A 134,565-nucleotide genomic window follows, 5' to 3' on the forward strand; every position below is an offset into this window, starting at 1 on the left:
CAGGAGTTCCTCAAAGTGTTCCTTCCAACGCCCTAACGGAGCGTCCACACAGCAGCGTGCGTTGACGCTTGGAGGTGGGCGTATCTGAAGCTTGGGGATTTTTTGCGAGCAACACGACCAACAACCAATCACATGAATCTCCCGCCCCCGACATACAAAGCAATAGCAATGTTAAACGAAGTAAACTGGATATAAAATCCCCAAACAGGCGAAAACCTACCAGTTTCACCCACTGTCTCTGCCTCCTCCCTCCATGCCTCGCTCCTCCGGTTTGTAACCCGGTAGATGAACAGAGACTGATCATACAGCACCGGGTGATTCACTACCGCTACAATGAATTTTCCCTCAATTTTTTTGAATATGAGGAAATTACCTGCGTAGTCTCTCCCAGCATACACGCGGTTTGATTGGCTAGCGATTGTACTGGCAGATTTGAATAAACGGGATTTCATTGGCTGACGCCTCCGTCGAGGCGTCAAAAGTTGAACATTGCTCAACTTTTGACACCAGCTACGCCAGCAACGCTCCACGTCGCTTCCCAAAATGCAGTTCGGCTAAAAGTGACGTCACCCCATTCAAAGTGAATGGGCAGAAGCGTTGGAAGCTTCAACGCACGCCGCTGTGTGGACGGGCCGTAACACTCCATCAGTTGAGGTCAACAACGTCTCATCCTTACTGTACACAGCTTGGATGGTTCCCTGCTTCCCCCTCCTGAGGTGTCGGACAGTTTTCCTGAACAACTTTGGTGCCGCCCGAAAGTCCTTCTCCATGTCTTCTCCGAACTTCTCCCACACCCGCTGCTTTGCCTCAGCCACGGATGAGGCTGCTGCCCTTCGGGCCTGTCGGTACCTTGCAAGTGCCTCGGGAGTCCCCCGGGATAACAAATCCCTGAAGGCCTCCTTCTTCTGTCGGACGGCTTCCCTGACCACCGGTGTCCACCAGGAGGTTCGAGGGTTACCACCCCTTGAGGCACCTAAGACCTTGAGACCACAGCTCCCCGCCGCGGCTTCGGCAATAGAGGCTTTGAACACCGACCACTCTGGTTCAATGTCCCCAACCTCCACAGGAATGCCCGAAAAGCTCCGCCGGAGGTGTGAGTTGAAGGCCTCCTAAACTTGGGCCTCCTCCAGACGTTCCCAGTTCACCCGAACTACACGTTTGGGCTTACCTGGTCTATCCAGAGGCTTCCCCCGCCACTCGACCTAACTCACCACCAGATGGTGATCAGTTGACAACTCCGCCCCTCTCTTTACCCGAGTGTCCAAAACATACGGCCTCAGGTCCGATGATACGTTAACGAAACAGATCATGGACCTTCTGCCTAGGGTGCTCTGGTACCACGTACACTTATGAGCATCCTTATGTTCGAACATGGTGTTTGTTATGGCCAATCCATGACTAGCACAGAAGTCCAGTAACAAACCACCACTCCGGTTCAGATCAGGGGGGCCGTTCCTCCCAATCATGCCCCTCCAAGTGTCTCCATGTGCGTTGAAGTCTCCCAGCAAGATTAAAGAGTCCCCTTCAGGAGCCCCATACAGGACTCTTTCCAGGGTCTCCAAGAAGGCCGTATACTCTGAACTGCTGTTGGGTGCATAAGCACACACAACAGTCAGAGCAGGCATGAAAATCACTCACCTTTCGGCGAAATTCGCCGTTTTGAATCCAAAATAGGTCGTTTGTGTGATTCATGTAGATTTGCAATACAAATATTTTTGGGGTATGGGGGGGGTCTCGGACCCGGAGTAATCTGCGGCCGCGAGCTGTTATGTGCCATCATGACACGCATGGCGTTCTTTTTTTATATATTATAATGCAGCGCGAGCTGTGTGCTCGAGTCTTCCTGCCTGTCGGCTCTGCTGCTCCGCGATGATGGTCTAGCTTCAGCAGCCACATTACCTACGGGTGCGATCGTTAATATTAACTGTGCGGTCCGGAGTCACTGTGGTACAAACTGGACCGCTGGTGAACAGCTGTTAGAACGGGCCGTTCAGGTGTTCAGAGCAGAGCTCCCTGTTGGAGCGCAGAGCGTGATGTGCACTGAAAAGTTTTTCTGTCGCAATATTATCGTTGAGCTAGCTAGCTAGCATACATTGTCACTATCTGCTAACGTAGCTTAGCCTTCGTTTTCTAATAGTTTTTTTTTTTTCATAGGCTATAAACGGAGGTGGTATAAGTATAGATCTTGTACTTGAGTAAAAGTAGAAGCACTCAGATCTTGTACTAGAGTAAAAGTAGAAGTACTCAGATCTTGTACTTGATTAAAAGCAGAAATACTCAGATCTTGTACTTGAGTAAAAGTAGAAGTACTCAGATCTTGTACTTGATTAAAAGTAGAAGTACTCAAATATTGTACTTGATTAAAAGCAGAAATACTCAGATATTGTACTTGAGTAAAAGTAGAAGTACTTAGGTCTTGTACTTGAGTAAAAGTAGAAGTACCAGAGTGTAGGAATACTAAGTTAGTAAAAGTACTGCATTCAAAATGTTCCTCAAGTAAAAGTAGAAAAGTATTCTCATCAAAATATAGTGAAAGTAGCGACAGTGAAAGTAGTCGTTGTGCAGATTGGTTCATTTCAGAATAATATATATGATATGTTTTATAAAGATTGATCATGAAAGTGTTCTCAAAGCTGGTAAAGGTGCAGCTAGTTTGAATGACTTTGTATACTGCAGGGTAGCTTGTGGATTTACTCCAGGTGGAACTAAAGTCTGATTCAACACTTGATTAGATTTCACATCATTCATCCACATCTGTAAAGTAACTAAAGGTATTAATACATGTAGTGGAATCAAAGTACACCATTTACCTCTGAACTGTAGAGGAGAAGAAGAACAAAGTAGCAAAACATTGAAATACTTAAATAAAGTACAAGTATCTCAAAATTGTACCCAAGTATAGTACTTGAGTTTATGAATTTAGTTACTTTACACTAGATGCCATAAAGATAGAAAGACTAAGCCTTGCACAGAGGCATGACAATAGATTTTCAAAATGCTCAACAGTGCTGCCAAAATTATAAACTGACTGCTACACAATTAAAATAAATGCTTTATATATTTATATTAGATGTGACTCTTTAGCGTTTCTGTTATTATTAACACTTGCTGCTTTTAGGGATGCTCCGATCAATCGTCACCGATCGATATCGGCCGATACTCACTCTCTAAACCGATCGTCGGTGCTCTCTAAACATGCCGATCGTGAGAGACCGATCGCATGACGTAAAATACATGACACTTTTCTCTGTGTGCGGCAAAACAGCTCGCCAAAAATGGCTTCACCGGTCTGGCATTATTTTAAGGTGTCCGAAAAAGACAGTAAAATAGCGGTATGCAACTTGTGTTGTGAAGCAGAAATCCTGCAGCTGCTCCGCCCGCCGGACCGGTGAGCGGAGCGAAACACACAAGAGTTAGTACCTAACACACTTAGCTATTTTATCTACCTCTGGAACAAGCTAAACTAGTTATTATAAATATATTTATTCTTCACTGTCGTGTTTTGATTGATTGATTGAAAAAGTTTATTAACTAGCTTGTATATTGGGTACAGAGGCTCAAAACATACAATTGTTAAGGGCAGGCCGGGACTGGCCATCGGGAGGACCGGGAGGTTTCCCGATGGCCTGGCCTGCTAAGTGGCCTGCTGGCCTGAGGACTTTTTTTTTTTTTATGTATGTCGTGAATGCAACGCTGCGCAAATGTGGGTCTGACTCTGCCTCACAGAGGGTGACTGGCTGTCTACATGATGTGGCCTGCCGACATGGCCACTTTCATACAGATCATACTAATGCCCGTCTCTGTGTGTCATTCAAGCTCGGGAGGGTGTGTGTTATGTGTGGCACGAGCAGTGAGATAAAGCACGCGCACCAGTTACGTGTATTGTTGTTGTTGTTAGCATCTGGTGCTAGCTAGCTGCACTAATGGATATAAGGAGCTTTTTCAACAACAAGGTGGAGGAGAGTCCTCTGCTGTCAGACTGAGAGGCTGATAACCTCAGACCCCCCTATAGGATTTGAGGTCCACCCCCACTTAACATATGTTCACATAGGTTCCTAAATAGATTTGCACATTTTTTAAAATAGTAACCCATGTTTATTTTTGGATAGTAGATTTAAACTAGTAGGCCGCAAGGTGAACCTCGAAAAGTCCTTTAGAAAAGAAATCCCGCTCCACAGAAGTGGAACTACATAATCTTTAGTTCATAAAAAGAACGAGTCATGCTTATCCACCAAAGAAAAGTTTGTCGCTAAAATTCCTGCCAATTCTTCTAGGCACGTATTATTGGCTGAACTAGTCCCTTCAAGCGTAATAATATCTTGGTCAAAAGTAGTGCCACGGTTTTGTCACGTGATCGTGCTACACACAATTGGGTAGCTGCATATTGTCAACAGAAGTGAAAGATGGCCGCCTACATGGTTACGCTAAACCAGAACCAAATGGATTCTAAACAGTGCTGTATGCTTGTTTTATGTCATGTTTTGTCATATTGTCTTAATACATCACTAAGTTCCGAGGTATTTGCGTTATATACGCGGTATTTGTGAGAGGTTTTACTATCTGGGAACATGAGTTTGACCATCGAATCAACATTGGCTAGCAGCGTTTATCAGCCAACTCCAGCTACAACAACATTCCTGGACCTACCATGTTCGCATCGCTGGTTCATTGGCTGAGCTCGTGGATTATTCCATTAGACTGAGGACTTTTTGTCTGTCTGTCCTGTTGTTATTGTTACCCTGTACACGTTAAATGCACTCTTACAATAAACATGACTTGATTTCATACATAGCTGCGTCCAAGAAGGTTAACTTGTTACGTTAAGTAATTTAGATCAATACAATGCAGTACTTATACCAATGACCATTGATTCATTTATTTACTCATTCATCATATAATAATTTGATGAATTGCATTATTATTATTATAGATTATTATTATAGATATATATAGATTATTATTATATATATATAGATTATTATTATAGATATAGATTATTATTATAGATATATATAGATTATTATTATAGATATATATATATTATTATTATAGATATATATATATATATTATATTATTATTATTATTGTAATATGATAATATTGTATTTGTAACTTCAAAATCAATGCCACCGTTGTAAGCTTGTCCTGTACGTATTCCATCTTGTATTGGTAAAATAATCAACCTTTTCGTGCTTCACAGACGTAATATGCATGTAACAATGTTTGTGTGTTGATAATTTTGACTTTTTGAGACTTTCTGGTGCGTTTCCTCTCGTCCCCGCTACTCGATGAAAACCATGGCGGTCGCCATTTTTCCAAATCTGTTTGTTGATACCGGTATAATGCAGCTACCCAATTGGTGTAGCACGATCACGTGACGGACCGTGGCACTACTTTTGACCAAGATATTATTACGCTTTGAAGGGACTAGTTCAGCCAATAATTACGTGCCTAGAAGAATTGACAGGAATTTTAGCGACGAACTTTTTTTTGGTGGATAAGCATGACTCGTTCTTTTTCATGAACTAAAGATTGTGTAGTTCCACTTCTGTGGAGCGGGATGAAACGATAACAGGGTTCACCTTATGGCCTATAGAGGGCTATCATCACTATGGGCAGCAATGCTGTAAATATTGACAAATAAATCCAGCAAAATGGCACAAAAAACTGGTAGTGGCCTGGCTGGGTGTGTAATTCCCGGCCTGACTTATTGTCCCAGTCCGGCCCTGGTTAAGGGGATGCAGACCAGAGAAAGACTTTCGTCTTGTTTACATCAGGGTCCCCATTTCCAATTCATCATGTCATTTAAGACATATAAGACATATTTGACATACAGATGGCTTATTTACAATTTACATACAGGTGGTTTTTTTTACATACAGATTGCTTGTTTACAATTTTCATTTTGGATTTCGTTCTAATACATCCTAACCGGACATTTAAGACATACCAAGGTCTACAGATATACAGTTAGTAACAGAGTCTAAAATGCGAAGTATATACATAGATGGGGGGGGGGAAGCTGTCCATTGAACGACAGGTTGAGATTTGTACCATTACCGGGGCCAGTTTTGCAATGCTCTCCCCCGAAGGTGCTCTTTAAGAGAGGTTTTGAAGGTAAGTATAGTTTTACTTTCCTTTACAGTTGTGGGAAGAGCGTTCCACCTTGATGTGTCATAATTGCGAAACGTGTATTCCCCCTTTTTTGTGCCAAATCTGGGTTTCACATGATTTGTGGAGCTCCCTCTGGTGTTATGATCATGGTATTCCTTGACCTTTGGGAAGAATTTTGACATGTACATGGGTACCATAGAGGTGTAGTGGATCTTGTAGACCAGGCCCATTGCAAGTAGCTGTACTCTGTCATCTACTCTAAGCCATCCTAGGTTGTCAAAGTGGGCAGAGGTGAGGTGGGTTCTAGATGAAAGGTCAAGCAGTAGTCTGACCAGTTTATTTTGCGATGTTTGAAGTTTTATTTTTAGCGCCTTGGAGGTGCTATGGTACCATGACGTGCAAGCATAGTCATAGTACCCTTGAATGAGTGCTCCTGCCAGAGTTTTTAGGGTGTTTTTGTTTACCAGAGAGGAGATCCGGTATAGGAATCTAGTTCTTTGATTGACTTTTTTTATTACATTGGATGCCATTTTGTCACAGGAGAGGTTTGCCTCAAGAATAGGTCTAGGTATCCTAGGTATGTAATTTCCTTCTTACTTGTGACAATAATGTCGCCCACTGCAACTGAGAAGTCGTCGGATTTGCTGAGATTATGTTTCGAACCGAAGAGAATGGACTCTGTTTTACCCAGGTGTAATGATAATTTATTATCGGCGAGCCAGGTGCAGATTCTGCCGAGCTCGGAGCTGAGGGTTTTTTCAACCTGCAACCTGTTCCTGTCAGAGACCAGCAGGGCTGAGTCGTCCGCGAACAGGAACAAGTTGCAGTCACATGCTGATGACATGTCATTTACATAAATTAGGAACAGTAACGGACCTAATATGCTTCCTTGTGGAACACCACAGCTCACTGGGAGGGGGGGGGACAGAGTACCGTTTACCTCCACCATCTGTTCTCTCCCCTCCAGGTAGGATTGCATCCAGCTCACCGATAGTTTATCAAAACCAATTGCTTTTAGCTTGTCAATCAGAATGGGGTGATTGACAGTGTCGAAAGCCTTTTGTAGGTCCAGCATCACCATGCCGCAGTACTTGCCCTCGTCCACCTCTTGTTTGATGTGGACGCTCAAATAAAGAAGGCATGTGTCAGTGGAGTGGGATGTTCTAAAGCCAGATTGAAATTCATAGATTAGTTTCTTTTCCGCGAGGTACTTTTCGACCTGTTCATATACTATTTTTTTTCATGACTTTCGAGATGGAGGTAAGTATAGAAACAGGGCGGTAGTTGCCTGGGTCCAATTTGCTGCCCTTTTGTGCAGGGGGGGTTACTCTTGCAATTTTGAAGTCTTTGGGTACTTTTCCCTGTTTTATGGAGAGGTTAATTATGTGAGCTATGACTGGTGAGATGGCGGTTGCTGTGTCTCTGAGGAATTTGGAGGGGATATTGTCGTGGCCAGTGGCCTTGTTAGGTTGGAGGGCGCTCAGTTAATGAGTACCTCTGCTGTTGTTACCCTTGCTAGACTGAAATCATCTTTGCGTACCCCTAGGTTTTGTAGTAGGTCATGATGTGATCTACTCCAAAAAGCCCTGAGTGGGAGGGTAATTTATTTACAAGAGTTGTGGCTATGTTTGTGAAACATTTTTTCAAGTACTTGGCCACATCCAGTTTGTCTGTGATGAGCCTGTTATCTGTCTTTATGTTTAAGTTAGAAAATCTCGTTTTGAGTTTTTTACTGCAGCCAAGCTGGTTATTGAGTAATTTCCAAAGTTCACGGGGTTTATTTTTGTTTTCCTCAGTTTTGACATTGATGAAATTCTTTTTGGCAGTTTTGATCATGGAGCTTACGTAATTTCTTAGTCTGTTTCTTTCAATTTTGAGTTCAGTCATGTGGGCCTGGAGTTCACTGCTCGTGCTTTTGGAAAGCATTGACTGACTTTTATGAAACTCAGAGCATTTTTTGTCTCTGGTTTTCATGGCGGTCAGTATGCCGGAGTGCATCCACGGCTCAGCGTGATTTTTTACCCTGGTTGTTCTTAGGGGGGCCAAATCATTGAGTATTGCAGAGAATTTGTTTTTGAAACCAAGCCATGTTTCTTCAACTTGTGTACCACTGAGCTCATCTGACCAGTCCAGGCTCTCCAGTTCTAGGTTAAAGGCCTCGCTAGAGTAGTTTTTGAGGTCTCTAGATATGACTGTTTTGTGACAGCCGGCCCTTTGTTTTAGCTTTTTGCGGGTACAGAATATCATATAATGATCACTTAACCTGCATGCTATAACCCCTTTACTGGAGATCCTGGACTTGTCAGAGGTCAGAATGAGATCAATGGTAGTTTGTGTTGTTTCACATACCCGGGTGGGTTGGGTGATTAGCTGGCTGAAGCCGTGCAGATCACAAATCCTACTGAAGGACTTGAAGACGGACGTGTCTTTACGTTGCATATCCGTGTTCCAGTCTCCAATAATAATTGTCTCTACATCCCCCACATCAGCCAAACACTCATCTAATGTATCATAAAAGTGACTCTGTTCCGGTGGTCTATAGATTGTCCCGACTATTACAGATTTAGCATTGTCAAAAAGAATTTCAACCCACACAGATTCAATATTTTCATGATGCAGGTCAGTACGGTTTTTGAAATTGGTGTCTTTATGTATGTACATGCAGACACCACCTCCATTCACGTTCCTGTCCCTTCTCACTACAAGATAATCTTCAATTTCAATCTCTGAATCTGTAATGGAATTGTCCAATTTGGTCTCAGAAAAGCATAATATGCTTGCCTTACCGTTCATGAATAGCTGCCTGAGTTCAGCCAGTTTGTGTCTCAGGCTGTTAGTGTTCAGATGAAAAATATGTAGTCCATTTTTGTTGCTTAAATGCACAATGTCGTCAGCTTGCAGATATTTGTTTTTGTCCGTTACAGCAACCGGCTTGTCGTGGTGGGGTGGTGGTGGTGGGGGGAGGGAGGCTCCGTTGTAGCTTTAGCCGTTGATATGCTAGCAGGGTGGCTAACAACATGGCGGATATTTGTTCCCCTCGGATCTCGGTTCTCTTCCTCTCGTCACTTGCCTCATGCGTGTCTGTCTGCCGAGGCGTCCCCGGGGGAATCTCGAAGTCTCCGTTTATTCCTTGGTCCTCCGCTGTCCCTCCACGCGTCTCTGTTGTTGTTTCAGCGGAAGAGATGCTAGTTCTGATGCTAATTGAGATGCTAGCTCCTCGAGCCTGCAGGACTGGCTTCTGTCTGCACCGGGCCCGGATTCAGATGGATGTCTCCCGCTAACAATAAGACAAGACGATCATACTTCTTCGGTCTAGTTTGCCTGACGGGGGTAAGTACTTTCGCGTCGGGTTTGCAGTTAATAATGCATGAATGCTTGCACTTCCAAAAGCGAGGTGTTTCCTTTCCCAGCCGTTGAGAAGGTAAAAGTCATTGTGGTTCATTTTATCCCGCTTTCATTACTCTCCTTCTCTAAGTGATGTTGCCTCATTGATGAGTTGAGTAGGAGTCCATAATCCATATTGTCAGGAGGATGAAATATGTAAAAAATCGTGAGGAATAACCGCCAAAGCGGGAGCTCTCGAAAATGCGACCACTCATAGTGAAACCGGATGTTGTCACTCATTACTAGATCAGTGAGCTGCATGAGATACTGACAGGCTGTCAGGAGAGAGAGAGGGGGAGGGAGAGAGGAAAAGAGAGGAAAAGAGAGCGCTTCTGCTCATTTCTCCCGTGTTATTATCCAGAGTGAATGTAAACTTGAATAATGTACATCATTTGAATGTAATAATTAAGTTGATTGTTGTTTGTGGAAGCTCCATTGAATGAGCCCCATTAACTGAGTTTAAACATCACTTTAAATGGATTAAAGTGATGTTTAAATCTTCCATTTAGGCCCCGCCCACTCGATCGGATCGGCGATCGGTATCGGCCGATACTGATTCCGGCGATCGGCCCCCGAAATTGGCGATCGGAGCATCCCTAGCTGCTTTAGTTGTTTTGACTGCTAAAATCATCTGTTATTCCTCATTTTAAAGCCGATATTCCGTGGGGTCGGGGGGCTCGGGTCCTTGTCACCTTTTCCATACCTGATGAGTTTGCATCCCTGATAATACTTAGTAAGGAGGCCATAATATTTTTGACTCATGGCTGAAGTTAAGTTTCTCCAGCTCTCCCCAGGTTGGCAAAAAAAATGCATCTAAAAATGCATCAGATTGATGCTTTAAAATATGGAATATTCAAAATGTTCTTCCGGGGGAGCATGCCCCCGGACCCCCCTAGAGGGATAATATACTTCTCACCTTTTTCACCCTTGACCCGTTTTCATGCCTGAGTCAGAGTTTTCCCCCCATAACCCGCAGGCGTAGGGAGGCCACCCTCTCGTCCACTGGGGTAAACTCCAACAACGAAGCACCCCAACCGGGGACTTGTGAGTATCCCCACACCCGCCCGGCGCCTCACACCTTGAGCAACTCCGGAGAAGAATAGAGTCCAACCCCTATCCAGAAGTAGGTTCCAGAGCCGACGCTGTGCGTAGAGGTGAGCCCAACCAGATCCAACTGGTAACCGCTTCACCTCCCGCACAAGCTCCGGCTCCTTCCCCCCAGTGAGGTGACGTTCCACGTCCCAAAGCCAGCTTCTGTCGCCCGGGTCTGGTCCGTTGAGACCCTCCGCTTTCACTGCCACCCTTCTGGCAGCGCACCCGACCCCATCGCTGTTTCCCGTAGGTGGTGGGCCCGCGGGACGGAGAAGCGGAGGTGTTGCCCACGTTGCCTTTTCGGGCTGGGCCCGGCCGGGCTCCGTGGCAAGCCCGGCCACCAGACGCTCGCCGACGCGTCCTCCTTCTGAGCCTGGCTCCAGAAGGGGACCCCGAGCTGCCTCCGGGCCGGGTATCCTCACTTCTTGTTTTTTCTTTCATGAGGTCTTTTGAACCAATCTTAGTCTGGCCCCTTGCCTGAGACCAATTTGCCATACCCGTACCCAAATCTCTAAAAACGGGTCTACAACGGAGCTGATCCAGATTTGCGTTCGATATGACGTCATATCTGAAATGTGGACCCACGGCACTAACAGAAAGTTGCTATCAGAAACAATGCCCGACTGTTTTGGATTTAATATGGTCGGTGTTCACATTAGCATCGCTAACCTGTACTGCACAAAGCATGTGTGTGAGAAAGCAGGAAATAAAAAGGAACTCACCTTGTGGTATAACCGACAAGAGCCTTGTCTGCTGGTAAAATCTCCCGCATGAGCAGGCATAAGCTCCGCCCCTCTTTTTTTCTATATTTTTTTTTTTTTAAAGCTTTATACCCAAGATCAGCACTTTTGAAACAGGAAGTGAAATAGAGGGATATGAGGCATGGCTAGAGCGGGTGATCTGCTATTGCCTAAAAATAGCATGAAAGGTAACCTTTAAGTTATTATGTCTTATATCAAGTGTGAAGATATACTCTGAATCAGAGGTGCCCAGTACGCAATGCTGGTAGATCGCGAGTCATTCATAAAAAAAAAAATCCGGCTCCGTTACAATAGACAAAACAGGTTTTGATCCCTCCTCCCTTGGCCTCCCTGCCACTTAATTCAGGAGTTTACTTGATTGACAGAAAAAGCAACCTATCGCTTTCCAGTTTGATAACCCAGAATGCAAAGCGATACAATCAGTCAAGTGCCGGGAAAACATTCACATTCAAAAGTTATTTGCCTTATTTGTAAAGCAAGCGTCGCTCTGCCAAAGAAAGGTAACGTGGAGAGGCATTATCGGAGTGTTCACAAGGCATATGACAGCGACTTCCCTCCGAGTTGCGAGTTGAGAAAGAGAAAGGTCATGTATTATTGCTACAGAAACATTATCTCGCAGTCTTAGTGTCGCCAACTCGTTTCTAACATCCAAAAAGACACAACAATTCGTCTATGGTCGGTGTATTTTCGACCTGTATCTCTCTCCCTCGTCTGTGTGCGAGGGGGCGGGGCAGTTTACACACACGCAGCTGCTACATGCAGCAACACACGGAGGAGATGGCGGAGAGAAGCGCTCCAAGGTGTGGTTAAATGTTACCCGTCTTGAGGTGGACAATGCTCGTTGCCAAGAGTGTTTAGCATGTAAGGGCGGTAAAACGAGCAATTTGTCTAAACATTTAGCAAAAGTGCACCACATTCAGACGGAGAAATGCACCGGGTTCGACTGTCTTTCTAGCAGCTCTGTAGCCCCATCCACGAGTAACGTTTCCACGTCAGGTATTGTATGCTAGCAGCAACACACGGAGTTAACTACATTATACAAACATGGGTTAATGATCAGCTGATTGATTGATTGAAAAGTTTATTAACAGCTTGTATATTGGGTACAGTACAGTACAGCTCAAAACATACAATTGTTAAGGGGATGCAGACCAGAGAAAGACTTTCGTCTTGTTTACATCAGGGTCCCCCATTTCCAATTCATCATGTCATTTAAGACATATAAGACATATTTGACATACAGATGGCTTATTTACAATTTACATACAGGTGTTTTTTTACATACAGATTGCTTGTTTACAATTTTCATTTTAGATTTCGTTCTAATACATCCTAACCGGACATTTAAGACATACCAAGTCTACAGATATACAGTTAGTAACAGAGTCTAAAATGCGAGTATATACATAGATGGGGGGGGGGGGGAAGCTGTCCATTGAACGACAGGTTGAGATTTGTACCAGCTCACCGAGGTCTACCAACCAAAAATAAAGGAGGTAACAGAGTTACTCTTTATTTTGTTAAAGTTTCAGCTATTCTGTTTACAGTTCTGTCATCAGATTATTTAATACGATTTGTTAAAACATTGTTGTTTCTTTTGATGTGAAATATTATTTATTTTATTTAAATAAAAAGCAATGTTAATTTAATAATATATGTATTTTTGAATCAAGTATTCATCTTTATTGTCGTCTTTGTTAGTTTCCACATGCCGAAAACAACCTCAAGCTAAATCTAAAAGTTGATGGCTAAATAAGAGCGTTTCAGAAATTGTGCAAGGCATACAGTAATATTCCGAATAGTCGATTAATCGTTTCATTAATCGATAGATTAATCGATTATCAAATTAGTCATTTGTTGCAGCCCTATTGTAGTTATCCCATGTATAAATAAAACGTGTTATTCAGCAACCCTTGCAATTTGGGATTTTATTTTTGGTTGGTAGACCTCGGTGAGCTGGTCATTTCAAAAGTAGCTCACCAGCCAAAAAAGTGTGGGCACCCCTGCTCTGAATAGATATTAGACAAATATAATTGGCAAGATTATAAGTTTTTGTTGTGAGAGCTTTTGAAATATTTTGCTACACAAGTTCACTTATTTTGTTTGGGTCAAGGGCTGATACATTTTGAAGAGAGAGTTTAATGAATGCTAGCTGTAGCTGTACAGCTTTATGCTGGTTCTCAAAGAGGCAGCCCACCAATTTAAAAATATGAATTTCATAACAAAGTGAAACTTCATAAAGATGTTCCTATACTTGTGAAAGTCATTCTGTTTTTCCTAGAGTTAAGGTTTAATTATTGAAAAACATACAGTGCTTCATTGTGCAATTAAAAAACGAATCACTTGAAATAATACATAAAAACCTATGCTTTAAAAACTTGTGCAAAGTGCAAATCTTCATTGATAAGAGAACACACACTATCATCTTAGCACCAACTCTGTTTAAAAGCGTCTAGATCCCCAATGTGCTTATAAAAACGATGCTCCAACCAGAGTCTGGCTCTGATGTTACACAGCCAGATCGCTTTTGCCTCTTCCCCTTTCTTATTTTCAACCCTGTTTCTCCTGCTTAAATAAATGGCCATTTTTGCTTCGCCAGAGAGGTAATTCAGGAGCTGCCACTTTTCCTTGCTCGTCTTTTTATATGGAGCCCCTATGATAAAAACACTCTCGGTAAAAGCTATACTAAAAAGACTAAAAAACCAATGTTAAAAGAGAGAAGAAACCAGTGAGTCGATCTCTTGCACTCTGTAAAAACATGGAAAACAGTCTCTCTAAAACCACAAAATGGACACTTGTTAAAAACAGCAGGATTAATAATAATGGAGATAAAAGAATTACAGGCGATGGCACCGTGTAAAATTCTCCACTCAAGGTCGGCAGTACGTTTTTTAATGGGAGGTTTGTATAAAGGCCCTGTCCTTCAGCACATTTGTGTTGGTCGTCTTTACAATGTTCATGTATAGTGTTTTCTTGTCAGCTTTGTGGATAGTCATTTGTCCTTGGATTGCGACCTTGAGCAGGGGGCCGGTCAGTTCTCCGAGCCCTGGGCTCAGGTAGATTTCCGGGAAAGGGTCTGCTGGGTCCGGCTTGGCTCTTCCCTGTCCGTAGCTCCTTAACAGTCTTTTGTCATCAGGGGAGAGGATCTGGCTCCAGAGTTGTAGGATCCTCTCGGCCACCCGGACAGAGTGCAGACCCAGCAGAGAGCCCAAGGCCCGGGCATCGCTCAGCTCCGGCCCCACTTCATCCACCAACTGCTGAAGGCACAGGGTCTTGGATCGGCACAGCGCCACTGTCAGGCCGGGCGTTTCGCTGCTGCTGATGTCCAACCTGGCTTTGTGAATCAGAGGCTCTTTCAACAACCAGTACAGAGAGTCAGTCTTTGGACACCTTTCATGGTTAAAAAGGGCCCAAGATTTAAAAACACCCTGATAAAAAGGAGGTAACCCACTTAACTTTAACAAGTTTAAATCAGTTAAAAACAGAGCAGCATCCAGCCCCAGGTTACTCACGCGTCGGAGAATGCAGCTGCTCACATCTCTCCACACCAAATCAGCCGGGCCGGTCAGATACCTCTGTAAAAACTGTATCCTAAAAGTGGCTGTTCGGCTGGCCAGGTGGATAAGGCCCTGTCCCCCCTCCTCTCTAGATAAAAACAGCACCCCCTGTGGCACCCAGTGTAGACCCTCCCAAAATAAATCTACCAATTTATTTTGTATCTGGGCTAGTAAGCCTGAGGGAGGGTCCACACAGGTAAGACGGTGCCACAGTTGGGATGCCACAAGGTTGTTTAAAACCAACACTCTACCTTTAAAAGACATCTGAGTGAGCAGCCACTTCCACTTGGACAGCTTTCCCTCTGTCTTTCCTATGACGTCCTCCCAGTTCTTCAGGACTATATTTGTGTTTCCAAAGAACACACCCAGGTACTTTAGCCCATCTTTTTTCCATGTCATGTTCTGGGGAAGAACTGGGAGACCGCCACTCCACTCACCGACAGCGAGGGCCTCACTTTTCTTCCAATTCACCCTCGCTGCCGATGCTGAACTAAACTCCCTCACGATGTTAACTAAAATGTCTGTATCTTTTTGGTCTCTAATAAAAACAATGATATCATCTGCATACGCTGATAAAACCATGCTTCCATTAAAAGCAGGTAAAAACAGCCCTTGCAGTTTGGAGCATATTTTGTTGAGGAGGGGTTCTAGGGAGAGTGCATAGAGCATGCCAGACAGAGCACAGCCCTGCCGGACCCCTCTACACACTCTATAAGGAGCACACAGCCCACCGTTGAACTTCAGCACACTCAATCTTATTGTACAACACCTTGATCTTGGCTATGAAACCAGCGCTGAACCCAAACTTCTCCATTACTTTCCAGAGGAAGCTGTGCTCAACGCCGTCGAAAGCCTTTTCCTGATCTAGAGAAATCAGACCAGTATTAATGCCCAATGAGCTGGAGACCTCCAAAACATCTCGAATTAGGTGGACATTGTCCACCATGGACCTGCCGGGCACACAGTAGGTCTGGTCCCGGTGGATGACCTGCTCCACAGCCCTCCCCAGCCTGGTGGCCAAAGCCTTGGACAGAAGTTTGTAATCCACACACAGCAGAGACACAGGGCGCCAGTTTTTGATGTCCTGCAGGTTTCCTTTTTTTGGTAGCAGCGTGATCACCGCTCTCCTGCAGGACATCGGCATCGAGCCAGAGGCCAGACTTTCATTAAAAACGTCTAAAAGGTCATGTGACAAGACGTCCCAGTAGGCTTTGTAAAACTCTACGGAGAGGCCATCGATACCAGCAGTCCGCCATCCCTGCATGCCTTGCAGGGAGGTCTGCAGCTCCTGGATCGTTAACGGCCCTTCGAGCTGTGAGTTGGTCTCCTCGGAGACCTGAGGTAGTTCATTGCAGAACCCCTCGGACAGAGTTTCCCTCTCCTCATACTCGCTTGTGTAGAGGGTGGAATAAAAGCTCACAGCTCACCTCCTGATCTGGCTTGGCTCTGAAGCTAGTGGGAGCATCCATCTCATTGGTGTTGAGAAACCTGAGTACATTTTTTTTTGTTGACTACTGCTCAAAAGACCTGGCACATCGCTGCTGTCAGACACACAATCATCCCAACTCTCATCCGCCTGTTCTTGCTCTCTCCCTTCCTTTCCCTCACTCACTACTTTACTGCTTTTTGCAACGGTTGATACATCCTTTTTATTTCTCCTGCGTTTAGTAGCAGTCTTTTTTGTTTCTATCATTTCTGCTGCCACCTCTTCTTCCTCCATCTCAGCAACCTCCATCTGCTCACCCCATGTTTTCTTCTCCTCTCCTGTTTCTTCCATATGCGTTTCACTATCCTCCTCCTGTGTTTTACTGACTTCACCTGTCTCTACATTTTCTTTTGCCAAATCACCTTGTGGTTCATTGATTATTTCAGGTTTTTTTTCACCATTTGTATTTGTACTTTTTTTCTGCCATCCCCCTTTTCTTCTGCTTCACACAAAACCACCACCTAATTTTCCTGGACATAATCACCCACACCCTGTGCAACACCACCGCACGCAAGCCCGGCGCAGCGGCGGACGGCCCCGCCGGTGGCGCGTCGGACGGCCCAGCCTGCGTGTCATCCGGACCAGGCGGAGCCGGATCCCGCGTCTCGGACAGGCATTCACGGTGTGCTCCTCCTCCCCGCAACCAAAACACTTCATAACTGATGATGTTGCAGAAATCACATAGTCATAATCATCTACTTTAACATAAAAACTGAGGTTAAGCTCCGCATTCTGATTGTTCAGTATTGTAGTGCCGAGAGATAGGGAGTCAGAGGCGGTGCAATGAAGGTGCAAAAGGGAACTTTATTTAAGAGCTGTTGTCCGGTTGAAGTCCGGGAAGAAGAGAGAGAAGCCAGGAGGGCACACAACATATATAGACAATACACAACATGTCCGTGTGGAAACAAAACCCCAACTGTAGTTCCATGTGTGTATTATGAACCAGTGTATTAATAGGTGGTCACCACACAAGCCCCCCCAGAATTCAAACATGGCAAAATAAATCCTCGCGTCCGTGGAGGAAGCACCACAGGGGCCGAGGAGGGTGGGGTCGCAGGAGAGGGTAGGGGCCCTAACGAGGGCGAGGGCACCCCCACCGGGGGCGGGCCGCAGTAGGTGTCGTGGCGAACCCAGCAGGAAAGAGCGCTGCCCGGCCGCAGGTGAAGACACAGCGGCGGCAGGGACATGAAATCTCCGGAAGGACGGAGCGGAATCCCAGGGAGGCAGGAGCGTAACCCGGCCGCAGGCAGACGCACAGCGGCAGCGGGCACGAAGTCCTCGGCAGGCGTTGAGGTATCCCCAGAAGGTAGGAGTAGCCTTCCCGGGAGGAAGGAGCGCAACCCGGCCGCAGGCAGACGCACAACGGCGGCGGGCACGAAGTCCTCGGCAGGCGTCGAGGTATCCCCGGAAGAGAGGAGCAGTCCCCCCGGGAGGAAGGAGCGCAACCCAGCCGCAGGCAGACACGCAGCGGCGGCGGGCACGAAGTCCTCGGCAGGCGTCGAGGTATCTCCGGAAGAGAGGAGCAGTCCCCCCGGGAGGAAGGAGCCGTGGACAGATGAAAGGCCAGACAGGGTCCCGGAGCGCGCCACCCATGGGCCGATGGAGCATGGGCGACGTCCGGAACTGTCAAGGCGAGAGGGGGTCCAGGAGTGCGCCACCCAGGCGCCGATGAAAACGTGAGTGGCGTCTGGATATCCCCGGAAGGCAGGAGAGGCCAGACAGGCTCCGGAGCGCGCCACCCACGGGCCAATGGCAGCATGGGCGACGTCCGAAACCGTTGAGGCGAGGTCCAGGAGTGCACCACCCAGGCGCCGATGAAAACGTGAGTGGCGTCTGGAACCGCCGTCAAGGTGGTGAAAAAGGTGAGTGTCCACACAAGGTCAACCGGCTTCGCGAACCTCCTCTCCGGCACCGGAAAAAAAATTGTTAACAGTCAGATGTTAACAGAAATATGTCGACAGCCGTTAGCCGCTAGCTGGCAGCCATGGGTAGCTGCTAGCCGTCGTTAGCCCCTCGTGGTTAGCCGCTAGTCGTCGTCAGCTAGCGCAGCCGGGACGTGCAGCCGCACACCCCGAAGAAACAAGCCCACGAGGTAGCAATCGGGTTGCTGGTCGACCCAGCAGGTCGTGCATCGTCCCCCTGTTGGATGGAAGGCTGATGCGGGAATAGCGAGCAACGTCCCCAGCTCTTCTGCGGGGCGCGCACCGAGCCTCAGTCCGCGTGCCGGTGGCAGCCACGGACGATTCCAAAACATCCCCGGCATTTCGAGAAACTTGAGTTCCTTTTGCCGTGTTCGGGTCTGTCCCGGAAACTTCTCGAGACTTGTCAGGGTCACCAGTGTAGTGCCGAGAGATAGGGAGTCAGAGGCGGTGCAATGAAGGTGCAAAAGGGAACTTTATTTAAGAGCTGTTGTTCGGTTGCAGTCCGGGAAGAAGAGAGAGAAGCCAGGAGGGCACACAACCAGTGGCGTTTCTAGGTGTACAAAACTGGGGGGGCAGAAAGAGGTCGGGGGAGGAGAGAGAGAGGGGGAGTGTCAAATTACATACTGAAGACCACAGGAGCAACACTGTGAGCGCATACATTTACGTACACAGCGTGGGAATGTCATAGTAATGCACCTTCATACATGGAGTAAAGGTCACCATCACAAAGTAATTCTTAACAATAACAACAACCGTAATGCTTTAGCATTAAAACACCATAGACTGTAAATATAAGGAAAACACAGACACTCATCATCGAGGTCACAATATCAATCGATCCAGCAGAGGCAAAACACAGAAGATCAACAAAATATATGACATAAATGAACTTACCAAAGCTGAAGGCTCACTTGAAAGAAAAGCGGCACGGCGGTCCTTCCTCTGACAGAATGTGTCTATCACTTTGGGGATGAAGTCCTGTAGTTGCTGGATCAACTGGCTTTCAATTGAAAGCATGGCCAATGCGTTAAGTCGCGGCTGTCCCATGGTGTTGCGAGTGAAAGTCTTTATCCTTTTGAGGGTGGAAAAGTTCCTCTCTGACTCGGATGTCGTCATCGGAGTTGTCACTATTATTTTGACCAAAATAACAGTCTCATCAAACGTTTCCTCCAAGTTGTTCTCGTGAATGGATTTCAACAGAGACAGGGCAGTGTTTCCAGTGTGAAGCTCACTGTGGCGGTAGAGCGTGGTCAGCTCAGACTTCAACTTCTCCTTGTTTCCCAACGCAGGCCACAGTTTCACGGCGCAGTCAAGCTCAGGTGTAGGAAATGACAGGACATGCTGTGGGAAGAATGAGCTGTCAACAAGCTTTGCAGCGATCAAATGGTCACTGTGAGAACCTCTGTTCCACCTGTGAGATGACTGTGTCACAAGCCTCCTTCATCACCGGCGCTGTGCTGCTGACTCGTCGGCCTGGCTCGTCTGTTCCATCATGAGCAGTGGCGGCCAATGCATCAGTTTTCTGCCTCATTTTCTGAACATTTTCCTTGAAACGGCAGAGCGCGCTGTTGATCCCAGGTGCATCGATGCTTCGTTTTTGCAGAGTGTTGTATAGAACATCCACTTCTGGCATAAGCAACGAAAAAAACTCCAGGAGCTGCATAAATGCTCGGTCCCGCAGTTTCTTTGACAGGCCGTATGCCTCACTTATGGTGACCGCATCCCATCCTGGTTGTGCGCGTATATGCTTCATACACTGAAGTAGTGCATCTCGGGTCTCCCAAACCGCGTTCACAGTTCTGCTTTTAAAGTTCCATCTCACAGCCGGTGGCCGTGGTATGCGTCTCTGTGTTGCCTCTGCAAGAGCTGCAACACGTTTTGGAGCACCGGAGAAAAAAGTGGAAAAAGCAGTTAGATCTGCAAAAAACACCTTCAGGATGCTCATCCTTGCTGAACACAGTTGCTGCAGGGTCAGGTTCAGTTGGTGGGCGTAGCAGTGAACAAACTGAGCGTTTGGGTACGTCTCCTTCATCACCGTCTGTACCCCGCGCACGTTACCGCTCATGACGGCCGCCCCGTCATAGGTCTGAGCGATTAGCTTTTCTTTCAGCTTCAGGGGTTCCAGAACAGCCTTGATGCTGTTAGAGAGACCTACACCAGTTTTGTCCTTTACTTCCACAAACTCCAAAAAACGCTCTGTAACTGTGAGGTCAGGCATAATGTATCGCAGCACAATCACCATTTGCGATTTACAGGAGACATCGGTTGTCTCGTCGGCCTGAACGGCAACAAATGATGTGTTGTCCACTTGCTTGGCTATTTCCTCCCTGTACACATCATACATGCAGTCCAAGAGTTCATTCTGTATGGTGCTTGATGTCCCTTTGAAAACAAGCTGAGCTTCGTAGTGCCGTTGAAGCCTGGAATCGCCCTCACACATTGTCTCGAAAATTGACCTGAATATCCCTGGATTCAGAGAGTCCGCCGACTCGTTGTGGCCCCGCAGTGCTGTCTCACATTTCCCACACAGTTTAATACAGGTGATGATCCGACCAAGCACGTACCTGTTTTCTTCCACCTTCCTATTATGAGAATCAATGCCGCGTCTGTAGGCGCTGTCAATCTGAGCTGCAACATTCACCCTTCCAAGTAATCCCAATTTTACGGCATTTTCCAAATGACTGTTGCTGCTCTCATGCTTCATTGTCCTCTCCGAAAGATGCTTTAAGTCCTTGTAACCTGTCCTCGACCAAGTACCTTGATCTTCACCAAAAGCAGGCAAGGAAAGCAAAAGAGGGAATTCTTCTGGATGCTCGCCGTTAGCCATTTCTTTTTAGCAAACCACTCAGCGTTAAACCCACGTTTAACTTTGCCCGCAGTCTGGACCATTTGGAAATCCGGTGGATGGTGGGCACCGAGGCGGCTTTACCTCCAGTTTCTCTCCGAGACTAAGTGTCTCAAATGTGTGCTCCAGTAAATGGTCAACTTCATTCATTTTCTTTCAGTTTTTTACTTCTTTTAATCACTGGTGATGTTAGCTATATGCTGCTCTCTCGTCTCCTCTTCAAACTACACGTGACGTTTCGCAGCACTGCACACGTGAGTACTTACAGCCAATCAATTCTGAATTATGTGAGATGACGTATGGTGGGGATGGGAGCACTATGCCCCTACGGTCATCATTTTTTTTGCCACACACATTAAATAGAAAAATACTCTGAGCATGCGCAGTGTAGTTTTTACAATCACCGTTCACTTAGACTGTGAGAGGGAGGGGCAGGATCGGGTTTTGTCCCACATGGCTCTAAACAGCTCAAAACGGCACTCTAGACACTAATTAGAAGAACACAGACTAAAACAGAAATGTACAGACGAATCAGATTATTAAACATGACCTTAAAATATATTTTATATGTTTTTTTATTTATTTTTTAGTATTTTTTTGTAATCATTATTTGTAATACTTTCTTCTGACACTAGGTGGGGCTGTGCCCCACCTGCCCCTAATGACCCGCCGCCACTGCACACAACATATATAGACAACACACAACATGTCCGTGTGGAAACAAAACCCCAACTGTAGTTCCATGTGTGAATTATGAACCAGTGTATTAATAGGTGGTCACCACAGTATCATATAAACTTGTGAATCGTTCTGTGTGCATTTTATGTAATATGAGACTAATCTAAGCCCATAGTTATAACGTTTTTTAAATGTGATGTGTTCTATTGATTTGGACTGATTTTTCATTCACCCTGGGGTGGTATGATCTGCATCACATATGGAAGATAATCAGATTTTCTCTAAAGCTCATTGTGTTGGCATCAACCCAAGCTGGCTGGGCAGATTGCAAACCACGCCCCGTAAAACTCCCAAAAAGTTTTGTGAACCCGCCATTTTATTTTCCTCGCATTAGCATTAGCCCAGCGCACAAACGGAGAGAGACTAACTTATGGCAACACAAAAGAAAACATGGGAGCGGTGGAGATGAGGAGGTGTCGGCGTTCTGGCGATTTACTCGGAAGGCTTCAGTAGAAGCATCTGGGAGTCCCAGCAGCTTCTACTGAAGCCAGTCCCCAACTCCGGGGACTTCCGGCCGGGACTTCGGGTGGCAGTATACGCCGTGAAGTTGTTTGCGGCCTGCCAGTAAACCCAAAGCAGAAGAAGAAGAAGTGACATCAGCGGCTTCATTTGCCTAATTCTCTCTCAGGGACTTATTCCGGTGTGAACACGATCTGCTCTTTAGTTCATCAGAACTAAAGAGTTCTGAACTAAAGAGTTCTGATGAACTAAGTACGGCAAAGTACTTGGTGTGAAAGCGCCTAATGGTTTTGCATTTGGGGTCATATTATTTGGTCATACCAAAACTGCAAAGGAAACAACTCTCAAAGCTGAGCCCTTTGAAGTTCTCCAAAAATGTATATATTTTATGTGTCTGTGACTGTTTTACTGATATGCATATGATAGGTCTTGATTCCAAGGTGAGTTTTTGTGTTGGCGGTAGTGCTGCACACATCTGTAATCTACTTAAAATAATACAAAATTAATAAGGCAGTACATTGTGCAAACAAGACACAGTAAATAAAGCTGGTTAGGGTATACTTAGGGTTAAGAGTTAGTGTTAGACAAACTCTGCACACTCTGTTTAACCTGTTTAACCCCGAGCCTGTTTTTCAGGTTTCAGGCTCGAAAATGACATTCCCAGAACAAATGACCATATCTTCTCTTCTAAAAGGGTTAAATTAATAATATTTTTTCTCAAAGTAATGATAAACCTGTGAGTTGGATGTAGAAAAGTCAGATTCAATATAGATGTTTTTTATTTTAAAGAAAATTCAGATTGAACATGGTAAAAAACTGTAAATTATAGTGTCCGTCCAAAAAATATTTTGTACTTATAGTGAAAACTAACCTTGGATGATGGGTTAGTAGACTAAAAGCTTTAGGAATCCAAAGTACAACATATAATAAGTACCCTGTATCAAGATTGATGCAAAACAAGTGATATTTGACCTTTTTAGACAGATTTAGCAAAAAAAAACTCTTCTGGGGCCATTTGGGTGGATTTTCCATATCTCTGGCCCCCCTTGCTCGATTTTGACATGTGACATTTCTTTCTGACAGTCAGAGCCAATGGAATCGAGGGGAACTCCCACATAGTCCTTATTTGGTCATGTGTATGTGTGAGACTGCTGCATCGCTGAGACCGGAAGCAGCAGCTAGCTGTGGTGGCTACCATTAGCAGCTAGCATTTACACTCCGATTTTTACATAAAAATGGAATTATGGATTATAAATTCAATCAGTTTTTTATACATGGACGTTAAGAACCTATGGATTAACAGATTCAGCCGCGTTTTTTCTCATTTTAATGCCATTGAACACGTACTTTGATCAGATTGACAGCTACTTGTGAGACGATCTCCCTAGAAGCTTCGTAAAGGTACGTGTTGTGATGACTGTATTTGCTTCCCCTGTCGTGAGTCCGGATCACTCAGTGATGATACTATATACCTACATAATCTATGGAGTCTCAGCTTTAATCAGATATATTGTATGTGCAGCTATGATAAGTAATAAGGGTACTTTTATCTTGAGTTCTGTGCCAATGTCCGTTAGCATTTTTCGCTCAGGGGTAATTTAAATGCTTCTTGTGAGACTTGTGTTTTGCTTTGGTAAACATGATTTGTATCGGCAGTTAGCTGAGATTATTTCCGTTAATCTGGTATAACACATTAATAGGTTCTTAAATATTAAGATCCCCTGAGACACAGTATCGTGCAAAAAAGACCCAGGGTCCCCGCCGGCGGGGACCTTCGGGCTTAACAGGTTAATTCATTGATTATTTTTTATAATTCAACATTATGATTAAATTAGTGCTTTCAGCTCAACTGTGTACATACAGTTTATATATAACCCTAACCCTGTTAATCTATTGTCCATTGGGATTGGCTGGAAGGACACATAATTACAGAAAACAATAAATCAATATCTTTAAATTAATGATGGTACTCCCCCAAATCCAGTCTGAATAATCCATTAATTCAATGTTCTATCAGTGTGGTTAAATCTGTAGAAAGGAGGCTAGGCATCACTGGTGTTTCCCTCCCTTCATGCCCATTATGGAAAAACCCAATATTCACAGCGGGCGGTAACCCATTGAATAATATACATATGCAAGCACATGACATACAACACATTGGACAAATAGTAAAAAAACAATATCATAACTCCGTTCACAGTGTTGATGGAACATTTTAATCTGAATAAATCCCTCTTACTCTCCTATATGCAATTACAATCAAATATTAAAAAGTTAACATCAAAAGGTATAAAGATAGGTTGTCATGAACACCTTGATATGAACCTAAAAAGACTTGCAAACAAGAAAGGAATGATTTCAGGTATATATAAACTTCTCCTCACCTCATCCGCCAATACTAATCTGCAGTCACAGAAAAGATGGGAGCAGGACTTAGGCATCACCCTTACCCCAGTTGAGTGGGACAGAATCTGGTCGAACTCAACATCAATCTCCAAGTGTGTCCGGTTTAGGGTAATACAGTTCAAAATCCTTCACAGAGCATACATCACACCCTCTAGACTCAAAAAGATGGATCAAACACTCTCGGGCCTATGCTGGCATGGTTGTGCGGAAGTGGGTACCCTTTTACAATTTCTTTGGTCCTGTCTGTCCGGCTGTACAATCTCTATGGGACGTAGTTGGAGATACTCTCGCTGAGATCCTGAACATAGAGATACTCTTAACTCCAGCTACAGTTGCAAGATAAAGTATGTGAACCCTTTGGAATTACCTGGATTTCTGCATAAGTTGGTCATAAAATGTGTTCTGATCTTCATCTAAGTCACAACAATAGACAAACACAGTCTGCTTAAACTAATACCACACAAACAATTATATGTTTTCATGTTTTTATTGAACACACCATGTAAACATTCACAGTGCAGGGTGGAAAAAGTATGTGAACCCCTAGGCCAGGGGTAGGCAAGTCAATTTGGCCGTGGGCCAACTTTTTGCTGAGCCACAAGATGGCGGGCCAGAACATAATCAAAGCCTAATTCAAGGAATTGATTTTGGTAAGATCGCACATCACCCCTGTTCCCCGGCTCTGATATTGCTGATAACCCTCCCCATCAACACTCTGATGCGCAGTCAGATCCGCTGATTGGTTCACTGATGATATAGGTGCCCAATCCAGAGCCTCTGGCTAGACCCGCCCAAAGGGAGGCTCGTCCTCTCTAGCCCCATTTCAGTCCCAAAGCCAGGGCTATTATCTGTATTTTAACAGACGTATCTTTTTAAATTGAGGTGTATTTATTGTTCTCTTCAAAGTAAATTTTTCTCTGAAATTGTAGGGAGGATGGTCCTCCCTTTCCTCAATGGACGAGCCTCCACTGAGTAAAGTTATTAACTAGGTAGCAGTGTTATTTAACATACTTTTATTCTGATAAGTATTGTCAAGTTCTCTGGGTTTTTGGCATTTATATGAGTGTTTGCCCACATTTGAGAGGCTTGAGGGGCGACAGAGGACACATGGACTACTCAAATCCTTTTTCCTTAATCTTTATTTCAACTTTTCAAGGACACATTAGGATTCTTTCAGGTTGAAAACCTTTAAAAAATACCAAAGGACAAAATAAATCAATTACAGCATGTTTTGCTTTGCAATTTAATATATTATAACCTAAATTAATCAGTAACCAAGTATTTTACTCAAACTCAATGTATTTAATAGTTAAATAAGTACTTTAATTGACCTGGTTCCCCACAACCACACATTTGCCATATGTGACCCGCTCTATCGAAATCAGTCGAAAGTCGCAACGGCTCATTTCAAAATAAACGTGGATTTGCGTAAAAAACTAGTTTTTCAGGGTTCGGGTGTTTTGTTTGATTTCAATTAAACAAAGTCTTGGCTTTCAGAATATGGAACTTTTATTTCCAAAATCACACGATAAATACATGTTTGAAGCTTGTAAAGGGAAGATGACAGCTCTCCCTAGCCACTCTGCTCTTCCACAGCGCCACTTCCCCTCCCTCCGCTGACATTATGAATGTAAGCGGTTATGTCAGGACAGAATTTATTTTACCGGACACATTTGAAACTTATCGGTCATGTTTCAATAATAATAATAATAAGAATGGTGTAGCAAAGTTTCCGTTAGCAGGTAATCACCGGACTATGACCGGATATGCTGATGTTTAAAACTCAGTTAATGGGGCTCATTTTTATATTTCTTCAGTTTATAATCGTTACAGATCGAAAAATTCAGATTCATTTTTCAATAAATGATTCCACAAACAACAAACAACATAATTATTACATTCAAACAAACTACTTTTAGTAGATGAAGTACATTATTCAAAAGTTTACATTAACTTTGGATAATAACACGGGAGAAACGGATCCTCTCTTTTCCCCTCTCCCTCCCTCTCTCTCCTGACAGCCCGTCAGTTTCTCATGCAGCGCGCTAAATAGTGGGCGGGGCTTCAGGTGATTATGCAGCAGCTGATCTGATCTCTCTCTCGGGTCCGGTTACACTTCACTGGCGTTTATGTACATATCGATCAGATCCAGCTCTCCTGATCGGCCTTTATAGAGAGCACCGATCAAACTATTAAGAGTGAATATCGGCCGATAATGACCGGCGGCTGATCGATCGGAGCATCCCTAATTATTACCAGACATTTTGACCAGCAGGTTTTGAATTTACCGGGTTTTAATGTATTTTACCAGATAAAAACCGGTGATTACCGGCTAACGGAAACCCTGATGTGCGACTCTCGGTCCTATGTTGTTAAAAAAAAGAGAACATTTTTATTTTATTTTTGATTCTCAAAATTACGGGCCAAATATTATTGCTGGCGGGCCAACAATGGCCCGCGGGCCGCCTGTTGCCGACCCATGCCCTAGGCTAAAAACTTCTTCAAGAGCTAATTGGAGTCAGGAGTCAGCCAACCTGGAGTCCAATCAATGAGACGAGATTGGAGGTGTTGGTTAAAGCTGCCCTGCCCTATAAAAAATACACACCAGTTTTGAATTTGCTATTCTTAAGAAGCATTGCCAGATGTGAACCATGTCTCGCACCAAAGAGCTCTCAGAAGACCTACGATTAAGAATTGTTGACTTGCATAAAGCTGGAAAGGGTTACAAAAGTATCTCTAAAAGCCTTGATGTTCATCAGTCCACGGTAAGACACATTGTCTATGAATGGAGAAAGTTCAGCACTGTTGCTACTCTCCCTAGGAGTGGCCGTCCTGTAAAGATGACTGCAAGAGCACAGCGCAGGATGCTCAATGAGGTGAAGAAGAATCCTAGAGTGTCAGCTAGAGACTTAAAGAAATCTCTAGCACATGCTAACATCTCTGTTGACAAATCTACGATACGTAAAACACTGAACAAGAATGGAGTTCATGGGAGGACACCACGGAGGAAGCCACTGCTGTCCAGAAAAAACATTGCTGCACGTTTGAAGTTTGCAAAAGAGCACCTGGATGTTCCACAGCACTACTGGCAACATATTCTGTGGACAGATGAAACCAAAGTTGAGTTGTTTAGAAGGAACACACAACGCTATGTGTGGAGAATCCAAAGGGTTCACATACTTTTTCTTGCAACTGTACATGCTTGCTGGGATCCCCGCTCAATGGCATAACATCAACATTTGCAAGTAAACTTATAGCCCTAGCATGCCTTTCAACTAAACGCCTCGTTCTTATGAACTGGAAAGTCAGAAAGCCCAACTGCTTCAATTTAAATAGATGGCTGGAGGACTTCCTAAACATCTTAAGTATGGAAGAAGCTGCTTTCTCCCTGTTATATTTGGTTAAGCCAGACAACAGGCTTTGGGATACGATAAGGGATTTCCTGGACCCAAACTATCTCGGCTGCCAATAATAAATATACTAATTATAATAATATTAATAAATAAAGAGAAATAAGCTATGAAGAAACGAATGGTAATAATAATGAAAGAAGTTAAATTAAATGGGAAATAGGTGAATTAATCAGAAAAGGAAGAGATGTGTATGTGTGTGTGTATGTGTATATATATATATATATATATTTATTTTACTATTTATTTATACATTTTTGTTTTTGTTTTATAATAATAATGAGGAAACTATGAAGTATATCTATATTATGAAGCAAATCATGAATAAATACAATGCCATATGCATACATAAAATGTAACTGACACTGTAATCCCCCCGGCCCCCACCCTTCATGTCCTATTTGTGATGTGTGTGAGCCACGTCCTTGTCCGTATGTTTTTGTCTTTGAAAATGTTTAATAAAATATAAATGTTAAAACAATCTATTGTCCATTGTACGCCCGAGTATTCATATAAGCCCACTCAAGTTTCTTTGGTTTTATTAAAGTTTTAAATGAGGTTGAGGCTCACAGCAGCCCTTTACATATGGCATTTACTCTGGGTTTTACTAAAAGGATCTCATTATCTCTAAAAAGCAATAATCGTTGTTGTAATGAACTAATGATAGAAAAAAACTTGAATTTCTGATGAAAACAAGATAATGATTTTCTCCCCAAGATTATAACCTTGTGATCTCAATTTCCAATACAAAGATGTGTTGGTTGGTTATGTTGAAAAGGGAAACTTATAAGCATGTGTGTGTTTCTGTGTGTGTGTTTGTAGGAACCTATGTGACCCAGGTGGCGGCCACAGATGCAGATGATCCCACGTACGGTAACAGCGCCCGCATCGTGTACAGCATCCTTCACGGCCAGCCATACTTCTCTGTGGACCCCAAGACAGGTGAGACGTTGTAGCCCTTCTACATGACATTTTCCATGACGAACCCAGAGTTAATCAAACAGATGTGGGACTTTAGTGTGAACCCACAGCTCACACTCCCTTTTGTCAACAAAGCAGACTCACCAGGTCATGATACTGAGAGGGGCTCTCAGAGTGAGTCCTGCACCGGAATTCTATAACATGTTCAGAAAGGCACGTTAATATTTTTAGTCCTTTAACAGACAACCGATCAGAAATGTTTCTGAACATGGAGTGTCATGTTGGATTTTCCATGAGGAGCAGCATGAGTCAACATCCTGCCTCCTTAAATCCAGAAAGCATCAAGGACTAAGGCATGAGACAAACTATACCTCTCTGCTCAGAGCGGTAGCATGTTGGAAGCAAGCCCCCAGGAAGTGAGCCGGCAGTTAAAGCAAATCTTTATAGTGGCCAAATGGTGGTACAACAACTTCCGTATCAGTCATTTAACGTAATTTGGCCCAATAATACTCTTTTTGGAAAAGACATGTCGGTAAATAATTGTATGAGTTTTCTTTTAGGTACATGTAGATCAACTACCATGGATCCAAACGTGTGTAGTCGTCATTTAAATCATTAGAGGCTAAAAGTTGTAAAAGTAGCTAAAAGCAGAATCCAGAGCTATTTTCCCTCTCTATTCATTTGACTGAGCCAAGACCGGCCATGATGGAGTGGATTAGAGGGCCAAATGGCCTGTATCCATCCATCCATCTATCTATATATTCCTAGTCAACCGCTTATCGGCAAAGGGGCGTGGAGTTACAGTAGCAGTTCTGGAAGGGGTTCCAAAACTTCTCTTTCTCTGGCCACGTTAACCAGCTCTGTCTTGGGAATTCCAAGGTGGTCCCAGGTCAGGGTGGGGATATAATCCCTCCAGCTGGTCCTCGTTAAGTCATTTAGTATTCAACCAAAGAGGTTGACCAAGCTTTCTTCCGCTAAACACTGAACAACTCAAACTCAGCGAGTTCCAACACTTGCGACTCTCTCAGCAGAACTGCTGGGTCCTCTGTAACAGCAGCAAGAGGAGGTTCTGATGGTCCAGGATCAGCAAATAAATGGTATAGAATAGGGGCAAGTGCCCCTATAACACTGAGCTTTGCCCATTGTGTAGAGCTTGTTATCATGTGTGATTGAGTTGGAGCAAAGACTGTGATTTAACTTGAGCGGCAGTTAACAAGAATGTGTTTTGTTTAGTGTTTAATTATATCGTAACATTTTAACCAAGTTACTTAATGTTCTTTTGTTGTACGTCATGACTTTATACTAACCTCAAGATGTTAAAATCTCTAACCTTGTATTTTTCTTATTTGTCCCGCATTGTGCCTCTCTAATTAAATAATTATCCATAGCACGGCACCCTTGATGTACCTAAATTAAAGAATGAGTTTTGTGCTAAAAAGGGTTTAAAGGATATTTCCCTTTCAAATGGATTTTCACTTGATAATATAGTTATCCTCATTTAATCAAGTTTAAAACTAGAACATGTAAAGCACCACAGGTCACCCCTCTAACAACTGAATCACAGCAGGGAATCTTTACTCCACCTTGCTTTAAATACTTTAAGGACCCTTTCAGTTCTCTGTCCTTCATCTGTATATTTAACCGCCCTTGCCCTAATCACTTCGTTCTTTTTTACTCTTCAAATGGCTTCTTCTGATGTTTTAACTCCATGCCAGTTCATTCCTGATCAAAGGCTGCCAACAGAGAGGCAGGGGGCATGTAGGCCTAATTAGAGCTTCATTAAAGTATGAAGTACCATAACATTGTGTCCTAATGAAGGTCAGAATCCACAGTATACTGTATGTCTGTCCTTCTATGGGAGGTCCATTATCATAAGGAATACCCGTTTCAAACCTCTCCTCTTCCTCCAGGAGTGATCAGGACTGCTCTGGCCAACATGGACCGGGAGATAAAAGGGGAGTATCAGGTTCTCCTCCAGGCCAAGGACATGGGAGGTCTGCTGGGGGGGCTGGCCTCCACCACCACCATCAACGTTACCCTTGGAGACGTCAACGACAACCCGCCTCGCTTCGCTAAGAGTAAGACCGTCTCCACAATGAGGCTGATGGGTGATTGTTGGATGGATGAAAGGGTCTTTGATTGTTGTGACTGATTAGATGATGCTTGATGTTCTTTCTTGAACAACCCTTAATTTATTTTTGCCCTTTTCCCCTCTCTTCTTCCATGACCTCAGGTATTTTCCACCTGCGGGTGCCAGAGTCTGCGTCCATGGGCTCGGCAGTCGGAGGGATTCGAGCCTACGACCCGGATGCTGGTGCCAATGCAGAGGTGGATTATACCATTGTTCCAGGAGAAGAGGGCAACATGTTTGACATCATCTCTAGTGGCCAAAGTCAAGAGGGAATTGTAGTCTTGAAAAAGGTACTTATGTCATCGACTGTTCATTAACTGCTTTTGAAACAAATACATTTACTTTACTAGCTTGCATGGTGATTCCCAAAACATTTCCAGATCTCCAAAAACACACTGGAGCATTTAGGTGGAATCCTTTACCAAAAATGTAGAATAACGTTTATTTCCAAATAACTAATTCCATCAGTACAACAAGAGGCACATTAGCATTTTTTAGATTAAGTAACTTTAAGAAACAGCTGTCAAATAAGGTTCCTTCCAATTGATGGTGAGGTAAGAAGAACTGAAAATGTGTAATAACCATGACAGCTTGAATACAGCTCTGTTCTAATGTGATAAAACATCTAGACATTCACCCTGGATACATGGAGAACACTCTCTTTACATCAGACAATAATGTTGCGATAATAGCAACCTGTACATCATTCAAAACACTTACAGTGAATAATTAATATGGCATACGGAAACCCAGTTAATGTCCCGCAACATAAAGTTTCATATAATGTGTAATGCATTTTTAATACAAGTATTATTACGTTTCTGGGTTCTTAATAGTGTCGTCAGACTGGCTTTGGTGGCTATGCTAACATCATCCATGTAATAACAGAGAACATTTATTTACGTCACTATGTTGCCAGAAATGTTGTGGAGATTCTCCTGCTGAACAAAACGTGATAAGTATCATAAACATGACTTGGCTAGAGAGTTTATTTTCTAAAATATGTCAGAATCCAGTGGCAAAATCCCATTGCTTTTTGTCAAGGGAGCCCTTGCGATGCTAACTCTCAGGTCGGCTTGGAAATACACAGTGGCGGCGCCAGAGTATTTTTGTTGGGTAGTTTATGGTAGGGCTAACCCATTCAGTGGTGGGGCTCGAGTCAGTATTTGTAATGTAATTACATACACGCTATATCGAACCCCTTGACAGTGAAACGCCACGCGTGAGGCTTTTATTAGCTTTTATTAGTCTCCTTTTATCAGCTAAATTACATCGAGAGCAACAGGTGTGAGTTAAACAATACAATAGCCTATTCTGTTAATTCCACGTTGTTACAACATGCTACGCAGCGGCAGAAACAAGAAAAGTTGGCATATAGAATTGACACGGAGAGGGGGAGAGAGAGAGGGAGAGAGAGAGGGATAGTGAGGGAGAGAGACACACAGACACAGGTAGTTGGTTGTTGTGGTTGGAAGCGAAAATGTCAATGACACGCTGGACATCCAGTGCCTTACTCCTCTGCTTATTGATAGCCAGCAGGCCCAGGTTGCTGTTCCGTGCATCACCACTGCTGTTTCTTAGATAATTCTTGATGCAACGGAGACAGGAGAAGCTGCGTTCGCAGCCAGCAGAGGTCACAGGCAGAGTCAGGGAAATGCATATGAGTCTGTGTAAATCCGTAAAGGCATCATTGTAGGGTCGCATTAAAGCCAGATATTCCGCTGTGTCCTTCAGTTCATGTCCCTGTTGTTTCTTTCTTTCCAGTAGGCGCTTAACCTGGTGTAGCTCTGGGGTCAGGTTCTCTTCCGTCACTCCATAGAACTTGGCCATGGGTTGCAGACATTTATTGTCTAAGAAGGATGCATGTTTGGGGCTAAGTGCCGAGACTCCGGATAGGACACCACCGGCCTCGGTTGAGAAACGTCTTCTCATTTCATCCACAAGTCTGTAATTTACTGGGTAGAAACACTCTGTCCGCAGCGCATCTAGGGATGTAACTGGTCTGCGTTCGATTTGGGCTTCCACAACAAACTCCTGTAGATGTCGAGGAGGCTGTGCCTGTCTCCTTTCGGGTGTCTCATTGTGATTTACATTGGCTTTGGTGCACAGGTCGCTTACTCTGTCCCGAATTTCCCTCCATGACTCCTCTGCACGTCTGTCTGTCAGTGTCGCTATGACCGAATCAGCCAAGTCCATTGTGGAGGACAGCTCATCAATTAGTCCACTCACCGCTCTAGCCTCCGTTTTCCTCCGCGCATTGGGCTGAGACATGATCTCTGTAAATGTTGCCTTTACTGCAGGCAGTGATTTGCGGATAGCCACCAGCGCTGTATATTGACATGACCAGCGTGTTTCCGATTCAACTGGTTGTGAAGTTGGCTCCATTTCTCTCTGTTTCTTTATGAAAATATCATGGCCAACTGAGTTGGCGAAGAAGTTGTACAGCATTTGTACAGTTTCAAAAAAGTAGGCTGCTGCTTCAACGTTGAGGACCACATCAACATATATACAAAGCATTTGGCACCTCCTTTTTAAACTTCTGCTGTACTCCGTTCTTGCATCCCGACATGACAGCAGCCCCATCGTAACACTGTCCAACACACATGTGTTGGTCGATGTTGCATTGGCTGAGCGTCTGTTTGATGGTACTGAGGAGCGAGTCGGCGTCCAGGCCCTCTTTTGGATTTTGCTTTTGGATGTCTTGATGTGTGTATTTAGCATTTTGAGGATTGTTGTTCAGTTTCATTGCTACAGTCACGTCAAATTCACCAATTAAGTGTAGCAGCTCTCGGAAGTTTCCCCTATTAACCGAGTTCTCCTCACCCTCCTGCTCCCGGTGACCTCGCTGTGCAATGCCTTGACATGCAGTATAACGTAAGGACATCACCACGGCCTTCATGTACTCACGGTTTTCTTTCACAAGTTTTAAATGACCTGCATCAATCATGTTTCCCAGTCTTGAGCCATCTTTCGTTGTCTGTTAAAATTAAGCCCATGCCTCCATGGCAAACCTGTGTGCTGCACTCCCGTTGTGTTTTTTGAAAGCTCCTGTTGCATTTTTCCAGTTTTTAAATCCATTGGTAAAGGCAGGCTCGGAATGGAATCGCTTCCCAGCACCCAAAAAATTACGACAGGCAAAGCAAAACACTGAGTCAGCTTCAACTGAATATTCGACCCAGCTGTATGTGTCAAACCAGGCCCCATTAAAAGACCGTTGCTGGCTTCCAATCTGTCTTGACGGATAATGTTTTCGAATTGGACATTTTGGTCCATCTCTGGGTCCTTGGCTAATGTCGCTAGCAGCCTCAGTTCCTTGGCTGATGTCGCTAACGTTAGCGGCTTTCTGCTCCACATTTTCCTCATCTTCGCCACCTCTGGCCTCTCCAATCCCGTCGGGTCCCCGCTGGCTAGCATCCTCTTCAGGTGGGTTGTGTGACTCTGGCACTTGTTCGACTTGTTGTACCTCAATGCGAGGATGTTTAAGAACAAATCTATCCATCCAAAATATACAATTAATCCTAGAAGTTCTGCTGTCTGTCTGCAATTTACTCGGCGCGAGTTTGGGGACTTTTCACTGTGAATGTGACATATCAGTAATGCATGATGCAGCAGACCCAACGTTTCGTTGCTCTGATTGGCTGTAGGTCTATTCAAATTTCATTCGGAGGCATTTTGATCTGACCGCGCGGCCGCGCTGATATTATAACGCGAGAGAATTTCCACACCTTTAGTGTATAAAACTCCCCCACTACTTAGACTATTCCTTACACCCCTCTAGCATAAGCCCGAATGGTCTCAACCATATTGCGTCAGTAACGTGCACTTGTTGTTACAGCAGGATCATTTTGTGTGTTGTGGACACGACCGGTAGATTTTCGCAATCCGTGTTCTCAACATGCTTACTTTAACATAATTTTTCATGGTCGGGCTAAGGTAGGGCTAAGCCATTTCTTGGTATGGCTATAGCCTACCCCAGCCATACCCTGGCGCTGCCACTGGAAATACATTATCACTCCACCACTCACCTGTTTTATTGTGATACTCACGCTGGCATTGCTGAGAAAAGCAGCTACGTAAACACTGACGTCATGACGGGGCTACTACTAGTCAGTTAAGAAAGGTTCTAAGTGGTTCCCAAAATGCTACAAAGCTAGCACCCGCACAAAACTAGAAAGCAACTAATTTCAGTGGAAAAAGGGCTAAACTGTAACCAATCTAAAAGCATAAAGCCAGCATTGTCCGATGGATGTGTTGTGACTTTTATAAATTAGTCATCAAATAGCAAACAAGAACCAAAGGCAACTTTTGCAAACACCAGCATTTGGTTATTGATTTGAGAGTCGGAGGAATTTGCTGATGTGGCTGTGATCCCATTCTTCCTCTTAACCTTCCATTTTACCAAGCTTTTAGGATAAATAACGTGTTATACATTCATGCATGCAACAAAAAACATTCCATATTTTGCAGCCATTGTATTTTAGTGCTGATTTAAGTAGGAAGAATAGGGAAGGGAAAAGAAAGAGGAGGGAGTAGAGGGCATTAGAAGGAAAACAAATAAGGGAGAGATCATTTGGATTTCTAAACTTGAACATAAGAGACTTGCCTTAGGAGGATCACGGCAGTTTAAAAACAAAATCAGATCTCAGAGCGTTCTTTCAAAGGAGTCATCTGAGGACTAAAGAAAACTTCGTAGTTAATGCTGCGTCCAGAGGGAAACCATGTCACATCAAATCAAGCGCTTTAACATAGAGAGCAGAGACTTTTATTTCAGACTGTCCTCTAAATCAGAGCTGACACCTCAGAGTCTGTCTGAGCACAATACTACCAGCTACTGTTCTTATTTTTTAGATCCATGAATCTGTAGTTCTCAGAACATTCTGTCTCTGCCCCTTGTTTGAGACAAAGAGGCATCTGTCAAGGTTAAGTTAATTAAAATGAGATGTGCTGAATAATATATGGGCTAAGCTAGCACACATTGCCTTAAAACAGTCGGTTCAACTTCACATTCAGTATCATTTCGTGTTAGCAAAGTGAGTGGGAATGTTTAAGGTCAGGCCTTTGGATGAGATAGTGTTCCTCTGAATGCATGATTACATTTCTGACAGGGTTGACTAGGGACTAAAGTTAAAGCTAAACGTAGGTGTTTAGCTCAGTTAAGCTGCCTTCATAGGATATTTAGCAGAACCTTACGCTGAGAACAGCTTGTTAAGATTTGCTATGGTCACCTCCCCTGCTAGCTTGCGCTGCCTCAGACAGCTGTTATCTGATTGGTTGAGCATGTCAATCGAGGTCAAAGATGAAGTCATTTGAGGTTTGAGTGTAGTAATTTGTGACAATTTCCATCAGTGCGCGATGTTGTCTCCTCAGAAACAAACATGCTCTGTCAGCACAGAGCAGACTGAGCGCTGGTCACATGAAGTCCGTCGGTCTCAGCAGGATTAATGACATCTTTTAGACAGATATTCATGAAACCTGATGAAAGGATTAGGGAGGACCAATTCAAATGTAAAAACCGATATGATTCGGGGGGGCTTTTTTGCGAACAGTGCAACTTTGCTGCAGTCATGTGAAGGGGTTGGGCAATATAGCCAAAATGTCCATTCCCTTAAACAAATGATTTAAAGTAGCCTAAGCCCAATTCATCACTTGAACATTTTCTACTAACTAACTAACCAACCAACTTGATCTCTTTAACATTAAGAAATAAACTATCATTCAGATGTGACTTTGTGTACAGAAACCATACATCATTAAAAAGCCAGCTTGCTTTATTTAAATGTGTAGCTGTTTGGGCTTCATGTGCATTTTATGTCAAATAGATAGCCCATTACAGGTTCTGTACTTTAACTCCTACAAATGTAATCTGATCAATTTCAAAATTGTGTCAGTACTATCTTAGACCTTGAAGATCAAAAGTTATTAAAAGCTTTGCTCTCCGTCAAACGCCCTCCCAGTCAAACAGGAAGTAGCTTTAACTCAAGCATATATTCATATATACAATATGCAAAAAATGTCTCATGAATGACAAGAGTCTAGGCCTGAAAACATCTACACGCCAATATTCACTTATCGACATATGTTACCTACTTGGAACACAAAGTGTTTTATAAATCCTTGCTAATGCTATAAAATGTAGTTTTAATGTGCTTATTGTAGATACATGTGTCCGGTACGTGTAACATCACCACATTCAACTCATTCATATTTATATATTTGCACGTTTTGTGCTCCCATATACATATTATCCGAACATTTGTGCAAGCATCGATGCAAAGGCGTAGGGTCTTCAAAATACAACACATGCTAGTTATTTCTTTACATTATCTTTTAGTAGAGGCGGTTGAAAGGGGGGTGTTTGTGGGAAACCACAATATGTGTGTTTCCCACAGGGCTGCTGGGAGTGGATGAAAGGCGGAGTCGTTTGTGTGGGCTGAAGACGTGGTGGAAATTATTTCTGTTTTTCTCTCCGGTAGTATACCTGGCAATATAATAGCCTGGTGCTTGCCTTCTAGAGAATTCCTCCACTTTAAGAAGTAAATCTAAAACATCCGTATATTTGGTAAACTGTACATCAACAGTGGAGCTCAGGGATGTGCACAGGTGTGAGCGTCATGAATCATGATACAAACTGAGTGTGATATGTGTATGAATGTCTTTGTACATTTGGCAGCTACATTTCCATATCAAATGGTCTCCTGCATGTTTCTCCTGTCCACTCACTCAGAGACGCATGAGGAAGAATGGAAATCAACGTCTCTGTGTCCAAATCAATCAGTGTCCTTGGACATCAATAACCAACACACTGCCTTTTGATGTGTCTTCTGTGAGGACTTAAAGAGCCTGTGACAGCCTCCCAACAACTGTTGTGCAATGAAATATTGGGCTACTAGTAATCTCGAAAACGTCAGCTTAAAAAAGAAGGTGCGATACCGTTCCGATAAATATCAATAATTTCGAACATCGCGGGGAAATTCCTTCGACTCATTTTGAAGTTTTGGGGGAAGCCAGAAGTGACGTCAATGCGGGAACGCTTCACTGTGCGGCGAGAGAGCCAAACACGGACAAAGTGTGTTGTCATGCGTAGAAATGGTGAATTACTGAGTTTAGGCACGTTAATAACGTTGTAATGAAGTTGACTACAGTATATTCATATTTGTCAGTGCTTTCATGTCAATTCGGCGAACATAAACATAAATGATCGTGGTGAAGATGATTAAATTAGGATTAAAAATCGGTAGTGAGAGCTGCTGAATTTCCTCCCGTCGGATGTGATATAAAAACAAATCGATTATTTTTGTAGTTGTAAACTCAAGTGGATGAAACTACATTTATTAGTGCTTTCATGTCAATTCGGCGAACATATGATACACCCGCCCCGCAGCCGAACGACTAATCCATGCCTTCATTTCCTCCCGCCTCGACTACTGCAACTCACTTCTTTACGGCATCAGCACTACATCCCTCAACAGACTCCAACGGGTTCAAAATGCAGCTGCACGTCTCCTCACGCATACCAAATCATGGCATCACATCACCCCAGTCCTCAAAGACCTCCACTGGCTTCCTGTCTCCCATGGCATCAACTACAAAATGCTGGTCCTCACCTACAAAGCCCTCCACCATCTGGCCCTCCCTTATCTCACAAACCTTCTCACTCCTTATCAACCTCCACAGTCCCTCAGATCCACCGCAGCCGGACTCCTATCCATTCCCACATCCACACTCTGCAGCTTTGGGGACAGAGCCTTCTCAGTGGCAGCTCCTAGGCTCTGGAATTCCCTACCCCAAGATCTCCGTGACTCTGAGTCCCTCACAGTCTTTCAGTCCCGCCTCAAAACACATCTTTTCAACTCTGTCTACCCATAAGCCCCCCCCCCCCCCCTCTCAATCAACTTCCTCTTGACTGCCTTTTTATTTGTTACTTACTTGTTTGCCTGTCCTTGTTTGTCTACCCTCCCTCATACTGTAAAGCGTCTTTGAGTTGTGAAAAGCGCTATATAAATAAAATGCATTATTATTATTATTAAATGATCGTGAGGATGATTGATGACGTTTGTTTGAGCCAGTCTGCATTCCCTGATGAAAAAACAAACCGATGCTTTTTGTAGTTGTACACCAACATGGATTAAACGTGTGTTTTTTTTACCACAATGTTGGGGAAATCAATGGATAAAATGCACGGATTATGATTAATATTATTATTCCCACTCCGATCGGGACACTAGGTCCACCGTTTCCCCGCAGCGAGGCTCCCCCCGTTGACAGTTTACGTGGGCTGGGCTGGGTGCAGTGGCGGACTGGCCATCGGGACGAAACCCGATGGGCCGGTACCGAAGTGGGCCGGCCGGATAAATCACTAGCACAGTGGTTCCCAAATGGTGTGCCGCGGCACACTGGTGTGCCGTGAGGCAAGTCCGGGTGTGCCGTGGGATTTTGTGACAACCATACGTTATTATTGCAATATACAACTACACACAAATAATTATTTTTTAATGTACTATATCAGTACTTTGTAGGTTTATATGTACGTAATCTGCGCGACTTGTGCGTCCACATCTCCACGTGCAGTGCTGCATAAACATGGCTGAGTCAGCGATAACTTTCGAGGGGTGGAGGTATGCCCATCACTTTGAGTCCGTCCGAAGAATAGACAGGAATGTGACGGTGAGGTGCAAACTGTGTCCAGGCCAGAAGCTGTTATCCACTGCTGGAAACACCACGTGGTCAAACCTCAACAAACACCTGCAAAGAACACATGCTAAGGTGAAGCTAACGCACACGCTATTTGTTGTTTGTTGATATCACGTAGTCTGTTCTTCTGCTCTGTTTTCCGGTTGTTGCCTGTTTGGAATGACAAATACACACTACCGCCGCTGCTGGTAAGGAAAGTTATTGCCACTCACGCATGCGCAGTTCGTACGTGCTCGGCGAGTAAAGTAACGAGTAAAGTCACGAGTTACTTTATGTAGATAGTAACGAAGTAGTGTAATATATTACTTTTTTTTAAAGTAATATATTACATTTTTTTAATAACGACCCCATCTCTGGAGTTGGCGTTCTCTACTCTGATTTACATGAAGAACAACAGGAGGTCACGGCTCTGTTGAACAGGACTTGCGAGTGGCCCTCTCCTCAGCAGTGTTGGGACTAACGCGTTACAAGTAACGCGTTACTGTAACGCCGTTATTTTTGACAGTAACTAGTACTCTAAAGCATTACTTTTTAAATTCAGTAACTCAGTTACCGTTACTACATGGTGCGTTACTCCGTTAGTTTTTTTTATATAGTCAACAGCCAGGCGAACAGAGATGAGAACTGTACTTAAGTACAGTACTTGAGTAAATGTACTTAGATACTTCCTGTGTCACATGCGGAGACGCGCTGTGGGCGTGTTTGTGTTGTTTACTAACAAGACTATCATGGCGGCGGCGGAGCTCAAGTCTAGTTTCTCCACCTGGAGATATTCTCACTATTTCACTTTTGTCGAGCACAAAGAAAAGAAAGTTTCTGTTAAATGTAAGTTGTGTCCTGGCGGGTCAAAGATCTTATCTACTGCCCAAACCAGTAATTCAAATCTCTTAAAACAAATGCAAAAACAACATGCTGGGACGATGCTAGTAGCTAAGACCACAGAGACTCAGCCGACGCCACTCCACCTCCACCTAAGCAACAGCGGCTGGATTTTAACCAAGGGACTGCTAGCCAGGGAAAAGTCGATAAAGCCATTGCACGGTATGTTGTAGAACACATGCAGGCTATTGCTACAGTGGAGTCACCCGCTTTCAGGGAGCTAGTTAGCATGATAGCATGTCCGGGCGGCACACGGCATATGGGACGGAAAACTTTTTCCAACTACCTGGAGAAAGAATATACAAAAATGGAAAGCCAGCTAATATCGATGCAATCCAGATTGCATATAATGCATGTCAAGTTGATCAACAGATTGTATTATTCTCCAATGCAATACCAGTACTGAAATGAAGGCTATAAGGGCATTAATGGGAGCCCTTTTTTCAAGTAACGAAAACGTTACTTTTCACATTAACGCATTACTTTTGGGTTTAAGTAACGAGTAAAGTAACTGAGTTACTTTTGAAATGAAGTAACTAGTTACTGGTTTTCAGTAACTAGCACAACACTGCTCCTCTGTGCCACCAAGGATTAAAAAATGATGCGCGCCCCGACAGGCACATGTATCTCACTAATTTGTAAGTCGGCAAAAATATTTACAATAGCACATGTTGCAATGCTGATTGCTGAAATGTTACATTTATAATTTGTAGTTCAGGACCATGGACAATGCAGCTTCCTTGCATTGACAGTTCTCTGTGCTGAATTTCTGCTGAATTTCCTTTGCCTCATTTTTTATGTTGTGACCTGTCTGGTTTAAATGAGTGTGTTGCTGCTTTGATGAAGTTTGATAAAGTTTCAAATTAATTTCTGAAATATTTCGTTAATAAATATTTCATGAGTAATATAGTTGTCTGTCACATTTTATTTGGCATTAGTAAATAATTATGCACATTTACAGATATTTTACATGATATGAGTGATAACACGTGTTATAAGGGCTATTTTGCACAATAGGTGTGTCTTGAGATTTTTACTTGTCCTTTGGTGTGCCTTGGGCACAAAAAGTTTGGGAACCACTGCACTAGCACATCCCCCACTCCCCCCGTTGACAATTACTAACGGTACCTAAGTGGGCCGGTCGAGAGTTCCGGGCTGATTTTTAGTCCCAGTCCACCACTGGCTACATGACCGTATTATCGCCCATATTGACGCACTTAATTCCTAAACTTCTAACAGATACAACATAAACCGATCTTTCAGCCTCATATGAGCTCTCAGACACGTTCAAAATTAAACTGTTATCGCTGTCTGAGCTTGCTGCTGTGTGCGCCATTGTGCGTTTGCATGCAGATGCTGGGATCCGGACGGTGCAGCTGGAGCTCTTGGACCGCAAATACGTCACACATCATTTGGCGGGATTTGAAGAATCCCCAAGAAGATCCAGAAAATGGTCAACATTGAAGAGGAGATTAATGGTTATCAAAGTACAAATATCCCAAATCAGTTCAGTAACGATTTCAAGGGGACAATATTTAGTAAAATTGATGGCTTTGGATGATGGGTGAAACCCGTGTCACAGACTCTTTAATATATTTATTAATATATATCCACAGCATTAAGAGCAGAACAGTCAGATTCTGTAATAGCTTTTTCCCCCATGCCATCAGACTGCTCAATATTAAGTAGACCAGTAACACAGAGATTACATTACGCTGTGTAAAGCGCACATATTTTCTATATAGTATGTCTATTTTATTTATATGTATACAGTAGTAAGTCTTTATATTTTAAACACACACTTTATCTTTAATTGTATCAGCACCACGTCACTATTATTTATTTATATGTACAATTTTAGCAAGTTTTTAATATTGTCCTGTTCCTGTAAGCCAGTACAACGACATTTCGTTTTAATAGTAGTACACTCTGTGTCTTGTTGAAATGACAATAAAGTATGTCTAAGTCTAAGTCATATTATAATGCATTAATGGTTGCTATGCAACAATAAGGCAGGATATCCTAGACTCATGCTTGAAATGCAGGAATGGAAATATGTTTATGGGATGTGGATGAGTAGTGTTCTTCGCTGGTCACTTTTTGTCAACATGCTCTTGTACTGACAGATGGTTGGATCATTGCAATATCTTTTTTATCTGGTTAGTAAAATAAATATAGGCTTCACCTTTGGGGGGGGAGGAGGTTGCTCTTTTTCAGGTTGGAGCAACAGCCCCTCAAAAGGTCATCCCTGTGGACGAATAGCGTCTTTGTCAGATCTGCTCTGTGTGTGATTTTGTGCCTCAATATTCACATGTTTTATTCAGAATTCAGGATGGCTAGCAATACTGTTATTTTGTGGAACTCTCATAAATCCTAGTACACAATGTAATGTGTAAAATTATGCCACATGTATCATATATTTTCAGAAATCTAACTTTTATTACAGATATTACTGTTAAAAGGGAGGGGTTGTCTTTTCTTTTGGCAATATAAATGTGAATTCAAATGGTTAAGACATCCACATTATACTGTATATGCAGCACATTTAGTATAAATATTTAACTGAATCAGGTTAAAGTGTTATCTTTATTAAACAGCACAAGCAGCACATCAGCACCAGCTTGCTTTAGTCCTCCATTTGTGTCACAGGATTCGTTCAGGCACAGTATTGAGTGTAGCTCAGCCACACAATAATTGTGGTTATATGCATACAGCTGAATAAAAAAAGCTTAAAAGGTAACAGAAACGGTAAAGTATGAGTAAGACAGAAGGCATTAACAGCTGCATTCTGTTTGTGTTCCTGCAGACTCTTGACTATGAAACCAAGAAGTCGTACACCTTCAAGGTGGAGGCATCCAACGCTCAGCTGGACCCCCGTTTCCTCCACCTGGGGCCCTTCAAGGACTCTGCGACAGTGAAGGTGAGCGTCCTGGACGTGGACGAGCCCCCTGTGTTCGTCCAGCCGTCCTACTCTCTGGAGGCGTACGAGGACACGCCCCCAGGGACCATCGTCGGCTCGGTGACGGCGCAGGACCTGGACGCCAGCAGCAGCGCCGTCAGGTAGAACACAAGTACACAAGAAAACATAAACATGGCTACATTAAGAGGATTTACATTCAGTATTATGAGAAGCAGGCCAATCAATTGAAAACATGTATTGATTTAATCGCAATAATAATCTATGATTGATCATGATTAATCACAAGTTTAAATATTAGTAATTACTTTATTTATTTGTAATCTTTCAAAACATAGTTACAAAGTGCTTTCACATAAAACCGAACAACAGTAACATCATAGACTGGTAAAAATACATGAAGAGCAATTGACCTCAAACTGAACTGTAGGCCTACTACAGTAAACAACAGCATCTAAACATAAAAAGTGCAACAGATAAATTATTCAACAAAAAACAATATTTCCATAATACTAAATAATATACAAATAAAATAAGACCACATAAGCAATTTTAGAAAAAAGTTAGTTTTTATTAGTAATGTCTGGTGTGCTGTTGTAAATAATCTTAAAGTAAACAAAATGTTCAACCTGATTTAAAATATTAAAATATACAACAGTGATATAATGAGTGTCTTTGTGCTATCACAATCACTTCTAAAACACACATTGAGAAGTCAAATCAGACAATAATGCGACGACACAGTCTCATCACAGGGTTTGAGAAGTCTGGAAAGTACTCACTCACAGTACTAACATTTATTAATCCTTGAGAACTTTGTCTACTGAATGCTTTTATGATCAAAGGCTCCTGAACTCTTACTAAATGACAGAGACATGTGAAAATCAATTGACTTTGTTGGGGGATCATTTAGTGGACTGTCTACAAATGTTGCAGATTTGTTCAAGGACAGTTCTTCAGTGTGGGTCACCCACGTTCAGAGACCAATACACAACCAGTGTAACCGGTCTGTAAGAGGAAAGCACACCTGGAGCCTTTAGGAATGCCTTGGTTTGCAATTATATTGTATTTCTCAGGTAAAAGTTGAAGTAAAATGTGGGTCAGTTGCGGGAGTTAGTACTGCAGATACAGGCACCAAAATGTCCACATTCATCCCTTTGGGGTCATTTATTTAAAAAAGCTCGTCAGGCACTGCATTTACAGCCTAGGAAACAGTATTTTACCACCTAATTTTAAACACTGGATCAATTTTGGTGATTTTCGTATAGAGATATATGTTTTAGACTATGGGGAAGTCAAATGTACACTTATGAAACTTCTTCAGAGCCTTTTTGTATAATTTTAAACACCAAAGGGAAAAATGAAAACTAAAACACTGGATTATTGCAAAAATATATATATTATAACGGTTTTTAAACTCCAACAGGAACTATATTCTTACCATGTTTAATAGAAACATTAGATAACATTGACACAGTATGATCCTATGTTCGCATGTATTCACTGCAGTAAAGAAACAGTAAATTGCTTAAAAGGCAAATTGAGTGCACCATCTGAGCGACATTTCTTCTAATATGTCCTGATACATTCATTTATCTGCAGCACTGAGTTGCAAACCGAAGCACAGAACAGCCTATTCGTTAATATGTTGCTTAAACTGACTGTGCCCGACTGCAGGAGTGAGAGCATTTCTCTAATGTTGGCCCGTAATTCCTCTCCTGTTTCCCTTCCATGTTTCCTCTCCCCTCTGCAGGTATTCCTTGGAGTGGCAGACAGAGTCCGACAGCTGTTTTGACATTGACACTGTTGAAGGAACCATTTCCACCAATGACTTTCTGGACAGAGAGACAGCAGATCAGCACATTATCACTGTTGTGGCAACCAAAGTCAGTAAGTATTCCACGATGCACACAACCTATATCTGACACAGGGGACAAACAGCCCGGAGCTCATCGTCCACAGAGGAAACTATGTGTTGTGTGACATCACATTGCTAACTGTTTTGCTATAGCCGCACAATGTACCCTGGACTTCTCCATATGGGCTGGATAGAGGTTCACCTCCTATATTAGAGGTTGTATTCTTTAAAAATCTGAAATACACGTAGAGTCAGGACTATTAAATTCATACTCATAGATAATAAGTTCATAGAATTGATTGTGCTTTTTGGGTTTTTCCCTCTCCTCTAGTGTGTTCTATAGGTTTGTGTGCATGTAAATGGTCTGCAAAGGCTAACATCCCTGTGTTCCCTCCAGAGGGAGTTTCTCTCAGCAGTAGAGTAATGTGGGATTTCACATGTCTGTCACTCATACTCAGACTTGTACATGAAAGGAAAGGTTTAACCCATTTGTTAAGGCTTGAACTTAAAAAGATGTGACATATTATTGCTAACCTGACCAGTGTCTTATCTGTTCTATTGTCACACAATCCAAATCAGTTCAAAACATTATTGGGAATAACAGTAGTGAGAGTCCACAACACACACATTTTTGAACTACATTTACATTGCATTACAGTGGCATTTTTTCCTTTTTAACTTTTGTGAACGTACACTATACTGTATGCTCTGTAATAGTCGTGGACAGAGCAAGATCTACAGTGTACTTTAAATATTATATTATCGGGGCATGATGGAAAACACACCTTCTGGACTGGACTAAATCATTTAGCATATTTTAGGTAGTGTATTGTTGAAATCACCCTTCGAGAAATAAATGCAGTCTAAACGAGGCTTAATACTGAGATTTAACAGTAAACCCCAACAAAATAAGTTATCTGGTTAGATGGGGCGGCTGTGGCTCAGTGGATAGAGTGCTGAACTTCGTATCAGGGGGTAGCAAGTTCGAGTCCCACTGCAGTCAGCATGTCGTTGTCCCTGGGCAAGACACTTCACCCCAAATTGCTCCTGTGGGGATTGCCCACATTATTGAGTATGTAAGTCGCTTTGGATAAAAGCGTATAACAAATGACATGTAATGTAATGTTATCTTCTGTTGTAAAACAACATTCTGACAGTAATCAAAAGGTTTTAGGTCAATTTGATGTCATAGTCTGGCTTGTTGAACTCATATTGTTACCTTGTTGCACATTGAGACTGCTGTCCTGTTCAATTAATAGGATTTTGAACACTATCGAATACAGTAGATAGTTACTGTGGTTCTTCTTGCGTGTGTATTCTTGTCTCACAGTTGCTCTGCTCATCGCTCACACACACACACACACACACACACACACACACACACACACACACACACACACACACACACACACACACACACACACACACACACACACACACACACACACACACACACACACACACACTCTGGAATAATAGCCACATGTCCCTTCATCAAACTGTGATTCTGCACTGTTAATGTCCACATGTTAAAGGGTTGTTGAGCAAGGCATTCAATGGTGATATAAATATTGTGATCTCCCCACATTACAGCCTCTCCAGCCATCATCACATTTAAAACAACATTTAAAAACTATTCTAATCAGAAACATCTGCAGATAAAGAAATGACAAGTTATTTGAAGTTTGGCATGTTAAATTGAATTGACTAGTTGAATAATGTTTTTATGTTGTTATAATAATACGTGCCCCATTAAGACTATCTTTATTATTAGTATATATGATACACTGAACTCAGCTGTCTGTACAGGGGGCTTTAATGTAGTCTGGTTAGTATCTGGCTCCATCTGGTGGCCAGAGGTTGTTCAGTAAGCTACTGCTAGAACAGATCGGTTTACAAGTAAAAAATTGAAAAAGATATAAATATGTATTACTTAAATTATGTAACATATAAAACATTTTCTACATCGTCTTATGTAAAGTGTGTTGTCAGGAAAAACTAGTGAGTGGATATTAGAAAACAAATTAAAAATATCAAAGCTGTTTCAAAATGTGGATGTCCAGAGAAACAAATCCACATGTCCATTTTCAAAAGTTAACATACTCATAATTGAGGGAGAACGTTATTTTGTTATATTATCAAATATTATAGAATATCACTCTGATCTCTGCTTACACTAATACACTTGTAAGCAGAAATGTGATGTAGCTAGTTGTGAAGCAGCAAACTTCAAGTATTTTAAGGTATTTGATGATACAATTATGCTTGATGTTTTATGGTGTCATTATATAGGAGGTTTTCAAAATATTAATTTGCAAAGGAACTTTGGCTTCAACGGTCGAATAAACGTTGAGGAGCAGAGGTAGAATGTAGACACTGCACAGTGCACCAAGAGAATTATACCTGCTAAAACAAAAACAATAATTAACACATTTATTGAAGTGAATGAAATAATAATGTGCTTTATGAGTAAGGCATTGATGTTATATGACTTCCTGTCATCATCTTCACACACACACACACACACACACACACACACACACACACACACACACACACACACACACACACACACACACACACACACACACACACACACACACACACACACACACACACACACACACACACACTTGATGTCTCATAGAGTCCTCTCTGTAGCGTTAACTTGTGAATGAATGTGTGTCACTGACTGTATGCTTCCTGCCCTCACAGGTAACCCCACGCTGTCCACTAAAGTCCCGGTGACAGTGGACGTACTGGACGTGAACGAGTTCCCCCCCGAGCTGGCCCCCCCCTCACAGACATTTGTGTGTGAAGACTCCAGAGGGGGACAGGTAAACTGCTGATAGTATGTGAAGAAAAGGAGAAACACGTGTGTTACTTAAACTATTTTGATATATGAGTTAGGTCGTGTTATCTAATATGAGTCATTCAAACTGGGTGTACATAACTGAATTCCAGAGGTGGGAAGTAGTGGAGTACAAATACTTCGTTACTGTACTTGAGTACATTTTTCTGCTATCAGTACTTTACTCCACTAATTATTTTTCTGACAACTTTTTACTTTTACTTCTTACATTTTGAACCCAAATACCTGTACTTTCTACTTCTTACATTTTGAACACAAATACCTGTACTTTCTACTTCTTACATGTTGCACCCAAATACCTGTACTTTCTACTTCTTACATGTTGAACACAAATACCTGTACTTTCTACTTCTTACATGTTGAACTCAAATACCTGTACTTTCTACTTCTTACATGTTGAACACAAATACCTATACTTTCTACTTCTTACATTTTGAACACAAATACCTGTACTTTCTACTTCTTACATGTTGAACTCAAATACCTGTACTTTCTACTTCTTACATGTTGAACTCAAATACCTGTACTTTCTACTTCTCTAATTTTCCAAACAGCTGGTTCCTTTAGTCTGAATGTGTGTTTGGTGGCGTGATCATTATTATTTAGTCATTGCGTGCCTATTGATTTGAACACGATCCGTGTATCCATCCTGGTCTTCTCTAAAGAAGAGGGACCAATGAGAACGTTGTAATGTTGCCGTTGTTCAGCATTTGATTAATATAAAGTGAGGTCAGTTACTCTTTAAAACATTTGGTAGTTATGGGTACTTTTTACTTAAGTACATTTCGAAGCCCATACTTCTTTACTTTTACTTGAGTAAAGAAGTTTAGTCAGTACTTTTGCCATCTCTGCTGAATTCTATATGAAAACTTGACACCATGCCCCTGTACACTGAGTGTGATGCAGCATGTTGTGTGTGAGCAGGTGATCCAGACGCTGAGCGCCCTGGACAGAGACCGCCCCCCCGTGGGACAGAGGTTCTTCTTCAAGGCCCCCAAAGAGCTGCGCAACAGGAACTTCACCGTGCGGGACTTTGGAAGTAAGTAAGAAGGGGATTAATGTTAAATAGTCATATATATCACTCTGTTAAGCACTTTACATTACAAGTCAGCATTCACCAGGGTTGGTAGAGTTACCTTAAAAATGTAATCCGTTACAATTACTAGTGTAGGAGCAAACACAATAGTGGTGGCTTAAAGCCCACCTCTGCTCCGCGCCGTCCTTTAGATGAGCCTGGTCAGATTGATAAAAGAGGGAGTTCAACACACCGGCATAAAAGTTATAACAATAATCTGATTTTAATGGTAAAAAACACCAATACAAGTATACAGAGTACTCCGGACTCCCAGTTCTACTGCTGTGCGATACAGGTATCGGGACCAGCCAGTCAGAAACAGGGGGCATTTTGCATGACTACACTACAGTATATATATGGATATATTTTGAGGTGGAGAGCCACTTCTTATCTTCCACCGGACCCAACTCCTTTAATTTCCCAGGGAAGGTTTCACACAAACTATTCTTTTAAAACAATCAAACATTGTACACAGATATATTGGTATTGAACATTGTACACAGATATATTGGTGCTTGGGATTATTCGCCCCAGAAAGAACCTTGGAAAAAGAACATGTGTGTGTGTTAGTGAGGGAAAGTGTATGTGTGTGTGTGTGCATGCTGATAAGCAGAGGCGTATGTGTGTGTGTTGCTGATATCTGGGTTAAGGAGTTTATGTGTGTGTGCTGCATGGAGACAGGAGGTGTATGTGTGTGTGTCAGGGTCTCTGGGTCATGGAGTGTAAGTAAGAAGGTTTAGATATATAGGATTACTTTAAACAGTCCCAAATAATACATGTTCACTTCAATATAGTTCAAGATAATACCTGTTTACTTTAATACAGTTTAGAACAATATCTGGGTGCTTTACTAGTTACTATTACAATTACTAGTATTACCGGTGACCTAATGTATGTATTACTATTTATAAGTAATGTAACCTGAATACTTAAAGTTACTTTTGGATCACCTCAGTATCAAAAATGTGTGTAAAAAAATTAGGCCTGCCGAGTAGTATGGTTTATACTTGTCGCCAATGTTACACTGAACAAAAATATAAATGCAACACTTTTGTTTTTGCTCCCATTTTTCATGAGATGAACTCAAAGATCTAAAACATTTTCTAAAAATAACCATTTCTCTCAAATATTGTTCACAAATCTGAAAAAATCTGTGATAGTGAGCACTTCTCCTTTGCCGAGATAATCCATCCCACCTCACAGGTGTGGCATATCAAGATGCTGATTAGACAGCATGATTATTGCACAGGTGTGCCTTAGGCTGGCCACAATAAAAGGCCACTCTAAAATGTTCAGTTTTATCACACAGCACAATGCCACAGATGTCGCAAGTTTTGAGGGAGTGTGCAATTGGCATGCTGACAGCAGGAATGTCCACCAGAGCTGTTGTCCGTGAATTGAATGTTCATTTCTCTACCATAAGCCGTCTCCAAAGGCGTTTCAGAGAATTTGGCAGTACATCCAACCGGCCTCACAACCGCAGACCACGTGTAACCACACCAGCCCAGGACCTCCACATCCAGCATGTTCACCTCCAAGATCGTCTGAGACCAGCCACACGGACAGCTGCTGCAACAATCGGTTTGCATAACCAAAGAATTTCTGCACAAACTGTCAGAAACCGTCTCAGGGAAGCTCATCTGCATGCTCGTCGTCCTCATCGGGGTCTCGACCTGACTCCTGTTCGTGGTCGTAACCGACTTGAGTGGGCAAATGCTCACATTCGATGGCGTCTGGCACGTTGGAGAGGTGTTCTCTTCACGGATGAATCCCGGTTTTCACTGTTCAGGGCAGATGGCAGACAGCGTGTGTGGCGTTGTGTGGGTGAGCGGTTTTCTGATGTCAATGTTGTGAATCGAGTGGCCCATGGTGGTGGTGGGGTTATGGTATGGGCAGGCGTATGTTATGGACGACGAACACAGGTGCATTTTATTGATGGCATTGTGAATGCACAGAGATACCGTGACGAGATCCTGAGGCCCATTGTTGTGCCATTCATCCACGACCATCACCTCATGTTGCAGCATGATAATGCACGGCCCCATGTTGCAAAGATCTGTACACAATTCCTGGAGGCTGAAAACATCCCAGTTCTTGCATGGCCAGCATACTCACCGGACATGTCACCCATTGAGCATGTTTGGGATGCTCTGGATCGGTGTATACGACAACGTGTTCCAGTTCCTGCCAATATCCAGCAACTTCGCACAGCCATTGAAGAGGAGTGGACCAACATTCCACAGGCCACAATCAACAACCTGATAAACTCTATGCGAAGGAGATGTGTTGCACTGCGTGAGGCAAATGGTGGTCACACCAGATACTGACTGGTTTTCAGACCCCCCCAATAAAGCAAAACTGCACGTTTCAGAGTGGCCTTTTATTGTGGCCAGCCTAAGGCACACCTGTGCAATAATCATGCTGTCTAATCAGCATTTTGATAGGCCACACCTGTGAGGTGGGATGGATTATCTCGGCAAAGGAGAAGTGCTCACTATCACAGATTTTTTCAGATTTGTGAACAATATTTGAGAGAAATGGTTATTTTGTGTATATAGAAAATGTTTTAGATCTTTGAGTTCATCTCACGTGTTGCATTTATATTTTTGTTCAGTGTAATTATAGATTTATATTATATTTGAAAACATTTAGATCACTCCAAATTGTTCTCAAATCTCAATCTCTACATGTATGGCAGCCATTCCATTCCAGTGTCTGTTGAATTCCAGCACAGAGAAATCACTAGTTTATAGAACAGAATTAAATTAAAATGAATTTTACTGAAACACATACCTATAAATAGAACAACCAGAGAAACTGATAATGCTGCAGTGGTCTCTTAAGTTTCACCTATAATAGATCGATATTTTTAAAATAATGTATTGTAACAATGCAATCTCGTTAGTAATCCCTTTTTTTTTTTTTTTAAGTTACCAGTAATGTGATAACGTCTTTTTTTTATGTAACTGTATCCTTTTTTTTGTATCCTGATAACGTAATCCAGTTACAAGTAATCCATTACTCTCTGACCCTGTGCATTCAATAAATGAGATTTCCAGTTTCAAGGCGGTCCTGGGGCCTCATTTATAAAAGGGATATATGCTCAAAAAATGGCGTACGCCAGTTTCTACGCAATGTTTGCGATTTTATAAAAAACAAACTTGACGGGAAAATGTGCGGTCCTCCATGCAAACTCTGACCCATGCGTACGCACTAAGCACAAAAACGGGAGAGACGAGAAACTGCGACACCGTTGGCAGAAGGAAGAATGGAGAGAAATATGTGGAAATAATACCATAAATAGAATGTTACCTCATTTATCATATAAGAAGAATTCATTTTCAAACATTGATTAAAGTCAATCTTAAAATGATTTAACAAACGCCTGTTTGAGACATAACTTGGAGAAATAAATAAATACGGACATTTTATTTAAAACCACCTCGAATATGTTGTGTTAATGTTATGAAATGTTTTCTCATAAATGATGCGGTAAGCAGGAGGACAGAATTACGTCTAAACTGACGCCGTTTTGCATTTCTATAGGTTGTATACGATACGAGCATGCAGGGCCGCCCCTGGCTAACTTGGGGCCCCAAGCGACATTGTGAGATGAGAAAAGTAATAGCCATCGATTCCCGACCGAGCTGAACGTTTTGATGTTTGAACGGAGTTTCTGCGATGTTCAATGCGGGAGGAGAAGCGCGGCAAAATACTAAATAATAATAAACTTTTCGTGCGTAGAATAACAGATAGTTGGAATGCTGTTAACAGCATTCCCACTAAATGAATGGTAAATAAAGAATGCTGGAAATAACTGCATCTCCATTAGCCTATACCAGGGGTCGGCAACAGGCGGACCGCGGTCCGGATCCGGACGCCGACCTATACGGACCCGGACCTATAATCAATACATTAATAGGGGATTTCAATGTTGACGGGGTGATTCTATTTTAAACGCCGCCGACAGGGGGCGAAAGAGACGAGTGAGCGATACAGGGAGAGAAACACAGAAGAAGAGACGAGTGAGCGATACAGGGAGAGAAACACAGAAGAAGAGATGAAAGCGCGGCAGAGAGAAGCGGTGAGGAAAGTGAGTGAAGAGAATAATTAGCGATACAGGGAGAGACAAATGTTAGCGTGTTAGCGGCAGACAGGGAGAGACAAATAATTACACATGGCGCTCTCCAAGAAGAGGAAAGTGGACAGTGAGAACAGAGCTTTTAACCCTGAGTGGACTCATTCATGTTCATCCTGCCCACTGGGAGCACAGAACCAGTGTGTCTCATTTGTTCAGAGACCGTGGCGCTCATTAAAAGCGCCAAAACGCTACTATGAGACAAAACACAAAGTGTTTGACCAAACATTCCCTCTCAAGTCAGAACTGAGGTCACAAAAAATAATCAGTCTCAGAGCCCAATATGATCAGACAGTCGACCAGGATCAAAATGAAAACTAAATATGGTTCCAGCGCAGGCTAACCGAGGCTAACCAATGAGCACCTGCATGTGTGTATGAGAATGGCCCTGACACCATTTCAGCTCAGATCTAAACTCCTGGCAGGACAAGATGGAGCTCAATTCTCGTACTGAATTAAAAAAAAGCGAGTGATGGACTGCAATATAAGAGGGAAAGAAAGAGAAACTTTAAAACTGTTCAATTGTTATGATGTGTAAAGACTGATATTGTTCTATAATCGTCTGAAACTGTTATGATGTGAAACGGTTAACAAAGAAAAAGGGAAACTCAAGCTGCTGCTACACTTTATTTTATTTATCTAAAATTAAGCACTTTTAAGATGCACACATTTTCAAAAGCTATTTTATTTATTTTCTCTATTTTATTTATTAAATGCAGCCCGAGAGGAACATTACACATATCCACAGTATTTACTGTATATCTGTATAGTTCAATGTTAATTGACAATAAATAGTTGTTTATGAATTGTACTTTCTTTATTTGATTGGCAGTCAGTTGTTGATTACATGCAGACGTTGATAAAGCTACAGGCTAATTCAATATCACACTAATTCATAAAGCAAGTTAGACATTTTGATGTTCCGGACCTTTGCATGGGGAGATTTTCTCTAATTGGACCTCGTTGAATTTTTGTTGAATACCCCTGGCCTATACTATGCAGAGACTGCCTTCTTCATGTCGTGAATTGCAGCTGATGTTTTAATATGGCAATTGGCAATTTGACTTATACAACATTCGCAAGTTGTACATTTGACTCATACAATAACCCACCTTCGAGTGATGCTCTAGTTTCTTCATGTTTTTTTTTTTTCCCCTCTTGCTTGCGCGGGACTGAAACTGTCTTTTCACCGACATCTCTTCACCTGCACTAGTGGCCGTATCAAGGCCGTGATTGGTCAGATGTCGATTCATTGCAACAGTGTCGGGTTACAGACGCCCCCCTTGTCACCTCTCACGCTCACTCTCGCAGGGGGTGCACGGAGAACTGAGCAGAGGCACAGCAGCTGAGGCCCTCTGGGCGGGGCCCCCTGCGCAAGGCGGGGCCCCATGCAGCCTGCGTGATTGGCCTGTAGGGAGGTGCGGCCTTGCGAGCATGGTTTTATATACTATCACGTTTAATCGTGTTTTATGCCGTTTGCCAAGACTTGATAAGTCGCTCGTAAAACACAGGAGGTATGGAAACTAAGAACACCATATGTGGTCAATTGTACAGCTAATATAACACAACACATTAGTTGTATTTCCTTTAACTGGTGGATTGTGGATATATAGTTGCTGATCGACAGCTGGAACACAAACCACCAAATACAAGCAAATCATTCAGATCCATGACTCCACTCCGGAGGGATTCCCCGATCCTTTCTTACAGTTTCTCATCATGGGGGTGTCCCCGGTACAAACACACTGCCTGAGGAAGCTTAGGCTATGTGTTTTTTTTTTGTCATGAACCTTTTTCGAACCACTTATTTATTTATTTTGGTGACGATCCGACCTCCATGCTGCTACTCTGGTTCAAACTGCATCCACCAAACAATATGATTTATCTCGACCTCCCCAAAATAACCAAAATCTTGCACGGTGTGAGATGTCTTTTTTAGCTGTTCTCAGAGATGTTCACAAGTCTTTTTTTTGCAAGTCCAAGTCAAGTCTCAAGTCTTTGGTCACGAGTCCAAGTCAAGTCTCAAGTCTCTAAAAAATAAAAGTCTCATGTCTCTTCTGGTTGTAATAAGCCTTCTATTGTCTGCTGCTATCCAGTCTGTTAAGAATACTACACAGCTATATCTAAGAAATTCAAAGCATTTACTGTATCTGAAATATACTGAACTGGTGATATTAAAACATGACCTGTTCCAAAAGAGATATCTACCATTAACACCATTTACCAGCCAAATGCTGGTAAATCATGCAAGTGGCTGGTACTGTATGTTGCACGCACCAGCCAAAAATAACAATGGCAATCTATTGAGTGGCTGGTAACATTTCAACATTCACTAGGCTAGCCATTTGGCCAGTGGACAAAAATGTTCAAATTTGATCTCTGCAACCGTATTTTTAATTACACTGGGTCTCTAATTACATCTTTTAAGTCTACTATAAATAAACATATTCCTATATCCTCTCACTCAAACCCAGTGTAATGGTAACCTGATAAACCTGTAACATTAACGTTACGTGGTCAACAATAAACCTTTAACCTGCCTATAAACCGACAGATGTATTTATGTATGTAACTATGTATTTTTCTACGTTTAACGTTAGCCAGTAGATGGTGGCAGCGGAACGTAATGATTAACGTTACCGACCTTTTTTATGTCATGTCAAGAGTTGGATGTCAACGCCACTCAACGCAAACAAGTGTGACAAGCAAACATTCACTCATCTTTTCAAATATTCAGTTACAAAGCTAGTAGCAAGCTAAGTTAACATTACATAGCTGATGCTGAGCTAAACATGTTTGCTAACCGTCCATATGCGTTAATGTGACTGACCTCTCCGGGTGAGTTTTCAATTGCCTGATGAAATTTGACGTTGTTGCACCAGCATCCTTGATTTTAATATTGCAGACTTTGCAGTGTGCGCTCCTTTTGTTGGTGCCGCCGGCGTTTTGTTCGAAGTTTTTATAGTTGAACCTAATTACAAGCGGTACAGCTGCAGGTGTGCCGCCGGTCGCCATGGTGTTACCATGATGTTAATGTTAATGTTAAAGGTGGGGTAGGTAAGTTTGAGAAACCGGCTCGAGATACACTTTTTGTTATATTCCATGGAATGCTCTTAACATCCCGATAGCCGGCCCGGCTAAAATAACTGGATGGCCTACCTGCCTGTCAGCCTTCCATCTGGGCACAAACTTATCTCGTGCCCTCATTGGTCATGTGCGCGTTCGTGTGTGTTGGAGGAGGGGCTCTGTGAGGAAGTGGCAGATTTTCTCCGGTTGTGTATTTTCAAATTCTAGCGATCTCGAGCCGGTTTCTCAAACTTACCTACCCACCTTTAATACGCCAAAAATAGAAAACACAATGATTGTTCACGAGTCCCAAAACACGAGTCCAAGTCGAGTCCGAAGTCTTTTGAGCAGGAGTCCAAGTCAAGTCTGAAGTCTCTGTGTGTGCGACTTAAGTGCGACTCGAGTCCGAGTCACAAACTCGAGTCCCCATCTCTGGCTGTTCTGTCGTCATTTCCTGCGATCTTCTTCATGCAGTCAGTCAAAATGAATGAATGGGCGTTTCTTTTACTATTTATAGGCAAATATGGGCGTTACGTGAAGCCCGCAAAAGGTGCGCCGCATTTCGAGTCGATTGTGATTTATAAAAGGGAAACAGGCGTAGGAAGTACCGTACACACTTCTCTCGCCGGTACGCAATGTTTTGTGAATCGGAAAATGTCTGTACCTATTTTTTTGCTTTGTACTACGTAAGCAACCTTCCCACATGAATCCTACGCAAGGCGTTATAAATGAGGCCCCTGGGCCTTGTTCATTTTGTAGTGTATAATTCCCCAGTATAGTTTATTTAATGGAATTCATTTTGTTCAATGTTATCTTTCTGTGAAATGGCAGCTCATATCCTCCGTGTGCTGCTTTTTCAATGTCATGGTACCAGAGATGTTATTGCAGAAACAAAATGAAAACACTTGGTGATCTTTAACGTTTCCCCCATGCCCACTGAATGTGTTTATGTTGCTTTGGCGCTGACATTTCCTGATGCCCTTCAACACCTCACCAACAGGCACTGCTATATTTCTGGTGTTTTTGTGTGTTTGTACTTATACAGTCAGCATCACATCTGATAGAGTGAGACACACCAGCCTGCAGCCACCATGGTAACTGGAGCGTGTGTGTGTACGTGTTTGTGTGTGTGACAGGAACAAGGTGCCTTAATGGTCTCTACCTTGTCAGGCTGCATCTCCGTCCAGCGGGGTGCAGCATGTATCTTTTCTGACACACACACACACACACACACACACACACACACACACACACACACACACACACACACACACACACACACACACACACACACACACACACACACACACACACACACACACACACACACACACACACACACACACACACACACACACACACACACACACACACACACACACACACACACAAGGGGTAGCAAGTAAGAAGTAAGAAACAGAGGTGGAGCAACCCTGTCTCCTAAAAATTACGTTCCCACAGAACTAAACTGCATTCTCAATTACGTTTAGCTAGAAACGTATTTTATCCCACGTTACATTTGTTATCAATGTATCTCAAATACGTTTATTTTCTACATATCTTCTAGAAACATATTTTCTCCCACGTTACGTTCGTTATGAACGTATCTTAAATACGTTTATTTTCTACATATCTGCCATTTATTGTCTTGCTTATAATAATGATAATAGTCATTTATAAATATCATTTTAGAGCACACATTTCAAATCGAGAATCGGGCTCGATATATGGTTAAATTCAAATCAGTAGGCGAGGCTGTAATTTCGCCAGCTGTTACTCTCATGAGCGAGGCAGAAAATAATAGTTTTAACATGCCAAAAAGCTGCTGTGTCGTTTATTGCACCTCGAACATTAAAACAAATCCAGAGTTACGTATTTCTGTATTTCCTCTAAGAAGAAAGGACAGTAACAGAAGATCTCTGTGGCTTCAGGCTTGATCGCCGTTCAAATGACAGCGTTGGTTTCCCCAAAAGTGGACGGGGCTGTAAAGTGATGTAATAATAATAATAATAATAGCTTCGATTTCTATAGCGCCTTTCAGGGGACCCAAGGTCGCTTCACAAGTAATAGTGCAAAGACAAACATAACAAAACAAAAGACAGACAAACAGAACAACAGATCGATTTATGTAGATTTCACTCTCATCTATTATTCAAAACCATTCTATTTACTGTAACGTAAATTACATGCCAGTGTTTTATCTTTTTATTTATTTGTTTTTATTTTAAATCGTATAATGTCGGACTTTTTTGCCGTCTGTGAGGAAAAGAAATGGGGCTCAGAGCCTCAAAATACTGAAATCTGTATTTTTTTAAATCTTTTTTTCCTTCTAATTTGTTATTCTTTTCTAAATAACACACTTTTATTTACTCAACAATAACACACAATTATCCATGTTTTTATTTATTCGTTTATTTCTATAATCATGGGCTTTTTAACCGTATATAAAGTCACCGGAAACAGACGGGACATTTCGAGCGATACACACCACAAACCCACTGAACTGATTACCCATGATCCTCAGCTTGGAGCTCGTTGATTGGATGTTTTAGCCGCAATGCACGCTGGGATATGGTGTTAATAAGATATGATATCCGAAAACATTTTTTTTTAAAAATACTTTATTCCGAGTGTTCTTGCTTTTTTCTTTAGAAGTCATCAGATAACTGTCAGGGTGCGTGGAAAAGGTAGGGCCCAAATGCAGTAATAACAAAAAGCAAGCTTTTACAAATTTAGATTTACAAAAAAAGCCGATGACAAAAGAAAACAAGAGACAAACTTAGCATTACCAAAACAGGGGAGCACGAGTAAATAATCCAGGACCAAAACTTCAAGGACAAACATGGAGCGTGACATGAAGGGAAAGACAAACAATGAACCGACACCGAACACAATAAGAGACGAGACTAAATACAGGGAGGGGTAATCACGAGACGAGAAACAGCTGGGCAGGGAAGGAGAAACACAAGGGCAACAGGTGAACACAATCAGACACACCAGGGAAACTAACGACAGGGACGAAAACACAGGGCGAAAAGAACAGCAAAACAAAACCCATTACCAGACACACAAAACTAAAACCGTGACATGACATAAGAATCGTGACAGAACCCCCCCTCAAGGGACGGATCCCAGACGTCCATAACACACTAACAAAGTCCAAACTTCAAATAGGGTGGGTGGAGGGCGGACGGCCCGGGGGCAAGGCAGAGTTCATAAAGGGGCGAAGGTCACAGCGGGCGAACTCAGGGGGCCGGACCCGAGGGTGAGGGCCGCGGCCGGGAAAGTCAGGGGGCCGGGCTCGAGCGTGAAGACCGCGGCACTCAGGGGGCCGGGCTCGAGGGCGAAGACCGCGGCTGGGGTACTCAGGGAGCTGGGCACAAGGGCAGGAGCTGGTGGAACCCCTGGCGGGTCAGGCGTAGACGGGACCCTGGACGGAACATGGGCTGGAGTCAGTGGGACCCCAACCAGGACAGGACATAGGGTTGGCAGGACCCCCGGCAGAAGAGTCGTCGGCGGGACCCCCAACGGAACAGGACATAGGGTTGGCAGGACCCCCGGCAGAAGAGTAGTCGGCGGGACCTCCAATGGCACAGGACATAGGGTTGGCAGGACCCCCGGCAGAAGAGTAGTCGGCGGGACCCCCAACGGGACAAGACATTGAGTAGGGACTAGAGAAGGGACTGGAGAGGGGACTGGAGAGGGGACTGGAGATGGAACTCGAGAAGGAACTCGAGAGGGGACTCGAGAGGTGACTCGAGAGGAGTATCGAGAGGGGACTCGAGAGGGAACTCGAGAGGTGACTTGAGAGGGGAATTGAGTCGGTCGGTACGCCGACAGGACACGGGGAGCTGGCGTCGGCCGGAGAGCCAACAGGAGACGAGGTGCTGGAGTCGGCCGGTACGCCGACAGGACACGGGGAGCTGGCGTCGGCCGGAGAGCCAACAGGTGACAAGGAGCTGGAGTCGGGACCATGGCTGCTGGGCCCGGTACTTGAGCCGGAACCATGGCTGGAACTGGAGTCGGAACCATGGCTGTTGTTATGCTGTGTTCGTTATTCTCGCGTCCAGGAGAGAAGCTTTAAAAGGAGACTAAATGGAGTCTCTGAGAAGGTTCAAATGGTTACTTTAATTAAAAATATGGCGCGGTAATGTTACAAACAGGATATTGTTCAGTCAGGAGAGAAAGGCTGCAGCTTCCTCTCCCTGTGGTGGCCGTGCAGAAGAGCTCACAAGCATTCGTCCTTCCCGCTTGCTGGCTGTTTGCTCCTCCTCTCTAGGGGCTGTGGTGACATAGGAGACTTCCCCCTCGTTCTTCTGTGTCCGATATTGCGTTAAACTGAGGATTTCGACATTTGACATTCATTGTATAACTAGACACGCCTCTTCTCCTCCTAATCTCTTTAATGACTTTTCATCTAAATACATTTCAAACGCTAAAATCAACACTCTAAAAAATACAGGAAATACTTCACAGCATTTTGGTTTCCGGTAGTTCCGGATGTTGTCACATGCTACCCACGTCTGTAAACAATAACGTATTCAAATAAACTGTACCTTCATTTAATATTCAGCAATAATAATCTCTTGGTTCAATTAGTTGTAGTGTTAAATCAGTAGGTTTCGGTGTGCATCACTCCATGTAATTTCGCTGCTAAATTCACATCTATAGGAAATGATATATTAGCCACATGCTAAATGCTAACCGGAGATGAAGGATTTTCAGAATAAAAGCTTGGTATTGAGAACTTCCGTTTTTTTCCAGAATAAAATAGCATTTAAAGTGACGGTATGTTTAAGCTACTTTATGCTATCAAACATTGATTTTAATTTCTAACACTGTATGGGCTGGTCCTGGAGCAGGGACCATGGCAGCTGGGCACGGAACAGAAGTACGAGCTGGCTTCCTGACCTTGCGTTTTTTAGAGGTCCTTTGGAGGCTCCGTGGACCTCCAAACGCCAGGCCAGACCCCAAGAAAGGGTCAGAGGCTCGAGACACGCTGTCAGGGCTGCTTGTAAAAGTGTTAAGCCACTCAGGCAACAAGCTCCTGAGCCAGGGCTTGCGAGCAACCTCCTGGCGTGCCTCCTTCAAAGCAGCCTCTTTAGCCCATCTGGATGAGGCTGCCAATCAAGTATAAAAAATGTACTCTAGGGCGTACTTGAGGTGATCCGCCTGTTGAGCCAACGAAAAATAAACTGCTGAGTCCAGAGGCGCGGGAAGGTATTTTGAGTGGGGGTGCTGAGGTGCTGGACTCCAATGAACACTATTACGGGCACTATAGAGCACGCACAAAAGCACTCCCCACACACAAACACACAGTACACCCGCGACTGTTACAATGAAGGCTCGATAATCAGCTCACGGCATATAGGCAGGGGTAAAGTGCTATTTTTTACGAGTGGGGGTCCGGGGGGATGCTCCCCCGGACCCCAATATTGAAGTTAAAAGCATCAATCTGGTGCACTTTGAGAGCAACATTAAGAGATCTATGGATACATCTCTCAACACCCAGATGAAACACAACTGTAAGCAGATGTTCTTTTTCTTTATGGATATTTTACAAATCACTCCCCTTTCAAACTGTATTCTTGTTTTACTGCCATATAGTATTTCATAACTGTTTTTCCTTTATTCTCTTATTTTTTTTATAACAATAATGATCATATGAAGGTGTGCCGCGGAAATAATCTTTTGAATAATTTGTGACCAAACCGTTGAGACCCACTGAGATAACTTAGACTAAAGTTAACTATCTAAACACTCAGAGAGTCCTTTAGCTCACCTGAGTCTCTCAGTCTGAGAGGAGAGTCCTCCTCCAGCTTGTTGTGGAACAAACAGCTCCGTATGTCCGTTAGTGCAGCTAGCTAATCAGATGCTAACAACACGGTCCCTGCTGCTGGCACCGGTCCCTCTCTCTCTCTCCCTCTCTCACACACACTAAATGCGCTATTTCCGCCCACACACACACACAGAACCGAGCTTGAATGACACAAGCACACTTTTATTTCCATGCAACTCTCCGATTGGTCTGGTGTTTTGCCTCTGTTGCATTCACTGAACACGGGAAATTACAGTCCTGTCGTCCTCTCTAGTGTCTTGATGAGGTTCACGTAAAGCACGGTTAATGTATTATATTATGGAGGTAGAATTGTCCGGGGCTACAGAAAAAACATTCGGGGCTGGCCAAAATATTATTTTACCAACAATGTGGAATTTATTGGCTACATATTACACAGATTATGCACAGCGGGAGCAGCAATAACCATCAAATAATAATTCAGACAGGGGAGCTCCGCACCCCCTGCCTGCCACTAGGGGGTGCTGCAGCGCCCTCAGCACCCCCCTTCCCGCACCCTGTTGGAGCAATGAGTGGTCTGAAACCCACCTCGGCTCCGCGTGTCCTTTGATGAGCTAGTACAATTATAAAAGAAGGAATTCAAAGCACCAGGATAAAGGTTAAACAATAATCTGCTTTAATGGTAAACAACAACAATACACTTTAAAGGGGCACCCCTGCTCTGTTCCCAGTGCTGGGAGATCTTACTATCTTGGCGGCAGGAGGAAAAGAGACCGGACAAAGCACACAACAGGATACATGTAAGAACAACGGGGAGGGGTTGTGTAGGATGCTCCTCCCATAGGGCCCATCTATTGGGTGAAACAAAAACGATAGAACAATAAACAAATTGTGAACAAAACTAACATTGCTTTTTATTTAAATTAAATACATAATATTTCACATCAAAAGAAACAACAACGTTTTAACAAATCGTATTAAATAATGTGATGACAGAATTGTTAACAGAATAGCTGAAACTTTAACTAAATAAATAACTTAGAGTTACCTCTAATCATTAACCCATGTTTGTATAATGTGATTAACTCGGTGTGTTGCTGCTAGCATACATAACATACCTGACGTGGAAACGTTACTCGTGGATGGGGCTACAGAGCTACTAGAAAGACAGTCGAACCCGGTGCATTTCTCCGTCTGGATGTGGAGCACTTTTGCTAAATGTTTAGACAAATTGCTCGTGTTACCGCCCTTACATACTAAACGCTTATTCCACTTTTGGTAACGAGTATTGTCCACATCGACACGGCTATAGTTTAACCACACCTCGGAGCGCGTTCTCTCTGCCATCTCCTCCGTGTGTGTGTGTTGCTGCATGTAGCAGCTGCGTGTGTGTAAACTGCCCCGCCCCCTCGCACACAGACGGGAGAGAGATCTCTTAAACGGAGTTGGCGACACTTAAACTGCAATGTAATGTTTGTGTAGCAATAATACATACAACATATATCGGGGGCACAGGTTGTTTATCCTTGACAGTCGCACGGTGGGCACACACTGAGTGTTTTCATATTCAGCAAATGTGTACACGCTAAACTGCAGACCTCAAGAAGAAATAATACTTTCATTCACTCACTGCAAAAGTTACTTTACTTACTATAAAAACTCACGGTAAAAAAATGCACTCCCTATTCCATTGTCATGAAGGTGGAATCTAACTATATCCAGAATAAGTTTTATTGGATCCAGGCTAGAAACATGTTTATTTCTGCTGTAAAGTTGGGCATTTTAACATGGGGGTCTATGGGAATTGCTCCTTTTTGCATCCATCCCCTGTCGACCACTAGATGAACTGCAGTTTGTGGCACTTCCTTCTGGGCTTCCCGGCTCTGCGCTATGAAGCGCTGATTGGCTGTGGGTGGGCCAGACGTGCATGTGGGTGGGCCCAGGCCCACCCGGGCCCACCCACAGCTATGCTGCTGGACTGTAGTCCCAAACGATAGCTGGGGATTATGGGTAGTGTAGTGTCTTCGGCCATCCTAAACTCTGAATTTTTTTTCGGATATCATATCGCATTAACTCCACATCCCAGTGTGCATTGCGGCTAAAACATCCAATCAACGAGCTTCAAGCTGAGGATCTTGGGTAATCAGTTCAGTGGGTTTGTGGTGTGTATCGCTCGAAATGTCCCGTCTGTTTCCGGTGCTAAAACATGGATAATTGTGTGTTATTGTTGAGTAAATAAAAGTGTGTTATTTAGAAAAGAATAACAAATTAGAAGGAAAAAAAGATTTAAAAAAATACAGATTTCAGTATTTTGAGGCTCTAAGCCCCATTTATTTTCCTCACAGACGGCAAAAAAAGTCCGACATTATATGATTTAAAATAAAAACAAATAAATAAAAAGATAAAACACTGGCATGTAATTTACGTTACAATAAATAGAATGGTTTTGAATAATAGATGAGAGTAAAATCTACGTCACTTTACAGCCCCGCCCACTTTTGGGGAAACGCTGTCATTTGAACGGCGATCAAGCCTGAAGGCACAGAGATCTTCTGTTACTGTCCTTTGTTCTTAGAGGAAGAACAGAAACACGTAACTCTGGATTTGTTTTAATGTTTGAGGTGCTATAAACGACACAGCAGCTTTTTCGCATGTTAAAACTATTATTTTCTGCCTCGCTCATGAGAGTAACAACTGGCGAAATTACAGCCTCGCCTACTGATTTTAATTTAACCATATATCGAGCCCGATTGTCGATTTCAAATGTGTGCTCTAAAATGATATTTATAAATGACTATTATCATTATTATAAGCAAGACAATAAATGGCAAAGATATGTAGAAAATAAACGTATTTAAGATACGTTCATAACTAACGTAACGTGGGAGAAAATAAGTTTCTAGCTAAACGTAATTGAGAATGCAGTTTAGTTCTGTGGGAACGTGATTTTTAGGAGACAGGGTTGGGTGGAGAGGCACAACGTGTCTACGTACATGCACTCCCTTAGGATAGGGTGAGGGAAAAGAGTAGGAACTAAGATGTATGCGCCACATCTATACCATGAGCGCATTGCTCCTAAAAAGTGTTGCTGGCACTGACACCTGTCGGCAGGGATCAAGGCACGTATATGCCTCTCCCTGCTTCCACCGTCTACACACACAACCAAATTACATCTATACCATGAGCGCATTGCTCCAAAAAAGTGTTTCTAGCACTGACACAAATTAACAGTTGTGACTCGACTCGGCAGGGATCAAGGCACGTGTATGCCTCTCCCTGCTTCCACCCATTAAGCATCTCCTGGTGTTCTCTTCCAGAGTTCGTCAGATCTGGTGTGACAGTAAAACTAAATGTATATTCCCGTCTGTTGGTTTCCAGACAACACGGCTGGCATCGTGACTCGACGCTCGGGCTTCCAGCGGCGGCTGCAGGAGGTTTATGTTCTTCCTGTGGTGGTGGAGGACAGCGGGTACCCTGCCCAGAGCAGCACCTCCACCCTCACCATCAGAGTGTGTTCCTGCGGGGCGGGGGGCTCGCTGCTCGCCTGCTCCGCCGAGGCCGTCTTCCTGCCTGCGGGTCTCAGCACCGGAGCTCTGATGGCCGTTCTGCTGTGTGTGGCTCTGCTGATCGGTAGGCCGAATTTATTCATTTACATCATCGAAATGTAACACTGTCCATGTTGCTTAAACCACATTTGACCATTTATCGCCAGCCCAGGTTCAGTCTCTGATTATGATGAGATCTATAATCAGGGCCGGCCCTAGACTTTTGGGGGCCCTAAGCGAGCTTTGGCTTGGGGGGCCCCCCTTACTCTAGCGCATTCTCACTACACACAACACGGAACCAACTTTTGTCTTATGATGTTAGCATGAGCACACATATTGTATAAATAAGCATGTAAACACCGTGGACCTAACATCCTCTAGGGGGGGTCCTCATCTCCGCTAGGGGGGTCCGGGGGCATGCTCCCCCAGGAAGATTTTTTTTTAAAATATTGAAGTCAAAAGCATTAATCTGGTGCACTTTGAAAGCAAAATTAAGAGATCTATGGATACATCTCTCAACATCCATATGAAACAGAACTGTAAACAGATTTTATTTTCCTTATATTTTACAAATCACTCCCCTTTTAAACTGTATTCTTGTTTTGTCATATAGTTTCACAACTGTTTTTCATTTATTCTCTCTGGCTGTCCATCTCATAATGTTCACACAGAAACTAGCTGTCAATAGGAATATCATTCAGAAGAATTATAATTTCATGTAAAAATCTGTCACAAAAAGAGGCTGCACATTTAAATTCAGGTGTTGTTATGGCAACGTCAGTGGCCAAACAGCCACATTTACTGCTGCAAATACGTTCAAACATGCTGTCGACACGTAAAACAGTGGCATGCCACCATTTCAGCTGACCTTTTCTCAGAAATACTGTCAAATAACATCCATATATTTCATTGCTAGGTTGATGCTTAGCTAAGTATGAAACACTTTAACTGACAGGACTCAGTATCAACTGTGTACTGTAAGGTAGCTTCTAGCTTCATGTCGAACAGTAAGTCAACATTTTCCAGGGAGCTTTCTTTGAAATCACCAGGTAACGCTTAAAAACATTACATTTAGATTGTATGACAAAGTGTTATTTAATATATCTGGCTAGCTATAGCTACTTGCTAACGGTTTAGCTTACCCCCGCGATTCAAAGTAACGTCAACGTAGCTGTAATTTATGCTTTGCTTACATGTTCGCATAACTTGGAAGTTTACTGACATTTACATACCTTGTTTACCTGGCTCAAGTGGTGGCTCTGGGGTTGTTGTGTGAGTCACCACTTGAGAATTGTCGTCTTTTTTAAGAAAATATGTTCTTATGTCCATCTTCAAAAACTCTGAGTCCGACTGACAGTTTATTTTAAACATTGTCACAGCTCACAGGATAGGTACCTGTCAGCCAATAAGACAGATGTTTATTTCCATTCAACTCTCTGGTTGGTCTGGTGCCTTGCCTCTGTTGCATTCACTGAACACGGGAAATTATAATTCTGCCGTCCTCTCTAGTGTCATGATGAGGTTCAGGTAAAGCACGGTGAATGTATTATATGATTGACTCAATAATATAATACATGACTTTGAGAGTAGGCAATCTAGGCATATTAACAAAATTAATTAAACATACTTATCACGGCGACGGTGTACTGAGATTATTATCATTTTTTTCATTTTTTTTGCTAGGGGGCCCCTAGTGGCTGCGGGGCCCTAAGCGGCCGCTTATGTCGCTTAATGGGTCGGGCCGGCTCTGTATATAATGTATTTATTTTAGGTCACTCATATTTTGGTTGTTGTTGCTGACTGCTATGCTCATTAATCTAAGTGTTGTGTGTGCATAATACCTATATTTACAGAAGCATTACTGTATAATCTACTATCAAAATGTATTCTCTGGTACATTGTTTATGTGGATGTTTCACATGAAGATACTTATTTCAGTCATATTCAGGGTGCAGGGCTTTTTTCTTATGTCTCTGTTTCGCAACAACAAGTTCAAAGTTAAAGCACTCCAGAGGAAGTTGCATGGTTTTCAAGCCAATCACTTGTATTCTGTTTGTACTAAGAGTATTGTATTATTTTTAGGGCTGTCAGTCGATTAAATTATTTAATCACGATTAATGATAATTGTCCATAGTTAATCGCAAATTAATCGCACATTTTTTATCTGTTCTAAATGTACCTTAGAGGGATATGTTTCAAGTTTTTAATACTCTTATCAACATATGAGTAGATAAATATGCTTTATGCAAATATTTGTTTATTATCATTTCAACAATGACAAATACTCTCATGAATATTAAACACAACAACCTCTGAACATTACAAATATTTGCCTCAATTCAACCTGGAACCTCTCTCATACAATACAATAATACAATACAAAGTGTGTGTGTGTGTGTGTGTGTGTGTGTGTGTGTGTGTGTGTGTGTGTGTGTGTGTGTGTGTGTGTGTGTGTGTGTGTGTGTGTGTGTGTGTGTGTGTGTGTGTGTGTGTGTGTGTGTGTGTGTGTGTGTGTGTGTGTGTGTGTGTGTGTGTGTGTGTGTGTGTGTGTGTGTGTGTGTGTGTGTGTGTGTGTGTGTGTGAAATGCAGTTGTCGGCGAAATGCCGCTCCTCTGTTTTCATAACTGCCAAAGCATGAGACTGAAGTTCCCACTGTGGGTCAAAATAATGCGCTGTGACCCCGAGGTAACTGTCATTACTGAGTGAAGTCCAATAGTCTCCGGTGAGCGCAACTGTGGAAGTCTTTCTTAAATCCTCCTCTACTTTCACTTTTTGGACTTCATACAAGTTGCGTATTCTCGACACAGTGGTGGCTCTGGAAGGCAATTCATAAGTGCAGTCGTTGGATGCGACCCGAATTATATCACACAGCCCCTCGTCCTCCACAGTGTTAATTGGCCTGCAAGCTGCAGCCACCCATTTAGCGAGCTTTGTTGAAAGTTTGCTGCTCGTAGACGTGTCCAGGCGTCTCCCCCGCACACTTTCAAGTGTGGTCTGCCGCAAGCGGGCGTTAAAATAATTTTGCGTTAACGCGTTAACTTGACAGCCCTCATTATTTTGCCTTTGTACTTTGTTTCTTATATTTAGTTGTTTTTGTATTTATGTTTCGAGTTCATTTGAGTCCGAGTAATGTGTCACGATCCTGAACGATTGAAATTGTCATGTCACGGATTTAGGCCCATATTGGAGGTTGTCGTTTCTTCTGCATTATGAGCGGCCCTCAACTTGGTCTTTCTGCAGACCCGCACTCCTATATTCAGGTTGTCAGCTACTTTTTCCCTAGAGCAACTGCAGTTGTCCTCTTTTCTTTCAACCAACAATTTTCTGAGACAGTTCAGGAGAATCCTCTTTCTCCTGTTCTTGCTGTGGTTTTCTACACTTGTCAGGCTGCATCATTTCTGAATTAACCTGACTTTGAATCATATTCTATTGTCCACTTTGCCTTTTTTTAGCTCCAGACTTCTTGATTTGCCTGATTTAAAAGCCTGTCCCATGTGATGAGTTTCTCCAAGCCGCCCAGCATCAGAGTTAAAATGGCCTATGAAGGCCCATGTTGGTGATTGTCGTTCCTTCTGCATTATGATCTGTCTTCAACTTGGTCTTTCTGCAGAATTGAACAGAAGAGCAATGGCTACAATGAGCAGGGCACTAATATTGTTCACCCGTTGATAAACCACAACTCTAGTAGTTCTACTCTCTAACCCTAACCATCTGTTGAGTTATCCCCGACAGTGAACCTAATTTGGATATTTTCAAAGGAGCCCTGCAAGGTTTGTCCAATTTCCTCTGGCAGGTAGTATCTCCACTTTGATGTGGTGATATAGGTGGGATAGAAACATTTACATTTGTGATGACCCTGCCTGTGTCTTTCTAGTGAAGTCTTCTGATCAGGTTCTGACGAGTTAAACTCAGCCTCTGGTGCCAAAGAGTTCTTCTCTTGCAATGATTTGGCATTTACTCGGTTGTTGTATACTTCCCTATAGAGCAACTGCAGTTGACCACTTTTATTTTCCTCCAACAGCTTCTAAAGGCACTTCAGGGGCCCCCTCTTTCTCCTGGTCCTGCTCCTCTACACTTCTTAGGCTGCATAACTTTTGTCGTGATGTTCCGCGCATCTCTGTTCCTTCCTGCTTCTTTTACATTTTGGGGTTTACTGCTGCCATCACTTTCTCCTGTCAACGTGAGCACTTCAGAATATAGTTCATATGTATTAGAAGTTTCATGTTCTTTATATGGGCCTCAAATCTTTACAGCCCTAAGGTGTGAGCTTCTTTTCCATAGACCCAGCTTGAGTTGTTCACAGTACCATATCCAGGTCATTGTCCTACTGCGTCCAGCTGTTTTTGTCCTCACTTTCATTTCCCCTCTAGCCACCTATTGTAGCCTTTCATGTTCCCCTTTTGTGCTGTTGGACACTTCTAAAACTTTGGTTTGATTTCTGGTTTTTCTTCCCTCTCAACCAGGGTTTGCCATGTGCGTGTTGCCTGTATCTGTGGGAAAAGTTATTTTGATCTTAATGTACATTTCTAAAATTCCCTAAAAGATTCACATCTTTAAATTAAATCAGCCACTCAACACATATTGTATGCAGTGTGTTGTGACTGTATGTTATTGTAACTTAGTGTTATAGGGTTAGGGTCTAAACATTTCTTTATGAGGGCACAATTAATATTCTTTAATCCAGATCATACTTTTTAACGTGATAAAATACAACATTAAGGTGGCTTGCAGCTGATAATGAGGAGGCAATTTTAGTGAATACATGCACATGATGTAACACTAGAGGGGGCCAACAACCAATCACAAGCCTCCAATTATCACAGCGAGGTGTGGAATTACACTCAATTACTTGATTCTCGCCCCTACTATTACTGTTTCATTTTCCATTTCCGCCATTGTTATGGAAAATTGTAGTTACATAACAACCTGCTCAACCACAGTGAAAACACACAGAGCCACGTGTGCACATCACTCATTGTGTGTGTCTGAATGTGTGTGTGCATTTATAGCACACTTTGTGTGTGTGTTACAGTTATTTATTCTGCTCGCACAACTGATTCACTACAGGATGAAAGATGTGTGTGTGTGTGTGTGTGTGTGTGTGTGTGGTGTGTGTGTGTGTGTGTGTGTGTGGTGTGTGTGTGTGTGTGTGTGTGGTGTGTGTGTGTGTGTGTGTGTGTGTGTGTGTGGTGTGTGTGTGTGGTGTGTGTGTGTGTTGTGTGTGTGTGTGTGTGTGTGTGTGTGGTGTGTGTGTGTGGTGTGTGTGTGTGTGTGTTGTGTGTGGTTGTGTGTGTGTGTGTGTGGTGTGTGTGTGTTGTGTGTGTGTGTGTTGTGGTGTGTGTGTTGTGTGTGTGTGTGTGTGTGTGTGTGTGTACTGACTGATAGCATGTCAGTAAAGAATCATACCCCCTCCCTTCGAGGACATCCTGCTTTCTTTATTGGTGTCCATTGTATTCAGGCAGGAAGGCTGAAAGGGGGCAAGGAGGATGGGCTAATAGCTGCTAACACATAACATCCACCTTTCTCTCCTGCCTGACAGAGAGACATTTCCTCATATTAATCAGGATGGCAATAGAGTGGTGTAGTAATGAGTCCTAAAACCCGGAACTGATTTAGCATTTTTTCACTTATGATTTGTGGTTAGAAGCCAGAAATGAAGTCTTTGGTTAACACAAGCTGAAGAGATTTTCAAGTTTACGAAATATTAAACATCAGTAAATGCTTCACTCATGATATCTGAAGCTTCTATGTGTCATAAAAACAGCCTTTACTAACAAGTGACTAAATAAACTACTAAATGTCATCACACTGACACAAGTCCACCTTTAGCTTAGTGGTGGTGCAACCTTGATTTAGTTGGTTTATAGCATTATGCTTTTAATTTATGCAGAATGAGTTAACGCTTCAAGAAAGTGCTGTTGATATGTGGAGATTATCCTGCTAAACAAAAGCTTATTTTCTGCAATATACCTAGCCCTTGTGATACTACCCTCCAGGTCTTCCTTCAAAATACATTATCACTGCACCACTCTATAAAGCAGCATGTATAATTACCCTAATGTGTGCCTTAAATGAGTATTGTCAAAGCAGGTTCCATGGAAAAGGTCCAAAGGAACACTGAAAATAAAATACAAATGTATTTTATAAAGCTTTATGTCTGCCTGGGGAAAGGCATCTCCTGTTGTTTTATTAACCTCATGTTCGCTTTCGTTACCTTCAGGACAGAAAACCTAAGAGCAGGCTGAGGAGAATGTGTGGGAGAGAAACTCCCTCTGGAGGGAACACAGTAGGCTCATCTCAATTGAATATTTTACCTCCTCCTTTCCCTCACTCGCGTCCCTTCCTTGCATTTTAGCTCCGCCTCCGCAAGATGCGAGCGAGAGACTCGAGGACAGAGGAGTCCTCAGGTATTAATTGGGATGTCCTCGTTCACTCAAACGTCACTGTTAAACGACGTCTGTTAATGATGACATGTGCACAGCTGTATCCCCTCTCATCGGGCTTAACTGAATAACCCTTTAGAACCGGCCCATTTGTTGTTAAATATTTATTTAAATGAATGAATCTTTCTTCTGTATAAGTCAAGGAATTCAATGTATGATGGTTGGTCCTGCTTTTGTGTTCCGTTTGTGTAAAATGTACATTTCAATACAAATATAATTATATGCAGTGGTGACTGGTCATTAGGGGCACTAGCCCCACCTAGTGTCAGCAGAAAGTATTACACATAATGATTACAACAAAATGCAAAAATAAAATAAAAAAATATATAAAATATATTTTAAGATCATGTTTAATCATCTGATTCCTCTGTACATTGCTGTTTTAGTCTGTGCTCTTCTAATTAGTGTCTACAGTGTGTGCCTATTGAGCTGTTTAGAGCCATGTGGGACAAAACCCGATCCTGCCCCTCCCTCTCACTGTCTAAGTGAACGGTGACTGTAAAAACGACACTGCGCATGCTCAGAGTATTGTCCTATTTAATGTGTGTGGCAAAAAAATAATGACCATAGGGGCACTGAGCTGCCATCCCCACTATACGTCATCTCACATGATTCAGAGCTGATTGGCTGTATGTACTGTACGTGTGCCGCGAAAAGTGTGGTGTGTGAAGAGGAGACGAGAGAGCTGCAGTGACTCATCCTAAAACACGGAAGTAAGCTGCGCATGGGTTCCCTCCACAAAAAAGCAATGAGATTTCTCCATAGGATTTTAGAAAATAGCTCAAAATAAGATCTGTGGGAAACGTACCTGTTAGATAAATGCACGTTTTGTTCAGCCGGATAATATCCACATGTCTACCCTACTTTTATAATGTTCTAATCATAAATCTATCGATTAGATTTATGATAGACTTTTGAAACTACAAGAAGATAAGGAGGACTTTTACAAAAAAGTAAGAGATTTTTATCCAGAAGGATAACATGGACTTCATCTTCAAGTCAAGGTAAGACCGCAATTTGATTGAAAATGGGACCTTACTAAGAGAGAACAATTCAATATTTAAATGTTAAATTAAATTTTTTGGGTATCCTTTTGTTGAACTGTCTGTTTAAAATTAATCGAAGCATCAGACTAAAAAAGCTTTTGAAAATAATATTATATTTTGATTTAGGTCAAAATATAATATTTGTAAACCTGAAGAGTCAGTGCCTCACCAGCCGTGAATCTCACTGCAGAAGCTTATATATATAGACATCTATGTTGTTTGTGCCCCACCACTTTTGTACATATAAAACGCCACTGATTATATGTGAAAGCCTTTACTCTGAAAATGCTGTCGATCCCCACATTCACCTCACCACAAACCCACATTCAGGACTGTGAATTTTAAATAATTTAACTACTGAATATTTTAACACAACTATAAAATAATTGTTATTTATGAAATAGTTTTCTTAATAGCTATTTTTTAGCAGTGGCGAACCTTCAGGGCCTTCAAGGTAGAGAATACCCTGGAACACACAAAAAATCGATTTAATTATATAAATAAAATGTATATAAAATGAATAAATGAGAATCGTATCTGTGTTGTTGATCTGTAATATTACAGTGTTACGTTGATTTGTTTGTCCTTCTCGGACCATGCACTACGCATTTCAGTGGTTTTGTGTTAAAAAAGAAAGCAACCAATCAGATCTGGTTCTGGGTCTCTGGGTAGAATATCCTTCAACCAAGCAGTGGCGTTTTCTCCCGGAGGCCAAGGGAAGCCAGGCTTCCCCTGTTTTTTAGGATTGTAGTTATAACTTAAATAAATAAATAAAAACACTTTGTTTTGTTTCTGTAATTCTACTTTCCTGTGTGTTCCTGCCGGACCGTCTCTCCGTCTCTCCCCCATTCTCATTGAGTATTTTACAAAGAGTGAAACAGCGCCCCTCTAGATGTCATGGTGAAACAGTAGATTGCATTCACTGTTGCGAGAGGAGGCCAGCAGAATCTAGCTTCCCTTGGTGAAAAAAAATTGAGGGATTAACCAATCAGATGAGGCCCACGTGATGCCCCTGCCAACCTGTGATTGGTCAGGGCCATGCCAGGGGAAGCCAGCCGCCTCTAGCTTCCCTTCAGGGGCGGCTGGCGGCTGGCGGCTGGCGATTTGATTGGACACTGCCATCCAATCAAATCAACATCAATTTTAATACTGTAACTGTCATCACCGCCGTTAGAAATTATCAAGCAAATGAAGCATTATGGAGGGAGGAGATTTGGCGTACTTAATTAAGCATAACTTCACTAAACTTCCGCTACAGCAGCAACTAAAAATTAAAGCAGATGGCAGGACAACGCCCACACTCGAGCTGTGTACACAGAGGAATAAGGGATCTAATCGGACGTTCAATGAGGACAATTATGTCCGCACGGAGTGGCTAACTGGAAGCGCTAAACTTCAGCGTCTATTTTGCTGGCCATGTCTTCTTTTTGACAAGGGTTCGTGCTCCCTGAACAATCCTTGGGCAACTTCAGGATTCATCGACCTTGCCAACCTGTCACGGGCAATTGAGAGTCACGGTAAATCTAAAAATCATATAGATTGTGCTGTGAAATTAAAGCTTTTTGGACGCGTCAGGATTGACGAGGCTCTGGATGTAGCAAGAACCATTAGCACAAAGAAGCACAACGAACAAGTAAAAAAGAACCGGGATATTCTGAGGAAACTCATCATTGCTGCCCTGTACCTTGCACGTCAAGAGCAAGCATTCAGGGGACACAATGAGGCCGCTGGCAGCTCTAACAGGGGCAATTTTGTAGAGCTGGTACGTGCATTTGCAGAGTTTGACACTGCACTCGCGGAGCACTTGGGATCGTCAACAGTCTTCAGTGGTATGTCAAACACCATACAAAATGACATAATTGAGAGCATAGCTCGTTGTATCCAGGATGAGACTGATAAAGAAATACACATTTCTCCTTTCATTGCTGTACAAGTGGATGACACATCAGACATCTCCAATAAGTGCCAACTCACTATCATAATCAGATATGTGAATGAAAAAGGCAGTGTGTGTGAACGTTTCCTCGGCTTTTTTGATGTCAGCTTAGAAAGAGATGCAAAAGCTGTAACATCAGTTGTCATGAGAGCCATCGGGAACTACAGCCCAACAAACAAACTGATTTGTCAGACTTATGACGGAGCAAGCTGCATGAGTGGACAGCACGGTGGCGTTCAGGCTTTAGTGAAAGCACACTGCCCCAATGCGCTATTCATCCACTGCTATGCTCACAAATTAAATTTGGTTTTAGCACAAGGCACAAACAACATCCAAGCAGCCAAACTGTTTTTTGCCAATCTCGATGCCTTCCACAATTTTTTCTCACGTTCATGTAAGAGATCAGCACTACTGTCTGAAGTTGATCGAGCTGTGCGTGTACCAGGGGGTTCTGCTGTGAGGTGGAATTTTAAAAGCCGCGCAGTACACGCCATCCATGAAGGACGCGGGTCGCTCTGTATCGCTTTTGACAGGATAATGACAGAGCCGGGATGGGACAAAGAGACCATTGCACAGAGTGCTTCCTTGAAGCAAAAACTTGAGGATTTTGACTTCACCTTCCTGCTCGGGGTCTTTCAGTCCATTTTCGGCCTCACAGAACCACTCTTCCAGGTTCTGCAAAGCAAGACGGCGGACATCAAAAAATGCCAGGATCGGATCATGAGCACTCTCAGCGCTCTCAAAGCCACAAGAACAGATGAGACATTCAGTCGCATTTACGATGACACGGTCAAAGCAGTCGGCGATCCTGTGCCCCGACGTAAACGACGTCGCCGCGGCTGGGACGACCTGGAGCAAGGGTTTAACCAGCACCAAGAAGGAGACGAGGAAACGGTTGTGTCTTTCCGGCGTCTTTACTTCCAGATTGTTGATGGCATAGTGTTGCACATGACCCAAAGATTTGCAGATATGGAGCACCTGCACTTTTTTCGGATACTGGAACACACATCATTCATATCGTTCTGCAACCCTGATGCATTTCCCAGCAGTGAGCTGGCTCAGCTGATCAACACGTATCCATTCTTTGATGAGCAGAAGTTAAGGAATGAGCTGCACACGCTGTACAACAACAGGTTGTTTCACAAGCCACCAGGAGAGCTGATACAGCTTCTTATTGAGGATGACCTACAGGGCACACTCTCCGAGGTCTACAAGCTGCTCCAGCTCATGCTCACGATACCAGCCACCAGCACATCAGCAGAGCGCTCCTTTTCCTGTCTAAAAAGGATCAAAACGTATCTGAGGAACACGTGTGGACAGGACAGACTTGTCAACCTAGCCACAATATCCATTGACTCTGTTGTTGTGGAGGACCTAAAGGCCGCTGGGAAGTTCTATGACATTGTTATTGACCACTTCGCTACCATGAAAGACAGGAGAATGGCCTTCCTCTTCAAATAGGGTGAGTGAAATGCACACCCCTTTCTCTCTGTGCATACCTGTTGCCTGAACTGCCCGTGTAGCTATGTGTGCAATTTCTGATGTGGTTCTGTTGGTTATTGTGCATTGCTTGCCTGGATTTAGCTGCAGGTGTTCAGTCTGAAGTAGTTGTTTTATTGCAGTTGTTTAATTAGCACAGGGTGCTGCTATCCGAAAATCAGCATAGCATGCCATATAGGGCCCGATCACCTGAATAGATGAGATTGTTTATATTTTTGTGTTACTTTTGGACTACGGACTGAACTAATTACAGAGACGAGGACTGTTGCTGCACTTGCCGTGTGTGTTAGTGTAACAGATGTAAATATGCAGTGGGGTTTATTTAATTTAATTTTGTATAATCACACACATTCTGTGTTTTATATTATTGTATTCTGTGTTCTTCATTTTATTGAATGTTAAATACCTGGCAAGGTCGGAGAGCTGTGCTCAGGAGTTTATTGTTGTGAGGACTTTCATTTCCTTTCTTTGTGATTTTACTTTTTGTATATATTGTGTCCCTCACGTTTCCTCTTCCCTTTTTGTAAACGTTCCAAGCAATGAGAGGAGTCACTGAGGGAAATGTATTTAAAACTGATCATTTTATCTGTTATCAGATTCAGACATTAAACAGAGATCGTCTCAACTTTACGCTGACTCGGCGGGTCTCGTCCATTATCAACACAACGCATACTGATACTTTTGATGTGAACGTAAAACTTTAAAGGTCTCCTGATTTAGTTTGTGAATGAATGCTTCTTATTTATTAATTACCGAATCTGCACTGCGCATTGAGCGGCTGGTATTGCATTGGTGGGGGGAAGTTGGCATAAATTAATAAGAAAATGCTTAAATTAATAAGACGAGAGAGTTTCAGCTGGAGAGTGCGTGCGGACCTGTCACTTAGATAACAGGCGTGTACAAGTCCTGCATCTGTATGATACAAATGTGTGTAAAATGTTACCGGGCGCTGTAATCACTCATCTGGTTACGTTATTGACCACCCCCCCCCCCCCCCCCCCCCGACCCAAAAACATTGGCTTCCCCTACATTTTTCCCCACCCCACGCTACTGCAACCAAGGTATTCTACATCCTTGATCGAATGCCCTGGCCGTTGCACTGAATGAGAGCGTACGTTTGGACTGACAGTTTGATCAACCAATCATATTGATTTATAGCCAATGGGCGTATTCTTTCAGAGTTCCCCTCGGTTCCAGGGTATTCTAGAAGGCCCGCTTGTTAACTGGCTCGAGACAGAGGATCTAAATGAATGCGATGAAGCAATTAATGCCGTTTTATTGTTTTTAACGTTGAAATGACAAGTGCAACAGGTGAAGATGAAGTTGTTGCGGAATCGTTGTGAGTACCCTTTTCAAGACGACAATTCAGTGAAAAGACGGACATTATAATGCCGCGGAGGGGGGGTGTGTGTGTCTACAGAAGGTCGTGAGAGACTCGGTTCGCCACAGTTTTTTATTGACCTTCAAGATAATTAAACATGACTTAAATTGTTAGTATAACCTTAAGAAATGAATTGCACATAATAATTCCCTCCGTTTTCCTGTGTTGAAATCGACCAGCTGTGAATGTGGGGGCGGGGCTTTTATACGCGAGTAGTGAAAACACTTCCGCGTAGTCTGCTCTTGTGTATCCTCCCTTTCGTATGATGCTGCAGCGTCGGAGACTGCAGTTTCAGGACCGCACTCCTGGGACCGCACTCCTGAGACCCTAGTTGTTTTGCAACATCGCCACCTAGCGAATTGGATGCCCGCAAAAGTACAACCAGCAAGTATAGCCGCTTTCACACCAAGTACTTTGCCGTACTTAGTGCCCAGCACTTAGTGCCAGCACCCCCATGGAGCTAAGTACACACCGGAATAAGTTCCCTGAGGGAAGATTAAGCAAATGAAGCCGCTGACGTCACTTCTTCTTCTTCTGCTTTAGGTTTACTGGCAGGCCGCAAACCACTTCACGGCGTATACTGCCACCCGAAGTCCCTGGCCGGAAGTTAACAGGCTAACAGATGACTCAATACACCAGAATTAACTTTAAACAAACAACACGATTCACATTACTCACACTATTACTGTAATTAGTGATTAAATCAACAATTAATGTAGGACACCTAGTTGGGCTTGCCAAAATCACGCTACAGTGTCATTAAACAAATAATCAAATATGCTAACAGTTTATTTTGCCGAAAGCTATAGCTAACGAATAATTGCTTTTAGTGCCTTTAATAAATAATAATAATAATACATTAATTTTATATAGCGCTTTTCTGGACCCAAAGACGCTTTACATTTGGGAGGGGGGGGTATACAAACAAAACAAAAAAAACAAAAAAAAAACAAAACAAAACAAAAAAACACAACAGAAAAGCAGTCAGGAGGAAGTTGATTAAGAGGGGGGGGGGGCTTTATAGATAAAGAGTTGAAAAGGTGGGTTTTGAGGCGGGACTGGAACACTGTTAGAAGCTATCAGATGATTGTTTGTATTGCCTTAAGACTATCATAGTTAACGTTAGCTAATCACACTTAATTTCAAGACACCGGAATTGTTATTAATGTTAAACAAATACAACTTTAAAAGCACTTCACATTACTCACACTCTGTGCGTTGTCGTTCATATTCATGTCTCCTACTCGCTAGGTGGCAGTGTCACGAAAAACTAGGGTCCTAGGAGTGCGGTCTCAGGAGTGCGGTCTCAGGAGTGCGGTCCCAGAACTGCGGTCCCAGGACTGCGGTCCTGAAACTGCAGTCTCCGATGCTGCAGCTTCATGCTACTCCTTTCGTTTCCTCTGGAAGCCTCCTCCCTCACCTCTCCTCGACTCCTCCGTGTGCATTTAAGCGATTGGGACGTCCTTCAACATGGCGTGTCTTGATCGATTTCCGGGTCAAGTCCCGGAGGAGGGGGAGAGAGGAGTCGAGGAGGGATATTGAGATGAACCTAGTGGCTGCTTCTCAAAGTCGAGGACGCTTCCTTGGTAGGACATGTCCTTCAGAGTCAGCTTCTTCAGAGGCTGGGCAAGAATCCTTCCTAGCATTCGGAGAACGAATAATGGAACAGGCTATATGAGAGGCCCCGCCTTATTGAGCGCGATTTAATTGAAGACTCATAACTGATTTGCGAAGATCGAAGATGTAGCCTACTTGAGTAACTGTATTTTTTCAAATGATCATCTCTCCAGGACAGAACCACTAAACTAACATAAAACGTTCTCCTTCTGTTTGCAGCCTTGAAAAAGTCCTGGAGGATAAGCAGCCATAAGAAAATCATAAAATCACCATCACCAATCAATAATAAAATGTGTATTCATATATCATACTTAATGTCTGCAAACCTTTTTTACACATATTGGTGCACATTGTAGCATTAACCACAAATATCAACAAAAGAGGCAAAGTCAAAACAAGGGTCATTTTAATTATTTATTTAGGTGCAAAACGCTCTAAGATGTCATTCAAACCTAATAGTCCGCTTCTCTGGTGCGCACCAGACGACAGTTTGTTACATTGTTTCATTTTTCAGAAGGTTCGGATTGCGTTCACACGGGCAAAGCTCAAACGGACTATAAACTTTAAACACAAGTCATGTGCACATTTACTACGCCACTGAACATACTTACATTTAAATGTGTACTGCTTGGATTCAGCCATTTTCCGCCAAAGATTTTGGAAATTGGTCTGTGCGCAAAGAATTGTGGGTAATTTAAGACCGCCGAGGATACACATGAGCGGCCTCGAAATTTCCTGCAACGAAGGATTCAGTCCTCGGTAGAATTCCAAGGATCCTGTAATCCTTAAATGTGTCATTTTCCGTAACCAACATTAAAAAAAACAACCCTATTCAGTACAAAGTGATATACAACAGAGAAAAAAGCAGCAACTCCCCACATTGGGGAGTCTGAGATCAGTAAATGTTTGCCATTTGCGCTTAATAAGTGACCTAAAAAGATTCATCAATAAGCAAAGTTGTTGTAAATGTACAGCCCATTCAAGTAACTTCAAGCATGAAATATAGACTAAAAAAGGGGGCTACAGTATAAAATCCCCGACAGTTAAAATATTGGATATATTAAAAACTTGAACAGAAATGAAAGAAAATCATTTAAAAGAATGTTTATAGCAGGGATTTAAAAAGATGACTGGATGAATGTGGCCCGGCAGCTGATTAATTAATCTTTTGTTGTCTTTCAGGATTTTGACAAAGCTAGAAAGATCTTCTCTATGACTATAGAGAGGCTACTTTAAGGCTTATAAAGGCTCAAAGGGTTGAAGCCGGACTTTGCTGACCCTAAAAGACTTGTAGCATGGCCATTATTGTAAAAGCAATCCTCGAGATAACAGGAGGCCATTGAAGGTAACCCAGTTTCTGGCCCCAGTCTTAGTTAGAGGCACTGCAGCTGTTTCGGCGACAGAGTTACATTAATCCAAGCGTAAAGAACTGAGCCAAACATGAACTTTTCCAGAACAACAGAGGAGAGGCAAAGTTGATTTTGAGGTCTTTATGAGCTAAAGGAAACATGACTAAAAAACCCTCTTGACTGAAATGTAAAGCTAGAATAGAATCGAATAGTACTTCAAAGATTTAACAGATCTTATTCACCTTTTTCACCTACCAGGGCCCTTCCACATTGGTGTATTATCAATCAATCAATCAATGTTTATTTATATAGCCCAATATCACAAATGTTACATTTGTCTCAGTGGACTTCACAGTTTGTACAGAATATCAGTATGACAATACGACACCCTCTGTCCTTAGACCCTCACATCGTACAAGGAAAAACTTCCGAAGAAAACCCACAGTTTTAAAGGGAAAAATGGGAGAAACCTCAGGGAGAGCAACAGAGGAGGGATCCCTCTCCCAGGACGGACAGACGTGCAATAGATGCCGTGTGTAAATTGAAAAGATAATACATTTGCAACATAGGTAGTCCAAATGTTTGGAAATGCATGTGTGTATAATAGGAAGATGAATCCACGAGGATATCCATCCAGGACCTATGATCCAGGACCACAGCCACGATTCAAGATCCAGGGCTCGCGATGCAGGACACAGGACCGCAGGATCATCCATGACTCCGGATCCCAGCGTATATAGACACCAAAAAGAAAGAAATTTGGGGAAGCTGGGTTAATCGGAACATGAGAGTACACAGGTATAGACAGAGAGAAGGAAGAAGTAAGATGTCCCCCGACAAACTAAGCCTATATCAGCAAAACTAGGGGCTGAATCTAATCAGCCCTAACTATAAGCTTTATCAAAAAGGAAGGTCTTAAGCACACTCTTAAAAACGGATAGGGTGTCTGCCGCCCGAACACAAACTGGAAGCTGATTCCACAAATGTGGAGCTTGATAAGAAAAGGCTCTGGCTCCCATTGTACTTTTAGAGACTCTATGAACAACCAACAACCCTGCATTCTTGGAACGCAATGCCCTAGTAGGACAGTAGGGTATAATGAGTTCTTTAAGGTAAGATGGCGCCTGCCCATTAAGGGCTTTGTAGGCGAGAAGAAGAATTTTAAATTATATCCTGTGTTCTATAGGGAGCCAGTGTAAGGCAGCCAGAACAGGAGTAATGTGGTCCCTTTTCCTAACTCTGGTTAGTACACGAGCTGCAGCCTTTTGAATCAGGCTGAAGCGACTTGACTGACTTCTTGGTACACCCTGATAATAAAGAGTTACAATAATCCAGCCTTGAAGTAACAAATGCATGGACTAGTTTCTCTGCATCGTTTTGAGGCAAGATATGCCTGATTTTTGCAATGTTACGTAGATGGAAGTAGGCGGTCCTTGAAATTGATTTTATGTGGGCGTTAAAGGATAAATCCTGATCAAATATAACACCAAGATTCCTTACAGTCTCACTGGAGGCCAAATTAATGCCATCCATAGTTAGTATATCCTTAGATAATTTGTTTCGTAGATTCTTCGGGCCAAGTAAAATAACTTCAGTTTTGGTCGTGTTTAACATCAAAAAGTTTAAGGTCATCCACGTTTTTAAGTCCTTGAGGCAGTCTTGAATTTTATTTAGATGATTAATTTCATCAGGCCTGATTGATAAATATAGTTGAGTATTATCCGCATAACAATGAAAGTTTACAGAATGATTCCTTATAATATTGCCTAACGGAAGCATATATAATGTGAACAAAATAGGTCCGAGCACTGAGCCCTGTGGCACTCCATGGCTAACTTTGGTTTGCGTGGAAGATTCATCATTGACACGTACAAACTGAGAGCGTTCAGATAGATAGGACCTAAACCAGCCTAAAGCAGTTCCCTGTATGCCAACTAAGTGCTCTAGTCTTTGCAATAAGATATCATGATCGAAAGTATCAAATGCAGCACTGAGATCGAGCAAAACAAGAATAGAGACACGTCCCTTGTCAGAGGCTATTAGAATGTCATTTGTGACTTTAACCAGAGCTGTCTCTGTGCTATGATGTATTCTAAAGCCAGACTGAAAATCTTCAAATAAATCATTGTTTTTTAAGTAATCACACAGCTGTTTTGCGACCGCTTTCTCAAGAATTTTTGAGAGGAACGGAAGATTAGAAATAGGTCTATAATTGGCTAAAACCTCTGGATCGAGGTTGTGCTTTTTAAGAAGCGGTTTTATCACTGCTACTTTGAATGATTGTGAAACATAGCCTGATAATAAAGACATATTCATAATATTTAATAAAGAAGTGCTAATTAATGGAAAAACTTCCTTCAACAGCTTAGTTGGAATTGGGTCTAACATACACGTTGATGGTTTAGAAGAGAGAATCATTGAATTTAATTGTTCAAGGTTTATGGCTGAAAAGCATTCTAGTTTACTATCTAGTGTAATATTAGAACTTACGTTTCCGGGAGCTGTTGATAACACTATACTGGTCAAAGGCAAGAGGTCATTAATTTTGTTTCTAAGAGTAACAATTTTATCGTTAAAAAAGCACATAAAATCATTACTACTGAGTGCTATGGGAATAGAAGGCTCAATCGAGCTATGGCTCTCTGTCAGCCTGGCTACAGTGCTGAAAAGAAATCTTGCATTATTCTTATTCTCATCTATTAATGAAGAGTAGTAGGCTGCTCTCGCTTTACGCAGTGCTTTCTTATATTCATTGAGAGTAATATGCCAAATTAAACGAGATTCTTCAAGTTTAGTGGAACGCCATATCCTTTCAAGTTGTCTCGACTTTTGCTTTATTTTGCGGGTTTCGGCATTATGCCATGGAGCTAATCTATGTTGTTTTATTTTCTTCTTTTTCAAAGGAGCAACAGAGTCTAATTTTATTCGCAGCGCATCTGTAGCACTATCAACAACATGATCAATTTGGGGTGGTGTACATTTTGTATAAGTTTCCTCCCTTACATGCAGACATGCTATCGAGTTAAGTATTGGTGGAATCTCTTCCTTAAATGTGGCTATAGCACTAACAGATAGGTTTCTGCTGCAGGAGCTTTTGACTAATGCTTTGTAGTCTAGTAACAGTACTTCAAAAGTTACTAAGAAATGGTCGGATAAAGCAGGATTATGCGGTTCGACTAATAGTTGCTCAATTTCAATACCATAAGTCAGAACAAGGTCGAGAGTGTGATTATAGCAGTGGGTTGGTTTATTTACACTCTGACAAAAACCAACAGAATCTAATATAGAGTTAAATGCAACAGTAAGGCTATTTTTATCATCGTCAACATGAATATTAAAGTCACCTACGATAATTACTTTATCTGTTTTAAGTACCAAAGTTGATAAAAACTCAGAGAATTCTGATAAGAATTCTGAATAAGGACCTGGTGCACGGTCCACTGTAACAAATAAGATTGGCTGCAAAGTTTTCCAGGTCGGATGCGTAAGACTAAAAACAAGACTTTCAAAGGAGGTATAATTTAATTTTGGTTTAGTATGGATAAGTAAACTTGAGTCAAAGATTGCTGCAACTCCACCTCCTCGGCCCGTGCCTCGGGCAATATGAGTATTGATATGGCTGGGTGGAGTGGCCTCATTTATGCTGACATATTCTTCATGTCTCAACCAAGTTTCAGTGAGACAGCATATATCAATATTATAATCTGATATTAAATCATTTACCAATATTGCTTTAGATGCTAGAGATCTTATGTTTAAGAGACCACATTTAATATTCCTGTTTTGTTGCACTGTAGTAGTTGTTACATTTACTTTTATTAGGTTATTATGTATGACACCTCTATTAGGTTTTACCTTAAATTGTCCTTGGGCAGACACACACACCGCTTTTATTGGGTTCGGGATTCCTATGGATGACTGCCTAGGAGAGAGCGCAGAGAAGCGTGTAAGACTGCGACTCCGCCTCCTGGTCTCAACTCCAGTTTGTCATGGATTAAGTCCACAAAGCCCTGAAATGTTTGCCAAAATGAGATTTGCACCTTCCAAAGTAGGATGAATGCCATCTCTCTTAATCAGACCAGGTTTTCCCCAGAAGGCTGTCCAATTATTTACGAAGCCCACATTGTTTGCTGGGCACCACCAAGACAACCAGCGCTGAAATGATGACATGCGGCTATACATGTCATCATTGATCAGATTGGGGAGGGGACCAGAGAAGATTACGGTGTCCGACATTGTTTTAGCATAACTACACACCGACTCCACATTAAGTTTGGTGCATTCTGATTGGTGTAAACGAACATCATTACCACCGACGTGAATAACAATCCTACTGTATTTACGTTTATTTTTAGCCAGCAGTTTAAGATGCGCCTCAACGTCGCCCGCTCTGGCCCCCGGAATGCATGTGACTGTGGAGGCTTCGGTCTCTAAATTCACGTGTCTCATAATAGAGCTACCAATAACCAGAGTTGGCTTCTCAGCGGGTGTCTCGCTGAGTGGGGAATATCTGTTAGATACGTGAACGGGTTGGTGGGGACCTGCGGGTTTCGCGTTATGCCCCTTCTGAACAGTCACCCAGTTCGAGAGTTGCCGGGGGACGGCTAATAGGAGCTACCTTTTGCCGGTCCGCACCGGCTAACATGGGCTTTACTGTAGCTGAGTTACTTTCTAAGATGCGGAGCCGGGCTTCTATGGCTATGATTCCCGCCTCCAACCTAACAACTATACTACATTTAACACATGTATCGGTACCAGTAAAGGAGGTAGTGAAGTAACCAAACATGAGACAGGAAGAGCAGGAAATAACACCCGAGGGTGGGGAAAGAGCCATGGCTAGCTATCAAGCTAAAGTATCTACCGTTAGCAAACCCGAAAAGAGTGTAGGCAACTGTGGAGTTACAGTCGCTAAGAGAAGGAGAGTTGTGAGTGCTTAAGCTGTAGTAACGTGTGATTACAACGTCAGGCAGTTGCCTTGATCAAGAGTTTTAAAACGATCGATTAAGTTAAGATAATAAGCTATCCGCAACAGAACAGGCACACAGGATACCCGGAGATGACAATGACAACAACAACCGGAAGTTACAACATGCTTACCGCAATAGTGGTCCGTGTAGAAACAAAGCTGGATACGGCTCTCTGCCTCATCCTTCAATATATTTGAAATAAACACCATGACTTAACATAAGAATTTCTCTATTCAGATATTGATTTTGTAATCAAACCCTTTTAAATAACTTCCCTGGCAAAGCATCAGAATCTATCTAATCTGTGCTAGCATTAGTATCCAGATAATACAAAACACACACACAAAATACTTACCGGAAAATATGTAAATACAAAATGTACAGGAGCTGTAAACAATTACATGTACTTGCATTCACTTTGATCAGGGAGCTCAGTTATGCTACATTAAAATAGCGACCGCCATTACACACACACACACACACACACACACACACACACACACACACACACACACACACACACACACACACACACACACACACACACACACACACACCACACACACACACACACACACACACACACACACACACACACACACACACACACACACACAGCAACCACGAGGCAGTCTCCTACGCGGCATTGAAGACAATAAACAACGTCCAAACACCACTTCAAACCCTAGGACAGTGGTTTTCAAACTGTGGGGCGCGACCCCTAATGGGTCGCGGAGGTAAAGCAGGGGGGTCGTGGGAAGATTTTTTTATTTTATTATTTTCTCCTTTTAGCTTTGTGAAGCACCTTGAGATGACGTTGTTTTTAAACTGCAGCTATATAAATCAAATGTATTATTATTAATATTATACAATTGTAAACAAACACTGCTCGAAAATATCTCATTGGTCAGAGAGCTGTGGGCATAATGCTGCCTTTTGCAACATTACTTGTGTGAGATAGGCTTTTTCTGCTGTTGCTGCCATCAAAACGAAATACAGATCAAAGCTGAACATTGAGAATGAACTGAGTGGCAGTCTCAAAACAACAGCCCCGCTTTGAGAAGATCTGCGAGGGAAAGCAAGCACACACAAGTAATTGATAAGCTAGTGTGGAATAGGAATGGTAAAGTGATGTGATCGTTTGCAACCTGCAGTAGAAATAGTAGTTAATTAATATATTTTCCTTAAAGAAATTTGAATTTAAAAATCTACTACTCAGGGAAGAAGGCCAACCAGTTTTAATTAGGCCAAATTAATTCACAGTATCTATTACAAGTGTGTAATCCATAATAAAATATAAAATTATAGTTGGATCTTTGTATCTTCTTATTATTAGCAGAGAAAATTTAATGTTTTTACAACAATATACAATTAATCCTACCAATATAGATGGGAACCGGGTTGGGCGGTCCCGAAAATATTTCCAATACCCAAGGGGGTCCCGACTCTTTTCAGCCACAGACGCGCCTCTTTATGTGCGTCGCTAAGTTCCTCGTACTACTTGTGTACTTTAAAGCGGCACGGCATCGTTTACAATTTGCGAGCGATTTTTCAAGTTGACCGTGACAAGTGTTGCCAAACGTTTGATTTGTAGATATTTTTTCGGTGCACTGTGTTTCTCTTTCTCCTCGACTTCCATGTGTGTTGATAACTCCGTAGTGCGAAGCAAAGATCGTCTCTGCTGAGTGCTGACAGGATGAGAGGATATTATATGAATTAATCGTTTCAATCGCACTCTTTCAACCGGTGCACTCGCATCTTGAACGTTTATGGCGGTGCACCGATGTGAATCGGTGAATCTTAATATCCCTACTGTACACATGAGCTGTACACATGCTGCGTCTTTTGCGTAGCTATGTCTTTAGTTGTAAGCCCACTGGCGATCTGTTCTGGGTCTTTGTGTGTCATAGCTTGGCTGTGTGTGTGGCACACTGAGTGTTTAGATCAGGGGTATTCAACTAAAATTCAACAAGGTCCAGTTAGAGAAAATCTCCCCATGCAAAGGTCCGGAACTTCAAAATGTCTAACTTGCTTTATGAATTAGTGTGATATATATTGAAGTAGCCTGTAGCTTTATCAACGTCTGCATGTCATCAACAACTGACTGCCAATCAAATAAAGAAAGTACAATTCATAAACAACAATATTTATTGTCAACTATACAGATATACAGTAAAATACTGTGGATATGTGTAATGTTCCTCTCTGGCTGCATTTAAAAATAAAATAGAGAAAATAAATAAAATAGCTTTTGAAAATGTGTGCATCTTAAAAGTGCTTAATTTTAGATAAATAAAGTGTAGCAGCAGCTTGAGTTTCTCTTTTTCTTTGTTAACCGTTTCACATCCCGATTTAACAGTTTCAGACGATAATAGAACAATATCAGTCATTACACATCATAACAATTGAACAGTTTTAAAGTTTCTCTTTCTTTCCCTCTTATATTGCAGTCCCTCACTCACTTTGTTCTGTTCAGTGCGAGAATTGAGCTCGAGCTTGTCCTGCCAGGAGTTTAGATCTGGACTGAAATGGTGTCGGGGCCATTCTCATACTCACATCAGGTGCTCATTGGTTAGCCTCGGTTAGCCTGCGCTGGAACGATATTTATTTGTTGTGACCTCAGTTCTGACTTGAGAGGGAATGTTTGGTCAAACACTTTGTGTTTTGTCTCATAGTGGCGTTTTACATTACATTACATTGCATTTAGCTGACGCTTTTATCCAAAGTGACTTACAATAAGTGCGTTCGACCAACAAAATACAAACTTGAAGAAAACAGAATCATATAAGTACATCAGGTTTCATAGAGAAAAAACATTTCAAGTGCTACTCAACTGGCTTTAGATAAGCCAGTCCTTTATTAGTATATAAGTGCTTTGTTAATACAGTAGTTCTATTGCTCGATGTGGAGTCGAAAGAGATGAGTTTTCATTCTGCGCCGGAAGGTGTGCAAGCTATCTGCTGTCCTGATGTCAATGGGGAGCTCATTCCACCATTTTGGAGCCAGGATAGCAAACCCACGTGTTTTTGCTGATGGGAACTTGGGTCCCCCTCGCAGTGAGGGTGCAGCGAGCTGTTTGGTTGATGCAGAGCGGAGTGCACATGCTGGGGTGTATGGTTTAACCATGTCCTGGATGTAGGAAGGGCCAGATCCATTCGCAGCATGGTACGCAAGTACCATTGTCTTGAAGTGGATTCTAGCAGTTACCGGAAGCCAGTGAAGGGAGCGGAGGAGCGGCGTGGTGTGGGAGAATTTAGGAAGGTTGAAGACCAGACGAGCCGCTGCATTCTGGATGAGCTGCAGAGGTCAGATGGCACATGCAGGTAGACCAGCCAGGAGGGAGTTGCAGTAGTCTAGGTGTGAGATGACGAGAGTCTGGACCAGAACCTGCGTCGCTTTCTGGGTCAGCTGGGGACGTATCCTCCTGATGTTGTAAAGCGTGTATCTGCAGCAGCGGGTTGTAGCAGCTATGTTTGCAGTGAAGGACAGGTTGTTATCTAGGATCCTTCCACCAACACACTTACCTCCTTTTCCCCTCTCTCTCCAAGTGAGGTTCTTACCCTCATTACCTCTGCCCGCCCTACCACCTGTCCTCTGGACCCTATCCCTTCAAACCTCCTTCAGACTATCGCTCCTGATATTCTACCGTTTCTCACCCATTTCATCAACACTTCTCTAACTTCTGGTCACTTTCCAAACAGTCTCAAGGAGGCAAGAGTAAACCCTCTCCTAAAGAAACCCACTCTCAACCCGTCTGATGTTATAAACTACAGGCCTGTCTCTCTCTTCCCGTTCCTGTCTAAATCACTTGAACGCGCTGTCTTTAAACAACTCTCCTGTTATCTCAATCAGAACAACCTTCTGGATCCGCACCAGTCTGGTTTCAAGGCAGGTCACTCCACAGAAACTGCTCTCATTGCTGTCACGGAGGAACTGCACACTGCCAAAACTGCATCCCTCTCCTCTGTCATCATCCTTTTGGACCTGTCTGCTGCATTCGACACGGTGAATCATCAGATCCTCCTTCGCACTCTCCAAAAACTTGGAGTTTCAGGCTCTGCACTTTCCCTCCTCACCTCATACCTGAAAGACCGTACCTACAGGGTGACTTGGAGAGGGTCTGAGTCCGACCCTTGTCAATTAACTACGGGGGTCCCTCAGGGCTCTGTTCTTGGTCCCCTCCTCTTCTCCCTGTACACAAACTCGCTCGGACCAGTCATTAGCCCGCATGGTTTTTCTTACCACTGCTACGCTGACGACACCCAATTAATTCTGTCCTTTCCCCCGCTCAGAGACCCAGGTCGTTGCACGCATCTCTGCTTGTCTAGCTGACATCTCTCAGTGGATGTCTGCTCACCACCTCAAGCTCAACCTTGACAAGACTGAGCTGCTCTTCCTCCCGGGAAAAGATTGTCCCACTCTTGACCTAACAATCAACATCGGCACCTCAGTTGTTTCCCCGACTCAGACTGCAAGGAATCTGGGTGTAACCCTAGATAACAACCTGTCCTTCACTGCAAACATCGCTGCTACAACCCGTTGCTGCAGATACACGCTTTACAACATCAGGAAGATACGTCCCCAGCTGACTCAGAAAGCGACTCAGGTTCTGGTCCAGGCTCTCGTCATCTCACGCCTAGACTACTGCAACTCCCTCCTGGCTGGTCTACCTGCATGTGCCATCCGACCTCTGCAGCTCATCCAGAATGCAGCGGCTCGTCTGGTCTTCAACCTTCCTAAATTCTCCCACACCACTCCGCTCCTCCGCTCCCTTCACTGGCTTCCGGTAACTGCTAGAATCCACTTCAAGACACTGGTACTTGCTTACCATGCTGCGAATGGATCTGGCCCTTCCTACATCCAGGACATGGTTAAACCGTACACCCCAGCGCGTGCACTACGCTCTGCATCAGCCAAACGACTCGTTGCGCCGTTGTCCCCGATGGGACCCAAGTTCCCATCGGCGAAAACACGTGGGTTTGCTGTCCTGGCTCCAAGATGGTGGAATGAGCTCCCCATTGACATCAGGACGGCAGATAGCTTGCACATCTTCCGGCGCAAACTGAAAACTCATCTCTTTCGACTCCACTTCGAGCGTTAGAACTATTAACGAAGCACTTTTATACTAATAAAGGACTGGCTTACCTAAAGCCAGTTGAGTAGCACTTGAAATGTTTGGCTCTATGAAACCTGATGTACTTATATGATTCTGTTTTCTTCAAGGTTGTGTCTTCCTGGTCGAATGTACTTATTGTAAGTCGCTTTGGATAAAAGCGTCAGCTAAATGCAATGTAATGTAATGTAATGTAATCACACCCAGATTCCTTGCAGTCTGAGTCGGGGAAACAACAGAGGTGCCGATGTTGATTGTCAGGTCAAGAGTGGGACAATCTTTTCCCGGAAGGAAAAGCAGTTCAGTCTTGTCAAGGTTGAGCTTGAGGTGATGAGCAGACATCCACTGAGAGATGTCAGCTAGACAAGTAGAGATGCGTGTGACGACCTGGGTCTCTGAGCGGGGAAAGGACAGAATTAATTGGGTGTCGTCAGCGTAGCAGTGGTATGAAAAACCATGCGGGCTAATGACAGATCCGAGCGAGTTTGTGTACAAGGAGAAGAGGAGGGGACCAAGAACAGAGCCATGAGGGACCCCTGTAGTTAATTGACAAGGGTCGGACTCCGACCCTCTCCAAGTAACCCTGTAGGTGTGGTCTTTGAGGTATGAGGTGAGGAGGGAAAGTACAGAGCCTGAAACTCCAAGTTCTTGGAGAGTGCGAAGGAGGATCTGATGATTCACCGTGTAAATCACTTTTAATGAGCGCCACAGTCTCTGAACAAATGAGACACACTGGTTCTGTGCTCCCAGTGGGCAGGATGAACATGAATGAGTCCACTCAGGGTTAAAAGCTCTGTTCTCACTGTCCACTTTCCTCTTCTTGGAGAGCGCCATGTGTAATTATTTGTCTCTCTGTCTGCCTCTAACACGCCTGTTCACTCTCCTCTCCACTTCTCTCCCTGTATCGCTAATTATTCTCTTCACTCACTTTCCTCACTGTTTCTTTCTACCGCGCTCTCATCTCTTCTTCTGTGTTTCTCTCCCTGTATCGCTCACTTGTCTCTTTTGCCCCCTGTAGGCAGCGGTTAAAATAGAATCGCCCTGTCAAAATTGAAATCCCCTATTAATGTATTGATTATAGGTCGGCGTCCGGATCCGGACCGCGGTCCGCCTGTTGCCGACCCCTGGTTTAGATAGTTAACTTTAGTCTAAGTTATCTCATGTAAACAAGTATTTCCAAGGCACAGCTTTGATATGATCATTATACAAAATAAGAGAATAACAGGTATGAAATAATTCCAACTCATATAGGACAGTTAAACAAAAATACAGTTTAAAAGGGGAGTGATTTGTAAAATATGCATAAAGAAAGAGTACGTTTGTTTACAGTTCTGTTTCACATGGGTGTTTTTGAGAGATGTTTCTATAGATTTAGTCCCTAACTTTGCTCGGAAAGTGCACCAGATAGATGCATTTAACTTCCCGGGAGAGCATGCCCCCGGACACCCCTAGAGGATGTTAGGTCCACCACCTGCCCACACCCCCCGTCAAATTGTTCCACCCACATTGAGGATGCTTCCTACGCCCATGATATGTAAATACAACTGACCTGCAAAACAGGAGAAATTATGAACAACCAAAGTATTTGCTGCTCATTTGGCGGATCTTGCCAGAATGGCAAGCCAACGGCAGCTCCGTCACCACATCAGTCCGTTTACGGCAGGCGGCAATCATAACAAACCCCTTTAAGGCAGTGTTACCCTGCCATCTACTGCCCGCTGCTGTCCATAGTTAAATAGGTTATTAAAATTATATTAAATACAAACATAAAATTTGTGTGGGTCACATTGGCTGAATGAAAGTGCCCGGTCTGCTAAAAAAAAACATTCAACTATGTTTTTATAATGGCTCTCACTGCCGGAAGAGTAGACACAGGTTTGCACTGCAAGTATAACCATAGGGTGTGAAATAATAATTTTAATTTAAATTACGAGAGCCACCAATTTGGCAGTTGCTAGTGAGTTAGCTAACTTTTGCTACTTTGCTTGTTGGATAGGTAGCTAATGTAAGATAGCCAACTAGGTAGATTGATAGCGAACGTTAGATAGTTAGATAGCTAACGTTCGCTAATCAGCCAATGTTCGCTAGCTAAATAGCTCCCGTTCGCTAGCTACATAGCACACTGACAGGTTTTTTATTCTATGTCACTACTGTATTAACCTTCTGGCAGTGAGAGTTATTATGAACTGTCCACATGAGCAGTAGTATGCAATCTGATCAGCTTATATGTTTTGGTACTTCTCCTCAGAAGGGGACATCCACACCACAATACATTACAGAGTTATTCATATAATGTCCTCGTAAAAGGTTTTGGGCCATTGTCATATGTGTCATCATGCCTGCTGTCACCAGGGGGAGCTGAAGCACCCCTCAGGATTGCCAAAGCACCCCCTAAGCGCCCCCAATAAATATGTGTTTTTTTTATTATTATTTTTATTAAATTAGAAAAATTATTGATTACATCAATGCAAATGTGAAACACATACATTTTTGACCAAAAACATAAAGCCAACACAGGTGATATGATTAGGCCAATGGCCAGCACTAGTGCTGCGTACCGGTACGCCGAACCGGTTCTGGACTTGTAAAAAGTTTAGGTTCAAGTCCGGTTAAAACCGGAACGCCGGGAACCGGTACTTGGACTCGCAAAAAAACTAGCACTTACGTATATTCTCCTTTTTGTTATAAACCATCTAAAACCTCCCTGAAGGCAGGAGAGACTGAAAGAGTCAAGGGAAGCTTATACAAGTGTGGTATCTTACCTTGTGTTATTATTACATGTTATTGCATTTGTCCAGCAGGGGGCAAACTCACTCTTAGTATTAAAAGAGCCTGTTGTACATGTTCCCACGAGGAAGTCCCGGAAGCATGTTACCAAAGTAAACCAGTTAAATCTACTCTTACGTTGTGGACATACAATTATTGATCACAAGATACAACATATTATTGGCGACGAGGATTAAGAAGAGGATTAAGACAAGGATCAAGACGGGATCAAAGAGGACATGCCGAACGGACTGGTTAGCACCTTACATGCAGGTTTGGGTCGTTAGCGGCAGCTAGCTCAAATTATTAGCAACGTCTGCGGGTGGAGGAGAGGATTCATTGACACACAATGGCAATGATTGGCACGCTGGCACCTTTTGATGCAAAACATCAGAAGTGGGAAGAATACTGTGAGGTATTGGAACAGTTTTTTGAGGCTAATGAAATTGATAATGGAGACAGACAAAGAGCCATATTAATAAGTGTTGTGGGATCATCAACATACAGCCTTATGAAAAACCTCCTCAGTCCGGATAAGCCCAAGGATAAGACTTACACACAACTTGTGGAGCTGCTAAAAAATCACTTTGACCCAAAGCCTAGTGAAATTGTGCAAAGGTACAAGTTTGACTCCCGCAACCGTGAGCCCAATGAGTCAGTAATGGAATACGTGGCTGAGCTGCGTCGGTTAGCGCAGGATTGCAACTATGGTAACACTTTGCAGCAGAGGTTGAGAGACAGGATCGTCTGTGGAATAAATGAAGATCGGATTCAGAGACGACTCTTATCAGAAGCGGATTTAATATTTGAAAAAGCATTGTCAATTGCTGTGGCGTCAGAGACTGCAAATAAAAATGCACAGGCAATACAAAACCAAGGGGCCACAGCTAAATGCTTCAAAATGGATAAAAAGCCACAGGAGGCTTATGCACACAGAGAACCTACCAAAGTGTGTTACAGATGCAAGGGAACCAAGCATGAAGCAGCAGACTGTAAGTTTAAACAAGAGAAATGTCATGCATGTGGTAAAATAGGACACATTGCCAGAGCTTGTCGTAGTAGATCTACACAGAATGGAAACAGCAACAAAAATGCAGACCCAAAGAGAGAAAGGAGGCAAACCACATATCACCGTTCTCATAAAGTACAAGAGCAACAGAGCGAAAGTGATAACTCAGAAGAAGATACATTCTTTCTGAATAAGATGAGGTTCAGATTGGGACGCATGAGTGAAGTGCACCTGAGACGAGTAGACCCATACATGGTTGAAGTGAAGCTGGATAGTAAGTTTGTTAACTTTGAGATAGACACTGGCTGTAGTCTCACAATAATGAATGAACAGACATTCCAAAGACTATGGAAAGACACAAAAAGTCCATGTTTGAGACCAACCAAAATCCACATCGAGTCTTATACAGGTGACCCTGTTAATGTGGTCGGAGCTGCCATTGTTAGAGTGAAATACAAACATCAAAGGCGGTACCTGCCCCTCATTGTGATTAAAGGGGACGGCCCCAGCCTGCTGGGAAGAGGCTGGCTGGAGGAAATACATCTGAGTTGGAAAGAAATCAAGCTCAGACACAAATCCTGAGTCCTGAAACACCTGAAGACAGAGGACAAATCGCTGCAGCAAGTACTGAGCAAACATGAAAATGTCTTCAAAGAGGAGCTTGGCACACTGAAAGGTATGAAAGCTACCATCCATGTAAAGGCTGATTCAGTCCCTCGTTTCTTCCGTCCAAGGTCTGTCCTGTATGCCATGCGCACCAAAGTAAATGAAGAAATAGACAGATTGTTGAAAGAAGGAGTAATCTCACCTGTTAAACATGCAGAATGGGCAGCACCAGTGGTTCCAATACTGAAGCCTGTAAGGCTATGTGGAGACTAGGGATGCCAGCGATTATTCGATTAATCGTTACAGTCTCCATAATCGAATATTATTTTTAAAAATCGATTTTATTTATATATTTTTTTATTATTATTTATGTTTTTTTTTTTTTTTTCTGGCTTAGTTTCAACCAAAATATAGACTAATGCTAATAATAGTAATAGTATTAACAATTGTAAATGGCCATTGGTCACACCACCAGTTTGTTTTACTGTAAACTTGGAGGAAGCCTACGTGCAGAGCAGACTGCTGCTGCAGCACGCTACACACCGCCCCCACCCCCACCCTCCCTCACACGTGCGACTAAAGATGAACAAAGCGGCAGGTAAAAAGAGTTCCTCCTCGTGGAACAATAGGCTAATTATTGAATGTATTTCAATGCTGCTATTATTAATACAGGCTACATGATGGTGGACGGTCAATTAATCGATTATTATTCGCCAGGGCTGCCGAATAATCGATTTTGATCATGGTCAGTTTCTGGCAACCCTAGTGGAGACTACAAGCTCACTGTATATACAGTTTCCTCACTTGAACAATACCCCATACCCCGAATGGAAGATCTGTTTGCAGCACTGACAGGAGGAAAACAGTTCACAAAGTTGGACATGAGTCATGCATACCAGCAAATACTCATGGATGATGAATCAAATAAATACTTAACAGTGAATACGCACAGAGGCTTATTCACATACAACAGACTGCCTTTTGGAGTAGCATCAGCCCCAGCTATATTTCAGAGGACAATGGAAGGTCTCCTGCGAGGCATTCCTTTCGTGGCAGTGTACAGTATTTAGATGACATCCTGGTGAGCGGTGTGGATGAGGAAGACCATCTGCAGAACCTCGAGACAGTGTTGGCAAAGCTGGAGGAGGCAGGATTGTGCACTTTCCTGGAAGAGGAAGTTGAGTATCTTGGACATGGAGTGGATGCACAGGGACTTCACCCTGTGGAAAAGAAAGTCAAAGCCATCATGGAGGCTCCCAACCCCACAAATGTTACTGAACTCAAGTCGTACTTAGGTTTGCTAAATTACTATAACAAATTTCTGCCAAACTTAGCTATACTATTGGCACCACTGCATGAGCTCCTGCGACAAGATGTGCGATGGACATGGCAAAAGAAACAGGAAGAGGCTTTTAAAAAATCAAAGGCCCTGTTAAACTCAGCAGAAGTGTTGGTGCATTACTCTGCTGACCGAGAGTTAATTATGTCATGTGATGCGTCACCTTACGGGGTGGGCGTTGTTTTATCACACGTAATGGACGATGGAACTGAACGTCCTTTGGGGTTCATGTCGCGTACCCTAGCGCCTACTGAAAATAATTACTCACAGCTAGACAAAGAAGGCTTAGCAGTTATATTTGGAATCAAGAAATTCCACAAGTACTTGTATGGTCGAACTTTCACCATCTACACAGATCACAAGCCACTGATCTCTCTCTTCAACGAAAATAAACCCATTCCACAGATGGGTTCCCCTAGAGTTCAGAGATGGGCGGTGCACCTGAGTGCGTATGAGTATCACATTGTGTACAAACCAGGAAAGAACAATGCTAATGCGGACGCATTAAGCAGACTGCCGCTGTCGGAAGATGTGCGAGAGAGTGAGACCGCAGAACAAGTGCTCATGATTGATCTTTTGGATGACACACTCGTGGACACAGCCAAAATAAAACACTGGACCGCTAAGGATGTAATATTGTCTCAAGTTCATGGTTATGTCCTGTCGGGATGGCCTTCAGTGACTGAGGCTCCTCTCAAGCCGTAACATCAGATGAGAGAGGAACTGAGTGTGAGGGATGGCTGCGTGCTCTGGGGAGCCAGAGTCATCGTACCAAACAAAGGCAGGGGAAAGATATTGAAAGTCCTGCACCAAACACATTCCGGCATGTCAAAGATGAAAGGTCTGGCTAGATCTTATGTATGGTGGCCGGGGATGGACCAGGATGTAGAAAAGGAAGTGCAGTCTTGTGAGGAGTGCCAAAAGCACCACAAGTCACCACCATCAGCACCATTACATCCCTGGGAGAGGCCGGAGTCTCCCTGGACGAGAATTCATGTGGACTATGCAGGTCCTTTCCTGGGAGAGATGTTTCTACTGATAGTGGATGCTCACTCAAAATAGATGGATATTTATCCAGTGAAGTCAGCTACATCACAGGTGACCATTGAAAAGCTGCGTCAGAGTTTCAGTGTTTTTGGACTGCCAAAAATGTTGGTGTCAGACAACGGAACCTGTTTTACAAGTGCTGAATTTCAGACTTTCATGAAACAAAATGGCATCCGCCATGTGAGGTCAGCACCGTTTCACCCGTCTTCTAATGGGCTGGCAGAGAGGGCGGTCCAAACCTTCAAAGGGGGGATGAAAAAGATGAAAGGTGAAACATTGCAAACTAGACTGTCAAGGTTTCTGTTCAGTTACCGCATCACACCTCACGCGACCACAGGCCTGTCGCCTGCAGAGTTGATGATGTCAAGGAGACTCAGATCTGCACTTGACCTGCTCCTGCCAGATGTGAAAACAAGAGTGCAGCAAAAACAACTAAAACAGAAACAGTCTCATGACACAAACAGGAAACTGAGAAGTTTCTCACCTGGGGATAAAGTGTTCATCAGAAACTACTCTTATCCTAAATGGATCCCTGCGGTCATCGACAGCTCATCAGGTCCAGTGTCATATACAGTGATCATTGGAAGTGGTCAAGTCGTGAAGCGGCATGTGGATCAAGTAAGAGCCAGATTGACAGACACCGTGTCCTTAGAGCCACTGCTGGACTCCAACAGAGACACTGTGGTTCCAGTGACAATCGAGCAAGAAGGACCTCCTGCAAGTGAGCCAGTGATTCTGTGTACTCCGGTCCCGCCGGACTTGCCTGCTACACCCGTGGTCAGACGATCAGTAGCTACTGATTCAGTAGCCACTTGTCTGGAAATACCGAAGACGAGAAACGGTTTTGAAAACTTTTGTCACGTAGTGATCATCTTCTCAATAGAACATCTTTGATATTGTCTTCTGGCCAATCAGAATCAAGATAACGGCGTGGTGTTGTTGCAGGAAGTCCTGACTGAGAATACTTTTGCCGTAGTACATCTCTAAATACATCAATACAACATTACGTGAAATAAGACCCCACGGTTTGATGATTGATAGGTGTGTGGGCTGTCTTTCATTCATGACACACAGAACAATGGGGGCTATCCAGGGGCGGCGGGTACTGTAGGCTAGGGAAGGCAAAGCCTTCCCAATATTTGTGTCACTGCATCCAGAGGCCTGTACTACGAAGCAGGATTTTCGCTTAGCCGGCTAACTTCAGGGAAAACTCGGGGTTACCCCCCTAGTATTGTTTGGTCAGCCTTATCACGATTAACGGGAATCTGAAAAAGACATCAACAGATAAGCAAAAATAAAAAATTGCAGCCCTATTTTCATTTATGGTGAGCTGCTGGGAGGGGAATGCATTCTGTTTCATATGTTTTTTGACTGAGTTAAAGCTGTATGTTTGTCTGCACATTACAGCATGGAGAGACTTGAAATACCTCTCTCGATAAAAACACCATTATTCTCCCATCTGCTGCTGAACCTGCTGGAACTAACTAATGTATCTTCTTAAATTATCCTGGTCTTTTTATTTTACTGTATTTGTTATTGTAATGTTCTCTATATGGTGCTTTTTCTTCAATAGTAACGATTTAAGGAGGTATCTTTACAAACAGATGATTGTATGGTGGCCGACAGATGCAAAGGCGCTATATCGGGCCAGAACATTTCCATTAAGAGAAATGCGCTGCAGTATAAAAAACAATGCAAATATATAAACACACACATTTGCCAAAACACATGCAAAAAGAAGAAACATCTTCACAAACTTGACAAAACATGTGCAGCACTGCATAAACAAAACGCTGCAAATAAAAAATGCTCAAGGAAGCTCAAAACACAACAGAAACCAGGGGACACTAAAAAAGTGACGCACAGCTGACCGGATTGATGTTGATGTTTAGGGATTATAAAGTTGGCCATCTGTCACTGTAAACTTACCTAAAATGTTACATTTACCTGCTTATTTTAACAATGTGATGGCGTTATTCCTTTCAATATTACTATTTTAGCTAGGTTACCTCGCCCCGCACATCAAATAGCACTCTGGTTCCTTTCCAAGATGTGTGCATCACTTTTTCATTTCTTTTTGGAGCATTTTGTTTATGCAGCACTTTGAGTAAATGCTGCGCATGTTTCTTCAAGTTGGTGAACATGTTTTTCGTGTTTCCAAGTTTTTCATGTTTTGGTGTTTTTATATTTTCTATTGTTTCTGAAGCTTCAGAGAGTTTGTCCTAATGGAAATGTTTCGAACCTTTATAGCACGTTTGCACCTGTTGGCCACCGTATAATTGGCCTTTACCTGTGTCACAAAGAGAACAGTTGATAGATTTCCATTACACAGACTGTGTCTTCTCATTTGAATTCCCCTCTGACCTACTACAGGGCCTCTTATTAATTCTGGAACCGTGTTCATCCATTTTTACAATCCTCGGGTGTACCATACTGTACATTTTTCTTTCCTCAAGCAGCAAGCAGTTCACCGAAAAGCCCTGATGCATACACAAGACGGTTTTCTATTAAGTCTCCCGAAGAGCTAAAAATGGTGAAATATCAATATACTGTAGTACATAACGGAAGCTTCTATTAACCCAGCTTCTAGTCTGTGCTATGACCTTGTTTGGTTTTGTTAGCGCACACCCTGAGGGGATGTTGTTGTGTTTCCTTCTCTGTGCACTGATCTGCCTCACAGATCAGATGACTGCTTCTATAATGGAGGGCAGAGGGGGGGGTTTGATGGACCTGTGTGGTGGAACTTGCTGCTGATTGTAAAGACATTACATTTCAATTAAAGATCATATGGATCACGCAATCTTTGATGTCTAATTAAGATTATGTAAGACAACAGAACAATGTGACCATAGAAAAGAAGAAACCAAGATATTTAGGATCAAAAACGATTTTATTGATAAGAAAAGCTGTCTTTCATGAAGCATATTCAGGCAGCAGCCTATACACCAACATTGAAACACATGAGCACATAGTACAGCTTAAAAAAACAGAAATAAAATCTGAGCTGACAGGAAATGCTCCGTTGTAGTTTAATACACACAGTTAAGCTCACACACACTATTTTATGAACATATAGGTTCACCTGCTGAATTAAAAACAGAACAAATTAACCAATGAAAGTGAAAACCATAAATCAGATTCAGGCAGTAGGCGTATAGATTCACACTTAAAAGTATTAGCCTACAGAACAGCATCACTTACAGAGAAGAGATGACATATTTTTTTTAAATGTAACTGTAAGGGAATACAGTTACATGTTTGAATACCCTGATTATGTGATACTGTTTCTACACAAGCCTCGGATTCTTTTGAGAAGTAGGGTGAACACAGAAAGGTACATTTGGAATTTGGAACATACATTGACCTAATTTAACACAATACACAGCATCATGGGAAATGTAGGCCAATACATTTTGGCTCGAGCTGGCATCAAATGCATCCAGATAGCGTGCTTTCAGCTCCGCTGGTTGGCTCTCCAAATAAATTAAATCCTGGAGCTGTGGACTCAATGCATCCAAACACTAAGCTACAGAAGACAGTATATCTCAACAGCACACTCCACTTTACTGTTTGCAGAATACACACAAATATTATCCAGTGCCTTTTATTGGGTATCCTCTTGCATTAATTACATATTGCCAAAAAACGGACTTAAAGCGCAAATAGTTTAAATTGGGATTACGTGAGACACAGCTTAGATGAAACAAAAATAAGTCAGACACAAGCTTCCAATAGTCATAGAGAAACAGCATTAAAGCTCTCCTATCATGCAAAATGCACTTTTTGATGTCTTTTATACATAAATGTGTCCCCGGTGTGTCAGGGAACTCACAAAGTGTCAAAGAATAAAACCCTCTCTCTTTTCTTCCGTATCCAAATCTCTAAAAACGGTGGTACAACGGAGCTGATCCAGATTGGCTGCCGATATGATGTAATATCGGAAATGTGGACCCACGGCCCAATCAGAAACGTCGCTATCAGAAACAATGAGCTACGTGTTTTGGATGTAATATGGTCTGTGTTTACATTAGCAAGCATCGCTAACACTCAGAGCTAACCTGTACTGGAGAGAGTATCTGTGAAAAAGCAGGAAATAAAAAATGGAACTCACGTTGTTGTAAACCCGCAAGAAAAAATGCATTTGAGCTCCATGCTGTTTCAGAAATAATCCTTGATGTGGTTTGGAACATGATATGGCGTTTAATCACGGCAGCATTTAGCTGTATCTCCGTAGAATTCTGAGCAGGCACAATAAGCTCCCCCTCCTCTTTTTTTAAGCTAAGGACCCAGAATCAGCACTTCTCTAACAGGGCTGAAATAGAGGGATATGAGAGATGTCTAAAAATAGCATGATAGGAGATCTTTAAAACAACTCACACGCAGTAAAGTACCTGTATATGGACAGCAGTGCATGTGTGTGTCGATCAGTGTAACAGGGCTGCAGTGTGGATCAGTCGGACCCCTCGATTCCACCGGGTCCGTCTGCGTCGCGTTGCGGTTTTGGTCTGGCCTCCTCCGGCGTCATACCCTACCGGGCGCGTTTCAGGAGCATTTCAGAAGCAGAGCGTCTTTTGTGCCGGCTCGCAGTTTTTGTTGATATGGGCATATTTCCTGGACAGGCTACTTTGTACAGACAAAGTTAATAATAATTGTAATATTCCAATTATAAACGACATGAATCAAAGATGTGTTGCTGTATTTTAGTGGTAAAAAAATGCATTCATCATCATAATTATTCTATATATATATATAATTTACACAGTGCCTGTAAACCGGAGGAGAACGCTGGCATTTCTCCTTCTACTGGCATTTCTCCTTCTACTGGCATTTCTCCTCCTACTTGAAAGACTACGGAGGGATAGGGTCTGAACAAAATTATTTTATTTTAAGTTTATTTTGGGGATTGACTGGATGCTCTGACCGGTCCACTTCCTGCCTGGCACCTCTGCAACGCCTCGCGTCGAAAATAGACTTGCATCGTATTGTGAACGGAGCCCAGCGCCGATACGCTTCTGAGCCGTAACGCGGCGTGTCTTGTGAAATAGCACCCATTGACTAGAGTGGCCGATCTTTGCGAACGCCGCAGCGCAGCCGTAACGCGACGCAGACGGACCCGGTGGAATCTAGGGGTGACAGGGTTGCAGTGTGTGTGTTGTCTAGACTCTAGACTAACGGCCCGTCCACACAGCGGCGTGCGTTGAAGCTTCCAAACGCTTCTGCCCATTCACTTTGAATGGGGTGACGTCACTTTTAGCCGAACTGCATTTTGGGAAGCGACGTGGAGCGTTGCTGGCGTTGCTCGCTTCAAAAGTTGAGCAATGTTCAACTTTTGGCGCCTCGGCAGAAGCGTCAGCCAATTAAATCCCGTTTATGCAAATCTGCCAGTACAAGCGCTAGCCAATCAAACCGCGTGTATGCTGGGAGAGACTACGCAGGTAATTTCCTCATATTCCAAAAAATGGAGGGAAAATTCATTATAGCGGTAGTGAATCACCCGGTGCTGTATGATCAGTCTCAACACACTCTCACTCCATAATCGTCCAGGAGCGACGTTTGGTCAGTGCCCGTGGCGTGCAGTTGTGACGCTCCTAGGCTCCTTCAGCTTCATAAAGGGACGCAAATAGCTTTCAACTGATTGCAATGTATTCCCATCTGCTGCGGGATTTGACGCTCATGGAAGCACGGCATTCGTTTGTGTCGGCTGCCCTTAAAGGCAATGTGAGCGTCCATTCCCATTGGATAACGGAGAATTGTACACCCGGAAGTAAGTATTCCCCTTACTGTCGATTGATTTTACAGTGATATCTGCACTACTCATCGACTAAACAACACCAGATTATCCTTGTTAATTACACAACATTGATTGGTTTAAATTGTGTGCAATGCTTTTGTATTTTTCCCCTTCGATTCGGAGAAACAAATATTTTTTCGGAGTAAAGGATGGCAGAAGACACTACACTACCCATAATCCCCAGCTATCGTTTGGACTACACCATAGGCTCATGAGAACTTAGTTCATGAGAACTCTTTTGTCGCGTTCACACCAAAAAGAGCCGCTACTAAAATTAGTTCATGAGAACCTTTTTACCCCCACGAAAGTCCCTGCTAGAGAGCAGGGACTTTTGTGCGGCTCTCTTGTGAGAAAAGAGCTATATTTCTGATTGGCTGGGCGGATTGCAAACCACGCCCCGTAAAACTCCCAAAAAGTTTTGTGAAGCCGCCATTTTATTATCCTCGCATTAGCATTATTAGCATTAGCCCAGCGCAGAAACGCAGAGAGACTAACTTATGGCGACACAAAATAAAACATGGGAGCGGTGGAGATGAGGAGGTGTCGGCGTTCTGGCGATTTACTCGGAAGGCTTCAGTAGAAGCTGCTGGGACTCCCTGCAGCTTCTACTGAAGCCAATCCCCAACTCCGGGGACTTCCGGCCGGGGACTTTGGGCGGCAGTATACGCCGTTTGCGGCCTGCCAGTAAACCCAAAGCAGAAGAAGAAGTGACGTCAGCGGCTTCATTTGCCTAATCCACCCCCAGGTTCAAAGAGTTCTCATGAACTAAGTTCCCATGAACCTTTGTGGGAAAAGTACTGCGGTGTGAATGCGCCTAATGGTATACTAAAATCCATGTGAAAAAAATTGCTTCTCACTGTTCTCAGGTCAAATATTTATATGTGATTAAAAATGCGATTAATTTCGATTAATTAATTACAAAGCCTCTAATTAATTAGATTAATTTTTTTTATCGAGTCCCGGCCCTACTTTGAACACTTTAAATATATTATTAACATTTTAAACTGTATACCCCGGTTATATAGGCCCTTTTTGTTTTGTTTAATGTATACCACGTTTATCTATAGGCCCTTTTTGTTTTATGTATACATGTCACACTGTGGGACTGCGGGAAACGATATTTCGAAATTTCTGGATGTATAACACATGTAGAATTTTTGACAATAAAGCTGACTTTGACTTTCGTGCGCTTGCATATTTTAACAAAGCTTTTCATTTTAGCCACACTGAATTTAACTATAAGTCATGGCTGTGTCAATTACCAGTCTGATATCGTTTTACAAAGATGACAAGAAGAGTGTAGATAGAGGAGAGAACCACTACAAGTCAGGACACGTAAAACAGTGCAGCCTAGATGAAGGTGTGCTTACCAGTGTTGTCAGGGCTAGCATGAGGGACAAGGTTTATAGTGTCGGTGAGTAGTGATAGCAAGAGTACCGTTAACCTAGAGTTAATTTATTCACATTAGTGACATTAATTCCCATCAACAAATCCATTTTATGTGTCACATGAAATCTTTATTACAAATATTACACACCAGAAAACACAGAAATATCCATGAAATAAACATACAGTAGGCTATAAACAATTAAAGGGATAATTGGGAAGGCATTACAAATGTAAATATATTTAGTTCAAACCTTTTTATGTGCAGGGCCTTAAAGAAAATATTAAGATTCCTTCTCTCTAAACTAACCGCGAAGGAGGCCTTCAAAGCGTAAACAAGCTATAGCTGTAGGACTCACTGAACCCACTGAACCCACTGTGAGTCAGATGTAGAACATTTCAAATGTAATACAAAATGTGTTAAAATTTGTCGCGAAGCTCTGTGACCTGAACGAAAAAGGACAAAAGACCTAAAGTTTCACAAAGCTAGGAAACGTAGGGTCTTCAGGTCCCCACACATCACACACGTAAGTAGTGTGGACTGGTAGGGGTTATAAGCTGCAGGAGCCACGTTTGTATTTCTGGGAAAACTTTTTTTTACAACAGATGGTCAAAGAGAAAATGCTGCACCTTGTCTTTGACACTTACATATCACCAGTGACGTGCGGTGAGGTTCATGGCTGGTGAGGCACTGACTCTTTCAGAGTCAGATTTACAAATATTATATTTTGACCTTAATCGAAATGTTCGGTTATTTTCAAAAGCTTTTTTGGTCTGATGCTTCGATTAATTTTAAACAGACCGTTCAACAAAAGGATACCCAAAATCTAAATATTGGATTGTTCTTTCTTAGTAAGATCCCATTTTCATTAAAATGGTGGTCTTACCTTACCTAAGATGAAGTCCATGCTATCCTTCTGGACAACAATCTCCATTACATTTTTGTAAAAGTCCTCCTTATCTTCCTCCAGTTTCAGAAGTCTAGCTTGTTGTTTGCGTCTGCGTAGAATAACAGTAGCAATAAGAACCTGTGGGCTCACGTGCGCCCCCTTCAGTGCGGCAGAGGTTATGGCTGCCTCTCCTGGTGCTTTTTTCATTGCCGTTGTATGATGAGACCAGCGAGCCTAAATATCATATAAACGTGAAATAAGTTATTTAGAGACTATGGATGGCGAGGATAAATGTAATAAAGGGATCTACAAACATTACATTGGTGACATACAGTGAGATGGTGCAGGCATGCGCTTAGGGCCCGCTTTCCAGACAGTTTCTGTGGGGTGACGCATTCTGGGGTGAGGCAGATCTCATCTGTGCCTCACCTTACCCCACAGTAACAGCTCACAAAATAAGTGCCCGCGCTACATTAGTGCCCGCGCTCCAGCCAGTTACTGTGGGCTTATGAGAGGCAGAGCTCGTCCCTGCCTCACTCCTATGTAGTTGTAGCGGAGCTCGGCCAATTTGCTGATTTTGACTATAAAAAGCGATTGGATTGGAATCATACAGAAATCACACTTACAACACAGATCAGTGGAGACATCCATCCATCCATCCATCTTCTCCCGCTTATCCGTGGTCGGGTCGCGGGGGTAGCAGTTCCAGCAGAGAGCCCCAAACTTTCTTTTCCCTGGCGACATCAACCAGCTCTGACTGGGGGATCCCAAGGCGCTCCCAGGCCAGCGAAGAGATATAATCCCTCCACCTGGTCCTAGGTCTACCCCTTGGTCTCTTCCCAGCTGGACGTGCCTGGAACACCTCCCTAGGGAGGCGCCCAGGTGGCATCCTAACTAGGTGCCCGAACCACCTCAACTGGCTCCTTTCGACGCGAAGGAGGAGCGGCTCAACTCCGAGTCCCTCCCTGATGACCGAACTTCTCACCTTATCCCTAAGGGAGACACCAGCCACCCTGCGGAGAAAACCCATCTCGGCCGCTTGTATCCGCGATCTCGTTCTTTCGGTCATGACCCATCCTTCATGACCATAGGTGAGGGTAGGAACGAAAATGGCCCGGAAGACCGAGAGCTTTGCCTTCTGGCTCAGCTCCCTTTTCGTCACAACGGTGCGGTAAAGCGACTGCAGTACCGCTCCCGCTGCTCCGATTCTCCGGCCCATCTCACGCTCCATTGTTCCCTCACTCGAGAACAAGACCCCGAGATACTTGAACTCCTTCACTTGGGGTAAGGACTCATTCCCTACCTGGAGTGGACAGTCCATCGGTTTCCTGCTGAGAACCATGGCCTCAGATTTGGAGGTGCTGATCCTCATCCCAGCCGCTTCACACTCGGTTGCGAACCGATCCAGTGAGTGCTGAAGGTCGCAGACCGATGAAGCCATTAGAACCACATCATCTGCAAAAAGCAGTGGTGCAATCCTTAGTCCACCGAACTGCAGACCCCCTCCCCCATGACTACGCCTCAAAATCCGATCCATGTATATTACAAACAGGATTGGTGACAAAGCGCAGCCCTGGCGGAGGCCAACCCTCACCGGAAATGGGTCCGACTTACTGCCGAGGACCCGGACACAGCTCTCGCTTTGGGAGTACAGAGATTGGATGGCCCTGAGTAGAGACCCCATCACCCCATACTCCCGCAGCACCTCCCACAGTAACTCCCTGGGAACTCGGTCATACGCCTTCTCCAAGTCTACAAAACACATGTAGACCGGATAAGCGTACTCCCAGGCCCCCTCCAGGATCCTTGCGAGAGTAAAAAGCTGATCCGTCGTTCCACGACCAGGACGGAATCCGCATTGTTCCTCCTCAATCTGAGGTTCGACAATCGGCCTGACCCTCCTTTCGAGTACCTTAGAGTAAACTTTCCCGGGGAGGCTGAGTAGTGTGATGCCTCTGTAATTGGCACACACCCTCTGATCCCCCTTTTTAAATAGGGGGACCACCACCCCGGTCTGCCACTCCTTCGGTACTGTTTCCGACTTCCACGCAACGTTGATGAGACGTGTCAACCATGACAGTCCCTCAACACCCAGAGCCTTCAGCATTTCCGGGCGGATCTCATCCACCCCCGGGGCTTTGCCACTGTGGAGTTGTTTGACGACCTCAGTGACCTCCCCCCGGGAGATTGGTGTTGATCCCCCGTCATACTCCAGCTCTGCCTCTAACATAGAGGGCGGAGTTGTCGGGTTCAGGAGTTCCTCAAAGTGTTCCTTCCAACGCCCTAACACTCCATCAGTTGAGGTCAACAACGTCCCATCCTTACTGTACACAGCTTGGATGGTTCCCTGCTTCCCCCTCCTGAGGTGTCGGACAGTTTTCCTGAACAACTTTGGTGCCGCCCGAAAGTCCTTCTCCATGTCTTCTCCGAACTTCTCCCACACCCGCTGCTTTGCCTCGGCCACGGATGAGGCTGCTGCCCTTCGGGCCTGTCGGTACCTTGCAACTGCCTCGGGAGTCCCCCGGGATAACAAATCCCTGAAGGCCTCCTTCTTCAGTCGGACGGCTTCCCTGACCACCGGTGTCCACCAGGAGGTTCGAGGGTTACCGCCCCTTGAGGCACCTAGGACCTTGAGACCACAGCTCCCCGCCGCGGCTTCGGCAATAGAGGCTTTGAACACCGACCACTCTGGTTCAATGTCCCCAACCTCCACAGGAATGCCCGAAAAGCTCCGCCGGAGGTGTGAGTTGAAGGCCTCCTGAACTTGGGCCCCCTCCAGACGTTCCCAGTTCACCCGAACTACACGTTTGGGCTTACCAGGTCTATCCAGAGGCTTCCCCCGCCACTCGACCCAACTCACCACCAGATGGTGATCAGTTGACAACTCCGCCCCTCTCTTTACCCGAGTGTCCAAAACATACGGCCTCAGGTCCGATGATACGATAACGAAATCGATCATGGACCTTCTGCCTAGGGTGCTCTGGTACCACGTACACTTATGAGCATCCTTATGTTCGAACATGGTGTTTGTTATGGCCAATCCATGACTAGCACAGAAGTCCAGTAACAAACCACCACTCCGGTTCAGATCAGGGGGGCCGTTCCTCCCAATCACGCCCCTCCAAGTGTCTCCATCATTGCCCACATGTGCGTTGAAGTCTCCCAGCAAGATTAAAGAGTCCCCTTCAGGAGCCCCATACAGGACTCTTTCCAGGGTCTCCAAGAAGGCCGTATACTCTGAACTGCTGTTGGGTGCATAAGCACACACAACAGTCAGAGTTTTCCCCCCCATAACCCGCAGGCGTAGGGAGGCGACCCTCTCGTCCACTGGGGTAAACTCCAACAAAGAAGCACCTAACCGGGGACTTGTGAGTATCCCCACACCCGCCCGGCGCCTCACACCTTGAGCAACTCCGGAGAAGAATAGAGTCCAACCCCTATCCAGAAGTAAGGTTCCAGAGCCGACGCTGTGCGTAGAGGTGAGCCCAACCAGATCCAACTGGTAACGCTCCACCTCCCGCACAAGCTCCGGCTCCTTCCCCCCCAGAGAGGTGACGTTCCACGTCCCCAAAGCCAGCTTCTGTCGCCCGGGTCTGGTCCGTCGAGACCCTCCGCTTTCACTGCCACCCTTCTGGCAGCGCACCCGACCCCATTGATGTTTCCCGTAGGTGGTGGGCCCGCGGGACGGAGAAGCGGAGGTGTTGCCCACGTTGCCTTTTCGGGCTGGGCCCGGCCGGGCTCCGTGGCAAGCCCGGCCACCAGACGCTCGCCGACGAGTCCTCCTTCTGGGCCTGGCTCCAGAAGGGGACCCCGGGCTTCCTCCGGGCCGGGTATCCTCACTTCTTGTATCGTCTTTCATGAGGTCTTTTGAACCAATCTTAGTCTGGCCCCTTGCCTGAGACCAATTTGCCATGGGAAACCCTACCAGGAACACAAGGTTCCAGACAACACAGCCCCCAGGTTCATCAGGGCACACAAACCTCTCTACCACGGTAAGGTGCTGGTTCTTCAGAGAGGAGTCAGTGGAGACATTTTATTATTATTACTATTTAGTTTTTCTTTAGTTGTTTTTCCGTTACATTGGAGTATGACAGGTGAGGCTCTGCCTCCCCTGACTGCACGTCGCTGCATATCACATAAATACAGTTGTTAGTGAAATGGGCCGAGACATTGCAGCCTTAAAAGGGTGGACAATAACAAATGCTTGGTCCTGTTTTTGAATGTGACACTGCGACTATTGTTCAGTATTGGGTCCTCCATTAGAACTAGCACTGCCAAGTTACATACCAGACTCTCATGGCCACATTGATCAGCTGTACCATTTAGTCAAAGACGCCAGCAGATTAAAACAGTAACACACAACACTGTGTTTTTCTGGTGGCAGTCATACTGTGGTTGAAAAGACGTTCACTGCTCATGACCAACTGGATTTAACCCTCACCCTCAAAAATAAATCATCCTTTGAAGGGAATATGCAGAAGCATTTATTTTATTATCATGGATATGACAGACTGTATAGTATGGGGGATAACTGGTGCTAGTCTCTAATGTATATGTTTAACTTTGTATGGTAAAAAGTCTTATTCACATAATCTTTTGAGTATTGTACTAAACTGTATGTACAATGTTAACTACCTCTGACATGTATTTTTTTGTGTCTTGCAGTCATTGCAGCATTATACATGGGCCAGAGACGCCGCAAAGAGAAAGAGACTCTGATGACATCAAAAGAGGACATCCGCGATAATGTTATTCACTATGACGACGAAGGTGGCGGCGAGGCTGACACTCACGCGTTCGACATGGGCACTCTGCGCAACACACACTCCCAGCGCACCAGCGCTCACAGCAGCATATCCAAGAAGGAGAAGAACGGCTATGGAGACGGCGTCCTGCTGCATCTCAGCAGCCGCGTCGACAACGTACGGTCACCTGACATTCACCGTCAGACAGCCAGTGTCATCGCTGCCAAGAACAACAAGGCGCCGCCAACCCCTCCACGCGGTAAAGTCACTGAAGGCGATGCTATAATGATCAGGGAGTTCATCACACAGCGGTTGGAGGAGAGTGAGCAGGGTTACGCCGCCCCGCCCTATGATTCGTTGGCGACATACGCCTACGAGGGTTGCGGCTCGGTGGCTGGCTCGCTCAGCTCCATAGAGGAGTCCTGGGTTATTGACGATTCGGGGGAATTTAGCTCCCTTGGTGACTGGGGACAGCCGTTTAAAGCCCTGGCTAGCATCATGGGCATGAAACCGTCTACTCTGACTGAGGAGAGCTGAGAGGGAGCTGCATGGCAAAGACAATTTGGGAGGGAATTAGCTTACTTTTTCTAATCATATTTTTTACTGTGACAGGCACTGGCTTTATAGAATATGTTTATGTGAAGTTGTGGACTGGTTAGCTCGAGAATTTAGCTACAGGTGGGTGAAAAGGTAAATGTGATAGCTCCTCAAAGTGCCTGAGGTACTAGTTGTTTACATGTGTTAATTTATGTTAATAAAAAACCTTCTGACGTTGGGATCATGATGTCTTTTCATAAAATGTCCCAACAATGATTGAATCAGAACAAAAGAAGAACAAATGCAATGTTGGTCTTTAGTGATAGTCTCAACTATTTTCTCAACACCTCCATGAGGTCATTTTGTGTGTAATATATTGGTGCAGTGCTGATGTCTTTTTGTAGGCTGACAAGAGAGTGAACAAAAAGCAATGGGATTTGTCCGTTGGATTTCGGCAGGAAATAAGCACTGTGACAAACATTTGCTTATGGTACTTCACATGTTTGTTCAGCAGGATAATCTCCACATATCAACACTACTTTGTGAAGTTTCAATGCAATTGCCAAAAGTAAAATGAGGCTGTTGGCAAACTACATCAAGGTCGCTAGAAGCTTTGGACATTCACCATTGGGATATTTACTGACTCATTTGTATATCATATAACAAAACGCTTGTGTTAATCAGACCTTTTTAAGTCATCTGACCACTAATACATACAAAAAAACGTTGACTTCAAGACGAGGGAAACAGAATTGCTAATATGCTAACTCACTTCCAGACTGATGTCCCCGTCAGGATGAATCATACGAACATTGGTGATCCTTTCCTCAGTTCTGCAAAAGGGTAACATTTGAACGTGAGCGATACTTTGTTTTATGTCCAAAAACTTGCATTACAAGTTAAATCCCATTCAGCATTAGCTGTACTTTGCGTTAGCGCTAGTTAGCAAATGTTACTTTGTTTATACTTAGAGACCATGGTAAACATTAGCATGTTAGCATTGTCACTTTGAGAACAATAAAATGTGGACGTTTGCATTTAGTAAAGTCAATTCTTGTTTCTTCAGGTTCATTTTGACATATTTTCCTTGATCACATTTGATGTTGGGTTTTTTAACACATTGATACGTATCTCTGGCACTCCTTTTCTATGAAGATTGTTTTTCACTTCAGTATTGTTATGCAGTTTCTTTCGAAGTCTAGCCAACATTTTGAAATAGCAACCTCTAGGCAAAACAATAAAACCTAAACCCGGAAGTAAACTTCTTCCGGTTCCTTCGTCACAAACCAATGCAATTTCTCCATAGGATTTTGGAAAATAGCTCGAAATAAGGTCTGTGATTGACACACATTTAAGAGAGGGATCACGTTTTGTTCAGCCGGATAATCTCCACGTCAACCCTACTTTTATAATTTTTGAATCATAAATCTAGTCGCCAGAAGCAAAATGCTAACGTTATGCAACAAACAAACTACAAGCTAGTACAGCAACAGGGTCGCACGACTTCAACGTCACGCCAACTTAAGATCGTTTCAACTGACTTACACTGAAACTGCACTTTGAACACTTTAAATATATTATTAACAGTTTAAACTGTATACCCCGGTTATATAGGCCCTTTTTGTTTTGTTTAATGTATACCACGTTTATCTAGGCCCTTTTTGTTTTTGTTTTATGTATACATGTCACACTGTGGGACTGCGGGAAACGATATTTTGACATTTCTGGATGTATAACACATGTAGAATTTTTGACAATAAAGCTGACTTTGACTTTCGCGCTAAAGTAAACAGATATTGTTCTAAACTGTATTAAAGTAAACCGGTATTATCTTGAACTGTATTGAAGTAAACATGTATTATTTTGGACTGTTTTAAGTAATCCTATATATATATAACCTTCTCACTTACACTCAATGACCCAGATACCCTGCTACACACACATACACCTCCTTCCACCAGCACACACACATATTCTTTTCAAGGTTCTTTCTGGGGCCAATATAATCTCAAGCACCAATATATCTGTGTACAATGTTTGATTGTCTGGGAAGGAATAGTTTGTGTGAAATCTTCCTTGGGAAAGTAAAGGAGTGAAGTCAGGTGGAAGAAAAAGATTGACTCTGTCCTTGTTTACTTCCGAAGCTGTCACGCTCTGTTCAGAAGTAATGCACCAATATATCTGTGTACAATGTTTGGTTGTCTGGGAAAGAATAGAGTTTGTGTGAAATATTCCTTGGGAAAGTAAAGGAGTGAACTCAGGTGCAAGATAAAAAGTGACTCTGTCCTTGTTTACTTCCGAGGCTCTCATGCTCTGTTCAGAAGAAAAATACTTTTTCCCAGAACTCTGATTCGCTGTATTGGGCCCGACCCAAAGTGAATCCAACCAGTAAGAACACCTAGGGGAGTGAGCAACCGACCCAACTCCTCCCCACGGACTCTCTGATTCGCTTAGGAGTAAAATGGGACGGAAGAGCCACACAACTCCGCCCCAAATATGTCTATATATACTGTTGTTTATTCATGCAAAATGCCCCCTGTTTCTGACTGGCTGGTCCCGATATCTGTATCGCACGGCAGTAGAGCGGGGAGCCCGGAGTGCTCTGTTACAGGGCACTCTGTATTTCGTATTGTGTTGTTTACCATTAAAATCAGATTATTGTTATAACTTTTATGCCGGTGTTTTGAACTTCTTCTATTAAATCTGACCAGGTTCATCTAACGGACGGCGCAGAGCGGAGGTGGGCTTTAAGCTATCACTACTGTGTTTGCTCCTACAAACTGGTGACCCCGACGTGATGAGTGCTGGTCTCTAGGAGGACCACCGACAGCCAGCGGACGGAATTCAGTCCAGGGGAGGACACCTGGACACCACTGACAACTATACCAGGGCATCCTACATGATACAAAGGTAAAACAGATACCTGTTGATTACCAAAAATCTGTGATTTGGCTTTGCTACAACATTTTAGAGTTGTCAGCGGCGTTCTCAGTCAGGTCAAAAATACAATACATATTTTAGTTAAGAGAGTTATAATAAGTGTTTGTAGAGTCAGGTAGAGCAGTCCTGTACCTAAGGCACAAAGAGAGTTATAATAAGTGTTTGTAGAATCAGGTAGAGCAGTCCTGTACCTAAGGCACAAAGAGAGTTATAATAAGTGTTTGTAGAGTCAAGTAGAGCAGTCCTGTACCTAAGGCACAAAGAGAGTTATAATAAGTGTTTGTAGAGTCAAGTAGAGCAGTCCTGTACCTAAGGCACAAAGAGAGTTATAATAAGTGTTTGTAGAGTCAGGTAGAGCAGTCCTGTACCTAAGGCACAAAGAGAGTTATAATAAGTGTTTGTAGAGTCAAGTAGAGCAGTCCTGTACCTAAGGCACTAAGAGAGTTATAAGTGTTTGTAAGAGTCGGGTAGTGCATTCCCGTACCTTAACTCACTAAAGAAAGTAAAGTGAACCAGCGAGGTCTCCATGAGGTAGTCTAGTCCTGCACGGCTGACTCGCTGGGGAAATTCTGTAATAAACTGTGATTTTTTACGTCGAATCTGTGTAATAATTGAGAGGAAAGAGCAGAAGTATCATTTAGTGTCGACAGGAGACAAAGTTTGCAGAGCTGAGAGCTTCATCAGACAGAGGAAGCTCATTCGTTGTCAGCTGCTGCCCTCTGGTGGCGAACAGGGTGTGTAACAATATTCTGTGTTGTTTCAAGCTGGAAACTTTGAATTTTGGATTCAGACTGTGTGCACGTCTGAATTAAGGACAGGGCATTCAAATAAATAGAATAAGGACATTAAGAGTAACGACAAGAATTGTCCAGTATATTAATAAATACAAGTGAACACATATCAACCTAGTCAGATAATAGATACGAAGTCAATCATGGAAGGAGTGAAAGATCGAGTGATCTGAAGTTGGAGATAAAATATAACTTTTATGCCGGTGTTTTGAACTTCTTTTATTAAATCTGACCAGGCTCATCTAACCGACGGCGCGGAGCGGAGGTGGGCTTTAAGCCACCACTACTGTGTTTGCTCCTACAGCCCACTTGCATATTTTAACAAAGCTTTTAATTTTAGCCACACTGAATTTAACTAGAAGTCATGGCTGTGTCTATTACCAGTCTGATATCGTTTATCGTTTTACAAAGATGATAAGAAGAGTGTAGATAGAGGAGAGAACCACTACAAGTTAGGACACGTAAAACAGTGCAACCTAGATGAAGGTGTGCTTACCGGTGTTGTCAGGGCTAGCATGAGGGACAAGGTTTATAGTGTCGGTGAGTAGTGATAGCAAGAGTACCGTTAACCTAGAGTTAATTTATTCACATTAGTGACATTAATTCCCATCAACAAATCCATTTTATGTGTCACATGAAATCTTTATTACAAATATTACACACCAGAAAACACAGAAATATCCATGAAATAAACATACAGTAGGCTATAAACAATTAAAGGGATAATTGGGAAGGCATTACAAATGTAAATATATTTTGAATAATAAAACAATCCCACCACCACAGGTATCTACAGGAGAAGAGGGAATTCTCTCCACAAAATGTGAATGCCCACGTGGAGAATGGAAATGCAGTCATGCGGCTGCATTAGCCATCTTTGCCATCCACAATTTCAGCTGCACTGACACCCCCTGTCAGTGGAAGAAGCCAAAGGCAGCTAAACGTACACATCCAGTGGAGGAGCTATTTCCTCCAACCAATAACTAATTTAACCCGCTGACAAGAGAGCCCACCTCCGAAGATCGGGACAGACTCGGGGGCAGGTTCTCAGGAATTTCTTGTCTTCTCTCCCCCGAGCCAGAAGAGGAACACTACAGCTTGGAAACACTTTTCCTGAAATTATCAAATTTGTTGGGCATCAGGGACCTGAGGCAATTGTGGCAAGCATGGCATTGTCTGAGGAGCAACAGAGGGCAATTCAGGTGGCTACCACTGGTCAGTGAACCAACCCAAACTGGCATTTGTTCAGGAAAGGAAGGTTGACTGCCAGCAACTTTGGAGCTGTCCTGAGGTCAAAACGTGTGACTGCTTCCCTTATTGCCAGGGTGCTAGGGCAACAACAGGCCCTTGATGGTGTTTTGCCTGTACAGTGGGGGACTATGAATGAATGTAAGGGCGTCAGGACATTCACCACTGCAACCCAGATGCAGGTCCATGAGTCAGGTTTGTGGCTCTCCCAATCAGGATTGTTGGAGGCATCTCCAGATGGTCTGGAAGTAGTGTCCCTACGGAGCCAGGGAAATGACAATTAGTGAAGCATTGCAAATGAAGGGCTTCTGTATCAGTAAGGAAGGAGAAACATTCAGCCTGCGTGAGGAACATCCTTACTGGCACCAAGTGCAAGGTCAGCTTCACCTCACTGCAAGAAAGAAGAAGAAATTAAGAAATTGTGAATCGTTTTTAATTTACATTTACTCGCCGTTGCAATGTTGTGGTTGTTAGAGTGTTAGGTTTCCTGTCAGCTCGTCTGTTGGGAAGATATAAAATACTAGTTTCATGGAAGTCACACCGTCACATATACAGATGTAGCGCTTCATTTCAGACGCCTACCCGTGCGGGTCCGTGATCGGCACGGGGTGGGCCCCTGCTGAAAAGGAAAACCCCCCGCAGGACTTGAAACGCCCCATTGATAAATACATTTAATTATAATGAAACCAGCTGCAATGGATCATGGATCCACCAGGGGGAGCCGTGATTAAAAAGCTGCCACACTGGAACTCATGTGAAATAAACAGCTGATCTACAGGTATCTGATATAGCGGATATTTGTTAAGATCCATATGTCACGGATAGGATCATATTCTGTGCTAAATAAGAGACATGTAATCATTTACTAAACATCACCATGTTTTTATTTAACAAAATAAGGTTTAATTCACGTTGGCGTAAGTACAAAACCATCGCTATGTTTTTAGATCAGGAAATGCAGCCCGGCTCAAACAAACGATTTTCAATCATCATCCTCACGATCATTTAATGTAGGCTATCATATGTTCGCGAGTTGAAATGAATGCACTAAATTTAATCCACGTGAGTTTACAACAAAAAATTGTTTTTATATCACATCCGACCGGAGGAAAATGCAGCACGGGTCTCACTACCGATCATCCTAATCCCACGGGCAAACAATAATATGTACAGTGTTAATAGTTTACTGTATTATTAGTGTCTAATATTACTGGGGATTTCGGAATGGTACTGGATTTTGATTTATTGTATCGGCTTCATATCGCAATATATTCCCGAAGTCTGAAATGCAAAAATGTCCCACATTAGGGCAATTCACCCTACATTTAATCATTCAAACAAAATCATATTTCGTTTCTTTTTAACGAAATAAATGTGGTTTAATCCACATATTTTACTGTGTTAATTGTTTACTGTAGTATTGTGCACATTACTTTTCGCTGCTTGTTGCACCCCTGGTTAGAAGCTAAACTGCATTTCGTTGTCTCAGTACCTGCAATATGTGCAATAACAATAACGTTGAATCTAATCTTGAGCAGGAACAAATGTATTTAGGCTACTTAGTACATATCTAACATAAACGATTAAACACATTTGTGCATTCTTTAAACCGAGTCAAGCCGAGTCCGGAGGTGGCGGCACATTAAAGTGTGCACCTGATTGTTTAACTTGAAGGTGCCTGATGACATTTAATCATTCAAACAAAATCATATTTTGTTTATTTTTAACGAAATAAATGTGGTTTAATCCACATAATTTAGGCCTAATGTGTTAATTGTTTACTGTAGTATTGTTTAACTTGAAGGTGCCTGATGTGAACATTTCCAGAAGAACTCTAGCTTGAATGGCCTTTGTATGTATACAGTAGGCCTACAGTATAGCCCAACCATGTACACCTTCCTTTTTTCCCGTCCAAAGTTTGAATTGGATAAAGGTAATGGTTATCGATGGTGCTTTTATAGCCTATTGTATAATAACTGTGTGATTTATATTGCTTTTCAAATGTATATGGCCACCCATTTACACTGCTCTTCCCGTCAAGAATATGAATAGAACTTAGTTAGATCACTTTACATTTCTGCAAATTAATTTTTAATCACACACGTCTCCCTGTCCCGAAAATGATAAATAAAATAAAAAGAGGAAACAATTTTCAAGTTCAGTTTTCAACGTTTTATTTAAAATAACTGACATAACAGACACCATACTGTAGGCCTATCTGCTGCGGAAACCAGGACGAGCTATTTCGGGATCTGTTTTTCGGGGGCTCCTCAGTCTCTCATTTACCCGGCTCCTGATCTTATGCCACTGGTCAATGTTCAGATTTGGGAACCAATTGGAAACATAGGACTCAATCTTTTTCAACTTCTTGACGGGAAAAAAGGAAGGTGTAAATGGTTGAATGATGAATAAACAGTGAGGAGGGGTACAGTATGAATACGCCCAGCCTGTGAACAGTATGAACACCAATGAGCGCTCAGCTCGAGATACCAGCGAGTCGAGAGAGAGAATGATATCTGCAGTATCTCTTTTGGTTTGATTAGGACACATTCTGGGGATTGTGTTTACAAACATTGACCAGACCGTTCACCAGCCCCCACCCCCCATGTTGCCTATGCTGTCCTGTGTTGCGAACTCTTTGTTTAAAACGAATTGGCCATCGGAATGTGTGGAGGAATTCTCCCAAGGGTCACATTCCACAGCTCTCCCCTCCCCCCCCCACTCCTGTGATCTCCCATCCCCCAGTCTGTAGGTTTGTGTTTGCATATTTCTATGCCGTAATTCATACTGGTCCTCTCACGCACATACATTCTCCTTACAGTATACATACATAGGCTATATGAGTCCGTGTATCTACGGACCATTTGTTTTTCTTTATTAAAAAAGTAAACGGAAGAGCGTCTGAGAGGCATTTTTGCCCTTTTGCTTTTTACCTTACAAAATGGTCACTTCCGCGAAACTCGCGACAACAGGCTTATTATATTTACAAGATACTATTTCAAGATAATCAAGATATCAAGATAATATTTAAGATACACTTTTGTGTTTAACAGCTACCACTACCATGACATACTTTGTTTTAGTAGATTTCGCATGAGAGCAAAATGTATAAATATGAGCATTAAATTATATGAATATGAGAACAAAATGCATGAATGTGTGAGTGACAATATATGAATGTGTGCATTGAAATATGATAATATGAGAGCAAACTGTATGAATGTGTGAGTGTAAATATATACGTGTGTGAGAGTGAAAATGTATGTATGTAAAAGGAGAATATATGTGTTGTTGAGAGCTTTATAGTATGTTGAATACTTAAAACGAAAGTTAGTTATAATCAAATATAATCAATTATATTCTTGTATAACCCACAATGAAAATACTTCATATTTTAGGTTTTTCTATATTTACAGCATAAACAAAACACCAGTGGTTTGTTAAGTTGAGTGTAAGACCTATAAATGATTTATGCCTTACTCTCTGATAAGAGAGTAGGCAGTTTGTTCCCTCTCCTCTGACAGCAGTTCACAGGGAGGGGGGCTCCTGACTTAAGGAGAAACACATTGAGGCCTCAAAAAGGTGGTTATGTCATAGCCATAGAATATGTCGGGTCATGTCCATTTTTTTACACAAACATGGGAAGGTGTGTCTTATGCCATAGCCAATAGAAGATGTTGGTTTGGGATTAGAGGAGGTGTTTTTTTGGGGTTTCGATCCGGTTTTTTGAGCATAAAGAGACTGGTTTTTTGAGAGAGCGCGAGAGAGAGGGGGGTTTCCCCTGGTATACTCTCTCCCGGTAGGCTCTGGCCCTCAGAGCTGGGTTAATAGCTCTCGGTAAGGTTCTCTCAAACTTGGTAAATATCTCTTGAATTTCTTGGTTGAAATGCTGAGTGAATTTCTTTGAATGCTGAGTGAATTTCTTGGTTGGAATGCTGAGTGGAATGATTTGATGGGAGATGTGTCTGTGAGTACTAGTAACCGCCACCTGTGAGGACCTTCCTCCGAATTCATGCGGATAGGAATGGGTTTTTGAATGTTATCCCCGCCATCTGTGTCGGAAAACGTGTTTGTGAATATTAGTACCGCCACCTGTGAGGACCTTCCTCTGAATTCATGCAGATAGGAATGGGTTTTTGAATGTTATTCCCGCCATCTGTGTCGGAAAAAAAAGGTATGAAATTGATGTGAATTGATTGGGTGAATGAAAAGTTGAATGTGCTTTTTATTAACACCGTTCTTTTTATGAGAAAATGCCTCTAAATTCTATCGGGAGATTTTAAAATGTCACAACTGAATTGAGCAGTTGAAGTTAAACATTTTGGTAATAAATGTAAGACTGTGAATTAAAGGTCATATTTGAACATGATTACAGCATCATTTTTGTTAGTATGATTATAATGTTGTAAAGAGAGAAGGTAAAAACCCTGTATTAGTTTGGACCTATTTTTCTTCAAATAAACTGATCCTACCTTTTGGACTGGGATAACTTAAAAGACAACCTGTGCTCTCCTCTCCTGCTTCAAAGGTAAGACTGCACCCTGCCACACTCACACTTAGGTAGGAACACACCTCATTTACTGATATCAAAATCCTTCGGGATCGCTTAAACAGATTTAAGAGAGTTGTCTGAATTGAAACAGCAGTTAATTGAACCTGGTTCTTCGGGGAGTTAATAGAGGTGAGATCTTGCTGACGTTGGTGGATCTGAGCCAAGCAGTAAACTTACATAGACTCAATAACTTCGGTCAGGTCAATTAGTAGGTCAGAGTAATTTCCCGGAATAAATTATCAGGACCTCACCTACTCTCAACAGTGTGTAAGAGTGAAAATGTATGTATGTAAAAGGAGAATATATGTGTGTAAGAGTGAAAATATGCTGCATTTTGAATGTCCGATAGTCCACCATTTCCACCGGAAATATCAAACATTTAATAAAAGTGAAAAATAATGAACAAGACTTAACGTATTCATCATAATTAATTATATTTATTTTGTTTGGATGTAGGATTTTTGACTTTGTTTAGAGCAGTGATCTTCTACTATATGAACATTTTGGACCCAAAATCACAAAAAAAACGTAAAAACAGATTTTGAAAATGATATTATTTTTCATATAGGTAACACAAACATACACAACGAAACCATTTAAAAGCTGGAAATATATACATGGGATGTCACTATGATAATGTGAAAGTTTGATTGAGGTAGCATGGGATTTCATTCTGATAAGGCAAAATAGTGTTATTATAAATATAATACAAATATATATATACACATTATGTACAAAAATCTGTTTTTTCTGTCTTTATCTGTGCCACGCTTCAAAGCGGTTTCTGTCAACTACGACACAGAGGGCAACATCACAGGTTCCTCCTCCTCCATGTCAAAAAACAAGCTTAAAGCTTGACTCACGTTCAGAGTTCTCTTCATCATAGTTGAATCTTCAAAACTCTAAATCTATCTAACTATATCTAAATTCTCAATGTTTGTCTGTCACTTTACTTCAATCGCAGTCTCCCGCCATCTCTCTTCGTCTCCCGCCGCCTGTCTTCGTATATCTTCGTCTCTCTCCATCTCCAAGTTGATTTACTTCAATCTACTGTACTGTGTAAAAACACGCCAACAATATTACAAAAATATACTGCATAAAGCAAACTATATACTTTATTTGATCTAAAATATTGATGTTTTTTCATTATAGTAGCTTGTGAAAACCCTACAGTAACAAATAAGTGATTAAATGCTACAGTATTCAGCAAACACAACTGCAGAGCTGCAAACATTGCAAACAGACTAAGTTCTACAACACCCAGTTGTCTTTGTGTATTTTGTGAATGAAGCGCCATCTCATGGTTAAATCCTGTAATTGAACAAATGGGGAAATTGGGCAACGCCCTCTAGCAATTTGGCAACACCCCCAGCCACTGGGATCCGCTGGGCTTTTGACTGGGACACACCCATGTGAGTCTGATCTGGAGTGCTACATCTGTAAGAGCATTAAGACATACAGTACATAGGCTAAAACAAAACATCTAAAGATATAACCTTGTACTTTGATAAGTCTCGTGAACATTTTCACTATTTTGACATTTTTATAGATGAAAATTGAACTAAAGAAATAAATGGTAGATTAATCCATATTGAAAATAGGTGTCAGCTGCTACACTAATTATAATAGTTATATTTCTTAATTAATTAAGATAAGATATTACTGTATTGATCCCAATTTGGGAAATGTTTGTGTTGCAGCAGCATAACAAGAAAAACAAAATATAAGTTATTACATATACAAAAGTATGTGAGGGATGGAATATTAAATTGAATATAAATGTAAAATGTACATGTGATTTTACGTCCAAGAGAAGCTATGGAGCAGAGAGTTCTCTGCCAGCCAGAGGTGATTTGTTATTAGTTCAATATGTCAAACTGATTTCCCTGACTACAATCTTTAGTTACATGGTGAAACGTTATGCTGCTTGTACTAATTCAGTGGGGCGCAGAGGCATTACAGGGGGGGCGCGCGAGACCAGGAGGAAAAATGGTTATTAAAAAATAAATAAATCATATTTTGAAAAATTATTTTTTCGAAAATAATATGATACAGTACAGTACTATTACGTCTGGGTCTCTGTGTTTCATTAAAGCTCGGCTCTGTGTGTGTGTGGAACGAGCCATTTTGTGTGCGCGTGCGCGAGAGAGCGCACCGGTACCGGAGATTGTTGTTGTTAGCTTCTGGTGCTAGCGAGCTACGCTAACGGATATAAGACGTTTTTTCAACAACAAAGTGGAGGAGAGTCCTCTGCTGTCAGACTGAGAGACTCAGTGAGCTAAAGGACTCTCTCAGTGTTATCTCAGTGGGTCTCAAACGTTTTGGTCACCATTAATGTAAACAATTATTTCAGAGGCACACATTTATATGATCATTATTATTATAAAGAAATAAGAGAATAAATAAAAAACAGGTATGAAATACTATACAGTATGACATTAAAAAAATAATAAAGTTTAAAAGGGAGTGATTTGTAAAATATCCATAAAGAAAAAGTAAATCTGTTTACAGTTCTGTTTCATATGGGTGTTGAGAGATGTATCCATAGATCTCTTAATGTTGCTCTCAAAGTGCACCAGTGTAGGAGCCAAAACGTTGATTTATTATTTGTATTATTTAATCATTTAATGTATGTAATGGAGTATAATTGATTGGTGTCAAGTGATCATGATCCGCAGCCACGGCTGGGCGGAGCGGCTGATTGGTGCTGCGATTGCCTCAGCTGGTTAAAAGAGTCCTGCTGATGATACTCTGTGTGCTAGTTTGGTTGTGAAGCCACACGGTTTTTTGACGATTAAAAGAGCCTTCTTTCCACCTTTCTTAAGCTCCTTTTGTTCTTTGGTTTTAGCGCCTGGCCGACGCGCTCACACATCACTCAGAGTCACCTTTCTTTTGGTATATTTATTTCCAAGTTATCCTTCTCTGCAGTGCAATGCAGCGGTCAAAAAACCGTGTGGCTTCACAACCAAACTAGCACACAGAGTATCATCAGCAGGACTCTTTTAACCAGCTGAGGCAATCGCAGCACCAATCAGCCGCTCCGCCCAGCCGTGGCTGCGGATCATGATCACTTGACACCAATCAATTATACTCCATTACATACATTAAATGATTAAATAATACAAATAATAAATCAACGTTTTGGCTCCTACAACCAGATTGATGCTTTTGACTTCAATATTTAAAAATCTTCCCGGGGGAGCTTGCCCCCGGACCCCCCTATATGAGGTCCACACACCACCTATAAAAATAGCACTTTACCCCTGCTTACACCTATATGCCGTGAGCTGATTATTGAGCCTTCATTGTAACAGTCTGCCGTCTAGCTGTATAACCCTCGACTTGGAAGAAATCCTTAGGTTCTTGGGAACAGAGGAGGGGTTTGGTCTGAGTGTCGCCCTGCTACGATCACCACGAACCAGAAGGCAACTCGAGTGCACCGATAGAGCGGTCGGTTCGCATACTCTCTTGGCAGAAGTCAAAGCAAGCAGCAAAGCTGTTTATTTTTGCTTCTCTCTCTCTCAATGATAGCACCTACAGGGAGGAGAGCTCCAGAGGCTCAAACGGTTCTGTAACCAAAGCCTCGAGCACCAATGGCAGTTCCCATTGCGGGGTGGAGACATGCACTACTGGGCGCTGTCTCCTGATCCCCTGCAAAAAACGCTTCATAAGCGGTTGGCTAAAGACTGGTCTGCCGCCAAATCCCGCATGATAGGACGAGGTGGCTGCTACACCTTGACTGTGGCATGAGCAAGCCCCTCCTATAGTTAGGATAGAATAGAGCCCAATGTACCGGACAGAGGATCTAGTCTCCCTTCCTCGCACAACGTCTGTCTGTCCTCTGATAGAGTGGCACGTAGCCTGCCCTCCTTCTCGATGGGGCGCCGTACACCTCGCTCTCGATGGGGGCGTACCCCTCGCTCTCGATGGGGGCTGCATTGAGCAAAATCCTGCTGGTGAGGTATGGGACTGCTCTTCTTCCAATTGACCGCAAACCCCCAACTTGGTTAGGTGTAGGATCAATTGGGCTGTGTGTAACATTGTCCATTCCCTGGACCTGGCCATGACTATGAGGTCGTTCAGATAAAATAAAACCATCATGCCATGGTCGCGAAGCGGCTGGAGCGCTGTGGTTACACATTTGCTGAACGTGCGTGGGGATAGGGAATAGCCGAACGGTAATCTGTTGTACTCGTAGGCTATCCCCTGGAAGGCAAAACGCAAATACTTTCTGTGCTTTGGAGCAATTTTGAAATGAAAGTAAGCGTCCTTCAGGTCGATGGTTGTGAACCAATCGCACGGCTGCACCAGTTCCAGTAATTGTTTGGTTAACATATGGAACTTTTTGTGTTGATTCAGGATGCGAAGATCCAGAATGGGTCTGAATTCACCCGTCTTCTTGGAAACCAGGTTTCTCCTAGTACATGGAGTAAAGCCCCCTTTCTCTGTCCTGAGAGTGCACAACAGACACAGCCTGTTTTTGCAACAGGGCCTGAATCTCTGTTGAAAGAAAACCTATCTCCTCCTGGGATGATAGATTTGCCTCTCTTATGCCCCTGAATGGAAGAGGGACGCTGCAAAACTGGAGTGAGTAACCCAGTTTCAGTGTCCTGTCCATCCACTCTGTCAGTACACAGCTGAGCTTCCATTCCCCATAAAACTGTGTTAGGGGACATGCAAGCAGCTGTGGAGCCGCAGCTAAGAAGTTGTGGTACTCTCTGGTGGCCCACTCCGCTGAAAAACCTTCCATAAAAGGAAGTTTGGCCCATGGGGAGCTGACACAGAAAGGCACGATTTTCTACTGAGGTCCTTGAACGCACCACGGCACGCTCTTGCGGGGCTGCGCGCTCCGTCATAATGCCATCTTCACACAGACAATGAAATGCATTAATCGGAGCTATCACACTAGGCGAGGTGTGTTTTCTGACAACAACACGCTGGCCCTAATGTCCAGCGGGGCAGAGGTTCTCCGCCCAGCCTGCTGCCTGTGGGAGCAGACGGGCTGCCAGGCTCTCATCAAGGGGGGGCACGCCGAGACACGCTGTGTCCGTGCGGCACCCTGAGGATCCCCACCATACCAGCCACTGGAGCCTTCGCCTTCAGTGGCTGTCGCCACGACGCCTCCACACACTGCCAGATATCTTGCAACTGGGGCAAAACGAAGGCTGGCTGTGCCGGGCGGACCGGACCGTAGAACCCACCAGTGGTGGGGGGAGCGGTAGCCCTACACACTCCGCCGCCATGGTCATCACCAGGGGGAAGTCCCGGCGGACAGACCTGGGCGGTGGACTTCCATGGACGCCGGACCCGGAAGTGCCCGCCAACGAGAAGTCCTCGTCATCCTCCTCCCCGGCAAACAGAGCCATCCGCCCCGCTGGAATGGCAAACGTGAATGGCACCGCCTCGGCCATATCCTGGTCCCCCAAACACTTGAAGCAGAGGGGGTGGGGATCGGCGCCCGCTATTAAGCCAGGACACGAGGACAGGCTCTCTAGAAGTGGTGAAGGTATGATAACTGCTTTCTTCTTCTTTCAAACGTTTTACTTTTCTCTGCTCGCTGAAGAGAAAAGGATTCAGGAGGTGTAGCTGCCTTATATGCGCGCGCATTCAGGTAGGCTCGCCCTGATTGGCCGGCTACGTTTATAGAACTTCAGTGTGTGAACGCTTGCGTATCATTGATGAGAGTAGTACCTGTAAGGGAAACTTCTGCAGCAATGGAGAGTCAGGACTCAGAGAGACACAAGGAGAGTTGGAGCTTTGATGTCAAACAATGATAGTTTATTGCAAGGATACGGCCGGAGAATTCATATCACAAGTCACAGCAGCAAAAGGTTCTGACTGCACGGGTGGGTTGCCATGTCAATTCTGCCCAGCCTATCTCTTGATAGACCTTTTAACTAGTTTACAGAGAGTTAATGAGCATATTGGGGGAGGGTGCGTAGACACTGGGAACCCTGAAGATATCCCCTATATCTGGAAATACTCAATCACCTGTCTGTGAGGCTTAGAAAGACAGCGTTCTCACAGTCGTAAACCATTTTGTGACCGAGAGTTGAACTGGTTTATCAAGATAGCTGGAGCCTCCCATTCCTTAAGAGAGATAACAGAGCCAGGGTTTGGTCGTAAACGTCAACACACAGAATAGGTTAAATATCTAAAGTAAAGACAGAAATATTCTTTGACAGTACCCATAGAGTCTAAGAGGGCAGAGCCTGTGTGAGATAGAACGGGTTTTATCCGCTATAGTTCTTTATTGTATGGACGGTTAGTCCACACGAGGCCATAACGGAACTGCGGAAACAGAGCCCTCAAACGATAACGCATCCCAAAGTGTCTGGTAACGTAACGCTTGCGGCACCGTGTGTACGACCTAAACAATCATAGCCCCGCCTCTCTCCACCTCTACTGCTCACCCCCGCATCACCCGCGTCATTGTTGATGCGTTTCGCCAACAACAACAACAATGGCGGATCACAGGGTTGCGTTCGTGCTCCAGACGCTACTGACAATGCTACAGATGTTAATGCAATATCTACAGCTGCTCTACCACAACCATCAGCCACAAGTGGACATGGAGAACTACATGTTTCTAAAATGTAGTTTTGGTGTATTTTGTGGTGGAAGTACAGCGCCACTTACAGGCCCGGCATATGTACTACAGCGTCTCCAGCGGGTCAAGCAGTCTCGTGTGGACGGACACGTTTCTTGAGCCGATTCCATGTGGACGGAAGATTTTTTGATATCGACCTCGGTTAGTTTCGTCTCCGTGTGGACGGGGCCTCAGACCTGTGTATTGTAGGAGTTATCACAATTATGAATGTCCACATACCATGTAGTGCTTTTACAAGGCTGAACTCCTGTCTATGGGAGAAATACCTTTGTTTCTACTAACATACCAGGGTGGTAATGGTTAGAAAACGGTACAAAGGATGATATACCTGAACTATGTGTGTACATGAATGTGAGAACTCATGCTCACACTGAAGTTTGAAATGACTTAAGAAGGAAATAATTGCGCAAAAACTAAACAGGTGCAGATTGAAAAAACCTAAAAAAAACAAAAAACATTTCAGTAGTCCACAATCACTGGTTGGTTGTTTACTGGCCAAACACGTCCTTCCCTCAGGACCCAGTCTACAGCACTCTGTCTATCACTATCAGGCAAAATCACTGGCATCAGCACACTGAAAAAATGGTTATGTTGAATTTACTTAATTTTAAGCAAGAACATTTGACCCAAAAGCAAAAACAGGCAAAAAAAAGGGTTAAGTCGAGTCTTTAAACCTAAAAGGTAGAAGTATACAGGCAAAAAAACAAACAGCTGAAGCAACGAATAAACAACCAACTAAGTTAGTGGAAGAAACATCAAACTGCTACAACTATGACTTACACTATGGATTCCCTTGGAACGCTTCCCACTCAACAGAAAAGACGGACTGACACTGACCAAGGCAGCAGCAAGGGAAACACATCAGGTGAGGGAGTGAGGCCAGGGCCAGGATGCGACAATCACAGGTAAGTATGAACACTATGATTACTACATAACAGTAGTAACAATGTGTTACTATGTGTTTTTTTTCTTTAAAAGTAGTTGTATATGAAGGTCATTTTGAATGCATAACGCAATATTTTTTATATATACAGAACCACAGGTATAGCTGCTACTGTTCTACACTCACAATATAAAGTGAAAGTAAAGGAAGACATACACTGACACTTAGAGATACCCTAACCCTAACCCTAAACTACAGTTAGAGTGAAACATACAGTAGATGCTTTGTGTTGCCCAACGGCTCTGATTTAACACAATCAGTTTTAAATAATGTGTTATTTGAGATAAATTCCTCATTTACTCTCTGGTACTCAAGTTTACAGTCTCTAGATGCTGTTGAACATCACATAACTGTAAAAAATATCTATTTGTGCTTAAGGAGTGTTTGAAACTCCCACCAGGGCCCAGACAGATAAAAAGGGTTTAACAGTTGGGATACCGTGTTTGTCCTTCGGAAATTGTATAATCAATATCTGTCTATGTGCATCAAATCCATCTTCTCCTCCTCGGCAGCTGTGAAGGAAAATAGATTTTGTTGATTGCTACGGCGTAACACAGAGCATCAGACAGTACTGATGACCTTCACTTTATCAAAGTCCTGATCCTGGATCTGACAATAGACAACAGAGGGCGGGACGGGAAGGGGCCAATTCACACCCGGCTAGATTTTGATTTAGAAGGTAAATTAGAATTGTTCCAATCAGAACATGCCAGGATGGGGAAACTTTGATATATGGCACATTAAATCCCTCTGGATTTATATTGAATTCTGGAAATCTATTTACTTAATTGAGGAGTAGAAGACGCACGAGGCACCCGGCTGCACTCTGATGAGAAGGAGGTGTTCGGATTTGCCAGATATATTGGAACTTAGGAATGTTTATTTCTCCATTCTTAGGAAATTATCAAAACATAATTGCCCCCGCTTTTGGTATTGTGCTTATTGAGCAATCTCTTTCATGATGTGAAATGCTGCTGCAGAGCTTTACCATGGACTAAAATAACCTTAGCTTACCTGAAAAGCAAGTCTTCCAAAAAGCAGCACTTCACAGAAAGCAAAGTTCACAGAAGCACTCTGAATCACTGACTAAGTAAGTAGTTCAATCTACACACAATGCAGGGTGAAACTGTAGTTGTGGTTCATTAGTAACTAACATGTTTAGTTTTGTATCAATTGTGATAACAATGTACATCCCAAGATAATTTCTGGAATCTTCGGACATTGCAACATCACTAAAAAGAAGGGTAAGTAAAAAAAACAAACACAAACAGTCAGAGAAGGTGGGGAAAAAAACCATGATAGTCCAACATACTCTCACTCCATAATCGTCCAGGAGCGACGTTTGGTCAGGGTCCCGTGGCGTGCAGTTGTGACGCTCCTAGGCTCCTTCAGCTTCATAAAGGGACGCAAATAGCTTTCAACTGATTGCAATGTATTCTCATCTGCGGCGGGATTTGACACTCATGGAAGCACGGCATTCGTTTGTGTCGGCTGCTCTTAAAGGCAATGTGAGCGTCCATTCCCATTGGATAACGGAGAATTGTACACCCAGAAGTAAGTATTCCCCTTACTGTCGATTGATTTTACAGTGATATCTGCACTACTCATCGACTAAAAAACACCAGATTATCCTTGTTAATTACACAACATTGATTGGTTTAAATTGTGTGCAATGCTTTTGTATTTTTCCCCTTCGATTCGGAGAAACAAATGTTTTTTCGGAGTAAAGGATGGCAGAAGACTCTACCCAGAATCCCCAGCTATCGTTTGGACTACACCATGTGCTCTGTTTGACAAACCCCGTTTTTTTCACCATTCATTCCAATGGCTGGCGTCTATGTCACGTGATCTTCAAATTTCTCCCTGCAGAAAAAAAAACATGGCTGAACTTCGTTTTATTCTCGGTGGAAAATGCCTATTTTAAAGTTAGTTTGGCCATTAAAATGCGTTTTGATGTCATTTGATGCGAGAAATATGAGTTGTTATTTCAGATTATGTGTGCAGTGGATGTACATGATCTTTAGTTTGCTAGTTATTACGAAGATTACTTCAGGAAATTGCGTCCATAGAACATTTTCATTGTTACCAAGGTGGTTGCTAGGGACGCTGCTATTGATATTATTTCTGTTATGTTGTGTAACTGTTTAATGGTGTTATCTTTATTGCTACCCCCTTCCCCGTCAATGTATAGTGTTGGTCCACAGCGCAAACGTATTAGTTTAACAAAATCCGCATCTAAAGATACGTTATTTTCCCCTGTGCAATTCCAGTCTCACAGCACATCGTCATTAACGAATACCGGAAACAGACCGAAAACATTTAAAAAATAATAATAATACTTTATTCCGAGTGTGCTTGCTTTTCTCTTTGGAAGTCATCACATAACGGCATTGTAATACACGGTTCGGCTGCATTAAATATTACATATCTGCCGTAGTTCTCTATTTATAGAGCCCTGATGAGAAGACTTCTAGACAAACATGAGGAACTGAAAACGTGACGTGGATCATAAATATATCAGCAATTAAACAACATCTTACATTTATTTTCACACAATACGTCTCCTTGCAGTATCAACACTAATTCGGCTGACTTTTATATTTGATCCAATTGGTAGATAGGCTGTATTTACACCATAACGGTGCACAGCTGATATAAAGGGACACTGTTACAGCCGCTGTTACCTTGTGCCCTTAACTCTGGTTGTGTGTGTGTATGTAAATGAGCTTTGCGGTTCCTAGGCTGTCAGTGGCCGTACCGACCTCGTAACATCCGCGGTGATTGGACGGACGTCACCCATTCCCCGCCCGCTTCTGCCACGTCATCCGGGGGAGGAGCATAAAGGCCGGACACGGACACCATTCGGGAGGCTCTGTATTTTGGGACAGACGCCTCAAGCCTCGCATTGTGACATTGCCATATTCTGTGATTCCTTAGACTGCCTAGCAGTGTGTATTCGGTGATTCGTTAGACTGCCTAGCAGTGTGTTCAGTAGGGTTCTGTGCGAGCACACTGATTAGCAGTGTGTCGTAGTGTTCTGTGTTTAGTGTAGGGTTTGTGTGTGTGTATTGCGTAGATCCAGGTTGCTTAGCTCCTGTAGAACCGCATTTAGATTATTGACATTGTGAAACAGCTTAGACCTAGGTTAGCTTAGCGCCTGTAGATCAGCATTTGTGAAACTATTGCTTAGACCCCGGTGATTAGCACCGGTTGATCAGCAACAGCTGTGTTTCCACACAGCTTCCTTTTGTTTAGTGTTTTGTTCCACTTTAGAAGTGAGGTACGTTCTTTCTTTTGTAGCATACTGTGCAACTCTCTTTTGGAGTCCTTTGTTGTTAAACCGTAACAGTTTGGTCCGTTGTTGGTCCAGGCTGTTTGTGGGGATATTATTGTGTTTTGGTTACCAATAAACCACCGGTAACAATTACCAATTCCAAACTGGTCGTGTCGTGTCCCTTTGTACCCCTAGCCAAGAGGGAACGTAACAGACACCTAGTGGTTAAAGCATGTTATTGAATTTCATTATTTTTATTATTAGATATTAATAGGATCCCTATAAAGTATATTCATTACTCGTTATTCTCTACTAATAGTTAATTAAAGACGGTATATAATGACTATTTTGCACATCCCTTTCAAGATGTCAAGATTTTCTAAGGTTTATTGACATCCTATTCACAAATGGTGTAGTTATGCATTGAATGAAAAACTTGGGTCGCAGGTTCCTCAATAGTGCATTACAAGACATCTATCAATATTTGTGCATACCTCCAGCATGTTAACTATGTTGAAGCACTTATTTTAACTGATATTATACATATGTATTATACTCTTATAAGATGTATGTAGATATTTCATCTCCGACCTTGTCAGGTATTGAACAATCAATAAATAAAGAACACAGAATTGTTAAATATAAAACACAGAATTTGTGTGATTATACTAAATGATGTAAATAAACACCACTGCATATTTACAACTGTTACACATGCTGATGTAACGCAAATGTTTCCAACTTGGGATCAATAAAGTATATCTTATCTTAAGCTGATCGATGGCTACTGCCATATTTGCAAAATGTGCCTCTGAACCTTGACAAGTGCATGTTTCAAGCTTATCAATTAATGTAATGTAATGTAATGTTATCAATTAACAACAGGAGGGGTCACAAACATAAGACCAGCTGTTAAATAAAGCTCTTCTGACCTTAGCTGTCATGTGGGTATATATTAATGGTGCCCATTATGGGCACAAGCAATTTTCACCCATGTATTAATTATATGTTTTAAATTTGAGTGTTTCCTATCCCATAAACCTCCAGGGATGTACACAGTTTAATACTGGCAACTTCTTATTATGGGAAATACGAAAACGTCTTTTAAAACTACAACTCCCAGTAGAGACGTGCCATAGATAGAGAACATGTTGCGAAACACAATAGCCAGCATGTGTAGTGGTGGGGAAGGGGGGGGACACGGTGGACCCGTTCAAATCCAGTTTTGGACAGTCTGCCGTGGTTCCATCCCATTTCAAGTGCTGTTCGACGCTCGGCGTTACCCTCGGAGCACACTCTCCAATCCCAGAGCTTGAGGACTATCACAGGGTTTGTCAAGCGAAGCGGAGAGAATACTTACTTCCCGGTGTAATATTCTCTAAAGCAAATGAGCTGCTCCGACACTCGATCCTGACGGACTCCAACTTGTGTTTATTAATCAAACAAATAAACAAACACAAGGATAATAATGTGTTATTGTTGAGTAAATGGAGAATTGCACAGGGGAAAATAACGTAGGCTATCTATGCCACAATTTTAGATGCGTATTTTGTTAACTAACACGTTTGCGTTGTGGACCAACACTATACATTGACGGGGAAGGGGGTAGCAATAAAGATAACACCATTAAACAGTTACACAACATAACAGAAATAATATCGATAGCAGCGTCCCTAGCAACAACCTTGGTAACAATGAAAACGTTCTATGGACGCAATTTCTTGAAGTAATCTTCGTAATAACTAGCAAACTAAAGATCATGTATATCCACTGCACACATAATCTGAAATAACAACTCATATTTCTCGCATCAAATGACATCAAAACGCATTTTAATGGCCAAACTAACTTTAAAATAGGCATTTTCCACCAGCCATGTTTTTTTTTTCTGCAGGGAGAAATTTGAAGATCACGTGACATAGAACGGGGTTTGTCAAACAGAGTACATGGTGTAGTCCAAACGATAGCTGGGGATTCTGGGTAGTGTAGTGTCTTCTGCCATCCTTTACTCCGAAAAAACATTTGTTTCTCCGAATCGAAGGGGAAAAATACAAAAGCATTGCACACAATTTAAACCAATCAATATTGTGTAATTAACAAGGATAATCTGGTGTTTTTTAGTCGATGAGTAGTGCAGATATCACTGTAAAATCAATCGACAGTAAGGGGAATACTTACTTCCGGGTGTACAATTCTCCGTTATCCAATGGGAATGGACGCTCACATTGCCTTTAAGAGCAGCCGACACAAACGAATGCCGTGCTTCCATGAGCGTCAAATCCCGCCGCAGATGGGAATACATTGCAATCAGTTGAAAGCTATTTGCGTCCCTTTATGAAGCTGAAGGAGCCTAGGAGCGTCACAACTGCACGCCACGGACACTGACCAAACGTCGCTCCTGGACGATTATGGAGTGAGAGTGTGTTGGATAGTCATATAATTCAACATTTTAAAGTGAAATGCACCAATCTGGTGTGATCAACATAAATGTAGGATTGAGATGATAAACAATCTTGAGATCTCATTTGCTGTAGGCTTTGAAGGATCATAAATCAGCATAAAACACGGTTCAATAAGGGTTGCTATGGAGTCAGATTTGGGTCAATATTCTAGCACGCAAAACAAGCTACTCACATGGAAAATGTGCTTTTACACGCGCATGAAATGACCCTCGC

General features: G+C 43.0%; 1 protein-coding gene across 1 annotated transcript; it reads left to right on the forward strand.

Moving 5' to 3' along the window:
- Positions 1 to 28,998: 28,998 nt before the first annotated feature.
- On the forward strand, positions 28,999 to 111,773 carry LOC117545638 (cadherin-12-like). The gene is made up of 9 exons (XM_034215490.1): positions 28,999 to 29,116; positions 31,006 to 31,173; positions 31,329 to 31,516; positions 43,603 to 43,856; positions 45,467 to 45,603; positions 48,287 to 48,408; positions 49,368 to 49,482; positions 65,898 to 66,149; positions 110,916 to 111,773. Exons 2-9 carry the CDS (start codon positions 31,032 to 31,034, stop codon positions 111,530 to 111,532), a joined length of 1,827 nt encoding a protein of 608 aa, XP_034071381.1. The 5' UTR covers positions 28,999 to 29,116; positions 31,006 to 31,031; the 3' UTR covers positions 111,533 to 111,773.
- The last annotated feature ends 22,792 nt before the right edge of the window (positions 111,774 to 134,565 follow it).

This window comes from Gymnodraco acuticeps, unplaced genomic scaffold (assembly GCF_902827175.1).
Source record: "Gymnodraco acuticeps unplaced genomic scaffold, fGymAcu1.1, whole genome shotgun sequence".
In the NCBI taxonomy this organism is placed as follows: Eukaryota; Metazoa; Chordata; class Actinopteri; order Perciformes; family Bathydraconidae; genus Gymnodraco; species Gymnodraco acuticeps.

Coding starts and splice junctions, on each gene's coding strand:
- LOC117545638 (XM_034215490.1), top strand. CDS start 31,032: ATGGACCGGGAGATAAAAGGGGAGTATCAGGTTCTCCTCCAGGCCAAG. Junction 31,174..31,328: donor CCCGCCTCGCTTCGCTAAGA/GTAAGACCGTCT, acceptor CCATGACCTCAG/GTATTTTCCACCTGCGGGTG. Junction 49,483..65,897: donor CACCGTGCGGGACTTTGGAA/GTAAGTAAGAAG, acceptor GTTGGTTTCCAG/ACAACACGGCTGGCATCGTG.